The 144179-nt window shown below is 32.5% G+C and overlaps 5 protein-coding genes across 5 annotated transcripts; 1 reads left to right on the forward strand and 4 right to left on the reverse strand.

Moving 5' to 3' along the window:
• Positions 1–14658: 14658 nt before the first annotated feature.
• LOC134699231 (uncharacterized) lies at positions 14659–25203 on the reverse strand. Its single transcript, XM_063560839.1, has 4 exons — positions 25076–25203; positions 23329–23352; positions 19375–19680; positions 14659–14710 (listed from the first exon to the last, which is right to left on the reverse strand). Exons 1-4 carry the CDS (start codon positions 25122–25124, stop codon positions 14694–14696), a joined length of 396 nt encoding a protein of 131 aa, XP_063416909.1. The 5' UTR covers positions 25125–25203; the 3' UTR covers positions 14659–14693.
• A 6346-nt stretch (positions 25204–31549) lies between these two features.
• Positions 31550–87487, reverse strand: LOC134699319 (uncharacterized). The gene is made up of 10 exons (XM_063560932.1): positions 87280–87487; positions 83997–84173; positions 75209–75283; positions 63772–64020; positions 61888–62064; positions 53209–53472; positions 47932–48180; positions 35237–35476; positions 33767–34003; positions 31550–31797 (listed from the first exon to the last, which is right to left on the reverse strand). Exons 1-10 carry the CDS (start codon positions 87485–87487, stop codon positions 31550–31552), a joined length of 2124 nt encoding a protein of 707 aa, XP_063417002.1.
• Positions 87488–107033: 19546 nt separating this feature from the next.
• Positions 107034–109980, reverse strand: LOC134699297 (uncharacterized). Its single transcript, XM_063560905.1, has 4 exons — positions 108913–109980; positions 108217–108300; positions 107755–107868; positions 107034–107322 (listed from the first exon to the last, which is right to left on the reverse strand). The coding sequence occupies exons 1-4, from the start codon at positions 109949–109951 to the stop codon at positions 107138–107140; spliced, it is 1422 nt and encodes a 473-aa protein (XP_063416975.1). The 5' UTR covers positions 109952–109980; the 3' UTR covers positions 107034–107137.
• Positions 109981–116829: 6849 nt separating this feature from the next.
• LOC134699320 (fucolectin-like) lies at positions 116830–120405 on the reverse strand. Its single transcript, XM_063560933.1, has 3 exons — positions 120188–120405; positions 117661–117909; positions 116830–117077 (listed from the first exon to the last, which is right to left on the reverse strand). The coding sequence occupies exons 1-3, from the start codon at positions 120393–120395 to the stop codon at positions 116830–116832; spliced, it is 705 nt and encodes a 234-aa protein (XP_063417003.1). The 5' UTR covers positions 120396–120405.
• Positions 120406–135386: 14981 nt separating this feature from the next.
• LOC134699237 (fumarylacetoacetate hydrolase domain-containing protein 1-like) lies at positions 135387–138317 on the forward strand. The gene is made up of 3 exons (XM_063560847.1): positions 135387–135509; positions 137331–137427; positions 137760–138317. The coding sequence occupies exons 1-3, from the start codon at positions 135436–135438 to the stop codon at positions 138246–138248; spliced, it is 660 nt and encodes a 219-aa protein (XP_063416917.1). The 5' UTR covers positions 135387–135435; the 3' UTR covers positions 138249–138317.
• Positions 138318–144179: the final 5862 nt, after the last annotated feature.

A 144179-nucleotide genomic window follows, 5' to 3' on the forward strand; every position in this document is an offset into this window, starting at 1 on the left:
ATTATAGATTCGTAACCCATTTGATTTTTTCCTTCATCTTGATGATAACTATCATCGTTGCGAATAGGTTCACTGTAGAATTCAAATCCACGGTCAAAGTAACTTCTGATATTATCAAGTAATCGCTCTCTTCCATTTTCATTGACCTTCCACCAAGTAACTTGTGGATCAGTATAACCTAATCAATGAAATATTAATTGTGAATAATAATGATATTAAATTATCTTCCACAAAGTAACATGTGGTCCAGGAGGATAACTTATCATTGAGAAATAAATCGGGAATATAACAATATTTAGTTACCTTCTACCAAGTAACATGTAGATCAGGATAAATTATCATTGAAATATAAATCGTGAATATTAACCTACTCAATTTTGTACAAATCGAGAATTATGAAGATGTGTAGATAATGTTATACATTCTAAACAAAAATAGAAACATTTGAGTATAGCAAGTATTAAATCAAACAACCAATGTCGGATAGATATGTGTGATAACCGTCTTTATTGACATTACATTAAGCGTGGAGAGACGGATTGATGGATATATCTGAAAGGTATTATACACCACTGTCCCTGGCTATTGCATGGTGGGACACGGGATCGATAAATCCCCTTGATATTTTTTTCACAGTTCCAGGGTACGATGAGTAAACTCGGGTAAGGGGACACTAAGCAACAGATTGACGAACATTCATGAATGCACGTTGCATACCTGTCCTAGGATAGAAGGATGATTAGACTCGGGAACAATTGATTTTCCTGACAGGATTCTCAAATCACTGTTGCAGGTTAGAAGGCTGTTACAGTCTACGGTTGTTAAACAATTTGTAGACATACTTTCTTTATAGGCATATTACATAACTGTCACAGTAAAGGAAAACTTCACCAGTTGAATGATGGACTTTTCCTGTCCTTATATGTATGATATATCACAGTCCAACGTAATGAGAGGGTTGAGCAACGGGTCGATGCACCTCCCGAATAGGCATGTAACATAACAATGTCAATCGCATAAATGCTAAAGTAGTTTAATCTTATAATATGTGCCTGTTCCAAATTAGAGCTGAGTTTTGCTGGGTTTTGTTGTGTGTTTGTTTATTCTACACTGGCTAAAGGTATGATGCAGAACGGGGCGGGTGAGAGCCCACAGAATCAGTTTAACCAGGCATGTTTTAGCCAGACCACAGTCAGGAACTTCTTGATTTTGAATGTCTTGTAATTTGGTTCTTTATATGTTTCGGACTTAATTGCGACAATTTAAGTCGCACTGTTTTCAATCAATCATGAACATAGAAAATAGAAATAGCATATAAAGATGACAAATCCACCTTAGTTCCAAATAACCATATCAAACGGTACTCAAATTTGATATTAAATGAAGGAACGTAATGTGTGATTTTCGATCTGATCATCATATTTTTTATTATGTTTGAGCACTTTAGAAAAATATTGGAATGTAGTATGATAGCCAATGATACAACTATCAAACAGAGTTTAAACGAAGTGGATGTAAGCAACCTTTAATAGAAGAATGGTTTGAATCTCGATGAAATTTAAGAGATCTAAATATCTAAAATATTAGGACTTATTTATATGTTATGATTTTATCGAAATTGTAATCACTTCAAGAGACCATAAATAGGGGTCGTTTGAATCATTTTTGTCACTGGAAAAAAAAAAATTTTCTCCCAGTTTAGGTATTCAAAGTAGAAATTATGGTTATGTTGTTGTTTTACCTTCTACAATAACTTCCATTTCTTTATATTCCATATTGATTTCCCCTGGCGAATTATAGTTTATTTCATCCTGTCGTAATGTTATTACACCTCCCGTTGAGTTGGCATATTTAATGGCTGGTTTAAAAGTTCTAACATATATACATATACGGACGCCATCACGAGTTGGTTGACCGTTATGGACTAACCGTTTCACAAATAATATCGGATATGTTCCTTCCGTCGTAACTACAATCCCCTTCCCTTTCATGAATTTGACCTACCTAATTAGACTATTTACCGGATTTGTAATCACATAAGCAACACGACGGGTGCCACATGTGGAGCAGGATCTGCTTACCCTTCCGGAGCACCTGAGATCACCCCTAGTTTTTCGTGGGGTTCGTGTTGTTTATTCTTTAGTTTTCTCTGTTGTGTTGTGTGTACCATTGTTTTTCTGTTTTTCTTTTTCATTTTTAGCCTTGGCGTTGTCAGTTTGTTTTAGATTTATGAGTTTGACTATCCCTTTGGTACCTCTCGTCCCTCTTTTGGACTTGCAGTTTTATTGGTCTTTCCAATTCCATTATCAGCCAATCACACATATTGACCTTGATCTTCTCTAGGTAGGTATTGACGGAAAATGTAGCACAGGTGCCTGAAAATAAATAAGTCTTTATTTGAATGTAAACAACTTGCCTGCGTTATCACAGAATGCTCCACATTTCAAACGCGACAACAATATAAATTACATCATTGTACACAGTAGGCATAGTGTACTATGTTATAAATAGAGAAGTGGCTAAGCAGGGAAAATTTTACATTGGTTCACACATTTATGAAACAAAGGTATTCTGTCATAACACCGGATACGAATATAATATTCAGAAACAAACAAACTGTAAAACTGTGGGCGTTGTCTATGCAATTCACTGTACAAAAAGTGAAAAACTTGTACACGCAGTACAAATATACTTATAACAGATACCAGGATTACAAATTATTTACGCCAGATGCGAGTTTCGTCTACTAAAAAACTATTACAACGTATTTTCTTCAAGCATACAATCTTACCTTAAATCAAAAAATGTTAATCCTCTATCTTTTTCCATGTTACTTTGGGCTCTGGTATACCGAGAACAACGCATTGGAACCGAAAATCCTCACCACTGTCTACCAGAGTCTTAGCATAATTCGTCCTTGCTTTTGTGATTATTGGTGCAACTGTTAAAAATCAAGATACAAAACAATACATTAAAATAATCGATGTTCACATGTATATATATACAACTGTCACAAAACGTAACACCATAGTTTGATAGACTACAATTGCATTTATGTATGTTTATGAACGAAAACGAATGATTCAATACACACGTACATGTAAGGAGGGTACAAAACTTTCAGCAAAATTTGAATCATTTTCCCGTATTTGGCACAATATTTTGGAATTTTGGGTCCTCAATGCTCTTTAACTTTGAACTTATTTTGGCTATATAACTATTCTGATCTGAGAGTCATTGATGAGTCTTATGTGGACGATACACGCGTCTTGCGTACTGAATTATAATCCTGTAATCATTGATAACAATCACTACTTGTTAGAATATTCATCCTTTACTTACATGTGTTGCTTTCATTTATTTGAGACTTCAAATATACGGGATCTGTTGTCCATGTTTTATTTGTAGCCGTATTCTTATTTACTGTACACGTGTAATAACCTTCCCATCGCTTGTAAAATGTAGAAAAAAAGACAACAATGTAATCAGGCTTTTCGTGAAAATCGTACTGGCTGTCTATTCGAAAATTCTGAAAAAGTCAATTTTTTAGGACAACTGTACAAAAATATGTTTTTATTCCTATATCGCAATAATATACTGCACCCATGCATATTTACATAAATTTTGTAGCATCTTTTTTTATTATGGGTGTGCTATAATCTAGCACAAAATCTGCAATAACAAAGTAACGAGAAAAAAATCAACTGACATATTTTTTTATTAAAATATGTTCATTAACAAAACTTTATTAATATATGCTCATTGTTGAAGGCCGTACGGTTACCTATAACTGTTAATGTCTGTGTCATTGTGGTCTCTTGTGGAGAGTTGTCTTAATGGCAATCATACCACATCTAATTTTTGAATATATATACCCATTACAAGTATTACTGATACAATCACGAATTGATTGGCCGATACAGTATGTATATGTAAGTGTCATAAACACAGTATTGACACATATTTACGTTTTTATATATATAAAGGAGATGACGTGGTATGATTGCCAATGAGTCAACCGTCCACATGGGACCAAAATAACACAGAAATAAACAACTATAGGTCACCGTGCGGCCTTCAACAATGAGCAAAGCCCATACTACATAGTCGTCTTTAAAAGGCCTCGAAATGTCAAATTGTCGAAATAAAAAAAAATGAACGAAAAACAAATATATAACACATACACAAACGACAACCACTGAATTACAGGATCTTGACTAGGAACAGGCACATAAATACATAATGTGACGGGGTTAAACATGTTAGTGGGATCCCAAACCTTCTCTAACCTGGGACAGAGGTATAACGGTACAACATTAGACCAAACTATAAAACTCAGTTGAAAAAGGATAAACTCATCAGATGGACAAAAATATAAGTGGACGTGGCCGGTTACTTGTACATCCGGACAACAAGAAGACACTAGGGACAAATAATGTCAAATTACTGTTTTTGATATTTTATCAAATGCCTGATATGGGATGCGCATGACGAGTGAAGAATGAACTTTTGTAAACAGTTTTTGTCATTAGATTAACAAATATGAAAGAAGCATTGATCGCTTGTTCCATACAAAATATAAATTCAAACCTACCGTAAACAGTATCATTTGCGGGAGATGTCTTTGATAGATGAATCTACAATAACAAAATTTAAAAACTACAATTCATTTAACTTATTAGGCAAATCAAATCAAATCAAATATTTTTATTGTCATTTGAATTTACAGTTTGTGACCAACATATATTAACGCAATAAATATATATACATATATATCAAACAAACACAATAAAAAAAAGCATCAATTGTATATCAAACAAGCTTTTAAGAGTCCCCTGCCCTCAGTTCTAATGACTTTTAAAGTAGGATCTTAACTTATTTGTTTGTAAAGGCGTTGATGGATTTAATAAATAATGATTTTTTTCAGCTATGTATTTAAAGTTATTTTTTTCAATGCATATGTGTTGAAAAAAAGGCTCTTTATTATAATCATGTTTCTCATCCTCTAGTGTTTTACATCTATGACAATGTCCTCCCTCTCTAGTTAATAATATCCCCCTTTTCACTCAAAAGGGAGTGATTACTTAATCTTAATTTAGTGATTAATCTGCCGATCTTAAAATTAGATATATTTAAATAAGGTATGCAACTATTATCATGATTATAGTATATCAAAGATATAGAGTAAATGACAGAGAAAAGTAAAATAACCCATACAAAATTTTATCGCTATTTTGTTAATTTTTCCTTTGATCTTTTTTGTGATAATTTTCATATCATTCTTCTCGCTTGATATGGAAAAATTATCACTAGAAACTAAGGAGACCACGTGGCGTTGCTAACGAAATTGACATTGAAATTGACAACGTCGTCATAGGTAAAATAGCGATAAACACATTATCATTGGTCATCTCAACTCGATTGCTTTTCTCACTTTTGCTGTACCAGCTCAAGCGAGAAAAGCAATCTCGTTGAGATAATCAACGATAATCTATAAGTATCGGTTGTTTATTTTTTTGCTGTATATTTAAAATGAATCGGTGGTGGTGTGGCTTGTTTTATTGTATTCACCGTAGCATTTAATGACATATATGTTACGTGACATCTTACACCACATATTTGTGCTTCAAAAACACAATCAAATATCCGTTTAATGTCTGGTATTGCTTCTAAAAGATATCTTATCAAAGTTAATTGCAGCTATTTTACTGTCAAACACATAAAAAACAATATTCATTCCTACCAAAACACTATAAATATATAGAACAAAGAATATGTTATGGCTATGATTGCCTATGAGACATATGTTCATCAGAATCAGAGAACATTTAAAAAATAACTATGCCATCAAACGTGTGGGGTATATTTTGATTACAAAAACCAATCGTATCAGAAGAGCGCAAACATTTCTATATTTTGTTGATTAAATATGTTTGGAAATAAAAATTCTGATTATCAGTCTAGAAAACATATATTTGGTCGGATTGTTGTCTCTTTGACATATTCTCATTCTCTATTTCATTAATCGATAGAGTAAACAACAAAAATATATTATATGCAATGAACAATTAAGAAAGCGTGAAGAAAAATACTATACCGATGGGATTATGTAATTTGACTAAAGATATCCGCATATTGGAACTTATACCCCTCCCCTCAGTTGTATAGTTTTATCATAAAAATCTAAGACTTTAATATTTGACACATCCTTGTTCCCTAATGTATCTACATACAGAATTTGGTCAACCTATGATTTATACTACAAAATATGTCAGCAGGAACCCAATGTGTCATACCCATTCATCAACTGAATACCACGTTTGTTTACCCTTACTTTTAAAGTTTAAAGCTGGTAAAAAGCATAAATTGAATAAGGTTGTACTATCATAGTTTTCAAGGGCAAGTGCAAGGTCAGAGTGATATCACTCATGTACTAATTCCATGAATCATTTTCCCCTGGGATTTCATTTTCATGCATAAAGTTTGATAAAACAATATATATATATATATAAATTCATTGAAAATGTTAGAATTGTCAAAAACTGTTCTAGGTTATTCTAGGTTAACGTTCTCAATTAAAAACTTCGTTTACAAGTGTGGTCAAATGTAATAATAGTATGTTATGTGTGTTATTAGTAAATTTGGTGATTTTTTATCGAAATTTTTAATCACAATCACACTTTATTTATATATTGTAGATAGGGGTACATATATAAATGATCATACTGAGTCATTGTGAGTGGGTCATAAATGTTAAATTCATATGCACATAAATGCATCCGTAAATAAATATCTTGAGGCATGTTTTTCTTATGTAGATTTAAATGTAAGATGATATATAAATAAATGACTGAACAATTAACTTAAATTTCCTATGAAAAAATTATTGTGATTTTCACGTGAAATTTATGTCATTTTTATATTAGATTTATATGAAACTCGCGTAAGTAGAGCGTATATGCTTGTTTGAAAAAACTCATCATAGATACAAGGACTAAATTTTGTATATACGCCGACGCGCGTTTCGTCTACAAATGACTCATCAGTGACGCTCGCATCCAAATAAGTTAAAAAGGCCAATTAAAGTACGAAGTTGAAGAGCATTGAAGACCAAAATTCCTAAACTGCACTCGAGTTAAATGTCCCCGTGTTCAATTTTCAAACCAATTTACTGTCAATATAAACAACGAAGATTTGGTATGATTGCATATAAGACAATACCACATAGTCAGCTATAAAAGCACCGAAATGACAATGAAAACAATTCAACGAGAACACTGACGGACTTACTTATATAAAAAAAAATGAACTAAAAACAAATATGTAAAAAATAAACTAACGACCACCACTGAATTACAGGCTCCTGACTTTGGAATGGCACAAACATACATCGTTATACATTTCAGCGGGATCCCAACCCTCCCCTAATCTGGGACAGTGGTATTACAGTACAACACAAGAACTAACTACTAAAAGCAGTTGAAAAAAACTGAAATCATCAGATGGACTAAAATACAAGTTGACGTGGCCGATTACTTGTACATCCAAATAACAAAAAGACACTAGGAACAAATCTGAGAGTACTCGCAGTTATTAAACTGACATGTCAAGAATATGTAGTGAGCAAGCATTGCTGAAATATATAAATACTGAATAAAGCTACAGAATAGAAAATAATGCAGGCCAATTGTTTATTTTTTTTTTATTTGGTGTCGATAAAATAAATTACATTTTCTCATAATGTGGCCGTTTTAACTGACTTATTTTATATGGCCTATGCTATCGGTGGAACACGTCGGATGACATATCAATTGAACACGTCTGAGTAATTTGAACTATGATGGTTATCTGTTGCAAAGGAACTTATATTAATTTTCAATATTAGTGTAAAGAAACTTTGATTATAAGACTTTTGCATAATTAAAAAGCAAATTCGTGAAGGTAAAGAAGAATAAACCTGGCCGAATATATCGTTGCAAAAGATTGTACTTGATTTTCATTCGATGAAGTACTCTTTCAATCAGTTTAATTTAGGTCTGGAGCTGGTATGCCAGTAACTTCTAGTATTCTTTTTTTTCTATTTATGTATCATTGTCATTTTGTTTGGATTCTTTTGTTACCTATTCAGACATCGGAGTCAGACTTACTGTGCATATTGCTGTGTATTTTTTTTTCTGCATTTGCTAGAGGTTTAGGGGATTGGTATCTGAAAAAAAACATGTTTAACCCCGCCGCTTTGTTGCGCCTGTTCCCAAATGAAGGCCACAGTAGTATATCGCTGTTTAAAATTGATAAATCGATTGCGAAAAAAAAATGTTACAAACTAAAACTGAGGGAAACACATCAAATATAAGAGAAAAATACGACACAACAGAAACACAACATTAAAATATAACACACAAGGAAACGAACTATACTAGTCAACAAAAGAAACGATACACGACTTTGAAATAAAATTTATAAAAAAAGTACTTTATATAAAATAAAATGAGACACACTATTTCATTGTATTTTAAAAAGCTGTAATTTGCAATGTATGTACATGTGATAATGAAAATCAAAATTTGTCGGAAAGTATCTAAATTCCGTGTAAATGATCAAAGGGTGCAAATTAGTTTTGCGAAAAGTTGAAAAAAAAATGTACACGTAATTTTCTAGGCACTTAATTCAATTTCAAATGTGTTTGCTAATCAAGTTATGTTCATGATGTAACTAAATGGATAAAATATTGATTTTTCAAATTTTTGGGAAAAAAAGTGTTTTTGAAATCTCAAAAAATGCAAAAAAAAATTGTTTTCTTTTTGTCTCATATCGATGCTTTAGATGTGAAAACAACACTCAGTAATTTGGAACCTTTCGGATTAGTTTGAAGATTACTACCGCTTTTTGAATATCACTTTACACATACATTCTATGGTAATTAGTTATCAAAGGTACCAGGATTATAATTTAGTACGCCAGACGCGCGTTTCGTCTACATAAGACTCATCAGTGACGCTCATATCGAAATAGTTATAAAACAAAAAAATACAAAGTTGAAGAGCATTGAGGATCCAAAATTCCAAAAAGTTGTGCCAAATACGGCTAAGGTAATCTATGCCTGGGATAAATCCGTTGATACTGTATACATTTTAACGATTTCTCGTGGGATCGAACTTTGCTTAACAAATAAACAAAGAAACCGTATGATTTTTTTTTTTAAATTGATGGCAAACTCTGTCTTTACCTTTAAATGAGAGGTTGGCATCATAAGTTGGCACTTCTGTTTTTAAAATTGTCGTTTTATGTAAATTTTGTAAAAAAAAAAAAAATCGCGAAAAAACGTCACAAAAGCAACAAAAAAAATTGTTTTAACGGATTTATATTTCCATAATGATTAAGTATCTTTAATTTGAAAAAAAGTCTTGTATCGTTTCTTTTGTTGATTAGTATGTTACATAACAATGGCCATTGTCCTGACTTGTTAAAAGACAGTTTTTGAAAAACATGGTGGATTAAAGCTGGTTTTGTGACATGCCAAACCTACCACTTGTATAGCAATGTTAAATTTAATATTGAAATAACAACATTACATGACCGGACTACAATATAAATAAATGGAAGAACATGTAAGACAATGAAACACACCAATTATATCTAACAAAAGGTACCAGGTTTAAAATTTAATACGTCAGACGCGTATTCGTCCACAATAACATATATAATAAAGCAAAAACAAGAACAAAGTTGAAGAGTATTGAGGACCAAAAGTTTCAAATCTGTGTGTCTGTAGGTTTCTGCCTGGAATAAGAACATCCAATTCAGGAGCCTCTGGCCTTTGTAGTCTAGTATGATTTTTAATTTTAGTTTATTTATCTATTTCGGATTTTAGTTAGACGTCCATTATTGTCGAGCCTTCGACTTTAGTCGAAAATGCGAGACTAAGCGATCCTACATTCCGTCGTCGGTGTCGTCGTCGTCGGCAGCGTCCACAAATATTCACTCTGTGGTTAAAGTTTTTGAAAATTTAATAACTTTCTTAAACTATACTGGATTTCTACTAAACTTGGACAAAAGCTTATTTATGATCATAAGATAGTATCCAGAAGTAAAGTTTGCAAAAATAAAATTCCATTTTTTCTGTTTTTTACCTTTAAATGGGCTTAGTTTTTCTGCGGGGAAACATTACATTCACTCTGTTGTTAAAGTTTTTAAAAGTTTAATGACTTTCTTTTACTATCCTTAGTTTGTACCCAACTTTGACAGAAGCTTGTTTATGATCATAAGATAGTATCCAGAAGTAAAGTTTGCAAAATAAATTCCATTTTTTTCTTTTTTTTCCTTATAAATGGACTTCGTTTTTCTGCGGGGAAATATAACATTCACTCTGTGGTTAAAGTTTTTTAAATTTTAATAACTTTCTTTAAATACCATGGGTTTGTACTAAACTTGGACAGAAGCTTGTTTATGATCATTAGATAGTAATCATAAGTAAAGTTTTCAAAAAAATAAATCCATTTTGTCCGTATTATACTTTTAAATGGACACAACACATTAACTCTGTGGTTAAATTTTTGAAAAAATTAATAACTTTCTTATACTATTTTAAATTTGTACCAAACTTGAACAGAAGCTTGTTTATGATCAAGAGCTAGTATCTAGAAAGGAAATTTTGTTAATATTTGGTACCTGTGTATCTGTATTTTACTTTTAAATGGACTTAGTTTTTCTTCCAGTTAACATTACATACAGTCTGCACTTAAAGTTTTTAAAACATTTTGATTCATAAACTATCCTGAAATGTTTACCAAACTTGGACAGAAGCTTCTTGCAATCAAAAGATAGTATCAAGAGGAATATTTTTTTGATTGTTTTCCTCATTTTTGTTGAACCTGGAAGTTACAGCAAAAGTTGACGAGACACTGGGTTCCGCAGAACCCTTACAAATTTTTACTGAAAGAGTCCACATTTTTGATTATGGGCTAGCCGAAGCACGCCTCCGGGTGCGATATTTTCTCGTTGTTTTATGCTTTTGGTCGGGTTGTTGTCTCTTTGACACATTCCTTATTTCCATTCTCAATTTTATTTTGTAGCGTTATTTTTGGAAATTTAGATAGACTATACAGTATACTCTATGAGTGTTTACTACACAATATTTTCTTCTTTCTTCATTTAAATGAACTAACAAAGATGCCTGTCGACTGATGTGCATATTGCTATTGGCGTAACAATATAACGTGTTATGAGAGAGAGAAAAATGAAAAATTCATACCTGTACATAAATCTCCCACAGATAAGAAGAACACTATATTGATCAACATCCTTCGACCTGTTGCGAATATACGTGAGGTTGTCTTCCATGCTGACAAGTTTTTATATGGAATTTAAAATTGAACTTAGGTCAACTGATTATTTTACTATTAAATAGCATAAATAGTTTCAAAACTCGTCTTTGCAAATTATCTATATAGATCGGAAACAAATAATTTGAAAACAAATGAAATAATTGTGATTTAATTATTTAATTGTCAATTCTTCGCTGATTTCAAAAATGCTTACAAAGCAAACAGGTCTAATTAGATGATCGGATAAAACGGATAAAAATGATCAAGGCCAAGATTATTATATTGTTTGAATGTTGATATATCAGTAGAAGATCAACTGAATAAAATTAATAATGGAAATAGAGAATGTTTAAAAGAGACAACAACCCGACCATCGAGCAGATGTGCACTTGAAAGTCTAAGAATAACGAATGGAAATCAACTGTCGAATTCCTCATTTGGTAAAATATCAAGAAATATAAAAACAATGTGAAAAATAATACTGATACGTTAACAAATATTCAAAAGAGGGACGAAAGATAGCAGAGGGACAGTCAAACTCATAAAGATATATTCTAAAATACACTGAGTTTGGACCAAGAAATATAGGGTGTGGTTCCGTTATATTACAAACAACCACAAGAACAAATACAAATTACATTTGTATATATATGAAAAAGTCAAATAATAAAAACACCTGATGACAAGGAAAATCTAAAACGGAATATTCCTTATTGAATGACAAACGAGTGGAAAATACCTGCCATATTAATATTGAAAACCATATTTAAAGTTCATTACCATTTTATTTCATGAATCCGTAATAAACTAAATTCAACCCATTTAGTTATTAAAGGTACCAGAATTATAATTTTGTACGCCAGACGCGCGTTTCGTCTACATTATGTGTGATTATATATTTCATATGTTGTCATCATATTCTTATTCAACAAATTCGGGACTGATTGTCAAATTAAAGTTCATAGACCATTTAGGTATCTGTAAATCCCATAGTGTTGTCTCTTTTGCATTACACCAAGTTATTTGGTTAGGAATCAAACCGAGTTGTGAAGATAATAAGGAGCATTGACACAAAAATAGGAGAAACTTTTGTAAGAAATATGTTTTATATATCTGCAGCCGGCTGTACGAACGTTTCATTACACTCAATGGTTCTTCAAAGCGTTATTAGCGCCTCATTAACTAATGCGTCATTAATTCTTTTTTTTATATATTTTTTTCATTTTTATTTTTATTAATGTGTCAATAATTCTGCCTAAGACACCATCGCATATATTTGGAACTGGTTGATCATTTAGACCAAACACGCGACGAGGAAGTTAGACGAAAGTTTATGTTTACGAAAAACACTAAACAGTTTATCTGTAAAATATTTAAAGGCCAATTGCAGCAAGCCACCGACAGATCTCATGCTCTCTCTGTAGATCTCCAGGTAAATTTTTGAAACAGTTTTTGCATACAAGATCATTTCCAACTGTCAACATATTGTGTACTTAATAACGCCAGGAAAATGTTGAATAAGAAGCGCTGCGGCCACTTTTTTGTTCCCGATCCGATTTCTTCATTCCAATATGCAAACCTCGTTTGTATCAATCCGATGAAAAAAGTAAAGAAACATATTTTATCAAATGTTATATCAAGAAAGAAAATAGTTATTATTAGTCCGAGATAAATTTGACGTTTAAATGCCTTTTAACTGAACTTGCTTTGGGCATGTCATGTAAAAGAGAACTCCATAGAAAAACTTAATTGCCGATCCAGTGGAATAGGAGTTGTCCTTTTATATCTCGAAATCGGTAATAACTCTATGCAATTTGTATATATATATATATACTTTTGAAGTTAAGTGAACCAAAAAATCTGGGTCAAATTATTAATTCAGCATACAAGATCGAAACACCTTATTATAAGGAACGTGTGTACTAAATTTCGAGTCATTGATTAACTTCATTAGCATTTGAGGACACACTATAATTGGGTCATGTGCTAATGTTCATTAATGAATTTACATTTACAGTATAAAACAAGAAGTTTAAACCACAATTACATCCATTGAGTTAATATCTAAATGATCAAGTTGCAGTTGTCAAGGTCAATGCGAGATAAATTATTACAAAACAGACATACACACCTTTCACTTATTTCATACACCAACTATCGTTTACTATCTGTAAAGCAGGTACAAAAAAACGAAAAAGTAAGATATCGAGGTGTTGATATTCAAGGTATTGAAAGTTAAGAACACATGGCACCAATGAACTGATAATGAACAAAGATATTTTATAGCGTTTCAGTCAAGAGAAGCCCTTCTTGCCGGAATTTTATCCAAAGTCTCGCTATCTGCGAAAGAATTTCAAACAAAATCTGCCATGATAAAAACATACATCTTGTTCAGGACGGACAAACGAACTGACCAGAAAACATAATGCCCTCTGCTATTGTAGACAGACTGACGGATGTATGGATGGACAGACAGAGGTAAAATAGTATATCCCCTTTTTCAAAGCGTGGGTATGATTACATAATTTGCCTATGTTATTTTCAATTGTAATACCCCTGTAGTTAAGTAATATATAGTCTGGCAGGAGCCAAGAAAGATGATTCATACTGAAAAACAAGCTTTTGGTTGGTGGAAAAGACGAAGAGATAAATCATGGACAACACAATGGCCGAGAAGATGGAAATGGTGTACGAAATTACATTACAAGTACCTTTTTAGATAATAATTAAAGATATATGCAGGTTTTTTGCTGAACAGTACTAACATAGCATTTAAAATCATAAAAATCAGTCAAAATAACCAAGTTATAAGCAATAAGAAATTTGGAACATATTCATTCTTTTCAAACCTGTAAAAGTACCTGAACTTAAAGAAAAACACAAATTTTAAATATAACATGTAGGAATTTCAATTAAAGGGATCCTTTTTTTATCAATGAAAAATAATAAAGTATTCATGTTCTGCATGTTGTGTGTAAGAAAAGGAAAAACTGCAACCCTTAATGGCTAATTCAACTACATTGTGTCTCGGATGCATAGCTGTCCAATAGGTACTCATACCACATCTACATTTGTTTAAATTGATCTTCAAGTTATGAAGGCTAAAGAATAGACAACATGGATAAAACAATATTATGCATCAAACTAGTGTAAAATGTATGTACAGATGACAACAATTCTTCTCTTAAAATCAAAAGCAGGTATATTTAATCATAATAATCAAATAGTTTATTCAGTCTTTAATACCAAGTCGTAATTTTAACTTCTTATTCAGTAGTTTGTAGTATTTAGTTTGTTGAATAAGCTTCTTCTTCTGTTCTACCAGAACCTCGTACTGTATTCTAGTCATGTCTTCTGATTTAATTTTCGTCATAGCAGTCTTGCATCTGAAGGTAAAAATAATGTATATTGAAATCATTCTATTTGAGCAGTCAAAATTTGTTGACTGTATATTATTAGGTCATGAACAGTAACTCACCATATAGAAATTTGTGTTGAAAATATTTGAATATATATATCTGAATATTAATGTCAACCATTTCAAATGTGTTTGTCAGGTTTGTTTTTACCGAAATTATTTATTGAAGAATAACCAATACATTGTCTAAAAATACAAATTAAATTTTAATTTGTAAAAAGGATATAAGTCCCCAATGATATTTGGTATATATAGTGCAACCATGATAAGTTACTGACCAGTTGCAATTTGGTTTAAGTATGATGCTTTTTTTCTCGTAGCGTTTAGGTCCTTTGACTAGGAAAAATAACACATACAATCTGTTTTCAGTACTCTTTTTCAGCATGCTTTAGGATATTGATTTGATATTTAATACATGACATATTACACATTAAGTACACATTTTCTTCTGGTACACCAATGCACAAGGACTTGTCGACCGGTAGAAAAAAAATCCTGAACTCCGAAAACAATCTAAAACGGAAAAAATTAATCAAATGGTTATATCAAAAGCTCAAACACATCAAACGAATGGATTAATACTGTCACATTCCTTGCTAGATAAAGGCATTTTCTGATGTAGAAAACAGAGGATTGCACAAGCTGGTGTTATAGCTATCTAACCTCTCATTTGTATGAAAGTTGGAAGAAATTATATTGACAACCAGGCGTGAACAAACCGTCGTAATAGGTAAAATGTCAAAAAGTCAGCAGTCAACAATGTGTTACAATCTCAATCACTACAAAAACAAAGAAAAAACAAATATTTAACAAAGAAGCACAAATGGAATACAGATAACATTAAAGACAATAATTCACATATTTACAATAACACAATGACGGGATGTATAAGTACTGAGCCACGTCATATATGTAACAAAGAAACAAAAACAGACATGAAAAATACAAAGCACGTAGCAAAAATAAAATACAAGCAACAAACAATCTTTACAATAGTACCAAAGTCAAAGACAACAATACGAAAATATCACAATCAATAATACCACGATGTTCAAGTACAACAAGTATCTCAATCACAATAATAAAGATTTAACAAAGAATATCAAATTAAATAACCTCATGCATTGCTTTCTTATTTTTGAATTATATTACGTTTGTTATAGCCATCCATATATATTTGAAAATTTTTAATTACTGGGACCGAATGCTACATTTTCAATACCCGGTAGGGTACTATGTATTGCAATTTATTCTAAATTAATACGTGTAAATATATACTTTTCAGTCGTCAAATGCACATCATTGATCTGTACATCTTCCGTTGATAATGGATCTGGGTTGTTTGTAGGGACAGATTCAACAGCCCCTTCCTTTTCAACTGCATCATGACTTTAAAGACATAAAAAAAAACCTGTACAAGATAATCATAGTAAATTGATAATTAGATGACATAAATAACCTATATATATATGTTATGTGAATGCCAACAATGAGAAAACCCTCCATCCAAGTCACCATGTATTTATAGTTAACAATTATAGATCAAACTACGGCATTCAACACGGACTAATGGCTCACACCAAACATCAAGCTCAAACGACCCGAAAATTATCAGAAATAAAACCTAGTTTAGATACTTATCTTTAAAACCTAGAAAGTTGGTGATATCTCTATTCCCCTACCTAAAGGTTGAGGTTTCAAGTTTAGTCACAAAAATTGCTCATAAGAAGGTTTTTATAACTCGCCTTAAAGCTTTTCTCATTTTAGTTCTAAAGTATTCATATAACATATGGCCTATGGGCTATATTTTCTGTGGCTTTCAGTACCTCTTTATTATTTTCTTTTTCATCATTTCACACTTCTGTTTGCTGTCTTCGAAAAATGCTTCGCCTAATGAGTTGCTGGATTGTCAGTGGGGAGGAAAATGCATGTTTTGATATGGGATCATCCTTTCATGTTTTGATATGAGATAATCCATTCATGTTTTGATATGAGATAATCCATGCATATGTTTGATATGAGATCATTGATTCATGTTTTGATATGAGATCATCTATTCATCTTTGATATGAGATCCTCTATTCATGTTTTGAGATGGGATCATCTATTCATGTTTTGATATGAGATCATCTATTCATGTTTTGATATGATATCATTCCTTCATGTTTTGATATGAGATCATCTATTCATGTTTGATATGAGATCATCTATTCATGTTTTGATATGATATCATTCATTCATGTTTTGATATGAGATCATCTATTCATCTTTGATATGAGATCCTCTATTCATGTTTTGAGATGGGATCATCTATTCATGTTTTGATATGAGATCATCTATTCATGTTTTGATATGATATCATTCATTTATGTTTTGATATGAGATCATCTATTCATGTTTTAATATGGGATTATCCATTCATGTTTTGATATGAGATCATCTATTCATGTTTTGATATGAAATCATCCATTCATGTTTTGATATGAGATCATTTATTTATGTTTTGATATGGGATCATCCATTCATGTTTTGATATGATATCATTCATACATGTTTTGATATGGGATGATCCTAGGGAAACGGTTGGGTTTGTGCTGTCTAGTTTTTATTTCTCAATGTTGGATTTTGTATATTGAAGTACGACAGTATTGTGTTCTGTGTCATTGTCAAGTATGCATACTAAAACCAACATGCACATACAATTTTTGAGGTTATGGCAGCAACTATTGAACACATCAAGGACATGTATGTAAACCGAGAAGTCAATTTTAAATAGATAATTCTGATAATTTGTTCATAAATTCACGAAGTAAAGGAAAATTGCTTGGTCTGACAAAGTAGTCTAAATAAAAAAATTAAGGTCTAGTACAATGTTTATAGTTGATGTGTTTTCCTCGGGCTCAGTTTGTAACCTGTATTTATGACTTTTAAACAGTAGAATATTGGTTGCCTTTTGTAAACATTTCTCATTGTAAATAAACTCATCATAGATACCAGGACTAAAGTTAGTATATACGCAAGACACGCGTTTCGTCTACAAAAGACTCATCAGTGACGCTCGAATCCAAAAAAGTTTAAAAGGCCAAATAAAGTTCGAAGTTGAAGAGCATTGAGGACCAAAATTCCTAAAAGTTTTGCCAAATACAGCTAAGGTAATCTATGCCTAAGGTAGAAAAGCCTTAGTATTTCAAAACATTAACAATTTGTAAACAGTAAATTTATAAATATAACCATATCAATGATAATTCATTTCAGCACATAAAAGCACATAAAGTGCTGATGTAAGTTTACATAGAAACAGAGTTACAAGAGATTTGACGCAATAGATAACTTGACATTGATTGCTTCGTTATTTTCCTTCCATATTTTTTTCAATTTATTTACATTAGATGGCAAACGCTGCAGTTACAGGGGAGGTGATGACGTTGCTGACGTAAAATGATATTTTTGCGACGTCAAACTGTCCCATAACGGGAAAAGATGCATGTTTCGACTGTTTTGTTATGCTGTTAACTGGTTCAACTTGAAAACGAGTGCAGGACTCCTCTGGTTGACAATAGCATTTGATTTGATTACACATGACAATTATTTTTTTACCAATTCCAATGAAAACACCAACATGAATTTCTTTTAAATTTGATAAACATACTGTAAAAAAATAAGGTTTTTTTTCCCTTAAATCTTGACACTCTTGTTAGAAACTTATTACTCCCAAAGAATTGTTGTACATATTAAGAGCATATTCATGTAAAGTTGATTTTCGTATAGTTTTTACAAAAATCCGCTGGTGTTTATCTGTTGTAATACAAATGTGTGGTGTGTCTATCAAAAGAATAGAAATGTCAACAGAAAAAAAGAAATTCATCGTAAATGTCTAAAACTTTGACCCTTGTATCTTTTAAGTAGCATATGATGGTATATTTGTTATGGTGACTCCATATTTTTTCTAGTTCTTATGTTAAGAATTTTATAATAGCTTAACCCATAGTTCAGTTTATATTTTTGAAAAAAGCATGATTATAGCTTCATTTTGACAACTAATTATCAAATCCTGAAAAGGGATGAGAATTGTATCCAACCTGTAAAACTGTTTTTCTTTTAAAATTGTTATACGATGATGACTGATGTACCCATATTTTGACTATTTTATTAATTGTGACTGTTTATTTAACGCATCATGTAAATATAACGGAATTTGATGAGACTGTTATTAAAGTGAGAGGGTTAGCGCTATAGAACCAGGTTTAATCCACAATTTTCTACATTTGAAAATGCCTGTACCAAGTCAGGAGTATGACAGTTCTTGTCCATTCGTTTTTGATGCGTTTTGTTATTTGATTTTGCCATGTGATTATGAACTTTCCTAATTGATTTTCCTCTGAGTTCAGTATTTTTGTGATTTTACTTTTTATACTTTACATATGATGTTGAAACAATCGACGCGTTGCTCCTGATCACAGATAGACAATTCATCGAAACCTTATCTTGTATTTTAATTATTTTTATGCATATAATAAAAACAGATCATTGTAATTGTAATTGTACTATGTTTATACTGATGATGTGTTCATTCGATTAATGATAACTTTCAAAAATGAAATTTAGAAATGACACGTAACTTACATAACTCACTTGCTAGAACCGATATATTCAAACTTGTGGTGTAAAACTGGTCCACTGCGAAACAGCGGCAAACATAAAGACCTTGATCTTCTAACATACTATAGTTTGTTGTCAATTCACTAGCAAGCATTCTTACAGGTACATTAGTAATATACTCGTTTATGCGTACTCGTGACTTCCACCTTGGATCTCGGTCACTTATCATGTGGCCATTAAAAAACCAGTCTATCTGTCCCTCAGTGATACCTGTTACATTGCATACTAAGTTGATAGGTTCAGGACGGTTGATTACTATAGTACCATCCAAAGTTATCGCTGAAATAAAAGAAGTAGGCCAGATAAGAACACTTTATGAAGAAAGAAAAAACAGATTTCTTTCGATACATAAATATTTTCTGTTTTGTTTCTTAGATACTATATGCGATAGGTCAACTATATCTAAAAATTTTCTGAATGTAAGGTGCATATGTATGTCTGGCAAGGTTCTATAAAACTTGGCGTCAGTTTTCTTTGTTCATTTGAAAATTTGAAGTTTTCCTGCTTATTTTATTTTTCTTACGAGAACAGTAGATTATCTATATATTTAAGAGCATATCCAACATTTTCAGGGGAGGTAATAACAAACGTAACCATCGTCTATTGTTTCCCGTAATTTCACGGTGTTGCAACGACGTCGCATTGGCCGTCTGGAAAGGCGATTCTTTCCTCAAAGGAAAAGGCACGGCGGGAATTGGCAAAACACTCATACAGAATATTAACAGAACTAGAACTCAAAACTTAAAAGATATCTATGTCCTTTTGGTCTATTATAAAAGAACTGCAATTATCTTAATCATTACTAGATCACTCACTTAAGTGTCCGTTTTATTAAAACTATCGTCAATACAGTAGAAAACAACGACAGCAAATGCGTAATGATTTATTAATGCAGTAGAATGCAACACAAATTGTAATTAGTTCTTTACCAAACTTTTCCGAGATTTTTACTTCAGAAAGATGATAAAAAATGGTTTCTTGAGAAAAATGAAATACATCGTAAACTAACATTTATCATGCATCTACATGTACCTTTGCGTTGAAGTGCTAATATATATATATAGTAGCTCTTTAAATGAATACGACCTTTAACCTGTAAACAATGTAAAACAAAAGATGACACAGTAATAAAAAATATTGAAATAGGAAAACATTGTAATATATACACTGACATACAAGTAGAAAATATCTGACGATGTTGGTGTTTACTAATGTATGAGGAAACAAATATAATTTAACAAAAGCAAAACCAGTGTAGGTCTTGACTAATTAGATACGCCCTCTTAAGACAGCGGGTCCATAACAGGAAAGGAAAAAAAACAGCCATCGAAATACCATAATTCAAAATTGGGTGGGGGCATACGTTTTACCGCTAGTACACTCTTTATATCTTGATAATGTATCAATTATTTACTTCAGATCCACTCTCGGCACGTCGTTAATATGCATGATATATTTGCCACTGGAGCACTGGAGCAATCAAGTCATCAGTTTCATATAGTGATGCATAATCATTAGTTCTCAACTGATAATTGTCTCAAACAGTATTCCAGTTTTGGTATTTTATTTCTATTTTATATCTTATTTCTAAACGAAAATTTTAGAATTTCTTTCCGCATACTTCTCTTTGAATTCATTTGTTTGAATAAACAATAATAATATAGCAGTCTACATCAGTGGTTGCATTGTATGCAGCCAAACTATGTAGAGGGCAGTAGAACAGAAAACAATTTCCGTTGTGTATATATGCAATAACTCATATATTGAAGCTTAAAACCACGGTAGTCAGGCTCGTTTAGGTGGACAAATTACTGTGTAAAAGCAAACACACACGAAAAAAATGCCCACAATTTATAATAACATTCAACATTTTCGGCCGTTTCGTTTATTCTCAAGTTTATGTCTTACTGATCTGTTTTGTTAATCAAAGTATTTTTTCATCTACAACTGCAAAAGGCGCAACAGATGCGACTACTTTGAAGATTCATGTGACCTTTGTTGTTTAAAGATTTTATTCGAAGTTCGTATATCCCTTCAACCATTTATTTATATGGTATTTTAACGTATAGATAGCGCGAGACTCTCTTTACTCTATGCATCGGATATGCGACATTTGTATTTCGACGTAACGAGGCTGCAAATTTATATATCCGAGCAGCTAAACGGCCGCACCCAATTTTAGCAAATATATACACGTAACTGTCAGATGGAAGCAGCCCAGAGATGTGAATATATCTAACCCCAATCAATCCTTTTTTTATGAAAAAGATTTTTAAGGTATACATTAATTCGGGTTAATAGTTTGCACGTTTCACATCCGGGTTTCACAATTTTGACAAACACAATAGTAAAGCTAACTGAATTAGTATCTCGTACAGATACTGGTCCATTGTAAATAAGAAGATGCGATATGAGTGCTATCGACACAACTATCCAACAAAGTCACAGTGTAAAAATGCATTTGTTTGCAACACCGTCGAACTGCCTTTGCAAAATTAGCGGGGAAACATAACGTTACGTTCCGAAACGTCTTAATTTTTGGCGCAATTTGTGGGGCTTACGGAAGGGATTGAGTAAACAATATCATATAACTCGATTTTTATCGAAAACGAGTATGGTGACAAATATTTTTCAAAACGTTATGACGTTGGTTTTTTTGCAAAGAATAACATATCTTATTTTGGTAAAATCGACACCGTTAGAAATATTGTAAAAAAATCTAAAATGTGCATTTCAAATGTTAATTTCTTGCCGTTTTGGGGGGTTAACCATAACGTTTTTGACTTTATTTGAGTAAAAAATAATTCTTTAAATGGTAGAGTTACATTTTCTAACCATGTTGAACTATTTTGCTTCAATTTGAGCCCCATTATATTAGTATATATTGATTAAAAATCATATTTATTTATTTTTAAATAAAAAACGTTTGTTTCTTTAAAATTGCAAAAAATGTTTAATTTTCAGCAGTATTTTTAGCAAAAAAGTAATCAACAACAAAAAAAATTTTAGGTCAAATTTTATTCTCTGTCAATTGAAGAATGAAATATCTTTACGGGGAAAATTTCTCACCGTCAAAAATAAACTGTTGGATATGTCCTTGAAGCATATTTGGTGTATTAAGGTTTGTAAGGTGTACTAGTATTTTCGGTTTGGTTTATCTGACCTACCTTTACCTGATTTTCTTGGATCATGTGAAGTTTATGTGTAGTAACTCTTCATATTAAAAACTATCAACATAAAATCAATGGTTGGTAAAACGAGCCTTTTCAGTATATACACTCTTTTGTTAATGTAAGTAAAAGACATGAAAAAATTGACTAAACTAAATAAGAGGTGCCTTTAACTCGTGAATAAATTGGAAACATGTGAATACAAATCAAGCGAGAAAATCTGATGGAATCTCATAACCTGAACACGGACCAATTATGTTATGTCGACAAGGTTATAAGTGCCCCTTGCATTATATTTGCTATCATGATAATTCCAGACTAGTAAAATTATCACGTTGTTCATATATGTATCAAGTTTATAATTAATTGTATTCTGATGTGAAAGTTTTAAACAACCAGAAGAATATATGTTAATTAGTTAATACTTATTTTGTTTGACATTGGATTTTCTGTTGGTATTTTTCCTCGGATGTAAGTTTCATTTTATTTCACTTTTTATGAATACGATTGTAGCAAATATTCATGTTAATTTGACAGTGCTATGCTAAAATACAATATGTATAATTGAAATTTTCTTTTTCCCAAAAAACTGAATCAAACCTGTGTACATTTGTTTTGGTTTAAAGCATTATAGTTTATAAAAGTAAAGCATAGATATGCATGCGATGATTTCATAACTATATTGCAGTAAACATGCATGATTCGTTGACAATATTGTTCAATATAGTTAGCAATGTATATTAACAAAAAAACATACCTATTTTGTCATCTAACGGCGTTCCTGTGAATGGAAAGGACAGAAACATTTAATTGTTATCACACATTGTTGGATGAGTCTTCGTGCTATGGATGCCGTGTTATCTCTTGATATCAGACTGGTGTAGCATTTGTCCGAATATGTGCAACTTACTATCTTATTTATGTACCCTGTTCGGTATAGTCGACGTGCAAACTTCCCTTTTTGTAAACAATTATCATGCCCTTATATCGTTGGAGATGAAAACTACTAACCAACACCTTCTGTGATGATATTTGTGAAAAGGTCAGCTATAAAGGCGTTGATAACATGGGAACAATGCAATACTTCAATTTGTTTTCAATTTTGGTGTTAATTTCATGGAATTTGAAGTTATTCATGATTCGCAGATTTACAAAAATTAAATCAAGAAGGAAGTTGAAAAAAGAAACTATTATTTGTCGTTCTCTTCCTGTTAATTGATTCTGTCAAACTTTTGTGACTGTAAAGCTACAAAAGAACCCTAAGCCTAGCCGCTGTCAGTAATGAATTATCATAGCTTTACAATCACAAAAGTTTAACAGGATTAGAACGAAAAATGAAAGTTTCTTTTTTCAACCTGTCTTATAATTTGCCTTCTATTGTAGCTACATTGTATCACAAACATTCGGAAAAAAAATATTCTTACATCGGTAGAAAAAATAGAAAGTTCACAGTTAGGAAATCTTAAAACAAACAAACAAATGATATTGATCAACAAATATATCTTAAAGGATCAAACTTTTTTATTGAGAGCGTTGCACTGTCGATGGTTTATCATATTGTTATATAATGTTTCTTATCTTAGACATAGATTACCTTAGCCGTTTTTGGCACAACTTTTTGGAATTTTGGATCCTCAATGCTCTTCAACTTTTTACTAGTTTGGCTTTAGAAATATTTTGATATGAGCGTCACTGATGAGTCTTATGTAGACGAAACGCGCGTCTGGCGTACTAAATTATAATCCTGGTACCTTTGATAACTATTTACACCACTGGTTCGATGCCGCTGCTGGTGGACGTTTCGTCCCCGAGGGTATCACCAGCCCAGTAGTCAACACTTCGGTGTTGACATGAATATCAATAATGTGGTCATTTTAATAAATTTCCTGTTTACAAAACTTTGAATTTTTCGAAAAACTAAGGATTTTCTTATCCCAGGCATAGATTACCTTAGCCGTATTTGGCACAACTTTTTGGAATTTTAGATCCTCAATGCTCTTCAACTTTTTACTAGTTTGACTTTAGAAATATTTTGATATGAGCGTCACTGATGAGTCTTATGTAGACGAAACGCGCGTCTGGCGTACTAAATTATAATCCTGGTACCTTTGATAACTATTTACACCACTGGGTCGATGCCCCTACTGGTGGACGTTTCGTCCCCGAGGGTATCACCAGCCCAGTAGTCAACACTTCGGTGTTGACATGAATATCAATAATGTGGTCATTTTAATAAATTTCCTGTTTACAAAACTTTGAATTTTTCGAAAAACTAAGGATTTTCTTATCCCAGGCATAGATTACCTTAGCCGTATTTGGCACAACTTTTTGGAATTTTGGATCCTCAATGCTCCTCAACTTTTTACTAGTTTGACTTTAGAAATATTTTGATATGAGCGTCACTGATGAGTCTTATGTAGACGAAACGCGCGTCTGGCGTACTAAATTATAATCCTGGTACCTTTGATAACTATTCTAGAGAGTAATATTGGTAAGCTTCATACCTGAACAGAATGCTCCTATTGATAAAAGGCAAACTAAATTAATCCACATTATTCCGTTTGTTGCGAATATACGTGTATCTAACTTGGATAGGTGATGTTTACTGGCTGACAGCTTTTTATATGGAAATGAATGATAAAACGAGTTAGAACTATTATTTTCGTATTATATAGCAGAAATTGTTTTCATACTTAACTATCATAAATATGCATATGTATCTCACAGTTAATTTTACACAATTCATATAATTTGATTTAACAATTCAATAGTCAAATTGACCTTAAAATTTTCAAGGCCATATTATTTACAAAAAACAGTTTAGATGCAAACAGAATGTAGAGAGGTTCACTTCGTTTTTTTTTCATATTAAATTATTTGAATAAAACTTTATCAACAATATATCAACGAAAATTTATGCTGACGGGTAAAAAATGTCAATTTTCTTTATTTCTTTGCACATTTAAAATCATTCTGTTTAGATGATGTAGCTTATATGGTTTTTTTTTAAATGATAGTAACACATTGCTCTATTCATAGAGTAAAATACTAGTAGGTAACAATCCAAGTATTTGTCAAGATAAGCGAGTTTAGGATAAATTTATTCAACCATGCTTTTGCTGTCATGTGTCATATTATTCTAGCATCACGATTTTATTTAATAATACCTTAAAAGATAAAAATCGTCCAATTATGGTTATAAACTCATCCTGTTATTATAATTTGATACTTATGTACACTCTGGTATCTAATTGTCAAGTCAAAGTTTGCTGATCGCTTAGTCATCTGTAAATGCAAACATAATTGTACTATTTTGATAATATCAAAAACGTTGTTATGAAGGGAAGTAAAAATATACAAATCATTCGCAATGGTAACCTGCTGGGTATATTGTCACAAAACTCATCTGCTATATTAGAGGGGCGAACGATACCAGAGGAACAGTCTCAAATTTAAAACAGAAATATTTTGGTTTGGCCCGATTTCCTTTTCCCACAAAACTTAATTAACAGCAGGATATCAAACAATATCCCGTTCAACAAGTTATTAAAAATGTTTCTCTTATCATCAACAATCTCCTTGTGTTTAATAAAAAAAAATCTAGTGTAACGTCATATGACATTTTACGGTGTCAAAATTTATCTTTGGACATTTTGCGTCTTTTTGTACGATTCAGAATGTAAAAAAAAATGACAAAACGAAGATTGTCAAATGGAAAGTGTGCATGTTTTATGTATCATTGAATAAATCACATAGGTCTGTTGTTTTCCAAGAAATTTGAATCGTCTTAACTTTAAGAGTCGTCATAGAACTACCAAATAGCCAATAAACATACCGTAATAAAGTCGTATAACGATGTATTTGGAAACACTTTTAGGAATTTTGGATCTCAATGCTCTTCAACTTTGTACTTAATTTGTTTTTTGAAACTTTTTTTTTATTCGAGTGTCACTGATGAATCTTTAGTAGACGAAACGCGCGTCTAGCGTATATAAAAGTTAGTCCTGGTATCTATGATGAGTTTATTTAGCCAATCAAATACATGCAGTCCGTGCGGTATAGATATAGACAGGAATCTGATATACAGTAGTTGTCGTTTATGTAATTTATATGTGTTTCTCGTTTTCTCGTTTTGTATATAGATTAGACCGTTGGTTTTTCCCGTTTGAATGGTTTTACACTGGTAATTTTGGGGCCCTTTATAGCCTGTGACTGTATCTTACATTAATTTGTAGGATCCTTTACTATAGATAATTTAGCTGATCTGTAACAATTACATCTTCATGCCTTATATATTATGTACTGTAGTACGCCGCTAGATTAAAAACTGACGTGGAAAGGTAACATATGGCCACCGAAAGCTCTTTTTTTGAGAGCCCAGGTGGTCGTGTGGTCTAGCGGGACGGCTGCAGTGCAGGCGATTTGGTGTCACGATATCACAGTAGCATGGGTTCGAATCCCGGCGAGGGAAGAACCAAAAATTTGCGAAAGCAAATTTACAGGTCTAACATTGTTGAGTTGATGTTTAGACGAGTTGTATATATATATATATATATACATAAGTACGTCTGAGTCAGTGACAACCCTACAACAGATGTATCCATCGGATCGCCATCAATGATGGTGATACATGGCTGTGTACATAATGTATATACAACTCGTCTAAACATCAACCCAACAATGTTAGATCTGTAAATTTGCTTTCGCAAATTTTTGGTTCTTCCCTCGCCGGGATTCGAACCCATGCTTCTGTGATATCGTGACACCAAATCGCCTGCACTGCAGCCGTCCCGCTAGACCACACGACCACCTGGGCTCTCAAAAAAGAGCTTTCGGTGGCCATATGTTACCTTTCCACGTCAGTTTTAATCTAGCGGCGTACTACAGTACATGATATATAAGGCATGAAGATGTTATTGTTACAGATCAGCTAAATTATCTATAGTAAAGGATCCTACAAATTAATGTAAGATACAGTCACAGAAAATAATTATATTCATAAGTACGTCTGAGTGAGTGACAACCCTACAACAGATGTATCCATCGGATCGCCATCAATGATGGTGATACATGGCTGTGTACATAATGTATATACAACTCGTCTAAACATCAACCCAACAATGTTAGATCTGTAAATTTGCTTTCGCAAATTTTTGGTTCTTCCCTCGCCGGGATTCGAACCCATGCTTCTGTGATATCGTGACACCAAATCGCCTGCACTGCAGCCGTCCCGCTAGACCACACGACCACCTGGGCTCTCAAAAAAGAGCTTTCGGTGGCCATATGTTACCTTTCCACGTCAGTTTTTATCTAGCGGCGTACTACAGTACATGATATATAAGGCATGAAGATGTTATTGTTACAGATCAGCTAAATTATCTATAGTAAAGGATCCTACAAATTAATGTAAGATACAGTCACAGAAAATAATTATATTCATAAGTACGTCTGAGTCAGTGACAACCCTACAACAGATGTATCCATCGGATCGCCATCAATGATGGTGATATATGGCTGTGTACATAATGTATATACAACTCGTCTAAACATCAACCCAACAATGTTAGATCTGTAAATTTGCTTTCGCAAATTTTTGGTTCTTCCCTCGCCGGGATTCGAACCCATGCTTCTGTGATATCGTGACACCAAATCGCCTGCACTGCAGCCGTCCCGCTAGACCACACGACCACCTGGGCTCTCAAAAAAGAGCTTTCGGTGGCCATATGTTACCTTTCCACGTCAGTTTTAATCTAGCGGCGTACTACAGTACATGATATATAAGGCATGAAGATGTTATTGTTACAGATCAGCTAAATTATCTATAGTAAAGGATCCTACAAATTAATGTAAGATACAGTCACAGAAAATAATTATATTCATAAGTACGTCTGAGTCAGTGACAACCCTACAACAGATGTATCCATCGGATCGCCATCAATGATGGTGATACATGGCTGTGTACATAATGTATATACAACTCGTCTAAACATCAACCCAACAATGTTAGATCTTCATTTAATTTGAAACAAAAACAAATTTACATTTATATTTGCACTTACAGTCAATTCAAAATGATTGGGTTTTTTTTAAATACCAAAATGAACAGGATATAAACAATAATTGTGCATTTATTTGAGGATGAAAGGACACTTTTTCAACCAAATGTATTCATAGTAATAGGAAGATGATTATTGTTGAGACAACAATCTATTGTACACTTGCAACAATATGCTACCTTGACATATACCTCATAATATATGCATCTAAGAGGATCAATATAATCAGGGTTATCACAGTCGAATAATTAAAATAAATACATTATTTATGTATGTCCCTGTCCCAAGTCAGGAGCCTGTAATTTAGTGGTTTTCGTTTGTTTTTGTGTCACATATTTGTTTATCGTTCATTTATATAAATAAGGCCGTTAGTTTTCTCGTTTGAATTGTTTTACATTGTCTATTTGGGGCCTTTTATAGCTGACTATGCGGTATGGGTTTTGCTCATTGTTAAAAGCCATACTGTGACCTATAGTTGTTACTGTCAGTGTCATTATGGTCTCTTGTGGACAGTTGTATCATTGGCAATCATACCATATCATCTTTTTTTATATCATCAGAAAAATCTGGACGTCAATATAAAAACAGTTTTATATTTACGCCAGACTTCGTCTAAAAATTACTCACCTGTGACGCTCTAATCAAACAATGTTTTAAAAAGGCAAAACAAAGTACGAAGTTATAGAGCATTGAGGACTATAAATTCCTTAAAGTTCCTTACAGTTCAGGTCATCTATTCCTGAGGTAGAAAAGCCTTAGCTTTTCAAAAATTCAAAGTTTTGTTTACAGATATAGTAAGATGTGGTGTGAGCGACAATGAGACAACTCTCCATCCAAATAACAATTTATAAAAGTAAACCATTATGGGTCAACACGGCGCTTTGGGTTACACCGAACAAAAAGCTATAAAGGGCCCCAAAATTACCAGTGTTAAACCATTCAAACGGGAAAAACCAACGGTCTAATCTATATACAAAACGAGAAATCGAGAAACACATATAAATTACATAAACGACAACTACTGTATATCAGATTCCTGACTTAGGACAGGTGCAAACATTTGCAGTGGAATGAAACGTTTTAATGGTACCAAACCTTCTCCCTTTTTATAATTTATAATTAACTTAATGTCCACTGATCTTAGTGCCTGCCTGGTATGAGTTAGATGTCAAACTCGATGAATATAGTGTACGTTATGACATTGTACACTGTCACCTTCGTGGTGCAAGTCAATCGTGGAGGCACTTTCAACCCGGACATATGTGAGTGTTTTTTTTAACGGGAATAAACCGCTGCTTGTGGACTTCAGAAGGTCATGACCTCTTTACACTATGTCCATTGAATATTGGATGTCAACATATTGATATCAAAGTCTTAGAAACATGACTTTTTATACTAGGTGTCAGTAATTGCAAGTAGTCTAAGATCTGTATATTTTGTATTTTGTTTGGTGATAGGGTTGTATAAATAGCCTCCAATGTTTATCTGCTATGTATCGATCTGATGATTTCAGTCCTTTTTTATTGATTTTGATGATTTTTTCTTTTGTTGTTCTGTAACACTTCTGTCCCGGGTAAGTGGAGGGATGCGCGTTTACAAACGTGTTTAACCACGCCAAACTCTTGTACCTGTACCAAGTGGCTTTACAAGTTGAGTATTCTGTAATTCATGTTAAAGCATCGTCAGGCCGACTAATCCATGTTGAAACAACAAACGATGAAAGCAAAAACAAATGCATTCTCCAAAAGACACAAAAACAAATATAATAATATTTTTTCAATTAGGAAGATGTGAGGTAATTGCCAACGACAGCATTAACATTAATATTTACAAACAAAGAAATGTAAAAATGAACGTTTTATTCTCATTTTTTTTATAAATACAATCCCCTTTTGTAAATAAATCTGTAAGTGAAAGTTAAGTATAAAATTATACATTGATATAAAATGTGGTCCATACATAATGATGTGTTTTATCCAAAGTTGTGAAACTCGATAAGATAAGCATCACTGGTACATTGATTTAATAATAAAAAAAAGAAACAATAAACTCGCCCAAAAGGTAAAAGAAGACGAAAGATATCAAAGGGACAGTCAGACCCATAAATCTAAAACAAACTGACAACGCCATGGCTAAAAATGAAAAAGACAAACAGAAAAACAATAGTACACATGACACAACATAGAAAACTAAAGAATAAAGAACACGAACCCCACCAAAAACTAGGGGTGCAGAGATAATTCGAATAAATGAAGGAATCATTAAAAAACAACGAATGATGATCTTATTGTTCTCTCAATAGTTTATATCTGAAAAGGTAAGAAAGAGAGAAAATCCATTGTTATGACAAAATGGTTAGTATATCAATTAATTCATCAAGTTAGTCTTCGAAAGAGAACATGAATAGTGTAGAGTAAACATGTATACGTTACGTATGTGATTATAATCTGGTTAGTGTATCAATTGAAAGAACATGTAAAAAAGTCAAAACACAAAAATATTTAAATATATATAACGGAAAGTACCTACTTAAATGGTAAAATCAAAAGCTCAAGCAATCAATGGATAACAACTGTTATACATCTGACTTGGTACGGGCATTTTGTTATGTAGAACTGGCAGATTTAATAGCTAGCTAAACCTTTCACTTATATGACAGTCGCATCAAATTCTTATATATTAAAAACGATGCGTGAACAAAACAAACAGACACAATTGGTTAAAAAATTTAAAAAATAGGGGTACAGCAGACAACATTGTAGTATCATCTTAATCACAATGAAAAAAACCAAATGTTACCCTTATCAAATAGCAAATTCAAAAATCAAACACGTCAAACAAGTTAATAACAACTGTCAAAAAAACTTGACAAATCTGATTCTGCAAGTATAGCTGATACAAAGATTGCTTCACACTGATTTCCTAATGAATTATATAAACATCCTTGTCGATGTCTTGTAACAGAAAAGACTGAGTTCCATTCGTATATTCTCCTTTCAGTGTACAAACGTTTGTTTTCTTGTCATACTCTGCGGCAGTACAGGCTGTCTTGGTGATGCATTTTCTTGTACACTGAATGTCATTTTTTGCTACAGACGTGTCTAGGACAGGACCAATATATCCGTACCCGATTCTTCCACATGCATATGCAGTCTTAAAGAGTGACACACCTTAAAGTAGAAAAACGTATAACAATGTTCTATTCTAACGGCTTGTCTAAAACCAAGATTTTGCGTGCGGTGTTACAATGCGCTTTAGTAGACAGAATGCAGATCAAATCAATGAAACACGCCTTACAGCTGATATGACACCGAAATGTTTGTTGGCAATTTATTTTGAATGTAACTGAAAACAAATGAATTAGTAGAAACAACGGACGAATCTGTCGACGCTTATCATGATAATAAGCTATTGTAAATCAAACGTATTAAAATTGTTGTTTTCTTAAATACAAGTTGATAACTATCATTTGTAAATAATCACTCTTCGTGTATGATTAGTTTGCAGAATTAAATTTGTCATTTTGAAAAACTCATTGAATTGGTGTTATTTCATGTATAATTTAGTTAAAATATTTTCTTAATTTATGTATGTCTTTTCTATGGATTCATTTGATTTTCGCACTTCCAAAATCTCATGATATCCTGGTTTTTGATGATTGTGATTTGGGGAGTGGGAGGTCAAATTGTTAAATTTTCTTTGTGTGTTCTGTGCTATTGTTTTTTTTTTTTTGGCCTTCATGTTTTCTCTTACTCATGACGGTGGTTGTTTAATAAAGACTTGTGTGTTTTTAGAAATGGCAATTTTGTATGGTTTGTCTCTCTTTGACGAGTAACATGCAACTGGCAGATAGTACTGTATTTGTGATGAACATAAATATTGAAGCGAGTAATTTTTTCCTAATATATGATATATATTGTTTTGACCCTTCCTATTACCATAATCGTTTAATTTTTGAAAAAATAACTCGTTTTGGAGGATAATGTACACAACTAGCTCGAATATTTTACCAATTGTGTTTATTGCGACATCATTTGACCAAATCTAGAAATAAATCAGAAGTAACATGATGTCGGTTTTTTTAAATTTAAGTTTGAGACCCGATCGTTATATAAATGGGAACCATTCAAAAGAGAGGTTGAAGATATCAAAGACATAATCAAACTTTTTTGGCATCTAAAAGAATATATTATCGAAAAAAAAGCAGACCAAAAGGAAAAGAAAGTCTACAAAACATGACATTTAAAACTACAAACATGGCACCATGAGTTCCATCAAAAACCGATTTGACTCGTCATCGCATGTGCTTTAAAAGGATCTGTGAATCAATCACTACCTTTGCTACTCGTGTTGGAAACTGTACATAGGAAAAAGGGTGATAGACATATGTTAAAGATAGAGTTTATTTTTAATTGATTAATTTCTGGGGAGACAGATATTTCTTTCAGCAATAACACCAACACCTTTGTTGATAAAGAGACGGTTAGGCAAAAGTCGTCTTAATATTTTCACTTATGCGATTGGCCCTCCGAAATTAAACGCCATATGTTTGATTTTATAAGAATGGAAATTTGTTATAAAATTTATAAAACGTCATTTTTATAAATGCCCAATTAGACCAATTTGATTGATCTTAGATGAATTTTATGTTATCAGTAACTGTCATTTTAGTCGTACAGCTTCAAATTCACATTTAGTTAATACATTATTCATCTTTGTTTTATTATATTTGTCTTGTACCGTTTCTTATTCAGCTTCATCTGTAAACAAATCTAGGTCCATAAGATGGATAAAGTTTATTTTTCACTTCATAGAAATATCTTCCAGAATGTATGATGAATAAAGACGATCACATAAACCAATATAACTTAGGTACAACGGTACAGTGGTTGAGAATTAGCCACTATCAACTGACGATTGTAAAGTAGCAAATGCAGTTTTACTGTAAACGGTATAATCTACTTTAAAAAAACAAGAAACGAGAAACACTTATAAACCACATCAACAAACGACAACTACTGGACATCAGAGTCCGGGCTAATGACAGGTGTAAACAATTGCAGCGGGTTTAAACGTTTTAATGTACCAAACTTTCAATTTTATCTGAAACAATAATATGACATCAGAATATATAAATACCTGACTGTGGCAGTCTGTTGATCTGACCTCCAAATATTTCTATTTCACAAATAACCAATGCTTTCTTATCACGGCGTTTAATCCGGACAATTTTCCCTCTGGTGTTGGGAGGGCAATTAATCGTGATTCTTTGACTTCCAGTTGCTTGATAGTGGCAGTGATTTATATATCCCTCGTCTAAATTTTTACTACATGTTGGCATAATAATTTCCACATCAAAGTTTTCTAAATCGTTAGCTGTTTGAATATAGATGTTAATCTAGATAGTTATATATATATATTGTATCATATAATACCATTTTGTAATTAGTAAATTAGTAAATGAGGAATAAATGTTACATGTATCAAGCTTTAGGTATGATTTGAAATGTTTCTAAAAGTGTTTCACATACAGATAGTTGTTTTCTCTTATGTAACCTTTGATTAATGTCGGCTTCTTTTGGTTGTCTTTATCATTTTTTTAATAGATAAGACAATATTTTAAAAAGGCTTTATATGAATGCGGTATTAAGTTCATTGAGTTACACTTTGACTACCAAGTAACACAGATAACGATAAACGAAGGGGTCATCTCAAAGCATTTTAAACCTTCAATTAGATGACCCAGTGAACACACTATGTTTTAAGCGGTACTTACATTGTCATCTGAAACCAATAAAATCCATTTTTTAAAACCTATTTGAATAATTACTAAACGGTCAATGTCAAACCCGCATTCATACAGTAAAGCAATATTTTTATTACCATAAATAAACAATAAAATTTAGTGTTTAAGGTCACAAAGAGTCATTACTTCTGAAAAGTTAGAAGTTCGACTCTCAAAATTACCACTGATCCATGGTACATAATACTGTTAAGAAATTGGAGAACAACATGGATAAAGTGATGTACTTGTCTGTCCATGAGTTTTTCAGTAGCCAAGCATTCCTACCATCTCCCTTTGTAATAGCTTGGATGTTTGCACTTAAATTTTCAAAACAATCCTAACAGGTGTATCGTATACAACGAAACAAATAAAAGATATTTTTATGGTAAACAACATATTTTCAGTCCTGTTACCATGTTGACAAATTGTTTTCGAATTAATAACTTTCAAATCCATGAGATTTGGTGATGAAACTTAAACCAATTATTAACCACTACTAGAGCAAGTAAAAAGTTTGTCACGTAAAAGAAAGAGAAAAGGCATAGTGAAGATTAAGATTAAAAGAATTGTTCAACTAAGTCACCACGGTGCATCTACGAAAAATCAGTATGTCCAACCTGATTTACCTTCGAACTCAGTAATTGCATTTAGATATATATTGCCCACTCTATAAAATTTCATGTTTTTCGTATTTGTTTCTAACTAATTTGTATGTAATAAGTTAAGTTTTTTGCTTATCAACATTTTTTTTTCATTTTGAAATTCAGTTCCTAGATTTGCCGATGTACAACATATGGTTTACATAAATACTTGACTTTACTCACGGCAGCAATCATATGTGCGTCCATAAATATCTATCACATTGATATTATAAACATTCAGTAGATCGACTGCCCACCATGGCCGATGATCATCGTTTCTATCTGTGTGTGCACATATAAAAACGTCACCTTTCCGTAACTCTTTTTTCCCATCAACGGCAAATTCAGAGTGACAACAATTATATCCTGTTTCCACAAATATTGATGACATTGTTGTTGGTTTGTTTAAGGCAATGTTTACATCTGAAAAAAACTTTTTAAAAAAAAGTAAAAAAAATACCTATACTGCAATTGTCAAGTGTTTACAACCCTTTACGACTTGTTTATAAAACAGGGTGTGTAATTGAAATAAAACGTGTAAGTAAAAGAGATGGTTTTTTTTATTTTTTTTGTATTTATACAGATCATATAAGATGTAATATGTTCTACAACCTTTCTAGAATAATAGAGAAATAAGAAAAAATGCCCGTAAAAATAAAATAAAAAAGGAGTAGAGCCAGGAACTGCCTTGTAGAGGTATTTTTTTTACTTTTCCCTTTAATAATCAATATTTATCTTATGTGTATGAATTGCTAAATGTATGTTGTCTATTATAAGAAAGAGTAAAATATCTGCTTTATATCTATACAGATGTAAGCCTTATTAAAAGTAGGAGAATTATACCGGTGCTCAAACGTAATTTATTGATTGAGAGAAAATAAATATGGGTTACAAACTAAAACCGAATGAAAGACATCAATATTAAGACGAAAATAAAGGCACAAGAGGAACACTTAAGTGCAACAAAACCACAAACTAACATACATAGACGAGAACTATTAAAAACAACTGACATATTCTTGACTTGGTACTAGACATTTAAATAAAACATGGTGGGTTGAAGCGGGAGTTATGGCCAGTTAAAACTCTTGTTGTTATGCCAAATTTGAATGTTTGTAATTATCGCAAAAATGACAATACGTTTTGACGAAAATACATCTCAAACATAAAAAAATGTACAAAATACTGAGACACATAGTAAAGCAATGCCAATCCACACTCAATATATCAGTCATATTCGTGAATAGAGCATATTCAGTTTGATGTAGACAGACCTCATAGAAGAGTTAAACCAGTAAAATTATATCAAATTATTTAAGACACAGACACATTGTATGTTTTATCCAATTTGTGATTATTTCCATAAAATTTACGGAGTGTTTGATAAATCTGCCTAATTCCTCTGTTGGAGCATTGTCTGAATTATACATATTAGATTATTGTTTATAATTGAGAGTCGAAAGTCTACAATTGAGACATTGAAATAAGATACCATCTCAAAAGAGTAGAACTAATTAATGATTTACTAGGTACAATAATATTTGTTTTAAAATTGCTACACAGGCGCCTATACTCTTTCTTTTTTTAAAAAGGAACGTTTATAAAATGAAAAAAAATTGGATCAGCCAATGCTACCTCACTCGAGATAAAATTTTGCAGTTCAGAGGGCAGAGTAAAACTATATATTATGTATAATATTGATGAATAAAAATTATGAAATACCGATCTATCAACAAAAGAAATGACTCATGAACAAAGATATTCCGTTTATTATAATAGGTATCGATACCATAAACCTTTAAAAAATTTGGAATTTGTTTTCTTATAAATGGGTCTTTTCCAACTAGCCTCCTAGAAACCGTCTTTTGATGGTCATTTTGTGGCTAAGAACTTAAAATATTGTTCATGTTTGTATTTGTTGTTAGGTATTTCGTCATTCACTTTGTTCTATACAGTTGAAGGTATAGAAGATTAAAAATGGCTGAACTCAGGTTTTGATTGATAACCAAAACCCTTACGACTTATACGCAGTCGTTTCATGGGCTTCTGAAGAGATGCACAATAATTCAATTCGATTCAAGAAAAGAGACACGGACTCAAACTTAAAGATTTCAGATAGAACCTGTTTATATTAGCGGATATAATTGTGCTTACCGTTATCCAATACGATAACATGTCGAACATATTATTCGCAGACTTTAATGTTAAATAAATTTCAATGTTAATACATTACCAAAAAATTAAGTTAACACATTACCAAAAAGTTAAGTTAATACATTACCAAAAAATAAAGTTAATACATTACCAAAAATTAAGTTAATTCATTACCATACGATATAAGTAAATAAAACATTCCTATATATTCTCTGGTCATTATGACTATCTGGTGTAGTCACTATATAGCTTGGAAGATCATTCAACGGACATGTTTTCGATATATTATACCCAATCGTACGGTTGTTGACAAAACAGTTACTTTCTTTATTATCATGAGGCTGCCTTCATGCAGGAACTTCTTAGGAAGAAGGATAAGAAGTTAGCAATATCCTTTAAACACTACTTTCCGCTATATAGATGACGTTCTTTCACTTAACAATTCAAAATTTGGTGACTATGTGGATCGCATCTATCCCATCGAATTGGAGATAAAGGATACTACAGATACAGTTAAGTCGGCTTCATATCTTGACTTACATTTAGAAATTGACAATGAGGGTCGGTTGAAGACAAAACTTTACGACAAAAGAGATGATTTCAGCTTTCCAATTGTGAACTTTCCATTTCTAAGTAGCAACATTCGAGCAGCACCTGCATACGGGGTATATATCTCCCAATTGATACGATATTCCCGTGCTTGCATTTCCTATCATGATTTTCTTGATAGAGGGTTACTGCTCACAAAGAAGCTAGTAAACCAAGAGTTCTAAAATGGTGAAGTTGAAATCATCCCTTCGTAAATTTTACGGACGCCATCACAAGTTGGTTGACCGTTATGGAATAACCGTTTCACAAATGATATCGGATATGTTTCTTACGTCGTAACTAAAATCCCCTTCCCTTTCATGAATTTGACCTACCAAATAAGACTTTTTACCGGATTTGTAATCACATAAGCAACACGACGGGTGCCTCATGTGGAGCCGGATCTGCTTACCCTTCCGGAGCACCTGAGATCACCCCTAGATTTTGGTGGGGTTCGTGTTGTTTATACTTTAGTTTTCTATGTTGTGTCATGTGTACTATTGTTTTTCTGTTTGTCTTTTTTTCATTTTTAGCCATGGCGTTGTCAGTTCGTTTTAGATTTACGAGTTTGACTGTCCCTTTGGTATCTTTCGTCCCTCCTTTACGTAATTATCAGAACCACTCATTCTCAATTTCTTCTGGGTGAAGCATATGTTTAGATCAATAATAAGAAAGTTTCTGAATTGCAATAAAAGATTTGGGATGAAAGAAAAATATATTTGAAAAAAAATAAATTAGCAAAAATACTGAACTCCTAGGAAATTCAAAACGGAAAGTCCCTAATCTCATTGCAAAATAAAATGATAAAACACATCAAACGAATGCTTTGAAATGCTTTAAAAATATTCCCTTATATTGGCCTATTTTGAATCGGAGATAATGAATAAGTCATTATCTTAAATCAGTGTTGATTCACTCGAACTAATTGGTTCAAGAACTTTATGGGGGAAAGCATACGTAACAAACAAATGTTTACTTTTTTCGTATTATTTTCACAGTCTACAAGTGTGAAAAAGATTTTTTTTTATTCACAAACGATCAAGAATTGAAATTTATTGTCAATCGGTTAAAGAGTTTTAGCTTTTTATGTTAGCTTTTATAATTGAGATACATTCTTTGGTGTTCGATATTTTTGTTATTTTTCTTTTTCCTCAAATCAGTAGTACTTATATGGGGACCTAAGTCCTTTTCAACTATTTTTGTCACCTTGTTTTAATCTTTTGTTTATACATCACCGTTTTAGGTAAGGCAATGTTTGTTTAGTGTTTAAAAATGCAATCTCAAAGATACTGAACTCAGAGGAAAACTCAAAACTAAAAGTCTCTTATCAAATGACAAAATCAAAATCTCAAACACATAAAACGAATGGACGACAACTGTTATATTTCCGACTTAGCATTTCTTATCAGATAATGGTAGATTAAACTGTCAAACTATACTCTATCCTGACGTCTGTTGAAAAATTCAACTTACCTAAGGTCATTTTTAAAATGTAAATAGTCATCCTTCAATATAAAAAAAAACGCGTTACAAATTTCAATTCACTTAAACAGTTGAAGAGCTATATAAAACAAAAGAACATAACAGTAAAGCCAAATTTACATAAGGTCAACTTTGCGCGAGGGAGTTGAAACCTTGGTTTCTTATATACATCTCGCAAAAAGTTAAGAAATACCTGAATGTTTTTGCTTATTTTAATTTTTGTTTTAGAATCAAATTTGATACTGCTTTGTTTAAATTCATTTCGTAAATTATTTACTACTAGGCATCTTAAAACAAACAGGTCTTTTAAAGCAACATTCACCTAAAAGTGTTTTTCATGTAAGTATCGTGCTAAAAAAATGTATAGTTCACGTGCTGCTTTGTCAGTGTTGTAAGGTAAATATTTTGTTTTGCAAGATGCCCATATATAAAATAACAGTTGCACTTTAATTGTGTCGTTTCGATGTTATTAAAACGCCATAGATATAGTTAGGTCGTTGATGAGCGTGAGCGTTCTGATAGGCTACGTAAAATGTCTGCAAGAGATAGCTTTTTTCATAGTCAGCTGTTGACATCCATTCACTACTGCTAGTCACGTAATCAGTCAAAATACCCTTAATGACTCATAGCCAAGTCCATCTTGACATCAATGATCACGTAGTCACCGCAGTTGGATTAAATGACATTGGCGTCGAGTACATTGGTTTGACGAGAGCAACGTCCTCTTTCAGCATTTTTACGGATGATGCGTGAATGGCGTCTTCGGATTACAGCTTACAGGGAACAGCACATCGCTGTAACTATATCGTTAAGTGGTTGGGTTTTGACAGTTTGGGGATGATTTTCATTCAACTGAAAAATGGATCTAATTAGTCTGAATCGGACTTTGACGGGCTACACATCTCGATATACCATCACCTGAGATATCGTTGTGCCACATTTTGACCATCAAAATCTTGCAACTATACCAATGCAACATAAGCACGTATTGTGTCAATTGTTATCAAAGGTACCAGGATTACAATTTAGTACTCAAGACGCGCGTAAGCACAACAGATTAATGAATAGAAAAATCTGACAGTCCGACAAGACAGGTACATTAGCACTGTGTTTTTCTCTATATGGTTGAACAACATTTTTAATGTTATCAAACATATGAATATATACTACTGTTGCCCTTATTGGAAATGCATGTAAAGATATTCCCTTTTATTTAAATATTTTGAGTAGAGCTTGGAGCATAAATGATCATCATATCAATTATTATTGATTTTCACGAAACAATATTTTTAACAAAACAGAAAAAGACCAATTGTCACAAGCACTTGCATACTTTAGATCTTATTGTTTTCATACCTTTCTAATGTTGCTTTGAAACGTACATAGAATCCCAGAAGATTTCATTTCTGACTTATTTCAAAACAGTACATTCTATTTGATGTTGTAATTGTTTAGTATTGTAATATTTGTAATGTTTGTGTCAGTGCCAAAATCAATGCATTTAATTTTCTGTTAGACAATTTCGAATGAATAATTTATTTTTCTTTTTAATGTATATATTCTTATTACAGAAAAATAGATATGAAAGATAAGAATGTTTACTCAACATAGTTTTTTTTAAATTGTCCACATGAACAGTAGATCAATATTTTTTTCCGCCTATTGCGGAGGGGAATAAAGTTACAAATGAGACGTTTTATACCATTCAAGAACTCATGTACCGACGAAAAATGCTGAAATGCATTGTTGGAACGGCTATGCATGATACAAATAGTGTTCATCTTAGCAAATAAAATCATTTTTCAGCATCAATGGAATAATATATTTACAATCAAATCTAAACTAAAGTAGTCAGTTAAAAAAGTAAAATTTAGTCTGATCTGTCTACCTTTTTTACTTCAAAAGTCAATCAAATCGTTTTTAGGGTCAATTTCGTCCACCTCATATCAGGTGATATAATTGGTCCATTGGGTCGGGTGTATAAATATGTTTCATATATTATATGTTTATAAGTTGAGCATATTTACACTTGTCACTATAATAAATAATTTACTTACTTACTTACTTACTATAACTTGTTAGGCAGTATAGGCATTAATCCTAAGTTTAAAATTTACTGAAAAGGGGACACATTTTATTCTTTATCGAACGTATGAATATGATTATTGACATTTTAATACATTTTTATAAAAGGATAACAGAAATCGTCCAAAAAAATTAAAACAGCATGTTTAATCTATTTATGAATACTTGATTGGTTAAACCTAAAATTTAAACAATTATACATATTTAAGATGTAGTTACCATGATCACAATCATACCGCTTTAATCGAACATGTAGATTAGACATATTTTAAACATAAAACATTGGAAGGTACAAAAGCACATGTTTACCTAACAGACCAGTTAACCCGTTTAACCTTGCACCCTTATAACATGACTTCATGGACCGAAGTTTAATCATGTTAAAGACAAAAACCATTCATTCATGCTAGAGCTACATTTGTATTACCTAAGTAACGGTTTGTGACAGTTGTTGTCCATTCGTTATTGATGTGTTTTGTCATTCGATTTTGACATGTGATTAGGGACTTTCCGAGTTGATTTTCCTTTGAGTTCAGTATTTTTGTGATTTTAATTTTTACTCATGATACACTTAATTATATGGTCATTTTTATAAATTTTCTGTTTACAAAACTTTGAATTTTCTTAAGTTTTCTTACCCCAGGAGTAGATTACCTTAGCCGTATTTGGCACAACTTTTAGGAATTTTGGGTCCTCAATGCTCTTCAACTTTGTATTTGTTTGGCTTTTTAACTATTTTGATCTGAGCGTAACTGATGAGTCTTATGTAGACGAAACGCGCGTCTGGCGTATAAAATTATAATCCTGGTACTTTTGATAACTATTTACACCATTGGGTCGATGCCACTGCTGGTGGACGTTTCGTCCCCGAGGGTATCACCAGCCCAGTAGTCAGCACTTCGGTGTTGACATGAATATCAATTATATGGTCATTTTTATAAATTTTCTGTTTACAAAACTTTGAATTATTCGAAAAACTAAGGATTTTCTTACCCCAGGAGTAGATTACCTTAGCCGTATTTGGCACAACTTTTAGGAATTTCGGGTCCTCACTGCTCTTCAACTTTGTATTTGTTTGGCTTTTTAACTATTTTGATCTGAGCGTCACTGATGAGTCTTATGTAGACGAAACGCGCGTCTGGCGTATAAAATTATAATCCTGGTACTTTTGATAACTATTGGACAAGAAATGAGCAAGCTGTTTTAATAGACAGTTTTTGCATTAAAATATATTCAGTAGTATCTCCCAAATCATAAACGTTTGTTAATGTTGGTGAACGAATTCAAAACACTGTGACCATCATGATAGATATTATTTTTTTTAAAAGCGATGCTGATGCAAAAGAAAATAGCAAGTGCTATATGTTTGTGAATTGGACGTGGACTGTTATTCCCGGAGGGTATGATGAGATCAGATTTCAGAAATACGGAACTGATATATTTTGACATGCTTAACTTAAATTCAATGTCGATAAACTAAGAAGTTATTCAAAGAAACTTGTAAAAAATGTCTCGATTTCATTGTGGTGGCTATCTAAAGGCCCATTTTTTTTTATCAGAACACACATAAAAAGAGGCGAAAGATATCAGAGGGAAATTCAAACTGATAGATCGATAAACTGCCAACGTTATGACTAAAATAATTTAAAAAAGGACAAAAAGATAAATGATAGTAAGAAAGACACATTATAGAAAAGAAAGATCCCACCAACAAACAGGGGAGATATCAGGTGCACCGGAAAGGATAGCAGATCCTGCTCAACATGTGGCACCCGTCATGTGTCTCATATTATTACAAACCCGGTAAATAGTCTAACTCGGTAGGTATTACGGTATCTACTAGTAAAAATAACTGTTTTCAAAATTTTAATCAAACCTAAAAGATTCAATCAACCGGATTTAAGTGAAGAAATGTATACAGTAGCCTGCTTCTTGCTGCTGCCTTTTATCACAACGGGTTCCTCTCTCGCCAAATAAAGCCATAATAACAGGTCCATACTTGCATGAAATTACAATCAACCCGTCACTTTTCTTTCAAATTTAATGTATAATCTATAAAAATTAGGTCCCCTTTAAGGACAGTCCGACTGAGGGAGACTTAGTGTCTCGATTTTTGTTATGCCTTTTTAAAGAGTGTCCTACGTTCAATGGAATTTGATGAGACTTTCATACAAGTGAGAGATTAAGAAAGTAATAAAACAACGTTTAATCCACCGTTTTCTACATTAGAAAATGCCTGTACCAAGTTTGGAATATGACATTTGTCTTCCTTTCATTGATGCGTTTGAGCTTTTCAAATTGCGATTTGATGAGGGACATTTCTTCTGGAGTTTGACTCAGATTTCAGTATTTTTGTGATTTGATTTTTTCATGTGGTTTGTTTGTAACCTGTTGTTAGTCGACAATTTAATTTCCGATTTTATCAGTTATATCCTTCTTTTAAGTAGAAGTTATTAGTTATCAGTACTAGGTACTAGGCTCATAATTTGTAACGCATGGCGCGCGTTTCGTCTACATCAGTGATGCTCAGATAAAAAAAAGTTAGAAAGCCAAACAAGTATAAAGTTGAAGAGCATTGAGGACCCGAAATTCCTAAAAAACGTTGTGCCAAACACGGCTAAGGTAATTTATGCCTTAGACAAGAAAATCTTAAATAATTCGAAATGTTCACCGGCAGAAGCACGACCCACGGAAAAGCAAACGTTTTCACAGATTTTTCCTGATCATTTATCATCTTAGCAACATATGATATTTTTCTATAATTTGTATTTGTTCTATTATTAATATTACTTTTATTGTCTGGGCTGTTTTCTGTGATATCCATTTTACGTGGCTCGGTACTTATACGTCCCGTCAATGTGTTTGTATTATCTTTCATTTTTGCTAGTGTGTTTGTATATGCGACTTTTTATGTTTTTTTGGTTCATATGAAATGACTCGGTACTTTTAAAGATTCCATCATAATGCTATTCTTCTATTATATACCATTATGTTTTTGTTCTATTATAAATTTGAAAATAATTTGAACGACAAAATTATTTTACTCGCGTAATGGTAATAACTATATGTGTATTTTTAAAAATTCTAACGAACTGCTACCTGATTTCAAATCTCGGCCTGTCTCTGAAATTAGTTTCAACATAACTTTTGATTTTTTAACCCTGTATTCCCATGTGAAAAAATACATTTTTTCAAATACTTTGAACGACCAAATTATTTTATATTACTTCCTATGTGAGGTTTACATTGGCTGCTGTCAAAAACCGCAAAGCAATGAATGTGGTTTTTTTGTAACTTGATAGATGCTCTTTTTGCTTTTTTGTAAACTATTTGTTTGTTTTAAGATTGTTAAACAGTGATGACTGCTGTACCCATATTTTGACAATTTTACCAAGTATGTCTGTGTTGTTCACGCATCGTCGTAAATAAAACGGAATTGATGCGACTGTCATACAAGTGAGATGTTTAGTGCTTAAAAAAAAGGTTCAATCCACCATTTGAAAATGCCTGTTCCAAGTCAGGAATATGACAGTTTTGTCCATTCGTTTGGTGTTTTATCATTTGACTTTGCCATTTAATTAGGGACGTTCCTCGGAGTTCAGTATTTTTGTGATTTTATGTTGGCACATAGATATCAAGTCATCGGTATGCGTACTATTGGTTTGAGTCTGCGCAGAATAGCAGTTCATTGTGGGTTGCATACAGTTTTATTTCGATGTTATTAACGCGCGATAGAAATCGTTGGACCGATGATGGGCGCGGGCGTTATGGTTGGCCACGTAAAATATCTGAGATGGATTTTTCATAGTCAGATGTCAACCTCCATTCACTAGTGCTAATCGCTTGCGTAAAAAAAAACGGGGGAATACATGGTGGCGGGAGTCTGCAAACTGTAAATTGTAGACTTCATTGTGTATATTTACGTTAACGTAACCAGTCAATTGCTGACTCGTAGGTAACGTTCATCTCGACACCAATGATCAAGTGGTCATCGCAGTTTGACTTTAAGACAGTGGCGTCAATTTCATGGATTCTTTCGAGAGCAAATAACTCTAACAACTTTTAAATGGAAGCATGCGTGTATGACGTCCTAAAACTACGGAATACAGCATTACATGAAACAGCACATCCTTGAAACTGTAGCGTTAAGTGTTTGGTTTTTAACAGTTTGGGAATGCTTTTCATTCCACTGCAAAATAGACCTTTATGGTCTTCATTCGACTATGACGACCAAAAATATCGACATCGATATGTCACATATTGACAATTCCAACTAGATCAATATACATAGACGATAATGCTAGGCTCGCATTTTGTCCAATTTTTCACGTCATGAAATTATTGACACTATTTCGGCCTTGTAACCTGATATGAATCACACTGATTATGATTGGGATGATACTGGTCGACAAATCATCAACACGATTCCAGCTTCTCACAAGTTACACTAATTCCCTTTTATTTGACTATTTGAAATATAGGTTGATAAATAAATGATCATCATATAATCTTTTATTGATTTTCAGGAACCAATAGCTTTCGTCAAAGAAAACTGAAAAGAGAACAAGATCATCCGTAACAAGCACTTGCATACTTTAAGTCTAATTGTAAGCATAACTTTCTGATGTTGCTTTGATTATACTTTAAATCCCAGAGGATTTCATTCCTGAATTATTTCAAAACGAGATATTCTATTTGATGTTGTACTTGTTTAGAATTGTTATATTTGTAATTTTTGTATCAGTGCCAGAATCAATGAAGTAAAAGTTTACTGAAGAATTTATTCATATTTTTTTATACATATATTTTTATAAAAGAAAAAGAAAAGTCATACTTTCGATACAATATGAAAGCAAATTGAATCTGCAGTTACTTATAAATTTTAAAACCTACAAATTAACCTTCGCATTGTTAAATAAAGGCAACAGTAGAATACTGCTGTTCAAATTTCATAAATGTCCACATGCATGAGCAGTGATTAACAAACCTAAAAATAGAAATGTTAATCAATAGTTAAAACTATTATTATTTTTATCATACTTTTAATAAAGATGAAATGAACCAATCTGAATCAATTGAACTTAAACAAACTATAGGTAGGTGTTAATATTAGAAAGTTTTATCATATTTTGATGCTTTTTGTGTCAAATTCACCATGCTGTCCAATTTTCAAATTTGTGATTTATTTTTCTCAGTTTTAAGAACAAAATGCATAGTTTTTAACTTTTTTGTTTTAAATAGTTGAAAATATACATATCTAAGAAATTTGAAAAGACAAAAATGATAAGGAATGTACACGATTCTCTTAAAATCATTTTGTGTACTTCTCACCCAAATTTTGGCTAAAAGACTGACTTAATTGGTCGTTAAATTAAAAAAAAATGGATTTCTAAAAGAAACATTCCTTGTAATTACACAATTTTTTCACAGAGTTATCTTTTATTATAATAATTTAAAAATTCATTGAATTTTTTCACTTCTATCATGTTTTTTTGGAAATAATTCCAGAACAAGATTTTAACTAGACAGAAACGTCAGAAGGATACATCCTGATGTCTAGTAACTAACATTTCAAGCAAAATCATCACAAATAATTGAAGGATTTACATCTAATTAAGTTGTCCTTGGATTAAATCATTGTTACTGGTGGTTATATTCTCACTCCAGATGCAACGGGAAGGGTCAACTAAATTGTTATTTGTTCTAAGGAAATTAAATGTCTAGGTTCAAAATACTACACTAAGAGCATGTCATATTAATTGTTCCTGATAAAGGTAAATTCAGAATATATATGTGAAAAGTAAAATCACAAAAATACTGAACTCAGAGGAAAATCAATTCGGAGAGTCCAAAATCACATGGCAAAATCAAATAACAAAACACATCAAAAACGAATTGACAAGAACTGTCATACTCCTGACTTGGAACAGGCATTTTCAAATGTAGAAAATGGTGGATTAAACCTGGTTTTATAGCGCTAACCCTCTCATTTGGATGACCGCCTCGTGAAATTCCGTTATATTTACAATGATGCGTTAACTAAACAGACACAATCAATAATAGTTATCAAAAGTACCAGGATTATAATTGTATACGCCAGACGCGCGTTTCGTCTACATAAGACTCATCAGTGACGCTCAGATCAAAAAAGTTAAAAAGCCAAACACATACAAAGTTGAATAAAATAGTCAAAATATGGGTACAGCATTCATTATCGTGTAACAATGTTAAAAGGAACAATTTAACAGAACACAAAAACATCTATCCACAAACACATTCATTGATTTGCATGTCTGACGTCAGAAAATGTTATACGTCACGTAGATTTGTCGTTCAATGTGCATACAAACAATTTTAAAATTTCACATAGGCAATGTTAGCATACAGGGTTAAAACATATAAAGTATGTAAGAATAAATTTCAGAAATAGACCAAGATCTAAAATAGTCCAAACATTATATAGAATGTATAAGAATTCACAAATAGTAAATTAATATTGATATTATCTCTTGATAATGAATGATTCAATCGTTCACTTAAATATCAATATATTGATTTTTCCTGATTACCTGATTCAATAAGGTGGTTTACCGGATCGCCGTAGACCTCTAACTCACAAATTGTTAGAATTTTCGTATCTCTTCGTTTAATCCTGACAAACCTCCCTCTTGTGTTATTAGGACACGTGATAACGATTCTCTGGCTTTCTGTGGCCTGAAAGTGACAGTGAAATACATCTCCTTCATCTATATTGTTCCAACTATTGCATGTACATCCTGTCATGATAACTTCGACATCAAAATTTGTCAGTTGGTACTCTATAAAATAAGATAAATATTTGATTTATATAGAAAAGTAGGTAAAATTTATACCGGATTTTTTTTCGTTTAGACAAAACCAACTAAGTGAGGTAATTATTTGGCTAGAACAGACTAGAATCTATTAAGTAAGGTAAGTATTCGGCTAGACGGCGCGACAACCTATTAAGTAAGGTTAGTATTTGGTGAGAAAAGAAGAGTACCTATGAAGTAAGGTGTGCATTAAGTGTGTAGAGGCGAGTACCGATTAAGTAAGGTAAGTATTGGAAGAGAGGAGTACATATTAAGTAAGGTCAGTCACTATGTGTTGATAAAAGACGATCATTTGACAAGAACAGACGGATACACGTTAGGTAAGGTAAGCATTTCATTAGTAAAGACGGGTACACGTTAAGTAAGGTAAGCATTTGACTAGAAAAGACGGGTACACGTTAAGTAAGGTCAGCATTTGACTAGAAAAGAAGGGTACACGTTAAGTAAGGTAAGCATTTGACTAGAAGAGACGGGTACACGTTAAGTAAGGTAAGCATTTGACTAGAAAAGACGGGTACACGTTAAGAAAGGTAAGCATTTGACTAGAAGAGACGGGTACACGTTAAGTAAGGTAAGCATTTCACTAGAAGAAACTGGTACACGTAAAGTTAGGTCAGAATTTGACTAGAAAAGACGGGTACACGTTAAGAAAGGTAAGCATATGACAAGAACAGACGGGTACACGTTAAGTAAGGTCAGCATTTGACTAGAAGAAACGGGTACACTTTAAGTAAGGTAAGCATTTGACTAGAAAAGACGGGTACACGTTAAGAAAGGTAAGCATTTGACTAGAAAAGACGGGTACACGTTACGTAAGGTAAGCATATGACAAGAACAGACGGGTACACGTTAAGTAAGGTCAGCATTTGACTAGAAGAAACGGGTACACTTTAAGTAAGGTAAGCATTTGACTAGAAAAGACGGGTACACGTTAAGAAAGGTAAGCATTTGACTAGAAGAGACGGGTACACGTTAAGTAAAGTAAGCATTTGACTAGAAAAGACGGGTACACGTTAAGTAAGGTAAGCATTTCACTAGAAGAGACGGGTACACGTTAAGTAAGGTAAGCATTTGACTAGAAAAGACGGGTACACGTTAAGAAAGGTAAGCATTTGACTAGAAGAGACGGGTACACGTTAAGTAAAGTAAGCATTTGACTAGAAAAGACGGGTACACGTTAAGTAAGGTAAGCATTTCACTAGAAGAGACGGGTACACGTTAAGTAAGGTAAGCATTTGACCAGAAAAGACGGGTACACGTTAAGTAAGGTAAGCATTTGACCAGAAGAGACTGGCACACGTAAAGTTAGGTCAGAATTTGACTAGAAGAAACGGGTACACTTTAAGTAAGGTAAGCATTTGACTAGAAAAGACGGGTACACGTTAAGTAAGGTAAGCATTTGACTAGAAAAGACGGGTACACGTAAGGTAAGGTAAGCATTTGACTAGAAGAGACTGGTACACGTAAAGTTAGGTAAGTATTTCACTAGAAGAGACGGGTACACGTTAAGTAAGGTAAGCATTTGACTAGAAGAAACGGGTACACTTTAAGTTAGGTAAGTATTTCACTAGAAGAGACGGGTTTAGGTTAAATAAAGGAAGCATTTGTCTAGAAGAGACGAGTACACGTTAGGTAAAGTAAGTATTTCACTAGAAGAGACGAGTACATGTTAAGTAATGTACGTATTTGTTTAGAAGAGACGGGTACCCATGAAGTAAGGTGAGTATTAAAATGCCCTGTACCAAATCATGGAAATGATCATTGTTATATTAAAGTTCGTTTCTGGGTGTGTTACATTTTTATTGTTGTGTTTCTGTTGTGTCGTAGTTCTCTTAAATTTTAAATGATTCCATCAGTTTTAGTTTGTAACTCGGAATTATTTTTTTTTCTCTCTGTAAATTTATGAATTTTGAACAGCGCTTTATTACTGAGGAGACGAATACCCATGACGTAAGGTAAGTATTTGACTAGAAGACAAGAATACCCATGAGGTCAGGTAAGTACTTGGCTAAATAAAACGCGTACCCATTAAGTAAGGTAACGTCTTTAGCTGGAAGAGAGGAGTACCTATTAAGTAAGGTCACGTTGAGTTAGATAAACATTTGATTAGAAGAGACTGGTACACGTTTAGAAAGGTAAGCATCTTAAGCTTGCTAGAAGAGACGAGTACCCATTTAGTAAAGTAAGTATTTGTTGATAAAAGACGATTATTTGACAAAAACAGACGAATACACGTTACGTAAGGTAATTATTTACCTAGAAGAGACGGGTACACGTTAAGGAGGTTAAGCATTTGGCTAGAAGAGTTGAAGTGAAGTTAGTAGTTTGCTAAAGAAGACGGATACCCATGACGTAAAGTAAGTATTTGGCTAGAAGAGACGAATACCCCATTAGGTAAGGTAAGTGTTTGGATAGACGAGACGGGTACCCATGAAGTAAGGTAAGTATTTGGCTAAAAAAAAGAGTACCGATCTCCTTTAGAGATATGTGTATAGCAAGAGATAACACACTTAGTTTATCGTATTGCCCTTTTGGATACTTATCCAATTTTTAGAAAATTCATATAATCAATGTATATGCAAAACAAATACATTGAACGAGCTCATATAAAACAACAGCGAAAGTTATAAAAACATTAATAACTGTTGTGTCTTTACATAGCGTTAGTCATTCATTACTAACATATTTGAATATAAACATGATGAAGCAATCTAAAGAAATTTCAGAATGGCTGCAACCTTCAAAATTGGCGCCAACATCCAATAGCCCTATACATCAGTCCGATAGATCTCTTCATAGTACAATAATGAAACTTTGCATAATATTAGTAGAGATGCTTACGAATATTTTTTTATATGACACCCTTTAGAAACAATTAAATATTGTTGTCAACTTAATGTATTGGTTTAAGTAACCATTGTATACTAATTTCCTGAAACTGTGCATAGTATTAGTAATGAAGCTAACTAACAGTTGTGAATATGAAGTCATCAAACAGATACTCTTAATGGCTGCAATATGCAAAATGGTCGACAACAGTAAGGCAGAAGAGTCCAATATATTGGTACAATTAACCATTTCATAGCAAAAGCATAAAACGTTTCACATGTATAGTTGTACACAGAAATAATCAAACCTTCAATTACAAAATCATGAATTACACACTTGTGTATATATGGTAATCATGATTCACTGTAAGACCCAAAAAATCGTAATTAGTAGAGATTTTTTATCAAACTTTGACTATCTGATTTCTGCGATAAGGTATTAGAAATATCTAAAAAGTCCGTAAATTGTGAACGTGCACGAGCTCAGCGTTTCAATTGAGATATTTAAATACCATACGACGTTTGTAACTGCTGAGGAATGATAAATCGATATTGATAATTGGAAGGTTGACGTTATCCATTGGTAATTAATTAGAGTACCAATTGTCTTACGCTAGATGCGCATTTCGACAATACATGTCTCTTCAGTTATGCTTGTGTCCAAAATATTGAATATCCAAAGCTTATATTATAAAAGATAAAGAGCTATTATCCATTAGGTCCAAAAAGTATAGCCAAGGTATAGGTTCTGAATGAATTCTGCTGTAGAGCCATATGAAATCGTTGCGGAGATGACATCTTGGTCAACACTGTTTAATTTTACTTAGTTTTTTTCAGTTTAAGGTTGCAGATTTTGTATTTTGGTTATACTGAGGTATATGTATTCACAATATTTTACAGTAAAATCACTCATTTCTCAACAATGTATGTTTTTTTCATATTTTAAAAGACCCATATATACTGAGCCAAAAAAGTTTAGCAACACTTTTTTTTTATAATTTTTTTTTGTTGTTTTTGGAAAAAAATATTGAAACATCATTGATATTATCCTTAGTTTTACCTGTAATTTAAAACAGTCGTACTTTTTTCCTGCTGATTGATTTCGCGCCATTCCAGCTTTGCACGTGTAAATGATGTTTTACCTTCTGTACCTGCACTTTTAAAACGATATTAAAAATGTCTTTTTCACTAACGTTCAGAAACACACCATTGGTAAGAAAAACACAAACACCTTTGAAAAAATTGCATGGGGCGTCAACCAGGCCTCCCCGAAAATGACAGTCAGAAAGGTCTTGAAATGGTTGATGCCGGAATGAGGGTTGCTGACATCATGGCTCGATTTAATGTGCAAAAGGCAACAGTTTAGAGATTAACAAACAGATATCGACAAATTACAACTGCACAGGATAGGTCGATATCTCGTAGACACAAAAATCTATCGTCGAGGGAGGAGCGCTTCCTTCGCTTTAAATCAACACGTGACAAGTTTTTTCCGGCTAAAAAAGTAGTGCATTGACTAAGGGAAGCTGCTGATGTGCCTGCCAATCCTTCATTGGGGCACTTAGGGCATTGCTGAGAAATTGATTTTAAGGAACACTATACTCATTTACGCATTTTGACCCTCCCGCGCTCCATACAAAGAAAATCCTAATGAATGTGAGTGATTAACATTCATGTTGCTTCTGACATATCATAATTCAATTTTTTTATTATTAAAATTATATGTTGTTATGATTTTGTTATACAATAAAATTTCACATTTTTGTTGCTAAACTTTTTTGGCTCAGTATATAATAATACCGCCAATACTGGGCTACTTTGATTAATTTTGTTTTTAGAAAATTGAAGAAAATACTATTTATATATCTTAAATTCATTTCCTTAAATATGTAATTTCAACTAAACTCTTGCATATTCGTAGATTTGAAAACGTGTATTATGTTGTTTTACTCATAAATCGTTAATTTTACGGTCTCCGAGTTGAATACTCACAATCAATTAGAAATGCACAGTATTGCAACAGCATTTTAGAATATTAACTGTACAAATAAGTTTCTCGTTCAATTTTAAACAAATAAAGTGTCATCCTGATAAAACTGTTAAAAAACCAGAAATTCATGTTTAAATATAGATATTTATAACAAAAACAATATAAAATAACACTTACTGTTACCATCATCTGTGCGTCCATAAATATCTATAACATTGATATCATAAACATTATGTAGGTCGACTGCCAACCATTGCTGCTGACTATTGTTTTTGTATGAATTTGCACACAAAAAATCATCACCTTTGTATGACGTTCTGTCTCCATCAACGGCATATGAAGAGTTACAACACAGATAATCTTTACCCTCATGAACTCTAGGATCATAAATGGAAGAAATCTGTGTAGGTTTCTTTGATGCCACATTACCATCAGCAAAGACTAAAACAAAAAAATACAGGTTACGCTGTACTCATGAGTTATAAACTCATAATATATATCAGGATTGGAAATCTGTATCTGCTCAAGACGCGACTATGGTCTATAAAAGACTCATCAGTGACGATCGAAAAAAAAAGTAAAAGGGCCGAAAGGTTAAAGAGCAGAGGACAAAAAACTCCTAAAGTTGTGCTAAATATAGCGAAAATTGAGGTAATTATTTTATCGAAAGGTAAATAAAGACTTACAGTTATAAAACCTCCATCCTAACAAAATTTTCTACGAAATTAGGAGGATACATTACAACAAATATCTTTTGAAAATTGAAAAATGAACAGATAATCTTAGGACACAACATGTGTGTATTATTAGCTTCACAAAATACCATGCAAAACAACGGTACATTGACGGCTCATTTGCAAATATTTTAAAACTCGATATTTCTCTGAAATAAGTTTAATGATAACTCTCATTTGTTTTTATCATGTATTCCACCATTACCTATGGGATATTGACAAATAGTCTGAAAGAAATAATCAACACATCTTTTGATAATAGAAATGATGACATATGTTATAAATTTATTACTTTGTGATACCATTCATAACAGTTGAACAATTAATTAGTATGCTGGAGTTTCTTTTCGAAAACATATTTATGGAACTTTTATAACAAACTGTCGACATTCATAAAGAACGGAACATGCGCCTATCATTGCCTACCTTTTTTTCATATAATACGGAGTTCTTCTAGACATTTGTCAAAAAACAAGATCAAAGAAGCTAGATCATCTAATTTCACATTTAGATATATTGTCAGTGTTCTTTTCATTCCACTCTAATCTTTTGTGAATGAGTTTCATTAATATCTCCTCCAGAACTAGAAATTAAGGAAACAACTGCCCCATTTCAAGACTTTTACATTCGCAGTCATCTTAGTATCATAATCTATTTCAAACGAGACAATTTTAATTTTGACATTATCAATGTCCTTAGTCTTAGTAGCAATATACAAATTTGACTTGCATATGGACTATACATTTCTGAACTCATTCGATATTCAAAAGTGTGTAACTGCTACTCAGACTTTGTAAAACGTAACAAGTGTCTGAGTAAATGTTGATAAACCAGGGGTATGCCAAAAAATGTCTAGTCCTTTTTCTATAAAAGTTCGTCGGAAGATACCAAGACCTTGTTGTTTAAAAAATATTCCATATCAACCTCACAAATAATATACGATGGTGTTTAAGTATAGATTCTAGGTACTGACATTGTTAATCATCTGAATTATATTATAGTGTTTTCTTGTCCATTCTTTTTTGATGCGTTTTGTTATTTGATTTTGACATGTGATTATGGACCTTCCAAATTGATTTTCAGAAGTTCAGTATTTTTGTGATTTTACTTTTTTCTATTTGCGCATTTACAGAGAAATACACAAATACAAAATACAAAAGTACATTTCGACATGCTCACCACAGAATAAAAACGAACAAGTAAAACAACATAAGACATTGCATAAAACAGCAAAACAGAACAACGAACTGTCTTTTACATGACTGGATCAACGCCACAAAAATATGATAATCAGGCTATGATATTTGATGTCTTTTATAACAATTACAAGAAAACAAATATAGAAATGTCTTAGTAATAAGTTTGTTAAGATTAGTATTTTTTTCTTAATCATACTGAAAAAAACAAATAAATAGTTGGTTTAACCTAAAATCTTCGAAATAAACTGGGTGATTTATTATCTTTTACTTTTAAATACAAATAGAAAAAAAAACCGCGTAGAATTCAATTACAAACGATAAAACATTTAACAATATCCGATCAAAATTACAAATACAACATCATAACCAAATGTATAAATGTTGGATGACAAGTACCGTGACATTTCTTATAGCAATGCCAATTCATGTTCTGGTATAATAGGTCAAGTCGGTCGTTCATCCATAAAACCAGGTGTGATTATTTGATGTCGTTGCGAGACTGTTTTAAATATTGTATGATGTAATTACCAGGCTGATAGTGTATATTTAACGATGTAATTGCTTTACCATTCATGAATTATTCTAAAATGTAATTGTTGGAGTATTTGCATTTTTGAAGAAGGAATTGCTACACAATTGTTTTCTTATTTTGACATGTACATACTAGACCATTGACAGACTATTTTAAGATTTAATTGCTAATACTTAAATAGACAATTCTAAGATGTAATTACTGCACCATTTATTTATTAGTATAAGATGTACTTACTGTAAACAAGAAGGGTTGGTGTGATTGTCAATTACACAACTCTTCACAAGAGACCATATGAGTAAGAATCTACGAACTATCGGTCATCGAACGGCCTTCAACAAAGAGCAAAGGTAGACTATTGATAGCCTATTATAAGATGTACTTGCTAGACCATTCATGGACTATTATAAGATGTAATATGAATAATTGATAGACCATTCATAGATCTTTTATAGTTTATTATAAGAAAATTCAAACATTTTTGCTGGCTATTTTGATCATCAGACATTAAACTCTGAGTGTACGAACCCATTAAGGCTTTTGATTCAGTGGTTAAACCTTACTAATTTTGATCAATTAGACCTTATACTCTGAATGGCCCTAACATATTTGATTATCTTGAATTATTCCCTTGGTGTGAAATCCTAACGGTTTTCGATCATCAGACAACACACTCTGGGTGTGAAACCCCTTACGGCTTCCAATTATCAAACATAGTGTCTTAGTGTGAACCCTTTACGACTTTTAATCCTCATTATTCAAACTCTTGGTCATAAGGCAATGTTTTCTGAGTGTGAATCTCTTACTGCTTTACCACTGATACAGTACAGGCACACTATAAAGTAGGTAAAGATATGTAATTACATATGTATATTGCACTAGCTAGTTTAAGCTAGTTTCATTTAAACCTATATATTGAATATTTTTCTTAACAATATAATCGTCCTTTATCAAAAGCGACACATTATACACTTTTTTATCCGAGAATTTCCCAAAACAATCAAACCTTTGCAGAAAAACATCTCATTCTCCAGTACTTTCATTGGAGAAAGTTAACACAGTCTAGTACTTAAAGCTTCACAGGAGAAAAGAAAAAAAAATGCACTCTACCAATAAACAGATGTGAGTTTATGTAATCTGGAAGGGTAAGCAAGTTCTACTTCATTTGTAAAACAGTGTTATAGTTATTTTATTAAAACAGTTGAAAGCATGAATATAGACTAAAACCTTACCAAACAATCTGAGAGATTAAACCTTAAATCTAGGATAATAACTTTTTCCTTGAATCCATTGACAACCGAAATTAACAGATTGTCGAGATATTAGCTTAAAAAACTACAGCATATTTTACGTCCCAAACTGCGAAAGTTTTCTCCAATAATTAAAATTGTCTTCGGTCAGTTCATGATAACACACGATTATGATTGCTGGTATATATTAACGAACACATAACATTAATTTACGACAGTAACTGTGCGTCATATAAATAGATCAACGACCCAAAAAGTGACGTCCCATGTAAATTTCGAAAAAAAAATATATAAAATGGGGATAAGGTTTGTAATGGTGATATTTTATGTATTTACTAACAAATGCAAGACTATTTATAATCGTGTAATTAATTTTATTTTCTAGCCATGTCATATATTTTTTTTAACTCAAACTGTATAAACACAAATACATCTTGTGCATATACAAATCCTTTCAAACTGATTTATGTTTATCTTGTTCTGTTTCACTCCAACCCATGGTTAAGGTAAAATTAGGAGCCAACAAATATGTTAAACTCTGTCTCTTTTTATTTGTTCGTATCCAAAATCAGGAGCCTGCATATTATAGATGTATGTTGATTTCGCTTATTGTTTTCCTGTGTTTTTAGTTTTTCTTTATTGTTTTAGATTTTTAAATGTATACACTATATTGTGTTTTTATTTTTTTAAAAGACATATTTTGAAATGCATTAAGTAATAGATTTTCAAAACCTAACCAGTGCAGTGTTTTTCGTATTATTCATTTTTTGTTCATCCAATTGTCAATCCGGATTTGGAGTTCTGAGTTCAACTATCCCTTTTGTATCTCCAGCCTCTAATTGTAAGCTTTCATTCCAATAAAGGCATCAGTAGTATACCGCTGTTCAAAACTCATAAATCCATGGACAAAAAAACAAAGTCGGGGTAAAAAAACAAAACCGAGGGAAACGCATTAAATATAAGAGGAGAACAACGACACAACACCGAAACGCAACACACACAGAAACGGACCAAGCATCAGACAAAACACCACGAGAATAACAAATATCACATGAGAACTAAATACATAAATTTGGGATAGAAAAGTACCGTGCCACGTCTTATCTCAATATCTCAAAAATAAGAGAAAACACAAACGACTCAACGTTAAAATGCAACACACACAGAAACGAACAATAATATAACAATGGCCATCTTCCTGACTAGGTACAGGACACTTTTAAAGGGAAATAAAAGTGGTGGGTTGAACCTGGTTTTATGGCATGCCAAACCTCGCACTTTAATGGCAAAGTTAAATATAACATTGAAATGACAACATAATATTACAGGACTACAATACAAATAAATAGGAGAACATCTTAGACAAAGAAAAACATGATCAATAGATAACAAAAAGCATCAGGTTTAAAATTCAATACGCAAAAAACGCGCCTTGTCCACACAAGACTCACCAGTGACGCCCAGATATAAAAGATCGAAAGTGGAAAAAGTACAAAGTTGTACAGCACTGAAAATCATAAGTTGAAAAGGTTTTGACAAATACGGCATTGTTTTTATGCCCGGGATAAGAACATTCTTATTATATAGAACAATGCATGCTATTGCAAACAGTAAATTTTATCAAATGAATATGAAAGAGATATACACAAAGAAACTGAAGTATTAACTAATTACAGAAGACTAAACCCGAATACATAACGCCCAGATATAAAAGATCGAACGTGAAAAAGATACAAAGTTGTACAGCACTGAAAATCATAAGTTGAAAAGGTTTTGACAAATACGGCATTGTTTTTATGCACGGGATAAGAGCATCCTTATTATATAGAACACTTGATGCTATTGCAAACAGTAAATTTTAACAAATGAATATGAAAGAGATGTACATAATGAAACTGAAGTATTAACTAATTACAGAAAACTAAACCCGAGTTTATCACAAAACAGACACACCCGAATCAGTTCAGGCGTCAACGTAATTAAATAAAATGTGACGTCACATACGATGGCGAAAAGGCAGAAACGTTATGCCACATTTGAATTTATGAAATTTAGAAACAGCATGACGTCACATATGAAAAACTATCATTCAAAAGTGAGATAGAATTAGGATTGATTTAAGATTGTATTAGAACTTAATATTCACACTATGTAAGCATAATTTGGAGAGTGCAATACCAACCACTGATAATCAGATACACAATAACAAAATATGGGTGTAACCTCACTATGAATGTATTTTAAAGTCGTGTACAAAATATTTCACTTTTAATTATACGTATTCTTTTCAAGTCATTGCATCACAATTTAGTATCACAAATCCTAAAACTAGGAATCGTTTACTTTCGTGGATATAATATTCTCATGGATTGAGACCAAAAAAAATCCATATTTGATTTCGGGATTTGTCAAACGAATATTTGATGTTGCAGATTTTCCAAAGTCACTATAAAAGTCAAATTGAAATAAGTAATTTACCTTTACCCATGAAATCCACAAAAACTGCTATCGCACGAATAAAACTGTATCCACAGTATAAATAACCCTTGTATTGTCGCCGACTGTAACCAAACTAATGTGTAGGTATTTAGTTGTACAATTGGACAATATCTGATATGTGTGATATGTATCATAGGTAGAATTCAACATTTTAAATCAACATACAACTAAATCTCACGGGCTTTTTTTTTCTTTCATAATCACGTGTTGAAAACCACAAGTTATATTAGTATAAATATGTTTACAAAACAATTATTTGGTCGGAATGCAAAACGGAAAAGTTTAAGTGTATTATATATTTTGTTTGTACTGCTTAAAACTCTTGATAAACGAGTTTATATTGTTATTAAATACATCAAATATCAGTTTCACAATTCTAATATTGAATTTTATCCTATTTATTGGAAATGTTTAGAAATTTACCTGTGACGTCACTTTTGTGCGGTGATCTAGTCGGGTGACGTACAATGCGTGGTTCGTTAGTGCTGGTTTTATGTGTTGTTCTCGGATGTTTAACTTGTTCGTTTCAATTCTGTGGTAAGTCACCACTTCGGTGTTGACATGGTATCAATAATATGTTCATGTTTATAAAGAGATATGGCCATTTTCCCGTGAATTCTTTTCATTCGATAAGATAGGAAAATCATGTTTTAAATAGCCAGATGGATGCTTATTATCGTACACGAACATACGTCACCTTATTCGTTTATACCTTGAACAGGTATTCATACAAAAAACAAGGTCAAGACTTTAGATTTTTTTTTATATTGAGTTTGTTTAATTGTTAACACCCTTTATATGTTACCATACCACGTAACTTGCCAACAAGCCAAATAATATTGAACAAATTCAAATGGGATGTTGTTTTTCTCATTTTGAATATATGAATATCTGTATTTGTCCTGGGCTTTTAATGTTTTATCGTCTATAAGATAATATATATTTTAACCGGAGAACATCTAACATCAGTTGGTCATAGAACACCTCGTGTTACTAACATATGTTATTTTATGTCGGTTGAGAATAAGATTCTCCTATTGGATAAAAAGGGGTCACATGACATTCATTATTCTGCAGTAATAAATTCCATCGGTCATAAACAGAACAATACGGACCAGAAAACCGGTCGTTAACGAACTTTTACATGATAATGACCGGTTTAGCGTGGTTTCCGTCTGATAGTGACTGTTGGGGCGTGGTTTCTGTATGCTAATGACTGTTGAGGCGTGGTTTCTCTGTTAATGGCCGGTGGGGCGTGGTTACTCAGTTTAGATAGATGTACCTTTAAGAAAACATTTTCCTGATTTTAATATTAAATTTAAGTTGTTGAATTGTTTATTATATGTTTTCATTAACTATAAAATTTAAGAGAACTTGATGAAGTATTTATATATTGAAAAATTGTACTAAAATGAATGGCAGTATTACTACGACTAGTCTCCACTATTTGCCACAGAAATCGTAAAACTACTCGTTTGCTTTAGTCATTTTGAATTTATGAGAATTTTCCAAAGCATGGTTTCTCAATGAAATAAACATAACAGTTCTTGACAAACTGGTCATTATCGTGATACATGAACAGCCCGTGGGACAGTGGTATTGACTGCGACAGCGATAATGACCTCGCCTTCGGCTCAGTCATTATCACTTTCTTAGTCAATACTACTGTCCTGTGGGCAGTCCATATATCACGATAATGACCAGTTTTTCAAGAACTATTATATAATTATATGGCCTTTTCTGGCATTTTAATAAATCGACCCTTCGTTGTGAAACAGATGCAATAGCTTCTTGATGATTTACCTACAATCACGATTTGTAGTGTAATTCATTCGTTCTGTGGTGTTGTTTTATTTTCTGATGACTTAGTGACGGTGGTAAAAATGTCAATACCAGTATCTACACAGTTAGTGAATTTGCGACAAAATTGAGGTTGACTGCATTTGTTACATATGATACCATGTTCAAAAAAGGTTGCGATTTTTTTTTGTGTTGTTTTGAAACTTGTATACAATGGCCTCATTTTAAGTTATGTGTATTTTACACACAAAGCATTTGGTCTTCATTGCTAAGTAATAATTTCTCGTGTTATTGGTTATGTACAGGCACCAACATCATTTACGGCAGTTGTTCCTTGCATATATGTAATAAATGTAAACACATGCATAGAAAGAAGGTCTGTATGGACATTCATATGAATGCACACAATAAGCGATACATCATTTTTCTCTTTAATAAAATGATTTACTAGTATACTATATCGTCAAAATGAACCAGAATGACTCTATGAATTAAGCCAACATACGAAAAAGAACACAAAAAATGCAAATAAAGGTATTGTGTATTAACGTTCAGTTTGTGGTTGCACTTAATTGTGTCTGTTTTTCTTTATTTTCCTCTAATATTTGATGTGTTTCCCTCAGTTTTAGTTTTAACTTTGTAGCCCGGATTTGTTTTCTCTGAATCGATTTATTACATTCGAACAGCGGTATACTTTTGCCTTTATTTATATATATACTCTTGAATTTCATCACTTTGAAATGGATGCAGAACTTGTGTTCTTCAGCTGTCCTATTGAATGAAAAATACATCTGTGTTGTTGTCTTGGAACAAAGATGACTTAGTTTCATTCGTACAATCACCTTTCAGTGTACATACATTTGTTTTCTTGTCATACTCTGCAGCGGAACATACTATATGAGTGAAGCACATGATTATACAGTGAATGTGACTGTCCGCTAAAGATCTTCCTATGACAGGACCTAAATATCCGTAACCTATATGTCCACATGCATATGCAGTATTAGCTCTGGACAAACCTGTAACAAAAACAAATAACCTTTGTTAAAACAGACAAAAATTGTACCGTTTATGTTATAACTACCACTGGGTCGATGACTCTGCTGGTGGACAAAATGTCTCAGTAGCTAGGTATACGTATCATCATCCCATGTTGCCAGTACACTGGCATGAAAATACCAATTTAGTGTTATTAAAATTTGATGTTACAAAGTTTTTGTAATTATTTAAAATGAAGGAACTTATCTTCCTCGTGCAAGACTCTAACTCTTTGCCCGTTTTTGTTTATGCTCTGTTGTCGTTTTTGTTTTATAGCTATTCATTCGTTAGATAAATTTTGGATTTTCAATTAGTTTGGCATCTAGCATTACTGTAAAGACTTGGATTGTCGATATCACATCTGGTGGAAGATATCTGGTACAGTTTATATAACAAGTGTATATTCAACAAAACGGAGGAAACAATATATCAATCTACATATCAAACACCGGCGTGGAATGTGGATGTATTACCATTTGGTTATTTATTTTCGGAAAAATATATCAGTATCAGCCAACCCTTTCAGAACACTTGATATCATCCCCGGTTTTGGGGTTCGTGTTGCTTAGCGTTTAGTTTTCTACGATGTGTTGTTTGTACTGCTGTTTGTCTGTTCGTCTTTTTTTAATTTTTAATGAATTTCAATGTCCATTTGTTATTTTTCGCCTCTTTTTTGTTAGTTATCGTAAAGCAAGTAAATTTATTTGGGCTGTAGATAACTTATGATATATATCATGGACAATCCTTTGAAAACTGCAGTAAGGTGATTTGCAAAAATTGTATGATATGAATTGTTATGTATAATTTTAATCAATGGAAATTTGTTGTAAACAAGCAATTGGTTTGGTCAAGTTACGGATATCTTCCTTATGTGGTTACTACAATCTCCTTCCCTTTCAAAAATGTGACCTACCGAATTAGACTATCTACCGGATTTTTTTGTGGAGCAAGATCTGCTTACCCTTCCGGGGCACATGAGATCACCCCAATTTGTTGGCGGGGTTCGTGTTGCTTATTTTTTTATGTTGTGTCTTGTGTGCTATTATTTGTCTGTTTGTCTTTTTTTCTGTTTTAGCCATAGCATTGTCTATTTTCGATACTTGAGTTTAACTGTCCCTTTGATATATTTCGCCCCTCCTGAACGAATGTCGATGTAAAAAGGAAAAACAGAAAGGACACTGTCGAGTTTATATACTTCAGACATTAACATGTGATATTGTTAATCTGTTTTTGTGATTGATGAACTTTTTGATGTATGCTTCACGTCTAGAAGTTAATTTATTTCTGAAAGTTCAAAACAATGAAATAAGAGGTTCACGACTTATTTAGTTATCCTTGGAGTCAATAGTAGATGTATGTTCTTTTATGCTGTAAATGAAAGGTTTTAAAAAGTAAAATCACAAAAACTCCGAGGAAAATTAAAAACGAAAAGTTCCTCATCAAATGATAAAACCCATCAAACGAATGGACACCAACTGTCATATTCGTAATTTGGTACAGGCATTTCAAATGTAGAAAATGGTGGATTAAACCTAATTTGATAGCGCTCAACCTCTCACTTTAAACAACGTCAATCTTTTTCAAGTTCATGCCATCTTAACTGGATTTAATACTCAGAATTCATTCATTTATATAATTCTTAATGCGTCATCTACTTTCATTACCAAACGTATGAAGAATGTTCTTACCTGATTCAATGACACTGTTTACTGGATTGCCGTAGACTTCCACTTCACATAATATATGAACTGCTGTATCCTTACGTTTAATCCTAACAAACCTCCCTCTTGTGTTAGGAGGACAGGTAACAGTGTTTCTATGGCTTGATTGGTTCTGATATGGACAAAGAAATACTTCTCCCTCATATAAATTGTTCCATATATTACATGCACATGATGGCATGATAACTTCGACATCAAGGTTTGCCATATGGTCCGCTAAAATATATACTATTTTGAGATCATATGAATAAATTAACAAGGATTTTTCAAAGTTATCCATAAATAAGGTTATTACTTGGCTTCTCAAGAAAGCCCCCATAAGTAATGGAATATATTGGTTCGTTGAAAAAAGTACCCACAAAGTAATGTTATATATTGGTTCGTTGGAGAAAGTTCCCACTAAGTAATGTAATATATTGATTCGTTGGGGAAAGTTCCCACAAAGTAATGTAATATATTGATTCGTTGGGGAAAGTACCAACTAAGTAATGTAATATATTGATTCGTTGAGGAAAGTACCCACTTTGTAATGTAATATATTGATTCGTTGGGGAAAGTACCCACTAAATAATGTAATATATTGATTCGTTGGGGAAAGTACCCACTAAGTAATGTAATATATTGATTCGTTGGGGAAAGTACCCACTAAGTAATGTAATACATTGATTCGTTGGAGAAAGTACCGACTAAGTAATGTAATATATTGATTCGTTGGGGAAAGTACCCACTAAGTAATGTTATATATTGATTCGTTATGGAAAGTACCCACTAAGTAATGTAATACATTGATCCGTTGGGGAATGTTACCACTAAGTAGTGTAATATATTGATTCGTTGAGGAAAGTACCCACTAAGTAATGTAATATATTGATTCGTTGGGGAAAGTACCCACTAAGTAATGTAATACATTGATTCGTTGGGGAAAGTACCCACTAAGTAGTGTAATATATTGATTCGTTGAGGAAAGTACCCACTAAGTAATGTAATACATTGATTCGTTGGGGAAAGTTACCACTAAGTAGTGTAATATATTGATTCGTTGAGGAAAGTACCCAATAAGTAATGTAATATATTGATTCGTTGAGGAAAGTACCCACTAAGTAATGTAATACATTGATTCTTTGGGGAAAGTTACCACTAAGTAGTGTAATATATTGATTCGTTGGGGAAAGTACCCACTAAGTAATGTAATATATTGATTCGTTGAGGAAAGTACCCACTAAGTAATGTAATATATTGGTTCGTTGGAGAAAGTACCCACTAAGTAATGTAATACATTGATTCGTTGGGGAAAGTTCCCACAAAGTAATGTAATATATTGATTCGTTGGGGAAAGTACAAACTAAGTAATGTAATAGATTGATTCGTTGAGGAAAGTACCCACTTAGTAATATAATGTATTGATTCGTTGGGGAAAGTACCCACTAAGTAATGTAATATATTGATTCGTTGGGGAAAGTACCGACTAAGTAATGTGATATATTGATTCGTTTGGGAAAGTACCCACTAAGTAATGTAATATATTGATTCGTTGGGGAAAGTACCAACTAAGTAATGTAATATATTGATTCGTTGGGGAAAGTACCAACTAAGTAATGTAATATATTGATTCGTTGGGGAAAGTACCGACTAAGTAATGTAATATATTGATTCGTTAGGGAAAGTACCCACTAAGTAATGCAATATATTGATTCGTTGGGGAAAGTACCAACTAAGTAATGTAATATATTGATTCGTTGGGGAAAGTACCGACTAAGTAATGTAATATATTGATTCGTTGGGGAAAGTACCCACTAAGTAATGTAATATATTGACTTGTTGGGGAAAGTACCGACTAAGTAATGTAATATACTGATTCGTTGGGGAAAGTACCGACTTAGTAATGTAATATATTGATTCGTTTGGGAAAGTACCAACTAAGTAATGTAATATATTGATTCGTTGGGGAATGTACCCACTAAGTAATGTAATATATTGATTCGTTGGGGAAAGTACCCACTAAGTAATGTAATACATTGATCCGTTTGGGAAACTTACCACTAAGTAGTGTAATATATTGATTCGTTGAGGAAAGTACCCACTAAGTAATGTAATATATTGATTCGTTGGGGAAAGTACCCACTAAGTAATGTAATACATTGATTCGTTGGGGAAAGTACCCACTAAGTAATGTAATACATTGATCCGTTGGGGAAAGTTACCACTAAGTAGTGTAATATATTGATTCGTTGAGGAAAGTACCCACTAAGTAATGTAATATATTGATTCGTTGGGGAAAGAACCCACTAAGTAATGTAATACATTGATTCGTTGGGGAAAGTACCCACTAAGTAGTGTTATATATTGATTCGTTGAGGAAAGTACCCACTAAGTAATGTAATACATTGATTCGTTGGGGAAAGTTACCACTAAGTAGTGTAATATATTGATTCGTTGGGGAAAGTACCTAATAAGTAATGTAATATATTGATTCGTTGAGGAAAGTACCCACTAAGTAATGTAATACATTGATTCGTTGGGGAAAGTTACCACTAAGTAGTGTTATATATTGATTCGTTGGGGAAAGTACCCACTAAGTAATGTAATATATTGATTCGTTGAGGAAAGTACCCACTAAGTAATGTAATATATTGGTTCGTTGGAGAAAGTACCCACTAAGTAATGTAATACATTGATTCGTTGGGGAAAGTTCCCACAAAGTAATGTAATATATTGATTCGTTGGGGAAAGTACAAACTAAGTAATGTAATATATTGATTCGTTGGGGAAAGTACAAACTAAGTAATGTAATATATTGATTCGTTGGGGAAAGTACCGACTAAGTAATGTAATATATTGATTCGTTAGGGAAAGTACCCACTAAGTAATGCAATATATTGATTCGTTGGGGAAAGTACCAACTAAGTAATGTAAAATATTGATTCGTTGGGGAAAGTACCGACTAAGTAATGTAATATATTGATTCGTTGGGGAAAGTACCCACTAAGTAATGTAATATATTGACTTGTTGGGGAAAGTACCGACTAAGTAATGTAATATACTGATTCGTTGGGGAAAGTACCGACTTAGTAATGTAATATATTGATTCGTTTGGGAAAGTACCAACTAAGTAATGTAATATATTGATTCGTTGGGGAAAGTACCCACTAAGTAATGTAATATATTGATTCGTTGGGGAAAGTACCCACTAAGTAATGTAATACATTGATCCGTTGGAGAAAGTTACCACTAAGTAGTGTAATATATTGATTCGTTGAGGAAAGTACCCACTAAGTAATGTAATATATTGATTCGTTGGGGAAAGTACCCACTAAGTAATGTAATACATTGATTCGTTGGGGAAAGTACCCACTAAGTAATGTAATACATTGATCCGTTGGGGAAAGTTACCACTAAGTAGTGTAATATATTGATTCGTTGAGGAAAGTACCCACTAAGTAATGTAATATATTGATTCGTTGGGGAAAGAACCCACTAAGTAATGTAATACATTGATTCGTTGGGGAAAGTACCCACTAAGTAGTGTTATATATTGATTCGTTGAGGAAAGTACCCACTAAGTAATGTAATACATTGATTCGTTGGGGAAAGTTACCACTAAGTAGTGTAATATATTGATTCGTTGGGGAAAGTACCTAATAAGTAATGTAATATATTGATTCGTTGAGGAAAGTACCCACTAAGTAATGTAATACATTGATTCGTTGGGGAAAGTTACCACTAAGTAGTGTAATATATTGATTCGTTGGGGAAAGTACCCACTAAGTAATGTAATATATTGATTCGTTGAGGAAAGTACCCACTAAGTAATGTAATATATTGGTTCGTTGGAGAAAGTACCCACTAAGTAATGTAATACATTGATTCGTTGGGGAAAGTTCCCACAAAGTAATGTAATATATTGATTCGTTGGGGAAAGTACAAACTAAGTAATGTAATAGATTGATTCGTTGAGGAAAGTACCCACTTAGTAATATAATGTATTGATTCGTTGGGGAAAGTACCCACTAAGTAATGTAATATATTGATTCGTTGGGGAAAGTACCGACTAAGTAATGTGATATATTGATTCGTTTGGGAAAGTACCCACTAAGTAATGTAATATATTGATTCGTTGGGGAAAGTACCAACTAAGTAATGTTATATATTGATTCGTTGGGGAAAGTACCAACTAAGTAATGTAATATATTGATTCGTTGGGGAAAGTACCGACTAAGTAATGTAATATATTGATTCGTTAGGGAAAGTACCCACTAAGTAATGCAATATATTGATTCGTTGGGGAAAGTACCAACTAAGTAATGTAATATATTGATTCGTTGGGGAAAGTACCGACTAAGTAATGTAATATATTGATTCGTTGGGGAAAGTACCCACTAAGTAATGTAATATATTGACTTGTTGGGGAAAGTACCGACTAAGTAATGTAATATACTGATTCGTTGGGGAAAGTACCGACTTAGTAATGTAATATATTGATTCGTTTGGGAAAGTACCAACTAAGTAATGTAATATATTGATTCGTTGGGGAAAGTACCCACTAAGTAATGTAATATATTGATTCGTTGGGGAAAGTACCCACTAAGTAATGTAATACATTGATCCGTTTGGGAAACTTACCACTAAGTAGTGTAATATATTGATTCGTTGAGGAAAGTACCCACTAAGTAATGTAATATATTGATTCGTTGGGGAAAGTACCCACTAAGTAATGTAATACATTGATTCGTTGGGGAAAGTACCCACTAAGTAATGTAATACATTGATCCGTTGGGGAAAGTTACCACTAAGTAGTGTAATATATTGATTCGTTGAGGAAAGTACCCACTAAGTGATGTAATATATTGATTCGTTGGGGAAAGAACCCACTAAGTAATGTAATACATTGATTCGTTGGGGAAAGTACCCACTAAGTAGTGTTATATATTGATTCGTTGAGGAAAGTACCCACTAAGTAATGTAATACATTGATTCGTTGGGGAAAGTTACCACTAAGTAGTGTAATATATTGATTCGTTGGGGAAAGTACCTAATAAGTAATGTAATATATTGATTCGTTGAGGAAAGTACCCACTAAGTAATGTAATACATTGATTCGTTGGGGAAAGTTACCACTAAGTAGTGTTATATATTGATTCGTTGGGGAAAGTACCCACTAAGTAATGTAATATATTGATTCGTTGAGGAAAGTACCCACTAAGTAATGTAATATATTGGTTCGTTGGAGAAAGTACCCACTAAGTAATGTAATACATTGATTCGTTGGGGAAAGTTCCCACAAAGTAATGTAATATATTGATTCGTTGGGGAAAGTACAAACTAAGTAATGTAATATATTGATTCGTTGGGGAAAGTACCAACTAAGTAATGTAATATATTGATTCGTTGGGGAAAGTACCGACTAAGTAATGTAATATATTGATTCGTTAGGGAAAGTACCCACTAAGTAATGCAATATATTGATTCGTTGGGGAAAGTACCAACTAAGTAATGTAATATATTGATTCGTTGGGGAAAGTACCGACTAAGTAATGTAATATATTGATTCGTTGGGGAAAGTACCCACTAAGTAATGTAATATATTGACTTGATGGGGAAAGTACCGACTAAGTAATGTAATATACTGATTCGTTGGGGAAAGTACCGACTTAGTAATGTAATATATTGATTCGTTTGGGAAAGTACCAACTAAGTAATGTAATATATTGATTCGTTGAGGAAAGTACCCACTAAGTAATGTAATATATTGATTCGTTGGGGAAAGTACCCACTAAGTAATGTAATACATTGATCCGTTGGGGAAAGTTACCACTAAGTAGTGTAATATATTGATTCGTTGAGGAAAGTACCCACTAAGTAATGTAATATATTGATTCGTTGGGGAAAGTACCCACTAAGTAATGTAATACATTGATTCGTTGGGGAAAGTACCCACTAAGTAATGTAATACATTGATCCGTTGGGGAAAGTTACCACTAAGTAGTGTAATATGTTGATTCGTTGAGGAAAGTACCCACTAAGTAATGTAATATATTGATTCGTTAGGGAAAGAACCCACTAAGTAATGTAATACATTGATTCGTTGGGGAAAGTACCCACTAAGTAGTGTTATATATTGATTCGTTGAGGAAAGTACCCACTAAGTAATGTAATACATTGATTCGTTGGGGAAAGTTACCACTAAGTAGTGTAATATATTGATTCGTTGGGGAAAGTACCTAATAAGTAATGTAATATATTGATTCGTTGAGGAAAGTACCCACTAAGTAATGTAATACATTGATTCGTTGGGGAAAGTTACCACTAAGTAGTGTAATATATTGATTCGTTGGGGAAAGTACCCACTAAGTAATGTAATATATTGATTCGTTGAGGAAAGTACCCACTAAGTAATGTAATATATTGGTTCGTTGGAGAAAGTACCCACTAAGTAATGTAATACATTGATTCGTTGGGGAAAGTTCCCACAAAGTAATGTAATATATTGATTCGTTGGGGAAAGTACAAACTAAGTAATGTAATATATTGATTCGTTGAGGAAAGTACCCACTTAGTAATATAATGTATTGATTCGTTGGGGAAAGTACCCACTAAGTAATGTAATATATTGATTCGTTGGGGAAAGTACCGACTAAGTAATGTGATATATTGATTCGTTTGGGAAAGTACCCACTAAGTAATGTAATATATTGATTCGTTGGGGAAAGTACCAACTAAGTAATGTAATATATTGATTCGTTGGGGAAAGTACCAACTAAGTAATGTAATATATTGATTCGTTGGGGAAAGTACCGACTAAGTAATGTAATATATTGATTCGTTAGGGAAAGTACCCACTAAGTAATGCAATATATTGATTCGTTGGGGAAAGTACCAACTAAGTAATGTAATATATTGACTTGTTGGGGAAAGTACCGACTAAGTAATGTAATATACTGATTCGTTGGGGAAAGTACCCACTAAGTAATGTAATACATTGATCCGTTGGGGAAAGTTACCACTAAGTAGTGTAATATATTGATTCGTTGAGGAAAGTACCCACTAAGTAATGTAATATATTGATTCGTTGGGGAAAGTACCCACTAAGTAATGTAATACATTGATTCGTTGGGGAAAGTACCCACTAAGTAGTGTAATATATTGATTCGTTGAGGAAAGTACCCACTAAGTAATGTAATACATTGATTCGTTGGGGAAAGTTACCACTAAGTAGTGTAATATATTGATTCGTTGGGGAAAGTATCCACAAAGTAATGTAATATATTGATTTGTTGGGGAAAGTACCCACTAAGTAATGTTATATATTGGTTCGTTGGAGAAAGTACCCACTAAGTAATGTAATATATTGATTCGTTGGGGAAAGTACCCACTAAGTAATGTTATATATTGGTTCGTTAGAGAAAGTACCCACTAAGTAATGTAATATATTGATTCGTTGGGGAAAGTACCCACTAAGTAATGTTATATATTATTTCGTTCGGGAAAGTACCCACTAAGTAATGTTATCTATTGATTCATTGGGGAAAGTACCGACTGAAGAATGTCATACTTTGATTTGTTCACAACTATATCTACAAAGTTATGTAGTTATTTGGTTCATTGAGAAACGTTCCTACTAGGTAATGCAATAACGTGGTTCGTTGAGAGGAGTACAGGTATTTACAAAGTAAAGTAAGAACATGTGTCGTTAGGACAGGTATCTGCAAAGTAAAGTAACATTAAGTAAGTAAGAACAGCACTAGTTGAGACAGGTATCTACAAAGTAAAGTAACATTAAGTAAGTAAGAACAAAGTTTGTTGAGACAGGTATCTACAGAGTAAAGTAACATTAAGTAAGTAAGAACAAAGCTTGTTGAGACAGGTATCTACAACGTAAAATAACATTAAGTAAGTAAGAACAAAGCTAGTGGAGACAGGTATCTACAACATGTACAACGTAAAGTAACATCAAGTAAGTAAGAACATGTCTAGTTGAGACAAGTATTAATAACGTAAAGTACAAATATGGTTATAGTTGAAGCAGGTATCTACAAAGATAAGTGAGACCATGGTTCGTTGATGTAGGTATGTAATAAGTAAGGTTTCATGCTTATCAATTCAAGAGCACGTGAAAATTGACAAGATTGTGAAACCGGTATTGTACTGGAAAAACACAATGAATTGTATTTGAACTTGATATCATCATGCCTTGATATATTATGCTGGCTCCGAGCTGACCAGTCTTTAACCTTTAATCTAACAAACGAGCGAGTAGAAAACACTTAATTTCAATTATTTGATTTTGGCACTGCCATAAAAGTTACAAGCGCTACAATATACCTAATTGTTAGGTATGGTAATAAGATTGTCGTGTTTGTTTTCAGTATCAGTATTTGTTTATTGATAAAGCACATGAAAACATGCTAGTATTCGAACAAAGGTGTGTACCTCATGGAAAATGTTTGACACATTTGTTCGATTTTGGAAAAATCTCGCTCAATTTAGTTTATTTTTTATTGTGATTGTTGTTTGAGGATACTATTACTTTTAGTCATATCCATGTATATATTAGGGAGACAAGAGAGTTGTATTTAGTTAGGTTTGAATTGTTTAACGTTGTCATTTCAGGGTCTTTTATAGCTGACTATTCGGTATGGGCCTTGTTCAATGTCGGAGGCCGTACAGTGACATAGTTGTTAATTTTTGTGTCATTTTGATATCTTATGGAAAGTTGTCTCATTGACAATCGTATCAAATTTTCTTTTTTCATATCTAACTTTCGTTTTTGAATGATCTGATGATAGAACTTACTGTTTTATTATGAATCTGTAATGTTTCTGTGTAAATGAACCGAACGATGTTAACGTAAATGTGTGATTTCTTTACTAACTTGTTCTTTTAAACTAATTTGTTTGATTGTACTTCAGCTTAAAATGCTACATTTCGATTGGCTAGTACGAGGTAGTTAATTTACTATAGCTGATTATTAATTAAATCCGGTAGCTGAGTGGAAAAAAGTAAAATCACAAAAATACTGAACTCAGGGGAAATCAATACGGAAAGTCCATAATCACATGACAAAATCAAATAACAAAACGCATCAAAAACGAATAGACAAAAACTGTCATATTCCTGACTTTGTACAGGTATTTTCAAATGTAGAAAATGATGGATTAAACCTTGTTCTATAGCGCTAACCCTCTCTCTTTAATAACAGTCTCATCAATTTCCGTTATATTTACATGATGCGTTAAATAAACAGTCACAATTATTAAAATAGTCAAAATATGGGTACATCAGTCATCATCGCATAACAATTTTAAAAGGGACAATTTGACAGAACACAAAAACATCTATCTACGAACACATGGATTGACTTGAGAAGACATTTTTTTAATGTCAACCTCTCGTGCAGATCAATAAAAAAAATATTTAAAAGGACAATGAATTAGATTTAAATCAAGTTATTAAAGACAATGCATCAGTTCTTAGTTTTATCTACCATCCTCTCAGCTGTGTTCTATATATAATAATAAAGAAACTCAAAATTTAGAAATTTTTTTTTTAAAACAAAAAAAACTCATAATTACCGGGTTTGAAATTTGTTATGCAAGACGCGGGTTTCGTCTGCATTAGACTCGTGATTCTTGCTCTGTTCAGATTAAGATCAAATATAAAGGTATTTAAAACAAAACATTGCGAAACAATGACGCTAGTTAATCCTAACACTTACGCTGATAAATCAATCGATGCAAAATAAGTTTTTACTTCTATGATGCAGTTGTAATGATTAAAAACATTCCCTATTGTTTGTCCTTACATAGCATTTGTCATGGTTTTTATAAAGATATTTGGATATGACACAATCCTAAAAATAAATAAAATCCAGAATTCCGCCAAACTCAAATGGCGCCAACAGTGACGAGACTGAGTTTTTTGTAATATAGGGACATACTTGTACTGCAAAACCAAAAATTGTCGCCAATTTAAAATTGGTAATAAATGACCATTTCATAGTCAAATCACGAAACTTTGCGCAATTTTAAAGTTACAAAAAAAATATTTAAAGCACGCTAAGTTACAACATGTTCACTGCACCGCTTATTAGCCCTCCTGTACAGTGATTCTGTGAATGATAATAATGTATTCTTAGAATTCATTATATGTTATATTTTGGGTACTAGTAATTGATGAAAATCCTGGTATGCTATCACCAGATTTGTTTGCTTGGAAAACAACGAATGGTAAGTAGATACATTTCGTACCAGAGCGTGCATAATCTGCAATGGCATGTCAGAAGCTTTTGCATTGGGACAGCAGGAACGGATGATAAGGTGCATGTACATCATTCAAAGCAGCTTTGAAATGCACAGCAGTTTGCATTTAGTTTTAACATAATCTAACCCCCAGGTAAAGTTAATGAATTGTTTATGTCACACTATCAGTTTTACTAATTTGTTTACTTTATATACCACTTTGATAGTATTTACAAAATCACTAGTTAGTACTGGGATTTTAAAAAATCTCTGATTTTACAAATTCCCTGTAACATATACATATTCTATCAATACCGTCAAACTCTGACATATTTTTATGTATTACTTTGAATTATATGCCATTTTGATTTGGTGTTATGTATTTATTGAATTGGATATTAATAATCATTGGCATTCTTGTAAACTTGTGGTATATTGAAATCTTGCATATGGGTAGGCATCGTCAAATGTATCATGTAGTATTCCCAGTATCTGATGCCGGTCATCTTTTATTTGGCGGCTTTATTTGAATTTTTTCGTACCCCTTAAGGTGGTACCCAACACCTTGACTAAAATAATTTGACTCGTTTAATTTTCATAAAATTTTGACAAAATATTTACTTTCATCCTTTGAAAAAAATATAAAAATTTTAAAAAAATTAACTAGTCACTTTCTCGGAAAAAAATGGTTGGATACATTGCAGTTATAAAAACTAATTTTAATCATTGAAAAGCATAATATTTTTTTAAGAATACAACGTAATTAAAACGTTTAGCTGATTTTACAGAGTTATCTCCCTGTAGAGTTATGTACCATCTTAATTCTTTATTACACCAAATCAAATGCCTGTACCATGAAGTGATCAAATAATTGATATGTGATGAACTATGATCTATTTTTGCAAAAAGATTGGTTAAAAAAAGTATTTTTATATAAATATCCAAAAAAAGAAAACGAAAAAAAAAACACTTACGACAACAATCTGTGCGTCCATAAATATCTATAACATTGATATCATAAATATTTAGTAGGTCGACTGTCCACCATTGCCGCTGATTACCGATCCAGTGTGTGTGAGCACATAAAAAATCTTCGCCTGAACGCCGCTGCGAATTTGGCATCACTCCATCAACGGCATAAGAAGAGTCACAACACAAATAATCAATACCCTCTCCAACTTTAGGATCATAAATAGAAGACATCTGTGTAGGTTTGTTTAATGCAATGTTCATATCACCAAAGGCTAAAGTAAAAAAAAATATTGGTTATCTAAATATACACACGGATCTCTAACTGATGCAACAGTTACATTATATATTCGAATATTTTAATATAAAAAAGAAAGTGTGATATAATTGCCAATGCTATAAATCTTCACAAGAAATAAAATGACAGAGAAATCTACAGCTGTAGGTAACCGCGTGACCTTCAACTATGATGAAAGCCCAAATCAAGTTTACATATGTCTTATTATTATTATTATTGACCCATACGATGTGTCCGTGTTTAAACTAACTAAACGTCCACTCTGTTTAGTATTTGTATTTGTATCAATCTGACGAGTAAAGCCTTTTTCAACTGATTTTTTATAGTTTGTTCTTTTGTTGAACTGTTACATTACTGTCCCAGGTGACGGGGAGGGTTGGGATCCCTTTAACTTGTTTAACCCCAACATATGCTGTATGTATGTGCATGTCCCAAATCAGGAGTCTGTCATTCTATGGTTGTCGTTCATTATTTGTACATTAACTATACCGTTAGTTTTCTTGTTTAAATTGTTTTACATTGTCATTTCGGGAACTTTTAAAGATGAGTGTGCGGTATGGGCATTAGTCATTGTTGAAGCCCATATGGTGTTCCATACTTGTTAATGTCTGTGTCATATGGTTTCTTGTTGAAAATTGTCTCATTGACAATCATATCACGATTTCTGTTCTATAAGATATGTTTTCCACTTCTTAAATTGTGGTTTATCTGGTTTTTTATAATCATTTGTATTATTATCATACAGTATTTATAACAGCGCATTTTGTGATATTAAAATTACCCAAAGCGCTTTACAACATACATCCATTTAATTTATAAATATAAGTATTAAGAATAACACTTTAAAGCCCATGCTAAAATCTTCTAAAACAAACAGATTATATAAATCTAGCATTGATAACAATAACATTTATATAAAATATGCATGATAAAATTAATATCAAATTTGAATTCGTACCAATAAAAGTAAGTGTAAACTTTAAAACTATTTGCTAAAAAAAATCTAAAATAACCAATAAGTTCCGAACGTGACAAATAAAAAATGAAGTTGTGGTATGATTGCCAATGATAAATTGACATATGCTGTTCACAAACTATTAAAATTTCAAACCTAGTGGGTTTTTTTAGAAATTTTTAGCTTTTTGTCCTAACTTCTTAATAATTAGGAGCCAAAAAGGACTAGAATAGGGGCATTTTTCTTATTTCAGAACAATAAGTTGTGTATAAGTGTATTGATCATTATGACAAATTACCACAAGAACCCATATCTCGTAAAGAAGGTTTAAGTTGATTTGGGTCGTGGCCCATTCCATATAACTTACATCGGAACAACGGAAGTGAACTAAGATCAATTCGACAAAATCTCTTTGAAGTTTCGTGATTTAAAAAATTGAGATAAATATTTTATTAAAGTCATAAGAAACGAGTGAGTGGTGAAAAATAATCTGTATCCAAATCTTGAACCAATGCATGTACATATCATAAACTTAGTCCTCTGTGCACGATTTTCTCATTTTTTACGCATATATATCGTATTATCGTCAATTGTTTTTCTCTCTGTCTATTATGTTTTAACAAATATGGCTGCTCATTAAATGCCTTGTTATAAAGTCGACGTTTACCGACTGTCACCTTATTGTAAACAAATAACAAAAAGCATGGGTATTGAGCACGTGTTTACATGTACAATCAGATAAATGTTTATTTCAATGACAAATCCATGCGTATTGTGATCACTGGATTTGTACAAGGATGGTTACGCTCAGGTCACTATGCATACGGAAAATATGTCGGCGAATTGCTTCCTGGAAGGAAGCAATTAAAAATAAGTAATTTTCTTCTAAATGTGAACAAGTTAAAGAATGTTCCGCAGAAAAAAAGTATATGTACATAAGTTGTATCATGAAAACTATCCATTTAGTTATAAAAAAATATGCTTTTTTTATTATTTGAGGTTTCTTATGACTTTAAACGATATATAAAGACTTAATAAATCCATCCTTACAAAATGTTTTGACAAAATTACAACAATACAGTACAACACCTAACTAATCTCTGGACATCATGATCTTAGTAACCAAATAGCTTTAAATCTTTCAACAGAAATCAACAAGCTCACTGTTCTTTTTTATTTTACTGTTCCCAAAGTCTGACATGTTGTTAATGTAGTGAATAATTAGCGAGAAATATTTAAGGCAGTAATTTAAATATTCCTATAATTTTCGATTTTTCCGGTGTAATGAACGTGCTCTTGGTAATATTTGAGATATTCCCCATTGCATTTCTTTAAATTTTAAACAAATACGTCGTACAAAATTCTATTGTTGGATTTTTTTTCTATCCTTTGATGCCGTTCGAATGGTTATATCAATGATATTGTGTGTTTTGTGATTTTGTTTTCCATGTGATTATGGACTTTCCGTTTGGATTTTCCTCTGAGTTCAGTATTTTTGTGATTTTACTTTTTATACCAATGAGAACATTTTGTTAAATTAATCAAATTCAGATTTAAACATATGCCGTAATTCATCACAACATTTCAGTTTTATATCATTCATCATCCTTGTACAATCGCATTGGGAGTATTTTAGTAAAATCAAACCTCCTTTCAAACATTTTATTATTTAATGGATTTCTAGACTATGAACCAAAAATGTGATTTTCTTAAAACAAAAACTGTTTTGATACGCGATAAACTGTTTAATATTAAGATAATACATTACCACACGAAGTAAATATGTACAATATTCCGTTAACATAACTTGATTTCATGGCAACCTAGAGAAGTCACTTCATAGCTTGAAAAACATTCAACAGAAATCAACAAACTGAATTTACTTTTTCACGATACGATTTCAGAATACGGTGTGATAATATGGTTTCTTTATGTTGCTTATGTAGTAGGTGTTTTTTTACGAGAAAAGGTTTAGTAAGTACTGAAAATATTCATGTATTTTTGTATCCTTTCATGTTTGTTAGATAAGCAATATTCCTGTAATCTTCTCTTTTCATGTTTGTTAGATAAGGATTCAGCCTGTAATTTTCTCTCTTTCAAGATTGATAGATCAGTGATAATCCTGTTTAATTTCACTATTTTATGTTTGATAGATAATCAATCAACCTGTTATTATTACTATTTTGTTGTCATTCATGTATAGCCCTTGAATTTCTTTCAACTTTGATATAAGTTGATAATATAAAACTCAATTGCTTTTATTTTTTTAGTGCCATCATATACATTTTTTCCCAACGCATACATTAATTTGCAGAATTTTTCCAAATTATTTAAATTCGGATGAAGTCTAGTGCAATATAACATCACAATCGAGTTAATTGAAACTGCAACTGATCAATTGGTACCCTAACTTTAAGGTGATGGATAAACGAGAAATGGTTGAACTAGACACTTTGTCAGAATAGGTAAAAAAATCTAGTCTCTGTTTAAACATCGACATCATAAGTTGAAAAACTGTGTGAATGATAGCTTTAAGTCTGTTTTCAGAGACAACATATCTGTGAAGTACAAATGAAGTGATTATCTCTTTACGATATATATGCTGTTGCTCCTGCGAAGAAAGCTTCAAACAATAACGTCTTTGAATGCAAATCTTACTAGTTCGAGTGTCTTTTAAAAGAATTAGAAATAAATGAGAATTCAGGTAATAACACATACAATGTATATCCCCACTCCCCAAGAAAAACTGAAAAAATCGCCTGAAAGAAATAATTAACACTGCTTTTTAAAATAAAAATGGTTGCATACATTATACATTAATTTCTTTTGGAAACCATATGGCATATTTTGTTACTAGTGAACAAAAAGATAAAACATGCTTCACAGAGGAACAAGTAATGTCATTGAAATCATAATTGTGGAATTTCTATAGGAACGATATCTGCGCCTACCCTTGACAATATCTTTTTATTATCATATTAGTCGGAGTTCCTTCAGACATTTGTCAAAAAATAAAAGATCACAGAAGCCAAATCATTCAATTTCACATTCATATATATTGACAGTGTTCTTTCCTTTCACAATTCAAACTTTTCTGAATGAGTTCCATTAATATCTCCTTCAGAACTAGAAATTAAAGAAACGACAGAAACGATCTCATGTTAAGACTTATAACTCAAATTTAACATAAGATGTCATCATAGTATGACAATATTTTACAAACAAGACTATTTAATTTGAAATTATCAATTTTCCTACCTTAGTAGTAGTTTACCAACTTAAACTACATAAGGGCTATACACTTCTAACCTTATTCGATATTCAAGAGCTAGTAGCTGCTGTTCAGACTTTGTAAAATGTCACCAGTGTCTGAGCAGAATGTTGATGATCCAGGGTTTGTCAAAGAATGTCTAGTCCTTTTTCTTGAAAAGTACATTCGGTAGACAAATGTAATAATACACGATGGTGTTAAAGTATATACACAATGTACTGTTAATCGTCTTGATTATGATATAGTGTTCTTCTACTTGTCTTTGTAAATTAATACTTATAATATTTGGTCTATTTGTGAAATTATCAATTTGTCGTGGCTCGATACTTATGCATCCTGTCATTGTGGAATAATACTACGGTAAATTTTTGTATTCACGTCTTTCGTTTTTGCTAATGTGTTTTGACTACACGTCTTTCAGTTTTCCTTTGTTTTTTATTTTTATATTGACATATTTGTTATCTAATAATTTGTTTCTATGTATGTTGCATTGGCGTTTGTGTTTTGTTGCGCTTGTGTGTTCGGTTGTTTCGCTGTTTTTCTGTTATAGTTGATGTGTTACCCTAGGTTTTAGTTTGTTTTCTCTCCATCGATTTATGAATTTTGAACAGCGGTTTACTGCTATTGCCTTTATCTGCTATGTAATTGCCAGACTGATAATTTATATTAAACGATGTAAGTGCTATACCACTAATGAACTATTTTACGCAATTACTATACTATTTGCATTTTCTAAGATGTAATTGCTTAACCAATTATTTATTATTCTAAGATGAATTTACTAGACCATTAATAGACTATTCTAAGAAAAAAACTCGTAATGTTATTATTAAGCATAAAGCTTATTGTCGACTATTGATTGTCTAATATATCAGTTTGATTATACGGCTTTTTTCATCAGACATCATACTCTGAGTGAGAAACAGTGACCGCTTTAGATGATGAGACATTGCACTTGAAGTAAAAACCGTTTTCGGATTTTTGTCATCACATATTTATCTCGGACTTAGAACACATTACAGCTTTTGACCATCAGGCATCATTCTCTGACTTAGACCCTGACAGTTTTTGACCAAATTATACCCTTAGTATGAAATCTTTACAACTTTTGATCATTAGACGTAGTTCTTTTCTCTTAAGTGAAGAGCCTACGGCTTTTCATCATCAGACAATATAATAGGAATGAGAATCATTGGTCGATGCTACTGCTGGTGGAGTTTTAATTCCCCGGGGGTATCTCCAGCCCATTAGTCAGCACTTTTGTGTTGACTTGTGTTATCATTGTTATGTTCATAATTATAGATTTACTGTAAACAAAACTTTAAAGTGTTGAAATACTAAGGCTTTTCTACCTCATGAATATATAACTTAAGCTGAATTTAGCAAAACGTTTTATAATTTTTGTTCCTCAATGCTCTTCAACTTCGTGCCATATTTGGCCTCCTAAACATTTTTTATTCGAGCGACACTAATGAGTCTTTTGTTAACTAAAGGCGCGTTTGGTGTAAATATAAGATTTTAATCCTGGAATCTTTGATGAATTTATTTACGACTTTTAATCGTCAGACATTACAAAAAATCTTCCTTTACGGTTTTTGACCATTATACATCATTCAGTGAGTGTGAACCCATGATAGCTTTTGATCATCAGACATTATAATATACATTTAAGACAATATACAATATATATACTCATATTACAAAAAATAACCTGAAAAGCAGTGACATAAAGAAAACGTTTAAAAATGTATTTATTGGGAAAAAATTAACAGAATTTGATATAACGATAAGTATAAATATATGTATCAACATAGGCTGTATATTCTGAAATATTTCATTAAAACATACACAAATATTTAAAAAAAATAATTAGGATACCTTTTAAAACAGAATTTCAAATCATGTATTCTTCTCTAACAAATGTTTTTGATTCATTTATGTAAGAATCACTTGTCACGTGATATAAATAACATAAAGAAGTAAACACCTTTTTGTTATGAAATGCCTTTACCAAGTTAGGTACAACTTGACATTTGTTTGTCCTTCGTTTGTTGTTTATTTTCATGTATCACGAGAAAGACTGAGGATTGGTTAATATTAATTCCATAATACAAGTCCTAATACTTGAGAACAATATGTGTTGGGGTAAAATGAGGTCGAAGTGAAATAACATAAATACTGAACACAAACACAAATTCAAAACGATAAGTCGCGTACGTATCCAAGCGCATAATCTATAGCTCAAACTCGCAAAACGAATGGAAAACAAACTGTCATTAATTTTCCTGACTAGGTACACATTTCCTTATGTGAAAAATGCTAGATTAAGCCAGGTTTTATAGCAACTAAAATTCTAACTTGTATGACAGTCACATACGTTCATGAAAGTTGGTCACCGGCGTAACCGCTCAAATGAGAAAAAATACCGTGATCACCAACACTGACTACACATTCTTAGTGTAAACTAGCAACAGTAAAAATGCAAGATTGTAAATGTCTGTATTCTTAACTAAACGATTTACGAAATGAAAAACGGACGAGGTAGCAAAACTACCTTCAGGGGTTTCATACGCGATATGTCTGCTAGAAAACAGCTAACATGTAAGATCAATACAAAAAATTATATGTTGAAATCTGACGAAAAAGTGGGTAAAGTTTCTGTTAGGAATTGTTCATAGAAAGACACTTAAAAATTAACAAGTTATATTCACAGAAGATATAGTGTTTGACTAGGATCGTGTTATTTTAGAGTGAATTCGATCAACAACGTAAATAAAATGTCCTTTCCCAAAAAGTACGTAGTTTTTTTAGCAGATAGACAACCTACATGTTTACTTTCTTTTTGTCTTGGTCGTAATTTAAAAGATGTTTAAAATGTTGCCCTCGAAAAAAACTTACCATATAAAAACACTGAATTTTAAGTGAAATAAAGTGAAACATTGTGCGTTGTTTGTGCACAAAACATGAAGAGTAATCAAAATTATAAGAGATACAGTCATGAATAATACAATACAATGAAAAAGGGGGATGGGTGACTGCTAAAGAGACAACAACCGGCCAAAATAGTAGAAACAGCCACAAATAGAGGTTTCAATGCAGCGAGATAATCTAGCAACCGGAGTCAGGCTTTATTTAGACCCTTACCATTATCGCAATCTAGCTATTTTACTTCTGGAATAGCATGAAACTTATCTGATTGCATGTTAAATCACAAGAAAAAAGTCTACACTCGAAATAAAGTGAAATGATTCACTCGAATTAAAAACACGATCTCAGCCGGATTATGAATAACTTCCGTGTATAAGAGTTCATCATTTTACAAAACAACTGTATTTTGTTTTATATAATTTGTACCGTTTAAAAAAAGGCAACAGTAGTATACCGCTGTTCAAAACTCATAAATCCATGGACAAAAAACAAAATCGGGGTAACAAACTAAAACCGAGGGAAACGCATTAAAAATTGTTAATACATAATACATAGTTTAATTCAAATTCAGTTTGTGTGCAACGATAAGTTTTATTGGACGTTGAGAAATGTCTTGCAATGTAATATACCACGTTGTACCAGTCCGTATCTAAAAAAGCCACCATTTTGACTTCCGATTGTTTTACATCTTTTGGGGTATTATTCAAAAATAAACAAGAAAATCACATAATGTGCCTCAAAATCTTCCTTTCTTGTCAGTATTGAAACCGTTCAGATGCGTACGAAAAATATAAATACATCTAGTATTTATGTTTGACGTCGGGAGAATACTTGTGACGTCAAATTGGTTAGATACCAAAGATGATGCAACAGTTTCGTGGACTTTTTCATTCATAACATTTTTTTTATCAAAATAATAATAACATGGAACTCATTTAATAAAATTGAGAATGGAAATGGGGACCCCTACCATAGGAAAAACAACAGAAGTTCACCAACAGGTCTTCAATGTAGCGAGAAATTCCTGCACCCGGAGGCGTCCTTCAGCTGCCCCTTAAACAAATATATACTAGTTTAGTGATAATGAACGCCATACTAAACTCCAAATTGTACACAAGAAACTAAAATTAAAATAATACAAGACTAACAAAGACCAGATTTGGGACAGGTGCAAATGCGGCGGGATTAAACATGTTAATGAGATCTCCAACCCTCTCCCTATACCTCTAGCCAATGTAGAAAAGTAAACGTATATCAAAACGCACTAAAATTCAGGTCAAGAGAAGTCCGAGTCTGATGTCAGAAGATGTAACCAAAGAAAATAAACAAAATTACATTAACACATAAATAACAACAGACTACTAACAGTTAAGTATGTGGCTTCCGGATTATACGAAGGGAGATACTGCTTTTCTTGAATTTCATCATTTTAAAATGGATGCAGCACTGGTAACCATCTCATCTTCTATTGAATGAAAAATACATCTTTGTTGTTGTCTGGGACCAAATGTGACTGAGTTTCATTTACACATTCACCTTGCAGTAAGCAGACTTTTGTATTCTTGTCATACTCTGCAGAAGAACAGTCTATATTTGATAAGCATTTTCTTACACACTGAATGGTATTGTCCGCTACAGATGTTCCTATGACAGGTCCTACATATCCGTACCCGATATGTCCACACGCATAGGCAGTATTGGTCCTTGACAAGCCTACAATAGAAGGAAAACACATTGTTAAACAGTTGGGGAATGCATATCACATATGCAGATGAAGTGAGTATATTACTACTCAGGTGGGCGAAATTGGTATTTTCAATATCTAAATCGTCTCTCTTGTCATATACATCGTACTGAGATTATAGCTTGTGTTTAATTCAAGGTACGAGTCTAAAAAAAAGTCGGAGACAGCCGTATCTGATAGTTTCCAGTTCTGTATGATATATTATTGGAACCCAATCAGAAAAACTTCGATTGTTTATGGAATGAAAATTATTATTAATGTATCTGAATGTGGAGTTAAACAATCTGGCTTCTTTGATCTTCTAGTTTTAGACAAGTTTAAAGAAAAAATACAAAAAAAATACAAAAAATATTTGAAGGAACTCCGACCCATATGAGAATAAAAAAAGGTTGGCAAGGAGACTAATTGTTGTTTCAGTTCCCAATCCCATAATTTATTATTTTACAACATGTTTACGTAACTATATTGCCAAAAATGTTTTAATACAATATTGTTTAACCTGTAGTATTTATGTCAATCATGCGAAAAGTATACGATTTGAAGAAATATTGAAATGACTGGTGTCTTATCTGTATTTTGAATTGTGAATTGGGACGAATCTAGGAAAGAGTGGATTGTTACTTGCAACACCATGCCACAATGGTAAAAGTTAATCTCATTATATAAGATCTTCAACATTGTCAAGGCGGTAGACACTAAAGAGACATTCAAAACTCGTAAGGTCAAGAAAAACTTCACATTCATCGAAAAGATAAACATCAGTTTATGAAATACTGCACAGAAAACTTAACGCTGAGCCACAAGAATCCAGCTAAACACCAGGAATAAACTGATTTCCTCCGGTTGGGTCATTCTATTCTACTCCATATGTCATATCTAACGTGTTACTCCTATACAATACGTTGATCATTTATATATACATTGTATATATATACTATGGATTCATTCATTTTCGTTGGTATCAATCTTTTTGGGTTGTTGAATGGAATATTTGTGGATATTTGTGTTCGTTCAAAAAAACATAAATTCGTGGTTAACATATAACGTAACCATAAATTTGGTATCCCACGAACATTGAATCCACAGTATACAGTTATAGAATATAAATCCTTCCTATTTCAGTTACGATCAAGGTTTTGACCAATTTCAATAAAAAATATAAATACCTGACTGAAGTAGGTTGTTTATTAGATTTCCATATATTTCTATTTCACAAATAACCAATGGTTCTGTATCTCGGCGTTTAATCCGGACAAATCTCCCTCTGGTGTTAGGAGGGCAATTTATAGTGATTCTTTGGCTTTCGGTGGCTTGGTAGTGGCAATGAAATATGTTTCCCTCATCCAAATTGTTCCACCTGTTGCATGTACATGTTGGCATAATTACTTCAACATCATAGTTTACAAGATTGTTAGCTGATTACAAATAAGAAATGTATATAATTAGTTGTGTGCATTAATTATATCACTCTTAGTTCATAAATTACTGCGATGTGTTTATTAATGCTTAAAGTGCAACTGGTGCAATATATATCTGTATACATATGTCATGAAATCGTAATATAGGGTTATTGCATGAATATTGGGGAATATTGTCTCGAGTAGAATTTTATATTGCACGAGCTTGCGAGTGCAATATATGTTCAACGAGGGACAATATTCCCCGATATTCATGCAATAACCCTTTTATTGTATAGCAATATAATATTTGAAAGTAAAAAATGGTTTAAACTACGATTTTGTCATTGATGACGTCATGAATTTTGAATATTTATTGCACTAGTGCAATATTGGAATTTATCGCACGCTAACTTTTGGTTACTTTCTGTGGAAAATATTATATTGCTATGCAATAATAAATAATATTGCATTTCTGTTCTTCTTTTCAAAATACGCCATATTAGATGAAAGCAGTGATTTACAGAATATTATATCATCGCTAAAAAGTCAAAGTAAAATAATGTTAACCAGTAGTTAGTTTAATGAGAAGTGTTGTTCGTTCATTTTATGTCTTTAATTAGTTGTTTTTTTTCTCTTTTTCATCTGTGAGTTATGTCGTTCCTTTTTGGTTCTCTGTTTGATAAAAAAAAAAAAAAATAACATAAGCATATAGATTTAATACGGCATACACATACTTACATTCGAATTTTGTTCATGCTTGTGTTTTTTAGTTTTGATGTTGAACACAGTATAGATGGGGGATAGGACCTTTATCGGGACTCCGGGATCGGGTTGAGCTAAGGATTTCGGGATTGACCCTTTCGGGATTCGGGAATATTTTTTTTCGAATTTCCGAACCTCGGGATTGCGTGTTTTTAAGCCCGGGATTTCGGGATCAGGACTGCTCCTACCCCCTTTCAGTATAATATTTCTTTAATATTTCCAGCACACTTTCGCAAAATCAAGAAATGTATTTGTTTCTAACTCAATGAAAATTGGTACCTAGGAAAATTAATGAAAAAAACTATACCTTACTTATGTTTATTTGTTCCTTAAACCATACAAATAACATTCAATAGCTAATATGTATCATGGGTCTACAATACAGCATTTGAGAGCTGATTTTCAAAATACATACTGAAGCATGTGTTCCTCATATTTCGAGACAAAGTATTTTTATAATTTACATGTAACCTCATTTAACCTGGACAATGAAATGGTCAACCTTTTAATTAATCCTTTTTAATATTTGCAGAACTTATGTGTATACCTATGATTACGCTGTTTCTCACAAGTGACAAAGGTAACGGTGAACAGAGGGGTAATCCATAAGTATTATATAACTTCTACTAGCTTTTAGAAGTTCGGTCCGTAATTCAGGGGTCATACAGAAGTATTTTATAACTTCAATTAGCTTTTAGAAGTTGGGTTTGGAATTTCAAAACTTATTCTCCACTTGTTAATGGTCATACGAAAAAAAATACATTCGTAAAATTCGATTCATATGATTAAAACCGTACACAAACTAATACCACCATCTAATTTGAAATTTTAAGCGCCCGAGTTTGATGCAGTCGCCAAAATAAAGGCATGCCGAAATTGCTGGGTTTACAGTATATAAGAATACTACACTCACGACAACAATCTGTGCGTCCATTAATATGTATAACATTGATATCATAAACATTCTGTAGGTCGACAGCCCACCATTGCTTCTGATTATCGTTGCTATATGTATGTGCACACAAAAACTCGGCTCCAACCCGTACTGAAGTTTCTCCATCAACGGCATATTCAGAATTACAACATTTGTATCCTTCTGGTGGCACATATATTGATGACATTGTTGTTGGTTTGTTAAATGCAATGTTTTCTTCTGAAAAAACTTTAATAAAAAAAATACACATTTATATAACACTTCTAGACTGTAGTTGCTTAAGTCTGATAGAATGGTGTATTTTCAAAAAGAGTGTTTAAATAATGAACAATTTTGAAGACTATAAGTGTTTCTTTCAAGTTTTTTCAATTTTCAATGTAAGATTAGTATAACACATACAATATTAAAATGCTTTAGTTTCCTGCTTTTTTTCTTCTTCTCTTCATATCATAATTATCATTTTACAATCATAATTCTTATTTACAACAACCGCAATAAGAGGATACAGATATAATTCCACGTCTTTGTGCCTTTGATTGTTTTATGAAAGTCATAACGAATTGAAAACCGTTATGACATATATGTGTCAAAGATTGCCACGAAAATGTTTCATGGGGGAGGGTTGAGATCTCACAAACATGTTTAATCCCGCCGCATTTTTGCGCCTGTCCCAAGTCAGGAGCCTCTGGCCTTTGTTAGTCTTGTATTATTTTTATTTTAGTTTCTTGTATACAATTTGGAAATTAGTATGGCGTTCATTATCACTGGACTAGTTTATATTTGCTTAGGGGCCAGCTGAAGGACGCCTCTGGGTGCGGGAATTTCTCGGTACATTGAAGACCTGTTTGTGACCTTTTGCTGTAGTTTTTTCTACGGTCGGGTTGTTGTCTCTTTGACACATTCCCCATTTCAATTCTCAATTTTATTGATAAAAGTACGTTATTTTCGTTTTAAAGGACCGTTGTTTAAAATTATCGGAGCAACAATTCTGTTGTCAACATTGGGACATTACCACGATAAACTTCATCACTTTATAGAGATGACCAGGATATTGACGACCGAACGTGCGCAAGCGTAATTTGACAAATCATACGAAGCAGGAGTTGCTGTTCATACATAGTACATTCAAAATAAATATTATCATAAAAACGCATGTTGAAGTTGAGTAATGCGCATCGTCTGCATTTAGTTTACATGATATTTTTCTGTAGCTAACTCCTCACGTTAAATTGGTGATTAGTATTGTAATGTTTTCTGAAAAAAGATACATTCAATATAAAAGTCTCTTTGATAATGAGGGTCCTCAAGGTGTTAAAATGTGTTCAGAGTTAGTGAAAATATGCTTATAGCATAGATATTGACGCTTTTTATATTGATATGCATGGCTTATGATCAATTTTGAATCTGTCTTTTTCACTAACTTCAATTGGCCTATGCATCCGCAAAAGTCGAATAAGCCTTAATGGAGAAAACCTCTCCTTAAATTAAAAAAAATGTGCAGCCAAAATAAATTTTTTACGAATATTTTGTGATAAAGAGTTGATACTTCAAAACACTTTGGAGTTAAATATATTGGTAAATTAATATTCAGTTGGAGTTGCAACTAAGCTATTGCATCTTTGAAGTTCAGTATATTTTTTTCTGATTGCATTTTCATGAATTTCCTGTTTATAAAATCTTGAATTTTTCGCAAAAACTACGGATTTTCTTATCCCAGGAATAGTTTACCTTAGACGTATTGGCACAATTTTTTGGAATTTCAGATCCTCAACGCTATTCAACTTTGTACTTGTTTGGCTTTAGCTCTAGAGCAACTACGATTACAATATTTTGTCATAGCAAAGCAAAGACCGGACTTTCCGTTTGCATCTGCAATTTTGAAAAAACGCATGCAACCAAAAACAAAGAAAGGCGAGCCATTGGTAAATAAGCTTGGTCGTGATTGCTTTTCCCTCCGTCTTGCAACTAAAGGCGAATTTTGCGATGATTTAAAAGAAGCTCTAAGTATTTAAGTATTAAATCATCGATAAGGGACACTACTTGTGTGGATGACTTTGTCACATCTACCCCGCAGCTGTATGTAGATAGTTCCATTAGAGACACTTTGATACATGTCGAAAGTTCAATATTTGAATTAAAGATTGCCCACGAGAACGACAAATCTGCTTTACTGTGTAAAATTGATAGTATACAAAAACAAAATGTAAAACTTAATGATGATTTCACTAAGCAAAAGGAACGCATGAATAACATTCAAAATCAATTAAACTTGGCTAGAACTGCAAATAATAAACTAAATGATAATTTAGCATGTGTTAAATCGGAACTTAAAAGTGTGTCACTAAAGCAAGTAGATTTAGCTAAGGATAACTCGAATACCACAGAAACAATGCGCTCAGCAAACAACAAAATAAAAGAAATCGAACTTGTTATTGTAAACAACACAACGGCTGTTTCGAAATGCGAAGCTAGAATCTCTAAAGTATCTGTCGTAGCAAATGAAACAAAAACCCGTTTGAATTCTGAAGCATCACGCATCACAAATATAAGTGATATCCGCTCAACTGGAATTTGTAGTGTTAAAAGTAAGGTGCTTCTGTTAAGTGACCAAGTAAAGGACGTCAATACCGCTTTAGAGGATTTTCAGACAAAAGTTAATTCATCTATGACATCCACTAGTGAATTACGAAGACGCGTAGTTAATGTCGAAAAGAACGTCCAAGCGAGTAAACGTAAAGTAATGACTTACGCAGCAGCCGCAGTTCAAACATCAGATAAATCTGTATCTGTTGAACCTGTGGATTCTCCGATTAGGTCCGAGACACCTCGCACTTCAACTTTATGTCCGACATCACCTGCACACGATCGAAATCGTGTATCTCAAGAGACAATATCTAATACGGATAATCAAGTTAGAAACATGCCAACTTCATCCAAAACAACGAACATTCAAGCAAATGACACAAACAGTATTTCGGTACATTTTCCAAGATCAGTATGCAACCCAAAAACTTCGGACTTTAAAGGATTCACTCGTAAAAGTAGACGTGTTAGTCGTTTCTATATAGGCGGGATCGATAAATCATGTAGTTCTGAAGATAATATGCGATATTTTCTTTCCGAGCGGAATATACGTGTGACATTTTTAAGATATTTCAATAGACCATCAAAACGTACTGCCGCCGCTCAACTCAATATTGTAGCAGATGATGAACATTTAATAACTCATCCAGAATTTTGGCCCCAAGGAATTTACATGAAACAATGGTTACCGTGGGAGCAATTCGCCAGTGAACATTCTATAAACCCTTCCTAATGATGACTGTTGCTAAAGAAAAACTTAATCTAATGTGTTGGAATTGTAGAGGTGTTTTTTCGTGTATACCGTTCCTAGCTGAAAGTCTTCGAATGTATAATGTAAATGTATGCGCCTTATCAGAACATTGGCTACGTACTTTTCAATTACATGTTCTTGATTCGATTGATAAGAATTATATCTCAATTGCAAAAGGGACTGATGAATTTAATCCTGAATTACTCACCTGCAGAGGACGTTCCGGGGTTGCATTACTCATATCAAAAGACATTTATCCGTTTACATCTTTAATTGAGGTTAACAGCGACAGAATTATCGGTATTGAAATAAACATACCAAACAGTGAAAAGTTTTATGTGTTCTCTTTATACTTACCTGCAGTAACTCAACCGTACGAATATTTCCGTAACGAAGTAGAATTGCTGTTCGAACTGTCTTCCGTATACGAAGAATTTGGTTCTGTGATTTTAATGGGGGACTTCAATTCGAAAATAGACGGCCCGAGGTGTAAAATTAAACAAGACGAAAGAAGTAAACTTTGTAAAACTTTGATGGCAACTCACAATCTTTGTTCAGTAAATATGGAATTAATGTGTAAAGGTCCTGTTAATACGTTCCAATCTTACGAAGGTGGTCCTTCAACTTGTATTGATCACATCTTAATCAACCGTACAAAATTGCAACAAGTTAAACAAGCTAAGGTTATTGACAATCATTCATTTAGCACGTCCGATCATCACCCAATATTATGTACCTTAGAAACGGAATCTCATCTCCATCATCCACAAGAGACTAGTGACCCAACTGTATCTTGGGAACGCGCACGACGTACTAACTCTATAGAGGATTACACTTTTGCAGTATCAACAAATCTATGGACGGTAAAATTTCCAAATACAGCCACACCTGATGTGATTGAATCGTACTATTCTTGCATAGTCAATGCTATAAAGAAAGCCGAAAAAGACACTTTACCGTATAAAAAGTTCAATCGCCACTCAAAACCGTATTGGAATCCAAACCTTACAGTTTTACGAGACTCGATGCGTAGTATTCGGAATGAATGGATAAACAATTGTCACTGTCATGATACAAACTGTGAGTTTTTTCAAAAATACAAGTCTTCAAAACGAGAATTTCGTACAGCTTTGAGAAAAGCATTTGACGAATATGAAAGTAATTTAGCAAAAACTATCGAAAGTAACCTTGATATCGATCAGAAAACGGTTTGGACAATCATAAATAATCGGAAAAAGAAATCAAGCGCTTGTTGTGCGTTAGTGAAAGATGGTGTGACTTATACCGATCCTAAAAAGATCAACGATATCTGGCTAACTCATTTCCAAAACGTATTTTCTCCGTCGACATATACCGACCCGAAGCGTGAAACTGAAATTACCGAAAAAGTGTCATCTATTCGCAAAATTGTCAACCGAGATCAGAAGAACATTACATTTAAATTATCAGATGTCAATGAAATTTGTTCAAAACTAAAGAACAACAAAGCGTGTGGCCACGACGGCTTGTTTTATGACCACAAACGGCATGGCGGTAAATTACTTATAAAACACTTACATCACCTCTTCAACTTGTGTATCAAATGTGCGTACATTCCGAACGACTGGAGAAAGAGTATGATAATACTTCTTTATAAAGGTGGAAACAAGCCAAAAACAGATACAAACTCATACAGAGGCATCTCGTTAGTGCCGAGTGTCACAAAGATCTTCGAGAAGATGGTCGACTTGCTACTTACCTTATTGCGTACTGACTTCCCGAATGTCCAACAGGTAGCTTACCAAAAACTCTTGTCTAGTTTAAACGCTTCATTCAATCTTAATGAAGTAACTATTCATCATATAAAAAAGAACGGAACAGTTATAGTTGTTTTATTAGACAGCACTAAAGCATTTGACACAGTACCTCCTGATGGATTACGTATTAAACTCTTTGAATATGGTGCGACCGGAAAATTATGGCTACTATTAGATAACATGTACACAGATTTATCAAGTGCTATTCTGTCTGGTGGAAAACTTTCGAAATGGTTTAAACTAAACCGTGGTGTGCGCCAAGGTAGTACGTTGTCTGCAAAGTTATATCTGATCTTTATTAACGATTTGATTAATGAACTTGAATCTAACAACAAAGGAGCATTCTTATATGACATTAATAGTAGTTCTCCCGTCCAGGCAGATGACATTTCTCTCATTGCCACAAATCACGAATCCGTTCAGAAAATGGTATCAATTTGTGAACAATACAGCGAATCATGGAGCTTCTCCTTTTCACCCACGAAAAGCAAACTGCTTCAACTCGGCAAAAAACTAACAGGTCCAGATATATTCTTATACAACGAACCTATTCTATCAGTTAAAAGTGCAACACATGTTGGCATTTCACTAGACACTTCAATGAAAACAATGGATCGTACACTGAAAGCGTGTCGAACATTAAGAGCAACCACTGCGTCTGTGATTCGCTCTGGTATTCACCCTGCTGTTCTCAACCCTATAGTATGTGCAAAGATTATTCGCCAAGTATGCTACCCAAAAGCTCTTTACGGATGCGAGATCTGGGGCAAGCTGTCTAAAACAGAAACACTTATGTTAGAACGGACGCATCACTATGTTTGCAAGTTCATTCAAGGATTACCTAGACGGACAAGAACTGATATGTGCCTTTCTCTCATTGGTTGGTTAAACCTAGACAGTTTTATTAATGAACGAAAGTTACTGTACTTCGGACGAATTTGTAATTCACCACAAAGAGCGATTTCATTTCGTATTCTCGTACGTAAACTTTTTGAACTCAAGTACTTCAATCAAGAGTACACTAACTGTGCATCGGATTTTTCAAAGGACTGTGTGGATATACTTTACAAATACCATTTATCAGACTATTTAACAAAGTTTATGGATAGCGGAAATTTTCCGTCCCAGCGTATATGGAAGCGAATAGTTCACAGATCTATTTTTGAATATGAACTTAACGAATGGCAACAACGTATAAATATAGATAGTGACTTTAACATTTTCAAGAAGATACATAAAGTATTTCAGCCTCATCCTGCATGGACAGTTGCATTAGACTTTCCGTACTTGCGTAAACAGGCAAATTACATAGTATCCCTTTGTTGTTTGGTCCACAATACAAACAGTGATAGTATTTTATGCGATAAATGTGGTAAACTTTTCACCGACCCGTGTATTCACGCAATTTCGTCTTGTGACTATTTATCCGACATTCGGGATGAATTCTGGTGCGAGCTTCTATGCTTAAATCCAATAACTTTCAGTGCCTTTCTTGGATCCTTAAATGACGAAGATTTCTGTTACATTTTGCTCTCATGCGAAACCGAATTTGAACTAGACTGTGAGCAGAAAAAACGTTTTCAATTTTTATGTGTCAAATATGTTTACAGATTTTGCAAAACATTTTCGCATTCCTAATTGACAATATGAATTAAGTTCAAAGTTTTGTGTGTGTTTTTTTTGTTTTTTTTTTTTTTTCCCTTCTCAATCCGAATTTACAATGTGAATTAGTTTGAAAGTAGTTTCAATTATTATTATTACTATTTTTTATTTTTTATTTATGTATTTATTTTTTTTTATTTTTTTTTCGATTCAAATTTGTATATATTGTGTTATGCTATAATATTGTATTGATATCACTATCTCTCCTTAGGGAGGCTAATAAAGATATATATATATTTTGATATGTGCGTCACTGATAAGTCTTATGAAGACGAAACGCGCGTCTGGCGTACTAAGTTATAATCCTGGTACCTTTGATAACTATAAACAGAAATTAACGAGCTTACAGACCTAAAACAAGAACAGACTGATAAATAAACGCACGTTTTAACAAACAGACCACGTCAGATGAGTTACATACTGCGTAGGGTATAATTTTCTGAGTACAAATAGATACAACTCTTTGAAAGTTAGACCAGATCATCCTTCTCGTACAGATCGATCTAAAGTAAATGTATATGTATAAGGAGAATATTATTTTGAAGTTTTGATTGAAACATACTTTCGGAAATTAATTTTTGTGATATGTTATCAATTACTATGGCTTGTTCTTTACTGGGGTAATTTTAGGACAAAGATTAACTTTTTTATAGGTAAAAAAGTTTGACTGCGGATCGGGAGAAGATCTGTAATGTTGATATGTCCATTCCTCGTTTAACATCTGCATATTTTATGCGTTTCTGTCTATTATCATGACTGCATGCCAACCAAATAATAACACCATAAAAAAAAACAGGAACGAAAGATACCAGAGGGACAGTCAAACTCACAGATCGAAAATAAACTGACAACGTCATGGCTTAAAATTAAAAGACAAACAGACAAATAATAGTACAGAATACACAACATTAAAAATCAAAGAATGAGCAACACGAACCCCACCAAAAACTTGGGTTAATCGCAGATGCTCCGGAAGAGTAAGCAGATCCTGTTTCACATGTGGCACCCGTCGTGTTGCTTATATCATTACAAATCCGGAAAATAGTCTAATTCGGTAGGTCACAATCGTCAAAAGGTGAGGTCTTTATATTTAATTACGACATAAGGAACATATCCGAAATCATCTGTGAAACAGTTATTCCATAACGTTTTACAATTACCGCTCCTGTTATGTTTGTTCGTCAATATCCTGGTCATCTCTAATATGTATTCACCATGGGCTACAAATGGGGCGTCGTATTATACCTTCTTATTTCTAAGGGCATCCAGCGTCAATCTATTTTGGTGAGGTTCTTTTTACTCAGTCTTTAGATTTTTATGGTGTATTTTAGGGACTGTATTTTTTCGGTTTCTCTTTTTACAATTTTTTACTTTTACAGTTCAATATCCTTATCTCTTGTATTGTCCATCGCATTGATACGATTTAAAAAAAATGGTACTTAATATTTTGATATTAATTTTTTTTCATTCTGATATTTTATATTTTAATTCCGAACTGCAGCGACATTATTATTCTCAATAATTGAACCAATCATATATAATATAAATCAAATCAATTGCGATAGACCTGGCCACGGAACAGTCTTTCGTGGCAATAAGAAAACATTGGAACGAAAAGAAATGATAAGTGTGTTAATTTATTTTATTCTATTTTATTTACACATCTTATTTATTGAAATTCTAAGGATGTTCAGCACCAGGAATAGACTATTTTATCTGTATTTATTATCGTTAGTTTTTTCTTTGTATCATTTACAAATACATATTAGATGTACTTCATTTGTAAAAGATTATCTGGAATCAAAGCGAAAGATACCAAAAGGTCATTCCATTCGTAAGTCAAAAATCAACTGACAATTTCATGGCTCTAAAAGAAAACAGCAAGTAACAGCACACATAACTCAAGATAGAAACTAAAGACTAAGCAGTTCCTGCACCACATTAGACAGCCATTATCTACGTTCTCGTTGATAAGTCGAATTCGGTAGCTCAAATTCGATGAAAAGAAGTAGTTATTGTTACATGTGTATAAACTTATTATATTAATCTATAGATAAGATATTTAAATCTCATATCAGTAAAATACTTAGTATACATGAAATACTTATGTTTGGTTTCAGAATTATCATATGAAAGTCTTAATTTGAAAGACGAATCTTTAAGTTAATAAAAATAATTAAAATTATACATTACCACAAGATATTAATATATTAAATAATCCTAAAACATATGTGTACAGCATGTTCACTTGGTACCTTCACTTTATATTCTAAACATGTTTTAAAATGAATTAACAAAATCAATGTTTCATTTTGACATTCAGTTACTTGAAATGATAAATTGCCTATGACGAAATTTATGGAAGACAGAGATTTTAATGAAAAAAATAGGAATTTCTTTTTAATTTTCCAATTGAATGAACTTTATGAATAAGTAATCATTGTTTTTGTTTATAATTGATTTCCTATAAGCAAAATATTTCAGTTCACAAAACAAACATGTTAACCTTGAAGAGGAGAGAGAACAAATATTTGAAGCTGTCTTTTAAACAAAAAAAAACATCATTATTTGAATGTAGGTGTTAAACGCTACTTTCAGTCCTTTGGTTATATCGTTTTTGTGTTTATTTTAATTGTCGGAAAATCCGTACAGCTGGGAGAGAACAACTCATCTTCGGGAGGATAACTGACAATCCTTCTCAAGTAAGATTAGGGTCAAACTCACGCGCAATGTATGGTGTTTGGAGACATGATATAAACATAATTTAAACTCTGTAGCGTTCGAATTTCTTTGATTTAGATTTTCTATTCTGCTTTTTGTAGACTGCTGTATGCCCTCCTGTGGTTCATCTTTTTACTATTCATCTGTTGTCAGTTTAGTTTTTCATTTCGTTGTCATGAGGTTCAAACTTATTTTACACAAGGCGCCTGTGACTATCTCGACGACGTGACATTATTTGATGTAAAATTATTCTGATAGATCCATTAACTTAAGTGTCTAAGACTCCATTCACAATTTATTTCTCATCAATCTAATTTGAATCGTTCTAAATTAAAACCAGTTATCGTTCATATTATCTCTAATCAAAACGATCTATATCGGTCTAATCTGAACCAGTTCACACTTCAATTAAAAACACAAATCGATTTGACATTGTTACCATTAAAACAATAAATATTGCGTATAATTAGAACTAACTTATCAAATGTTTGTGTTAAACACTGATACACACACTTGAAAAAACAATTGGATCATGCTATTGTTTCTCTTGAAAAACAAGTTAAAATTTTGATACTGGTGTTTTTGCAATTTTCTCTAAATTTGAAAAAAGACTGTAAGCAACGTAGTTACAACACGACAAAATTCTATGTGTTCCTTAGTCAAAGAAAAAAAATAACATGAGAACAGAAGACAAAGATGTCGCAAATATATGCTACGTAGACGACAACATGTTTTCAGTTTGTTCACGTGCATGTATACAAGGATCTGTTAACAGAGAAATAAGGGTTAAACAACAAAACACTGATATAGTTTTGCCGCTATACATGCGCATACATTATTTTTGATTCAGCCGTACTAGTTTAAACCAATATCTGCGTTCACATTTAAAGTAAGATCGGTTTAAGCGGGATAGCACATCCTCATTTTTACAGAAATGTTGTTAACCGTGCCCGGAAATTTAGAAATGATCCATGTAAACTTGTTGCTCCTTTAAATAAACTTATTCTTAAAGGTTACCTATTCAACACTGTAATAAGATCATTGAACATTGTTTTTATTGGTATAAATATTGACTTTGTTATCAGTAGATTAAAAGCTAACTTAACATTACTAGTTTGTTATATACATATACATTTTCATGGATCTACAATCTGTCGATACCTGTAACTTGGCATTGCACATGGTCATGTTTTTCTCTGGCTGTTTATGACGTCTTAACACTAAATCCGTTGTATGTTGGATGTGTACGGATTGATTGCTTAGTCTTAGAGGCATGATTTTTTTTTATTAGTTGTTAATGATTTTGAACTAGCTGTCAGATAACTACGAGTACTCTCAGATCTGTTCATTGTGTCTTTTTGTGTCGAGATGTATAAGTACCCGGCCACGTCCACTTTTATTTTTTGTCTATCTGATGAGTTAAGCATTTTTCAACTGATGGTTATAGTTCGTTCTTATGTGTTACTGTTATACCACTGTCCCAGGTTTTCTCGTTTGAATTGTTTTACATTGTCTTATCGGGGCCTTTTATAGCTAACTATATGTGGTATGGGCTTTGCTCATTTTTGAAGGCCGTACGGTGACCTATAATTGTTAATGTTTGTGTCATTTTGGTCTTTTGTGGATAGTTGTCTCATTGGCAATCATACCTCATCTTCTTTTTTATATTTACTTTAGATCGATTAAAACTAAACTACCTCTTCTGCTGTTTTAGTTTAGACCGATTGAAGATCGATTCAAAGTGTTAACATTAGCTCTGAAATCGATCTAAAGTGAACCGATCTAGTTAAAACCGATCTACATGTGCTAGTGTGAACGGGGTCTTAATTGCTTACATGTCTTATGAAGAACTTTGCTTTTATTTTATTTATTGTTATTCTCTGATTATTTCGAGTTGGAAACTGACCCGGTAGAGATCACCAAACCACATTTTCGAAATAGCAAATAGGTAGAAAAAATATGTCACTTGTGCTAATGTTCGATCTCATTATATTACTTGACACTATCTCGACAACGTGATATGTTTTTGTGAAGTCATTAAATTGAATCTGAAACTGAAACTTTCAGTATCTTCCACGGTAACAGATCTTAAGAAGAACATTTCTATCATTTATTGGGTTTTTTTTCATTCTCAGACTATTTCAAGTTGGAACCTAACCCGGTAGAAATTTTTCAAAACCATTATTTCAAAATAGCAACATGGTTTTAAAACAAAGTCGCATATGCTTATCATCGGTCGCATTCTATTGTGTTTAAATGTGCGATACGTAATCATGAGTATTTTAAATTACTTGCATAATTTATGTGAAAAGAAAAGCAAACTTGATCTAAGTTCAATTTTCCCTGAGAATATTGGAATCTCCGTTTCTTAGTAATTTTTGAAATTATCGACAAAGAATTTTAAATAAGGACGTCATAAATCATATCTGTGCACAATCACTGACTTCTGATAAGCTTACAATACCCTTTGAGTAGAAGTGTTATCGATCGTATGTTAGTATAATTAAATAACCCTTTATCATTTTGGTGCAACAAGAGAGCGTCAGTCTTAAATCAGGTAAAAGAGAACATTGTCTACGGCATGTCTGGTTTGTGAATCAGTTGTCAAAACAGTGTAAAAGAGATACAATGTTTAACCGATGAACAGATACACTGCAATTTTGACTTGTTTGAATGAGTACAACAGTTTTAATAACTTGCCTTTTCAGAATCTAAAGAATCATGGGTTTTTCATTGTTCGTACACCAAAATAAAAAGTAACGTCACGTCACTGGTCGAATTTCCATTGTGTCTGACATTTTTAACCAATCACGACGTTTTGGTGTGCAATTTTGAAAATAATACCCAGGATGCATTAGATTCTGAACCGGCGAATAGAGCATACGTTGCGACTCCGTCAGTATCTTTCGACGTTTTTGTTTTTATATCAAGAGGGTTAAATCCAGTAAAAAATGTCATAAATAAAGTTCTTACCTTATTTACCTTAAGATATCAGTGGTTTTGATATATCAATCATTCACTGATAAATGTAGCCCCATTTTTTGCAAAACTTACAACAAAGGTTCATGCTGCATTTTGGGCATTTACTCACCTATCTTACAAACACTGTAGATTCGCAATTAATTCCTTTATTGACCCCTATTTATTTTCAACCCTGTAATAACATTTTAGTATTCAGCAATCATTTTTTTTTTGTAAAGCTCCACCTATCAAAATTAAATAGAGAACGGACATGGGGAATGTGTCAAAGAGACAACAACCCCACCATAGAGCAGACAACAGCCGAAGGTCACCAATCGGTCTTCAATGCAGCGAGAAATTCCAGCTACCCGAGGCGTCCTTCAGCTGGCCCTACACAAATATGTATACTAGTTCAGTGATAATGGACGTCATACTCAACTCCGAATTGTACACAAGAAACTAAAATTAAAAATAATACAAGACTAACCAAAACATTTGTTACGAGCATTTTCTACCTATCAAAAGATTACAGAACTTCAGTTTTATACATAAAGTCGTACTCTACATAATTTAGCATTTTGGTACAACAACTTTTCGAATATGAAAGATTATGCAAAACAACTAATTTTGATAGCTGAAGATTAAACATAGTTACCAAAGGTACCTGGATTATGATTTAATACGCCATACGCATCGGTGACGCTTAACTCAAAATAGTTATAAAACCAAACAAGTTCAAAGTTGAAAAGCATTGAGGACCCAAAATTCCAAAAAGTTGTGCCAAATACGGCTAAGGTTATTTATGCCTCATGTGAGAAAATCCTTAGTATTTCGAAAAAAATCATACTTTTGTAAACAGGAAATTTATAAAATGACCACATAATAAATATTCATGTCAACACTGAAGTGCTGTCTACTGAGCCGGTGATACCCTTGGACAGGAAACGTCCACAAACATATATTCAGCATCGACCCATGGGTGTTAATAGCTATCAAAGGTACATGGATTATTATTTAATACGCCAGACGTGCTTATCGTCTACATAAGACTCATCAGTGACGCTCAAATAAAATAGTTACATAGTCATCATCGTGGGATTATTTGATCATCAAGAATGTGTTATTCATGTATAATGGGTTGTTTTCAGTATCACCCTCCCCATTTTCATAGCTATACATGCTATTGGTTGAGACATTATTTGGATGTTTTTTTTAATTTTTTGTAGAACAAACTTAGTGATTAAATTTTCCAAACAAATAATGACACAATAGACATTCAACTTTTATTTGATGATTTGTGGTAAATTTATTTCAAAAGTTTGAGAAAAGGTATCACACATAGGGTTTGAAATTCTAATTTGGACCAAATATTGTGGGAGATGAGACATTTTCATGCCCCTTTTTGCAATATTTGAAAATATATAAATGCTGAAAATTGCTATAGGTACACAAAAAAGAACTCATATTTCACCATTTTAAATATTTTGTGAATCAAATATATGGAAGATACTGATTTCAAACATATGAACATTTACATGACGTATGACACTTACATCGGGCGTAATGTATTAGAAATTCATGAAAAGGAAATAAATGACACAAAGTATTTCCCTATAGTGGAGAGTCACATAAATCATTTAATGTAGTTCAGTGGTAAACCGCCATTTTGCACAGTAAATAATCGATCTTGTTCTTTTCCCAAATATGTTTATTGGTTACACTATTATTTATATAAAGAAAACTTAATCATTCATAGTTTTATCGAAAATGTTTTAACAAATACCAAATATTTGAGCTTTTAGAATTAATTTTTGAAATAAGGAATTTAAGGGGAGTAAAAAAAAATGTATACTGGACATATAAAGAAATTTTCTTTTTTTAATTGAAACAAGAACACAAGTTCGATGACACCATTTTTGTTATTATTTTCTTAAAAAATATTATAAATGAAGGCAACAGTAGTATACCGTCGTTCGAAAGTCATAAATCGATTGAATGAAAACAAATCTGGGTTACAAACTAAAACTGATGTAAACACAACAACTATAGAGGAAAAACACAAAACAACAGAAACGCTGAAAGCAATGAAACCTATCTTCTTATGTTTTATTTCAACTTTCTGTCTCATAGGGTTCTTTTTATGCACAAAAATGTTTTTTTCGTGACCAATCTAATATATCAAAAAAGAAGATATGATATGATTGCCAATGAGACTTCTATTCACAAAAGACCAGAAAAGATTAGTAGATATTGATTATTAGTGCTTTGACCTGTAACGAACTAGATTGAAGTATTGATAAAATCATGTGTTGAAAATAATCATATCATACTTTATATAAGATAATTATAAATTAAATATTCAAGCTCAAGTTAATCACTTGACATAATGAACGCATAATCATCTTTGCTAATTATTTGTATACTTCATTCAAAATGTTTCATTACAGAGATATTCAAATGCTTCATATGTTTTGGAATAGATATTGAAATAGTATGATGAACCTCTATTCAACTATTCATAGAGAAGGTCACCAGTACATCAATTCTAAGTTTTATGAAATTGCGATAACATAATAGATTTGATTTCTTTCAGACAATGTAAATTATTAAAACTAATTTATATACTAGTAATAGATCTAATAAATCATATATTTTTCATCATATAATCTATTATATCATATACTTGTATAAAATATTACTAAAATTTTACAGTTCAATAACATTTAAAAATATCAAAAGGCTATGAAAGGATTACTAGGTTTATTGACCAGATTCTTAAGAATTTCCATAGCGGGCTGATAAAGGTATCTTTATTGACTGCTTCCGGAATGTTATCACATGCCTTTCCGTTAATTTCCGTGACGTTTATCGCATGCAACTTCGTGCATTTCCGGAAATTTGATTGAAAACTACAACAGTACGCGGAAAACGGCATGTGATAAGACTTTTCCCAAAATAGTTGAGGAGCAAAAATGAATTAAGTTTAATATGTTTTAAAAGACATAAATCAGGTGACAATATTATTGAAGAACATGATAACTGTTGTGACAAAACAAATAAAATGCTTGCTATATGAATTTAACAATTAAAGTAAAGAATTTGTTTTGGTTGTCTGTAAATATTTTCTGAAAGTGCAAAGACAAACAAAATTGAATATTTTAAGAGTTCTTCTCTGTATATCTTCTGCTGAAGTATATGATAAAAAGATAATTACATGTCATTTTTCATATCATACCCTTTATCGGCCCTCGTTCATGATATCAGCCCTCGAGCCTGCGGCTCTTGGGCTGATATCACAACCTTGGGCCGATAAAGGGTTTGATATGAAAAATGCCATGTAATAATCTATACGTAACATGCTATGTGAATCCTGTGTTTATTGGACAGTTTTATTTTTTTGATAATCATCATAGGTTCCGCAACATTAGCCAACATGATTGATCAACAACTGCGTCTTGTAATCAATTGGCTGGAATATGATATTGTTATAGGACTAAATTCCAGGGCAGTGGTCGGGCCATTTGACGACAGACGTAAAGGTGACCGGAGACAGAGGGGATAGTGGACAAGTGACTGACTCCTATCCTTGGAAAGTATTAGCCCCTTCATGACTGAATTGTGTGCAGATAATTCAATAACATTCAAGCACTTTGTAAGAGTAGTCCCAAATAATCAAGAACTGCTTCATGGCGTTGGTCCGAGAATAACGAAGAACAACACATGGTACAGAGGAACAGACAAATATTTTATTGAACAAAACAAAACAAAAATCTACGATTCACTGCCTTAAAAACAAACTGATAAATTCCAAGCTAAAGTATAGACATGATTAACGGTTTTTTTTAGAAAATGTGTTCTGTTTCAGACCTTTCTCATTCGTACAAACCCTTAAGCCCCTGTCAAAATGTCACGTTTTACAACGTTTGAAAATGGTACGTTTCAACTACGTTTTGAATAAAAATGTCCCGTTATTTTGCAAGCTATGTTTTACTAGGTATGTACCACGTTGCTATCACGTTTTCCTACGTATTATTACGTGAAGACCCACGTTTTCACCAAGCATTGATACGTTTCGCTACGTAAGTTTTGTTACGCTAAGCTTTGATACATATTTACTAGGTCTCCACTTCGTTTAAATTTTGGCTACGTTTGTTGTTGAATTTCAGTTGTGAAAAAGGGGTCAATACGTTTTTTACGTTTCTACTGCTTTTCGATACCTTTTGTTATGTATACTCCCTTTTCGCTACGCTTTCAAACGTAGTAAAATGTGGCTCTTGAAACGTGACAGTGTGACTAAGGCTTTAATAACCCTTACTTAGAACGTAGCGTTGCGAACTAAACCGTGCCACTTCCGAATTGAATTGTGTCCCACCGTAAGAACCCGTTTCGCTCATGACCCTTGTCCTAAATTATCCGGGGTAGAACGTAACACCACGTAGTCCATGCGTAGTGCATCCGTATCGGATCCGTATCGCACTACAGAAAGAAACTGCATTTCCGGGATCATTCGTGAGAATTAGTCCGTAGTGAATTAGGCGAGGTGACCCGTTAAAATGTGATCTAGCCATTAGATCTACACATAATGGCATATGATCATCGATGATTTCTGGGACTCTTATACTATATTAGTTTTAAAGTGCCAGATGGTTTCGACCTCAGAGTAAAGGTAAATAAAAAAAATCATTAAAACTTTGGAAAGGCTATTTGTCCAAGATCTCAGTGTCAGATTGGTATTTTTTCAGGAAAGAACTAACTTCGAATATTTTTTTGTTGACACAGATGATAACATTAAGAATGAAAATGGAGAATGTGTCAAAGCGACAACAACCCGTCCATAGAGCAGACAACAGCTAAAAGCCACCCGTGTTCTATACTGTACGATATTAAGATTATACATTACCACAAGACGTTAATATATACAATAATCCAACAACATCTCTTGACATCATGGCAACCTAGTGTAGTCACTATATAGCTTAAAAACAATCAACAGAAATGAACAAACTGAAGTTTCTGTATTGCTCATACAGTCTCGTCATACGGTTTCCATAGGTTGTTTGTGTAGTAGAAGAGAAATAGTTTAATACGTATATAAAAATGTCCTTTAGTTTTCTATTTTTTCTATGTTTGATCAATACGCAATTATCCAGTGATAATTGTTATTTTGTTCTTTGTCATAATCAGATATTTATATGAATTTTTTAACAAGTTTGGAATACAAAATTTAATGGGTTTTTTTTGGGGTTTTTTTCATCGTATAATATCTTCTGATAAGTTTTATTAAAGAAAATACATATTTGGAATTTAAATCAAAGTATTTAAACTAAAGCAATATTACATCAGAAACCAGTTGTTTTTTTGTAGATATAACTATAACTATGCATCCTCTTTGTTCATAATATTATCACCTGCGGAAAACGTTAGGATGAACAAACAAATTCAATATTAATGTGATTCATTTATTTTCGTTGGTACCAATTTTCGGGGATTGCGGAAAACTTGCCTTTTTGTGGTTTTGTAATTTTGTGGTTTTGCAAAAGTCGAAATACAACTATAGAAAATTTGTAATTCGTTGCACTAATATTCGTGGTTCACTGGTACCCACGAAAACCACAAAAAAAATGTATCTTACGAAAAATAACCTTATTGTTTAAAAGTATAGGATCTTGATCTTGATGCGTAGCTAAAGTACTTAAACATTAGGGATTAAAATGACTAAAGTTTTAATGGGTTTCTATATCACAGAGAAAGTATTAGAGTAGTATAGAAACCCATTAGAATTTTAGTCATTCAGATCCCTCGGGTTTTTTTACCATTATTAGTGTATTTGAAATCAACAATTGATAGATATATTATTATATAATTACAAGACCATTTATCGACTATTATACGATATAATTACTAGACCATTAATCGACTATTATACGATGTAATTACTACACAATTAATCGACTATTATACGATGTAATTACTAGACCATTAATCGACTATTGTACGATGAAGTTACAAGAGCATTAATCGACAATTATACGTTGTAATTACTAGACCATTAATCGAGTATTATACAATGTTATTACTAGACCATTAATCGACTATTCTACGATGTAATTACTAGATCACTAATCGCTTATTCTACGATGTAGTTACTAGACCATTCATCGACTATTACACGATATAATTACTAGACCATTAATCGACTAGTATACGATGTAATTACTAGACCATTAATCGACTATTATACCATTATTTAACTATTGTACGATGTAGTTACAGGAGCATTAATTGACAATTATACGATGTAATAACTAGACCGTTAATCGACTATTATACAATGTTATTACTAGACCATTAATCGACTATTCTACGATGTTATTACTAAACCCTTAATCGACTATTCTACAATGTAATTAATAGACCATTAATCGACTATTACACGATATAATTACTAGACCATTAATCGACTATTATACGATGTAATAACTAAACCATTAATCGGCTACTATACGATATAATTTCTAGACCATTAATCGACTGTAATACGATGTAATTACTAGAGCATTAATCGACTATTTATATAATAATGTTGTGTTTAACATTGACTATGCGAAAATAGTAGCCAGGGTGAGAGACAATAGTGCACGACCCGAAGGGGAGTGCACTATTGTCTCAAACCCTGGCTACTATTTTCCATAGTCAATGTTAAACACAACATTAATATCATTATTATACTGACTGTGTACTATTTTGAATAGTGAGAATAGTGTATTTCAATGTAAAAAATTGCCTTTTATGTAATCTTATCAACATATATTTGCTCTCTTAAAAAGACTTTGACTTTGTCTTTATAGCTGCAAGAAAGATTATCAAAGGGATTGATTCAATAGTATGTTTGAGGTGAAATGATTGATTTTAACTCTGTATCTGAATATAAATCATTACTGACATACAATAGAATACTGGTTGGCCTGGTGGTTAAACTTGCTATAAGGTTCCAGCGGTTTGCTCATTGTTGAAAGCTTAAACTCATGTTCACTTCAAGATGAAGAAGTACAATTAAAGCATTATGTCCTAGATTTGTCTCTGTATTATTTTGGATTTTTCCCAAGAAGGTGTACTCCAAACATCTTCCATATCATTTATAAACCTTCTTCACAGTACTCTATAACTTTAAAAAAAACAAGTAATAGTAACAGTAAATGTCATTTATTACAATTTATCTGTAACAAATGACTATTTTGGTTTTAATAGCAGTAAACATATGTTAACACATATAAAATAAAGTTTTAACAGAAACTAAGTCTCTTAAATGTCCTTATAACTCAAATAATATCTACTACAATGTATTTTCCATCATTGTTCAAATTCAATTATTGTAATAGTTGATATTAACAGTACAATTTGAAATATTCATCAATGGCATCATCTTCATTTGCTTTGGGGCACTAATTTGGTGGTCAGAATTCTCGACTGATTGACAATAGTCCACCAAAACATCATCAGGTAGTCCCAAAAAGTCAATGATATCTGGATCATATGGTGCAGTTTCAACTGAAATAATTTAAATAAAATCAGCTTTTGAGTGTGAACAAAGTACCAATACTATTAGGTAACAAATTATTCTAGTTGAACATAACAAAGTTGCACAAATAGTTCTTGGCCATATTTACATATATAGCGGTACATTATTTGTACTATCAAAAACAAGTAAAAGCATACTTTCATTTTTAAAATGTATTGAAGAATGTTGAGACATAAATGTATTTACATGTGTTAAATATGCAATTAATTCACCTGAATGCCATTTTGTTCATGAACTCCATTATATGTAACTGGACATGTAGGAGAGTGACTTTAAGGAAGATCTCATTGTTGAAGACTATGTGACAAACCTTTTGTCATTTATTTCATGTTTTGACCCAAAATATATGTTGAATAGTTTATACTATTTCAATAGTACCTGAATACAAAAAGAAAACATACCTTGTCTCTTACTATTTCTAACAGCAGAAACAGTCTCTATTACTGGTAGAGGTATTGGCTGTTCATTCTCATCCGACGTGAAGGTAGAAACAGTCTTTTCCTGGGACAAGCTAACTGTAATAAAAAGAATTAAATTTGTTTTTACACTATCTTGCATGTAAAGAGAACTATTTATATATTATATAGACTACATGAACAAAATGACTTAGGAGCCATATGAACAGTTGTCTTATCAGTATCTTTAAACAGTACAACCCAAGTTTAGTGGCAAATATTAGAATACAATTATCGTTGTGATTTTATTGTGCTATAATATTTGAGGGGAGTCAATGCAACAATGTAGTGTGCTATATTTCATGGTACCGACAAGACGATAAATACATGCATTTCTCCTAGGTTATTTTTTCTTTGTATTTCTTGGATTATTTTGTTTAATTTGATAGTTTACATGATTATACTTACTAGTTACACTCCTACTTTCTGTCTGTTGTAATGTTCCATAGGTACATTTACTTAATGCATCAGACATACTCTTTTTCTTTTTATCTGAAATGTATTTATAAAAAAACAATGAAAGCATTTTATATATGAGTTCAGAAAATGATTGACAGACAGTAAAATTAATTTATAAACATGCACAATAAAATAAAGAAATGTACAAGTATAGTCATAAGAATAAAGAATATAATAATATCGTACTCAGTCATTTCACACATAAATAAAACCCAATACCTTTTTGAGATTTAACATAAAAATTTTAAACTCAATTATGATATTAAAAGCAGAAATATTCTTACAATATTGGTGTAATTCAATGCATATTTTTGTTATTATATGTACAAATGATGTACTGCATAAGATATATAGATATAATTTAATTTTGGATGGAACGTGTCTTCTGATTGGCTGACGTTATTTTGTTTTCAGCCCATAGACATAATATAGTCATGTCACCGTGACGTCATCAACCTTTTTTCATGGTTTTCTACGGTTTGAAATGAAATTTAGAATTAAATTATAAGAAATGACTGTAATATACCACATTTTTTATGTTATTTCTTCATAGATACAAAAAATATTACAGTCATTCCTTAAATAAATGTATTAAAATTTTAGCAATTGCACAATGAATATTAAATATTTGTGTATAGCATTTACCTGAAGTATCATAACAATAGCTTGATAAAGATGCCTCATTTCTGTGTCCACTGATAGTCTTGATGTGACGGGATTGGAAGCCACTATAGTCCAGCAAGGTTATGCATGTTGACCGGATACAGTGGATGGTGTATTCTCTAGATAATTTTGCGGACTTCGACAAATTCTTCATAAACACTTTTATGGTGTTCTGTCCAATTGGTTCATTTCTGGACCACATATCATCTTGTTCACTGAATGAATTCTTTGGATGCAAGAATAATCTATTGCTTGCATTATTGTGTTTCTTTAGATATTTAACAAAAGACTTAACAGGACATCTATCTGTGCCAGTAGCATACATCATTCCCCCTGAACCCTCTGGCTCATTTGTAGTACCTTGGTGGTTTTTTGTTAGTTCTGTTGTAAGTTTACGGACAAACATCTGCCCTTTTTGATCCGAGTCAACTTTAAATTCATCAACCTTCAATTGTGAGAGATTTTCCTGACCCCTTCTGCAGAAATATAAGATTGTCTCAAATATAGTTTTATTTAGGAGGCCCTGAGGAGTTGACGTGTTAAAAACTAGTGGGTGTTCATAAAGCATTCTCAAATCCTCTAGTGAGATAGCCTCATGGTGGGTGACAGTTCCTTTTCCCTCTTCTCCCGTTTTCCTGAGTAGGGAAGTAAAGTTGTCGTTTGCTCTGGTAAATTCGGGGTCGGTTATGATGTCAAAAAACCTGTCGTTCTCCTTCAGATATCTATTTATGCTCTGTCGTATGGCTAGAAGAGTATTTTTCTTGTAATATTCTTGACTTTTATTTCGGATGTTGGCATAAAAATCTTGCAATAAATTTGCGATTTCATCTTTTGTGGCTTCCAAAATGTCAATTTCCATACCTCTTTCAACAATGAAATCTGACAAAACTTTAACAGCAAAATGTGTTTGTTGACCAGTTTTCTTGGACTTAAAGTTCTCTTTTCTAAATGCTATAGGGTCGTCTTGACCAAACCGCGACATCTTGCTTGTTTTGTTTTTTGCAGACGACAGTATAGTCATTAAGCGACTTTAATTAGTGGTTTATAACATCGTTATTTATAGCGCACATATGATCAGGCTAATAAGCCCAGCCCACTTGTCTATCAATGCGACTGAGCTCCACCTTCTCTCGTGAAATCAAACAATGATTGACGTTAAAATCAATAGTCTACTGCAACAGCAAGACATACTATTTTCGCATAGTGCAGTTAACGCTATATATTTCTTTTAAAAACTATGCAAAAATAGAGTAATTTAACTATAGAAGGACATTCTTACAGAAAGTATAATAATATACGATGTTATAACTAGACCATTTATTGACTATTTTACGATGAAATTACTAGACCATTATTCGACTACTAGTGTTATACGATTTAATATAATCGTAGATACAAATTTCTTGTTTTGGGATACAATACTTCATATTTTGTGAAGAATCACACTGAATCTTCCAGAAAATATACTGAAGATGATATTATTAAAATGCTGGACTTTTTGATCGACAATATATTTGTTGAGTTTGGAGGATTTATATTTCAACAGACAGTCGGTATTCCAATGGGTACTAATTGTGCACCCCTGCTGGCTGATTTGTTTTTGTATTCGTATGAAGCAGAATTTATTCAGAACCTTCTAAAAGACAAAAAGAAAAAGCACCTTGCGAAATTCTTTAATTTTGCTTTGGATGTATTGATGATGTTTTATCGTTGAACAACCCATACTTCAGCCAATAATTACATCTCATATATCCCAGTGAACTTGAAATTAAGGATACTACTGATACTAGAAGGACTGCTTCATACCTTGATCTTTTCCTCAATATTGACGTAGATGGACGACTTCACACAAAAATCTATGATAAACGGGACGATTTCAACTTCCCAATTATCAATTTCCCATTTCTCAGCAGTAACGTACCCTCTGCCCCTTCGTATGGTGTTTACATATCACAATTGATACGTTATTCACGTGCATGTTCACACTATACGGACTTCATATACAGGAGTGTGCTCCTTACGCAGAAACTGCTCCAACAAAGTTATGAGGAGGACAGATTAAAATTGACACTCCGTAAATTTTATGGACACCATCACGAATTGGTTGATCCCTATGATGTCTCTTTAACCAAACTAGCTAAGGACATTTTTACCACATGGCAGATTGTGGTTTGTCATTATGTCGTCTAATCTTTTAATTACCATACGTGACTTATTCCCGATTGTGACCGTTTTGCTGAATGTGAATTCGCATTACTATAAGACGTGTATCTGTACTTGTGTATCCCAAATTCATGTATTTAGTTTACATGTTACATTTGTTATTCTCGTGGTGTTTTGTCTGATGATTGGTCTGTTTCTGTGTGTGTTGCGTTTCGGTGTTGTGTCGTTGTTCTCCTCTTATATTTAATGCGTTTCGCTCGGTTTTGGTTTGTTACCCCGATTTTGTTTTTTGTCCATGGATTTATGAGTTTTGAACAGCGGTATACTACTGTTGCCTTTATCTAATAACTAGACCATTATTCGACTATTATACGATGTTATTACTAAACCATTAATCGACTAGTATACGATGTTATTACTAGACTATTAATCTACTATTATACGATGTTATTTCTAGACCATTAATAAACTATTATACTGTTAATCGCCAGACAAAATAAACGAATGAACATCTTTGCTAATAATTTGTATAGTTCATTCAAAATGTTTCAAAACTGAGATACATGTATTCAAATGGTACATATGTTTTGGAATAGATATTGAAATAGTATGATTTACCTCAATTCAACTATTCACAGACCAAGGTCACCACCACTGTCCATTAGATGAACACATATGCTCATAGATGATTTCGACCTCAGAATAAATTTAATCAAAACAATTAAATAGTATTAAAACTTTAGAAAGGCAATTTGTCCAAGGTTACAGTATCAGATTGTCATTATACAGAAAGAATTAACTTCGAATATGTTTTGTTAAATCAGATGAACAGTCATATCTGTCCTTTGTGTCTTTTTTGTTTTTGTACTCTCAGTCGATCTAATAAGTTCTATCAACTGATTAATTAATTTGTTCATGTGTTGAATCGTTAAAACACTGTCCCATCTAAGGGAGAAAAGTGAATCGGAGTCAGTTAACATTTCCAACCCTGTTACACTATGAAAGTGTCTGTACCTTGTCAAGAATTCAGTGATTGTTGTTCTTTGCAGTATATCATATTTGGTTTCCGTTCATTTTTAATTAATATGGACGTTATATAATCTGTTTTAATTACTTAAAAATGTCATTTCGATGCCTTTAAAAATGACTTTGCGGTCTGGGCATTACTCATTGCATATGGTGACCTATTACCGCTAACTTCTACGTCCATGGTCTCTTGTGACGATTTCTCTCATTGACAATCATTGCACATCTTCTTTAAAAATCATAGCTTGCATATGATGTCTGGTAATGTTTGCTTTTTATAGTGATAACGTTGTTACATGAAAATAAGAGCGTAAGGTTTGGTTAAGTTTAGGACGACGATATAGCAGGGAAGGAGATGTAAGTCTAGATATATTTTGCAATTTTAAATGAAAAATTAGTTTTGAAAGCAGTTTAAACCAGCTTAATCTAAACCAGAAAAAATATATATTTTAGTCATTGAAGATATCTACAAACAATCAAACCTTTTCATAAAGAACAACTCATCATCCAGTACTTCAGTTGGACAAAGTTTAAACAGTCCACTAAACACTTCACAAAAACTAAAACAATTCACTCCATCAATTAACAGATGTGAATTCAAGTACTCTACTCGGGATGGGTAAGCAAGTTTTGCTCCATTTGTAAACCTGCTTTGTATTTACATGAATAAAGCATTTGAAAGCATACTTACAAAAACAGATTAGAACTTTATCAAAACATCTTTATTTTCAATTGGAGATCCAACCTTAATTTCAGGAATCCATTGTAATCGAAATAACATAAAGTCTGTATTTGAATAGTATTGAAAATATTCCTGTATTATTTCTATTTTTAATGTTTAATAAATACGCAATCATCCTGAAATGATAACTTTGTTGCTCTTTGTCATATTTCAGATATATTCCATGTTATTTCTTTTAATTGTAAAACGAATGCGTCATACAAAATCTATTGATTTGATAGTTTTGTTTTATCGTTTAATACCATTCGATAGATTATACCAATACGTGCATTTGTTAACGGGAAATTTGATTTATTATATTGGTGCAGATTTGAACAAATGCAATATTATATCACAACATTTTAGTTCTATTACAATCATGCATTATCTTTGTACAGTCGAATGGGGAGTATTTGAGGAGAATGAAACCTCCCTTCAAACATTATATTTTATAATTGATTTCTAGTCTGAGGAGCAAAATGTAGCAACTTCGGACGCTTGTATAAGATTAAACATGTTCGTGAATGTAAAATAAAAAAATTTAATCACAAACCTCTGTTAAGTTAGCTAAGGAAAAGAATATCTATTTTATAAATGATTTACGTCATAGAAAAAAATGCGGCGTTCACACAGTGCCGATTATGGATCCCGTTTGAGATCAGACAGCGCTAAGACACGAAAAGTCAAAAAGTCTGATTACTTTCCTCGATGATCAGGAATATTCTGTTATTGTCTGATTGCAGTCGTATATGTTCGTAACAGATTCCTTCGGATCGGTATTGGTCCAGAGAGATCGGCCAAGCACTCCGATAGTTATGTGCATCCCGTAACATTCTGCCGATTTTGTTCAGTCGGATTACAATCATGACTATATCGTGACAAATTCTGCTGTATCAGATCAAAATCGTCACAATTGTCTGTGTTTTCTGTAGAATAGGCATTTTTGGAGAAATTTTTCATGACAGTTTTATTTACGATAGTGTCAAGATTGCATCCAGAACTTGGCGATTGCGAACTGTCTTTGCCAAAAACATTCCGGAACAGCACCGTTATTAATACGAAATTCGGCAATGTTACCCAGGTCTGAGTCCCGACAATTACAGAACACAATACGACTAAGTCCAGACAAAGCCGTTTGCAATGTGGTACAGCAGACTGTGATAGGATTGCGGTCAATTTTCTATTTTTCAAGTATAAAAAATAAGCAATCATCCTGTAGAAAATTTTAAAGGTTCCCATACACTTTTTGGCGGGAATTTTGCTTATACTAAATGAATGAAACGATGGTGTCAAATTTGTACATTATTCTGAATTATAGAGTAGACTTTGAAGTGTCTATCAATGGCCTATCAAGTACGATTTGCTTTAATTGATTTCTCTTCATCAGGAATGCTTTTAGGTCATATCTTCTTCTCCTGTTTTATCCGTTTTTGTTGGGTTTTTTGGCTAAGAAGACTTTTTTACTATTTTCTAATTTTTTTACTTCTCTTGATGTGTGAAGGTATTGAATTCGATCATCGTTAGTTTGAAGCAACACGGACTTGTTCGTCTGCTCTTGCGGATGTGTTTTTGTTTAATCGAATCGATCTAGTGATATTTAACGGGTGAAATTTTCCTTTTAAAAATAATCATAAGTGACATGTTGAATAATTTCATACACCTTACGTCACTTTTCGTGGAAGGTAGGACCTTTTGCTTTTGTTCTGATTATGTTTAGGTCTTTTTTGGTCTTTGATGGATAGTTTTTTGAAAATTCTACCACATTTCCTTATTTAAATATTTTAATAAATATCCAATGAGTGCTGATAGCAATCTCTCTCGTGTTAAAGAATATAACAATAAAAGCATTTTTGAATAGGGATATAAGATACACTATACTATAAGGTATTACATCAAAACAAAACAAACCAAATATTAAAAAATGAAATCTGAGGGTGTTTTTTAAGCATAGTTTTAAATCACGTATCCTTCTCTAACAAAATCTATTAATTAATTTAAATAAACATCCTTTGTCAAATGATCTACATTACATATAGAAGCAAAAACCTTTTTATTAAGAAATGACTGTACCAATTCAGGAATGTGACACTTGTTTTCTATTCGTTTGATGTTTATTGACATGTGACAGAATAAAGACTTAGAATTGGTATATGGCATTTCAATTATACAAAAAGTAACACATGAGATAACTAGTTTTTGTTGAAAGTTGGTCAAACTAAAATATCAAAAATACTGAACTCGAAGGAAAATTTAAAACGGAAGCCCATATCCAATGGCAGAATCAATAGCTCAAACACACCAAACGAATGGAAAACAAATGCAATATTCCTGTCTCAGTACAGGCATTTCCTTATGTAAAAAATGGTGGGTTAAACCTTGTTTTGTAGCTAGCTAAGCCTCTCACGTGTATGTCAGTCACATACGTTCATGAAAGTTGGTAACCGGAGCCGGTTAAGATGAAAAGACTAAACCTATGGTTTATTATTATTTATTTTCACCTATTTTTAAGGAATATTTATGATAATTTGAAGGACGAATGGCATGAATCATCTGATTAAATACAAACAATGATAAATTGGAACTCCCTCAAATAGCGGCTCGATTGAGTAAAAACTAACTCTGATTATCAATAGTGTACAAAAGTTCTAAGTGTGGAACTAGTTACGGTAAAAACATTGAATGCATCTATCCTTGAATAAACGATCTACAAAATAAAAAACGGACGAGGTAAAAACAATATCTTCAAAGCTTTAACGTGCGATAGTCTGCTAGGGAACATTTAACATGTTACATCAATATATAAAGATTTGTGTTGAAAGCTGACGTAAAAGAGTTTAATGTTTCTGTTAGAAGTTATTTGCACATTAGATATAGTGTTTGACTATGATCGTATTATTTTCGTGTTAATATGATCAAATATGTAAACAGACTTCCTTCCCGAGAATCGCACGTGAAATAAATGCTTTACCTTAATATATAAGATCAAACAATGTTATTACGTGTCTGTGATAAACTATATCATCACCCATACATTAATTTGTGTTATAAATGTTTAATTTGGCCTGTTACAAATTCATTCACGGCTTGTAATCTACACACGCAGAACATTTGGTTCTGCAATGAAAACCGTGAGAGGATTTTCCGGTTGTGCTTGAGTATAGTAATTGTCCCCGCTTCAAAAGGTATGTACATTTCAAAATCGCAATTTTCTTTTTCAACTAATCAAAATGTTGCAAATCGGAGAATGATATGTGCTGTGGTGAATACTTAAACGAAGAGATACATGTATCATTTACTGTTGTACGTGGAGTTGAACTCATACAAAATCAGTTGCCTCAAGAGAAACTGCCTAAAAAAGTGACATTTAATTTTCGAAATGGTTCATTAAACAGACCTACTGGTTCAAATTTACTTTTTTTTTTGGTCAATTGGTATGCATGTCAATTTGGGCGGCGTGTTCGCTTTTCGGTGTTGATAGACGTCTTACTTAATCTACAAACCTAAAATTTTCAATTTTTTCATGCGTGAGGGGATCGATTCTGGTTGAGGACATCGTGAATGCGTGAGGGGACGAGAAATCTTACTTTATATCCAAGCTATGAGTCGATAAAAGTTGCCTAAAGGTTAGATTGTCCATCATTGTTTTGTTAAAAACGTCTGGCTTCAATGCAGCGAGATATTCAAACAACCGAAGGCGAGCTTTTTCGGGCCCCTTACCAATAATGCAAACTAGCTATTATACTTCTGGAATAGCAAGAAATTGATATAATCAAATGTAAAATCACTCGAAATAAAATGGATCGATTCAATCGAGAAAAACACGATCTCCGCGAATGCTTTAACTTCCGTGTATTAGTATTCATAATTTACAAAACAATCATTTGTTTAGAATTTTGTTGTTTTATGGTGATTTGTATTTTGGTCAAAATTGAAGCGCACGAAAAGTCTAACAAGTTAAAAATGGATGCAGAATTGTTACATCTGTTCTTCTATTGAATGAAAAATACATCTTTGTTGTTGTCTGGGAACAAATGTGACTGAGTTCCATTGACACATTCACCTTTCAGTGTACAGACATTTGTGTTCTTGTCATACTCTGCAGCAGAACAGGCTGTATTTATGGCGCACAGGATTATGCAGTGAATGGGACTGTCTGCTTCAGATGTTCCTATAACAGGTCCTACATATTTGTACCCGATATATCCACACGCATAGGCAGAATCAGTCCTTGACGAGGCTAAAATAGAAGGAAAAAACCTTGTTAAAATTGTAAGAGAATGTATAACCCATATGCAATTAAAGTTGGTATATTGTTACTGAGGTGGGGAGATTGATAATTTTAAAAAAGAAATCGTCTCCTTGTCATATATCTGATACTGAGATTACCGCCTTTGTCCAATTCGAGGTATGAGTCTGAAAATAAAGCGGAGGAAGCCATGTCTATTGTTTCTTTAATTTCTAGTTCTGTAGTACAAATGTAGTATATATCAATGGAAATCAATCTGAAAAACTTGGATTGTTTATGGAAAAACATATATCTGAATTGAAATTGAATGATCTGGCTTCTTTGATCTTATTGTTTTTGACAAGTGTTTAAATGAACTCCGACTCACATGAAAATAAGAAGAGGTCGGCAAGGAGACCAATCCTGTTCCAAATTTGTACTTTGTTAAAAACTTATAACTGGTGTTTCACTTTTAACGACAAAATTTGTATCCCACAAATAATGAATCCACAGTATATAGTTATAGAATATAGACCCTTCCTCTTTCAAATACGATCAAGAATTATTGAACAATAACAATAAAGAATATAAATACTTGACTGATTGAGGCTGTTAATTGGATTTCCATATATTTCTATTTCACAAATAACCAGGTCTATCGTATCACGGCGTTTAATCCTTACAATTCTCCCTCTTGTGTTTGGAGGGCAATTTATAGTGATTCTCTGACTGTTGGTGGCCTGGTAGTGGCAGTGAAATATGTTTCCCTCATCAAAATTATTCCGGCGATTGCATGTACAGGTTGGCATTATAACTTCAACATCAAAGTTTTCCAAATTGTTAGCTGATTGAATAGAAATGTTATTCAAATTAGTTATGTACATAAGTTGTAATATATGATATCTTTGGAAATAGAAAAAAGTAAATTAAGTCCTATCCAGTGGTAAGTTTTATTTGAAGTTCTTTTTACATCTTCAACTAGTTGTTTTCCTTTATTTCACCTTTGATTTTTGTCGCCCCATTTTCGTTGTCTCAATCATTTATTTGATAGGGGGTAAAATTAAAACAACATGCTGGATAAATACGACACACACATGATTATCCTATACTTAGACTAACATGTAACACAGGTGACCATGAACAAAGGTGTCATCTCAAAGTATTTGAAAACTTCAATTAGGAGATCTAGTAAACAAATATGCAACAGCTTGCGATTTTTTTTTTTTATTGAAACGGTAATTTCATAGTCAGTTAGGAAAAAAATCAAATTTGAAAGATAAACTATTAGATCAATTTGGAAACAGACAATATCGAAACCACCAAACTTAAACTAAAATTAATGGTCTATAATTGTGTTTTTGTGTTTAAAATGTTTAAATTGTTTTGTCAAACGATAGTATTATTATTATCAGGAAACGAAGAAAATCTAACTCTAAAGGTCACAAAGTCATATCTCTTGAATCGTGATTAGACCGTCAAAATATCTACATTGGTCTGTATTGTATGGGATATGATATTATTCTTAAAATTTAAGAAGAAAAAAATGGACAAGTGGTACACTATCATCCACAAAGCATGATGGACGGATGGTCAAACGGACGAACGAACGGTTGAACATGTGCATACCTATATTACTATATCACTATATTCAATTATAACATTAGATTTATTATTTTTAATATATCATTAACGTATTTTTCATTGCTTTCTTTTTTTAAACTTGAGTTCAAAATAAGAATCTGTCAACATAAATTCGTGCATAAACTTTCCCGGTGTTGCTTATTATTTCCCCATCAACAATTGATATGCGACCTTTAGTTCTTTTGTACCTAATCATTTCTGCGTTCTCATTTTTCTATTGCTCGGATCTTAGTAGCGAAAATTGACAACAAGTCTTGAAAGTGTGTAGCATACAAGGGTAAAATAATAGGAAAAGTAAAGGAAGGTAGAAAAATTAGTTTAACTTAGTCACTCCTGTGTTTATGTAGAAAAATCTACATATTGACGTTGTTTATCATCTTAAATATGTGTTATAGTGTTCTTTTAATTGGAACCTTGTAAAATTTTAATTTTTACTGTTTAGTTCATTTTTGATAATATACTTTGGACGTGGCTCTGTACTTAAACATCCCCCCATTTTGTTATTGTTCTAAATTTTAAATTGTTGTCTTTCAATCGTGTACTTTGTATATATGCCATTTTGTGTTTCTTTGTTGAAATAGTCATTTGTTTTATAGCGATTAAGATTATTACATGATGTTGTCTGCTGTACTCTATTCTATTATGTCTGTTTGTTTTGCTCACACATAGTTGTCAATATAATGGAATTTTATGTGAATTGAAGACATACGACAGATTAAGCTAGCTATAAAACTCGGTTTAATCAACGAATTTCTACGTAAGGACATGCCTGTACAAAGTCAGATATGACAGTTGCTTTTCATTCGTTAGATTTTTTTTAACTTAGATTTTTCCTTTTCTTAAAGGACTTTCCGATTTGAATTCCCCTTGGAGTTAGGTATTTTTGTTACTTTACCCTTTTCCACTCACTAACTTTAAAAACCTTTGAGATTTGATACTTAAGTCAATTATGCATCATTTCTAGAAGGTTTGTCACATTAAAAGAAAAAAAAACTATAATGAAGGTCAAGATCAAAAAAACATTGTTCAACTAAGTCACCCCAGTACATTCGAAGAAAAAGAGTGTCTGAAAGTTCGACGATAATTGAACTTCAAATTAATAAATACCACTTCTTAAAGATTCATGTCTGTCGTATTTGTATTTTTGTAAATTGTTTTGTTATAAGTTAGGTCGGTCTATTCTTTTTTGCGTTTGAATATTTTCTTATATTTCATATCGAATCCTTTTATAGCCAACTTTACGGTATGTTTTTTTCTTCTTTTTTAAACGTTGAAAGCAGTACGATGGTCTGTATTTCGTTATATCCACTTCTGATGGATAGTAGTCTCATCGGCATATCAAATCTCAATATTTTTTTATATTAATACCCCTAAGATTTATTTATTTTCCTGTCAAAAAAAATGATTTATAAGAGTTTTATTTTGTAAAAGTGCATAAAGGTTCGAACAAGCAGAATTAATATACACTTTACTACACTCACAACAACAATCTGTGCGTGAATGAAGATCTATCACATTGATATCATAAACATTCTGTAGGTCGACTGCCCACCATGGCTGCTGATTATCGTTAATTTTCGTATGTGCACACCAAAAATTGTTACCGTTCCATATCGACTTGTCTCCATCAACGGCTAATTCAGAGTAACAACAATTTTCTCCTTCTTGTTGCACTACTGTTGAAGACATTGTTGTTGGTTTGTTTAATGCAATGTTTACATCTGAAAGAACTTTAAAAAAAAAACACGTTGATATGAGACTTCTATACTGTAATCGTCAGATGTATGCATATATTAACAATATATTTCAAAAATTGTGGTTCTGATGAAATATGTTGAAGAAAATGAGAATTTGTTATATTTTATATTTGTACAGAACAAACAATAGATGTTTTTTCTTCCTTTTTTTCTTCCTTTTCTAGTTATTACTGTTCCTTTTCCTTTTATAAGTATCATTATTTATTTATTATTATTTTTATTTAGAATAACTGTAATAAAGAACTAGAGATTCAATATCAATTCGTGTATCTTAGATAGTTTTACGAGGGTAACACCAGCAGAGTAGTTAACACTTCGGTGTTGACATGAATATCATTAATGTGGACATTTTTATAAAAATCCTGTTTACAAAACTTTGAATTTATCGAAACTAATGATTTTCTTATCCCAGGCATAGATTATATTTGCCGTATTTGGCACAAACTTTTGGAATTTTAGATCCTCAATGCTTTTCAAATTTGTAATTGTTTGGCTTTATAAATATTTTGATATGAGCGTCACTGATGAGTCTTATGTAAACGAAACGCGCGTCTGGCGTACTAAATTATAATCCTGGTACCTTTGATAACTATTTACGAACGCCATTTCGATTTTGATGACATTATGGAATATATAAGTCAACGATTTCCCCGCATATGTGTAATGAAAGCAACATTTTATAAACTTAGTCTGATCAAACTAACATTTCCGTTCTTCTAAAAAACGTGCCTGATTACGAGTGTTGTAAATATTATGATATATAATCCAGCGTAAGGTCGATATTTCTCAATTAACAATCTGAGATCAACTGACCTACAAAAGGTTTTTTAAATGGCCGAAGAAGGATTATTGAAATAATAAACACAGCGCTTTTTTTAAAGATATGTTATACTAGCTTTTAAAATATGCATAAAATCTAAATTATCAGCGTGAGATAATCTGTTTCGAGAGTGAGAACAGTTTTTTTTTAGTGAAATAACCATCATTTGGTATGCCCTATACTTTGCGATTGACCTTTTCATAGAACAGTCTTGCACGACCATTAAAAGACATTTAAAAGAAAAGAAAAGTGTCTTCTAATTCCAAAACAAAATAAGCCTTTTATTCTCTTACATTTTATTTTATCAATTCAATTGTAATTCTAATGTCTTCAATGATCATCAACTTCGTACTTTATTTTACATTTTGAACCTTTTTGATTCGCGCGCCATTCATGAGTTGTTTGTATTGAATATGCGCATCTGGCGTACACTTATTTTATATTTGATACCTGTGATGAGTTTTTCTTTATCAAATCGTTTAACTGTAAATACTATCTTCATTATCATTAGCGTATAGCTTGTTTCATTTAAAAATACTTACTAAGGCTTCTTTAAAGTGCGTGTATTAAAGAAAATTATAATAAAAAGAGGCGAAAGATATCAAAAGGACATTTAAACTCATCAGTCGAAAATAAACGGACAAAGCCATGGCTAAAAGAGAAAAAGACTAACAAACAAACAGACAGACAACAGTTCATAAAAGACAACATAAAAAACTAAATATTATGCAACACGAACCCCGTACATAAAACTGGGGTGATCTCAAGTGTTTCGGAAGGGTAAGCAGATCCTTCACCACGTGTGGCCCCTGTGGTGTTGTTCATGTAAGTACAAACTCAGTAGTTCACTTTCGGGGAAAAGTGCAAAGGAATTTTTATGTGTATATATATTTCTATACCACCATAAATTGGATATTTATATTTAGTATCAGTAAAATATATTTAATGATTAAATAAAAAAAAAAGAAGATGTGGTATGCTTGCCAATGAGACAACTCTCCACAAGAGACCGAACGACACCGAAATTAACAATTATATGTCAACGTACGGCCTTCAACAATGAGCAAAGCCCATACCAAACTGTCAGCTTTAAAAGGCCCCGAAATGACAATGTAAAACAATTCTAACGCGAAAACTAACGGCCTAATTTATGTACAAAAAATTAACGAAAAAAAACAAATATATGTAACATATTTGGTTTCAAAGTGATATAAAATATTCAATATGAAATTAACTCATCATAGATACCAGGACTAAATTTTGTATATTCGTCAGACGCGCTTTTCGCCTACAATAGACTCATCAGTGACGCTCGGATTCAAACAAGTTTAAAAGGACCAAATAGAGTACGAAGTTGAAAAGCATTGAAAGACACAGCTTAAAATTATAAAAACGTTATTAACATAATACATTACCACCAGAAAGTAACATATTGATCAATCCTACAGCACATTTATACAGCATGTTCAATTGGTACCTTCACTATATATTTCAAAATATAAATTCCAATGAATCAACAAAATCTATGTTCAATTTGGTCCTTCCTTTTTTTTATTATGATAGAGTTCGTATGAAGTAGATTATCAAAGAGAGAGTTTTTCCGTAGAATACAATAGGGTTTCCTTTTTAATTTTCCGTTTGAATGAAATAAATCAGTATGTAATCATACGTTCATTATTGATTTTCTAGAACCAAATATCATTTATGTTAATCAAATGAACATATAGACCTTGACGAGGGCAGAGAGAATACATTTGATGTTTGCCTTAAAATCAATAATATACAGCCGTATTTGAGAATTGAAAACAATTTTATTAATAGAATCTAGCTGATAAACGCCACTTTAAACACTATTAGCTTTATCGTGGTTGCAGTCAGTTTTATCGGCGGAAGAAGCCGTAGTGCTTGGAGAGAATCGACCTGCAGAGGGAAAACTGACAATTCTAGTCACAGAAGATTGGAGTCGAACGTATATGCCACGTGTGGTGTTCAGAGACATGATATAGTTGAAACACTGGAGGGTTTGGTGTACATTTGTTTTTGTGTAGTGTTTTGTAGACCATTTGTTGTCCTTCTGCGGTTAAGATTTACTGCCCCGGTTTTGTCATTTATTTTAATATAATTTGACAGTTAATGGAATTGTTTCACGGTAAAAAATATTTCTACACTAGATCATGCTACTGCTTCTTGTGACTATCTCGACGATGTGTTACGTGTTCGTGTGAAGTCATTAATATATATCCAGTAACTGTCAGTATTTCCCTTGCTAAGTTAACATGTCTTATTAAAAACATTGCTATTATTTGCATTCCTGAAAATTTGACTATATCGATTCGGAAACTGACCAGTTAGAGATCTTCCAAACCACATGTTTGATAAAGCAAAAAAGTAAAATGTCTTTTTTCCCTTATGCTCATGATCCATCTCATTATCTCGCTTATAATTCATATAAAACATTAATGGGCATTGTGAACGATATTCAAGTGTGCGATACAGAATCATGTCTACATTGGAGTACGGATTTGAATTCGGTAGGATCAAGAATCCTCTTTGTACAAACAAACCTATATCTAAGTAATGTGTTTTAACCTCTGAAATGTTTTGTATTTAGATTACCAGTCTTTTGAACTGGAACGGACTAAATCAGCAATTCAGGTGGAAGTTAATTACCTGACAGAATGAGCAAATTAATTTCCTTGTTGAGTTTTTGTATAGAGTATTCAAAATATATCATTATTTAGATATTCAATTGTGATACCACTTTATTTTTTGTAAAAATAAAACCTTCTTTCAAACAATGTTAATTATTCCAACTAAATTATCAAGTTCATCAGGAACATCATACATTATGCATTATCATATAGTGTACGGTGACCTACTACGTGAATCGTATGTTAATTGGTCGCTATTATCTTATTGATAGTTTGAATTCTAAAAGAATAACTTCTCTCTATTGAACGAGAATACAAAGGATGAAATATTGAAGTGTTAATTAAGAGACATTGATCCAACTCTCTCTGGTATTATTTCCATTAGATCTACAAAGATGCCCATCGATGATTTCGACCTCAGACAATATGTAAATCTAATTAAACAAATGATAATTATGGAAACATGAGAAAGGATTTTTTTTAAAGTTCAGTACTAGATACTCATCATGAAGGAAAGAACAATTATTTTCAGACAAATTCCATATATTTTTAGTTGAAACAGACTCTTTCTTTGGTTACATCTTCTGACATCAGACTCGGACTTCTCTTGAACTGAATTTTAATGTGCGTATTGTTATGCGTTTACTTTTCTACATTGTTTAGAGGTATAGGGGGAGGGTTGAGATCGCACAAACATGTTTAACCCCGCCGCATTTTTGCGCCTGTCCCAAGTCAGGAGCCTCTGGACTTTGTTAGTCTTGTATTGTTTTAATTTTAGTTTCTTGTGTACAATTTGGAAATTAGTATGGCGTTCATTATCACTGAACTAGTATATTTTTGTGTAGGGGCCAGCTGAAGGACGCCTCCGGGTGCGGGAATTTCTCGCTACATTGAAGACCTGTTGATGACCTTCTGCTGTTGTTTTTTTATTTGGTCGGGTTGTTGTCTCTTTGACACATTCCCCATTTCCATTCTCAATTTTATCACAATTAAATTTGTTCTTTGTGCCTTTTGTGGCTTTTGTGTTTTTTGTTATTTTTCTTTTGTGTTTTGTATCGATCTGATGAGGCAAGCAATTTTCAACTGATTTTTTATAGTTTGCTCTTGTTGTACTGTTACTCTGCTGTCCCAGGGTAGGAGGAGGGTTAGGCGACAACAAATATGTTAAACCCCGCCACATTATGCATCCGCCTGTTACATGTCAGGTACCTTTAATTTTGTGGGTTTCGTTTGCTGATGTATATCATATTTGACTTTCGTTTATTGTATTGTACATAAATTTAGCCGTTTTCGTAATCTATAACTGTTAGCTTCTACGTCAACTTGTCTCTGGTGTTGAGTTGTCTCGACAGAAATCGTACCACATCGTAGCAAATCTTCTTATTTTGATATTATACTCTTTAAATGGTATGAACAATCGCTTACATATGATTTCTAGTAATTAATGCTTTTCATATTGAATTTGTTCATTAAGTTATCAAATGGAAATATGGTCGTATAGTCTAATCTAGTTTAGTAAGAAGATATCGTGGGTAATGATATGTAAGTCTAGTTATTTTTTTTAATTTATTTTTTTAATGAAATCCTAATTTCAAAAGCAGTTGGGACTATTTTAATGGAAACCTATTTATAGATTGTGTTTTTACAATTTATTAGTACTTGATATGCCTTTTTTTTTGTTGTTGACATATTTGTTTGTTTTCATAGTGATTAAGATTATAACACAATGTTGACTGCTGTACCTCTATTTTTGACATTTTTAACTATTAATTCTGTGTGTTTTGTTCACACATTGTTGTCAATATAATGAATGTGTAAAGTGAGAGGTATAGCTATCTATAAACCCAGGTTCAATCCACCACTTTCTACATAAGGAAATGCCTGTACCAAGTCAAGAATATGACAGTTGTTTTCCGTTTGTTTGATGTGTTTGAGTTTTTGTTTTTGCCATTTGCTAAGGAGTTTCCGTTTTGAGTTAGGTATCTTTGTTATTTTACTTCTTTTTAGATACAAAATAATCAAACTTTCAAGAATGAACAACTTAACATCCTAAACTTCAGTTAAACTTAGTTGAAAAAACACTACACAAACACACAAAAAAAGACCGAGCAACAGAAAACTCCAAAATACGGGTATAAATTAGGGTCCTCTGGAAGGGTAACCACATCTGGCTCCAAATGTAAAACCAGTTTAATAGTTAAAAATACATAACGTTTAAGAGAATAAAAATAAAAAGATCAGAACTCGACCAAACCATGTTTAAGTTTAACTTGTTAAGAGGGAGATTAAACCTTAACTTAAAGAAAATAACACATATAGATTGATCATTAAGTCCCAAATGATATTTTACAACATATAAAGCACACATTTGTGTACTTTGCAACAAGTATCTACAGATATCACGGTGCTGCAGTGAGTGGTTTCAAGAAAAACAAAATAAAACGTTAACCAAAAATAAAAGACGACTGACCAATATTCTTTCTCATTTTTCAGTCAAGAGAGGCGAACATACATATGGTTGTATTTGCAACTTTCATATTCGTATCTTACTTTATAACTCAACCTATGTCGACTATGGTACACAACATTATTAACAGTGTTAACATTTATATTTAATTATCAAACATGGAAATACCCCAAACGTATCCAATACCGCATACGTGTCCAATTATATACCTCGCTCATGTTCAAATTCAGAATAATGTTTGCCTTAAAATGATAACCAACTGATGGAACTGAATTTTTAGTAAGGGGTCGAATTCGCTTGTTTGTAGTTAGAAGCAACACTTCAGTGACGGATCCAGAGGGGGGGTTCCGGGGGTGCGCACCCCCCTTTATTTTGGCCGATCAATGCATTTGAATCGGGACATATGTTTTGCACCCCCCCCCCCCTTTTGCCCTGGGCTAGCACCCCCCCCCCCCTTTCGAAAATTCCTGCATCCGCCACTGCACTTACACTTTCAAAGTGTTTTTCTATGCATTCTGCAGAGTTTTTTTCTGCACATGACAACCGATTGTGTCGTTGGTGTATGAAATATTCTGTTAAGCTTAGTAACTAACAGTATTGTGAAGGTTAATAAACAAATAAAGATATGTGGTATGATTGCCAGTGCAATAACTGACCACCAAAAAAAAACCACGTGACTTTTTAATAAATTCAGTTGACTTTGCTTTCAGTAACTGCAATCATTCGTATCTTAGTATTATTATGCATATTGTTTGTACTTGTATTCCTGTTATGGTATAGCAAGTAAGTTTAAAGGATAGTTCTTTTCCTGTACAGATTTTTATTGTATGATCTTATATTTATGCTTTGTAAACCTCCTTATCAAGTTGACACTTGTGAGGGTTCAGATCTAATCAATGCTGAAAAGGATTTTGGTCTTTGATGGATAGTTTTCGCTTTATAAATTATACCACATTTCCTTTTTTTCATATTTCGGTAAATCTGCAATGTGTGCTGATGGGAATCTCACAATCAGCAAATCGAACAGTAACATCATTCAAATGGAGAGATTTGTTTTATTCCACACACAAATAAGGGTGTTATAATATGGGTTCTTATTGTGCACCTCTGCTGGCCGATATGTTTTTGTACTCGTATGAAGCAGAATTCATTCAGAACCTTCTAAAAGACAAAAAGAACAAGCATCTTGCGAAATTATTTAATTTTACCTTCAGATATATTGATGATGTCCTATCATTGAATAACCCATATTTCAGCCAATACTTACATCTCATACATCACCGTGAACTTGAAATTAAGTATACATACTACTGATACTAGAAGGACTGCTTCATACCTTGATCTTTTCCTCAATACTAACATAGATGGACGACTTCACACGAAAATCTATGATAAACGGGACGATTTCAACTTAACAATTATCAACTTATTATTTCTTAGCAGTAACATACCCTCTCCCCCTTTGTACGGTGTTTACATATCTCATTTGGTACGTTATCCTCATGCATGTTCACACTATACGAACTATATATACAGAAGTGTGCTACTTACGCAGAAACTGGTTCAACAAAGTTATGAGGAGGACAGATTAAAATTGACACTCCGTAAATTTTATGGACACCATCACGAATTGGTTGATCCATACGATGTGTCTTTGTCTAAACTAACTAAGGACATTTTTACCACGTCTTAGATTGTGGTTTTCCATTACGTCGTCTGATCTTTTAACCGAACGTGACTTATTCACGATTGTGACTGTTTTGCTGGGTGTTAATTCCTTTGTTATAAGACGTGTCACTGTATTTGTCTATCCAAAATTCATGAATTCAGTTTAAATTTGATGTTATATTTGTTATTCTCATCGGATATGATATTGTCAAATGTCATCGTTTATAGATGTTTGGTTTTATTTTTTTTGCTGTTCTGTTCGTGTGTTAGGGTAACATAATTAACCTCCCAGTTCATTTATAAGATTTTAGTTTGGGTCAACTAAATTTACACGATGTATTGGTTTACAGTTTAGGTAGATAATATAATTGATTATCTTATTACTACCACAATTTTATATTAATAAGTATTGTAATTTTCATTGTTATAAATACATCTAATATAAGTATTACAAACCTAATCTTGAACTCTATCCTATTTTTTGGGGGAATATTTAAAATGTGACGTCACTTTTGTGCGTCGATTTCTTTAGCTAACATATAAGCCGTTGTTCAGCTGTGTTTTTTATGTGATGATTTGGGTTGTTTTACATATTGGATTTTATTCTGTAATTAGTCACCACTTCGGTGTTAAAGGGGTACTATCTGCCAAATTCGTGGTCACCGATTTGACTCTTATTCTCATATTTTATTCATTACAATGTAATACATTTTTCCAAACTATCAAAAATATAAAATAAACAATCTAGAGGACATGGTCTCAATAAGATGAAGCTTAGTTTCGTGTGAATTTTAGCCAAGACGCCATCTAATTAACTATCGAGTTGACCTTATATGACCATATAAGCGATGTAAATATAAACATAAAAAATAAATAGATTAAGCAACTCGTCCAATTAGATTTTTATAGGTCTGTTAAATTTTGTATTATAGATTTAAAATGTATGTGTATCGTCGTTTATACCTTTATGAGAATGATTTTGTGTGGATCGAATCAGTTAATCAAATTATTTAACTTTTTTTTGTTTCACTTTCAATGTTGATAATACTTTTATCTTATGTATTCAAATACAACATGAATTAATCACTATTAGCGAGTGACATTCAGACCTAAAAATTATTTTTAATGCACCTATCTAACACACAGCTATATTATATATCATTCGAAAGGAAAAAATGTGTAGATTCCATTTTTCCCGGTCGTAAAAGTGAAATATGGTGCAATTTTTTTTAAATGGGGTCAAAGGTCATTCATAAAAAATTGAAAGAAAAACACTTTTGTAGTATTATTGTCTTATTTGAAGCAGCTGGTAATAGTTTTAAATCAAATTGTACCTTATACGAAACTATGATAACGTCTCTCTGATTCTAAGTTGCATATCGTTCATAGTTTGGCGATAATTGACGTCATTTTGACGTTTTCACTCTGCAGTAGGTAAAACGGTACTTTCTACAAAAACGACGTATAATAAAGAGTATTTGACCTTAAATGTGTTAATATTTAGTATAATTGATGGCGTGCCATGCAAAATAAAAAAACGTGATGAAATATTTGTAAGTTGGACGAGTAAAAGGGAGAAAAAACAACGCAATAAAGAGAGTTAAAAGTAGACGTCTTTGTCACATCAACAGTGACAAACGTCTCCTGTTTGTTAACAGCCTACAAACCGTGTCAAGATCGAAAATCACTATCTTACATGTTTAACACAACCACAAGCAAAGTTAAAGAGGATATTTGAATCACATTTTAAGTCTGTCCGTCCGTCCGTTCCCACTTGTTTGCGGTCTGTGTCGAATTTAATCAGGTAACTTATACATGTATACAGATATACAGTTCATACAAAAACCAATGATTTTAAATGTAAAATGCATTGCCTTGAACTATAGAACTGATGTTAAACACACTTAGTTCAGAGATGTATTATGGGATGGCATGTGGTTCTTCATAAATTAAATCAGTTCATTTTGACATTGGCATTGACATTTGAGCCATCAAGTTTTCAAACAGTGTTTGATTTGTTCTTATCTGGTTTGTGTCCGGTCCTTTTATTTTGAACCGTTGAAATTGGGTTTTCCAAACTAAGTATGCATATACATCATATACTAGGGGATGGTCATAAAATAAAATTAGGTCACTATGATATGGATTCAATCATAATGTAATCCTGTCCGCAACATATATAGCTGCAAAACTAAGGTTTCCTAAACTTCAGATACAGTAGTCGGTTTCACAAAAAAACTTAAGACAAGATTAATCGTATGTAAACTGATCTATTCATGACTTACGACCAGCTTTAGTCGTAAGATTTCTTGTGAAACTGACCCCAGATGCAAAATGAAAATGCGGTGATTTACAAACTAAAAAAGTTAGGTCCCACGGTGACTTTTATTTTGACATTTGGGATTATATTCTTTACAGACACTGTAATTTCTTAACGTGTTTTTTTATTACGACTGCAGTTATTTTCACTCAGGTTTGTGCAGTCAAAGGGTTTGCAGTTAAAAATGCAAGCATCAATGTCTTACCAGTATTCAAAACTTAGATATATATAGATATTTATCAACTAATATGAATTTGCGGGATATAGTTCGGCTAAACCTTTATACAGTTTTTTTTTCATTCTGGAGGAGTGAATAATCTATTTCTTTAAAAGAAACAAAATAAATCTAATTTATAACAAATAATGCAATTTTCTAGTTTGTGATTTTTAACAATATAGGTGACAGTCGAAATTCATATTTCAAAACTGAGCCATTGAGGCTTTTGCTTTACTGGAACAATCCCTGTTACTGACACAATTCTGTGTAACATATGCTTACAATGATTTCAGTACATGTACAAGTTCCTTAATGCATTTATTTTTTCTTCACAAGAACAAATTTATCAAATCCTGAATAAAGTATGACGTATTAAGACCACTTTTGTCATCTGTTCTCATACTTAAGCAAACCTACTGCCGTATTTGTTAAATTAAAGTAAACGGTGTTCTGAGTAGCTGGGCTGACATCCAAAAAGGGGTACCCCAAGGTTCTATATTGGGGCCCCTTTTATTTAATATCTTCGTAAATGATATTTTTTATTTTGTTAAACATGGTACATTATATAATTATGCGGACGACAATACTCTGTCTTTTAGTAGTCCGGATTATGACCATCTCATATTAACATTAGAATCTGAGTCTCAAGTGCTTATTGATTGGTTTAAAGAAAATAAAATGCAGGCAAATCCTGATAAATTCCAAGTTATTGCTGTAGGGAAAAGAACCTTTGCAAAAAATCCATCTATACAAATTCAGCAAAATATTTTATCTTGTGAAGAAACAGTAAAATTACTTGGAATTGATATTGATTACCAACTAAAATTTGATGCACATATAAGTAACTTGTGTAGAAAGGCATCACAACAGCTGAATGTTCTCAAGAGAATTGGATCATTTTTAAACAGATTAAATAAACTTACAATTTTTCATACTTTTATTTTGAGTAATTTAAATTTTTGCCCTTTGGCTTGGCATTTTTGTACAGAGAACAATTCTAAAAAACTTGAAAAAATACAAGAGAGAGCATTACGATTTGTATACGACGACTATTTATCATCCTCTGAAACTCTTCTTGAGAACGCAAAGGTTCCAACCCTACAAGTAAGACGCATCAGGACAATGGCACTTGAGACTTATAAAATTTTAAATAATTTGGCTCCTGTATGTTTACAAAATTTAATAAAAATTAAACACACTAAATATTCTTTTAGATACAGCAATATTTTGGATGTACCACAGGTAAGAACTACCTCATATGGAAAAAAATCTTTTAGTTTTGCTGCTGCTACTTTATGGAATAGCTTACCTGACCACTTCAGGACTGTTAACAGTTTCTCACATTTTAAGAGTCTTGTACAGTCCTGGAGTGGAACAGAATGTTTTTGCTCTGCCTGTAGATAACTTTGTGTTACAATATTTATGCTTTTTATGTTGCATTAACAGCCTGCGTTGCAACTGAAATTTTTGTTTTTTACCTTTTAAAATTTGAAATATTTGAAATTTTTACTTTATAAATCATAAATTAGTTAAAAATTAATTTTTAAACAGAAAATTTTTAAAAATTTTAGTGCTTCATATATATGTTTTGGTATTTTGCAAGATACATGTATATGCTATTTGCTTAGAGTTAATTTTTGGTACTGCTTCTTATTATTTATTGCATGCTGCATGCCTTGTTTTAATTGTTATTGCATATGTTTTTATATTCGGTGAAAAGCTCATTAGAGCTTATGTTTGTATTGTTTGTCAATATGCCGAATCCAAATAAAGTTTTACTTACTTACTTACTTGTTTGTTATGACGCCATGTCTTTGTTTGCCAGCTTTCAGAACATGTAGTTTGAATGATGATGCACTTGATGCTCTTCAACTTAGTTCTTTATTTGGCATTTTAAACTTTTTTGGATTCGATCGTCACTGATGAGTCTCTAGTAGACGAAACTCGCGTCTGGCGTATATACTAAATTTAGTCCTGGTATCTATGATGAGTTTATTTTGTTTGGTGGTAGGCATGGCACGATGGCAATCTTTTTGGTTGGAAGTCTGATATTATGTAGCTTGCTCAAATCGTCTTGATTAGACTTATACATAATCAATTTTTGTTTCGGACACTTTAGAGTTTTCTTGCAGCGCCGATCTGCGTGTCAATATGAATTTTGTTTAATTTGTGATAGACTCGCTATCTATTGATGATTTCGAAAGCGTTAAAAGAGAGTTTTCTTATGAACAAAGATATGTGATGAGCAATAGAACCTGTAAGAGCATGAACTGCTGGTAAAGGTACATATATTTAATAAAAGAAACTATACATGCACACTAAAAATGGTGCATCGCCAACCATAATTCCCACTTGTTATAGAACTCGTAAACAGCACACAGGTGTTCCATGTCTAGAATCCAACGAAGTGTCAGGTCATCGTTGACCCTCGGAAATTGTTAATCCATATTTAGAATAAGAAGCCTGATGATATCACATTGTAAGCCCGGTACCTTTGATAAGTATGATAAAAAGTACACTGTGATCTCTGTATACCAGAGACCTATAAATGCTTTGAAGTAAACAGCTATATCTTATCTTATGACCTAAAACAAGATGCAAGAGCCAACACTGTATAATAAGCTATAAAAGTTTTAAAACAATTTTAATTAGATACCCAAAAGCTTATTGCATGCTCAAAACTACAAACAAAAGCAAAAATCATAAAAAGCAACTTACGACAACCATAATGAATAACAAATCAATTTGAAAGATATCAGGCATATGATCGATTGTATACGTTAAAGACACACGTTTCGCCGACATAAGACTCATCGGTGACACTCGAACCAAGTAACACTTCGAAGAATATTAAAAAAAAACGCAATCCTATTAAAAATACGGCTTAGGTAATAGATACCCCTTGAGGTAGAACATTTATTGTATTTCAAATATCTGTGAAGAATTCAAAATTTGTCAACTGAATGAATAGATATCCCCATATATTAAAGTATTTATATCATGTCAACATACAGGCTCTTGGCGTGGCCCTAGCACATACGCTATGCTTCCTCTAAAATACTGACCAAATTTGCACCATCAACAAGTCTACCGTATGCGATTGTTAAAACTATAGGAAATTTAAAAGGTGGACATACATGTATCTCACGTTGGGGAAAATATCATATTTGACACACATTTGCGTACCTTAAGTTGCAAAAAAATGTGCATTGATCCAATTGAGAAAGAAGTATTTTTTAATAGTTATTCATAATCTCTGCTTTTTGTGAGTGCAAATTGACTAAGAACAATAAGATATTGTTTTTTTACCAAGAAAAAACGTTGACATCTCAGCTTCTTTGTTCCTTTTATTTTCCTTTTATACTTTGCGTAATTTTTGTACCCAAAACAATACCTACATGGTTATTCGTACTCTTTTTCGAAGCGTTAAGGTCCGTTAACTTGAGGAAAATTAACAGAGAAAGCGATTTCGTAAATTTGATTGAAAAGGGGGAGTGTGTAAAAATGTATCAAATCCAGAATAATACAGTGATAACGGTATGTATTTAAACAAGTAATGAACATTTGAATAATACCAACATCATTCATTTGGGTTTCAAGCATAAATATCTAGGAAATGAAAAAAAAATATGAAAATTGGCACCATTTTTATAAAAAAAAAAATCAAAATTGTTACAAAAATCTTTTATTTTTCGCAAAAAATACTACTTTTATTTTTGAAAAGTATTTTTTTAATACATTGACATATTAAACGTACATAAGTTTTGCATTATGACAACAGAAAATGAAGCTCCATGTTAATTTTTCACGCTTCAACAATGTTGGTCATTTTTCAATTTGGAATTATTTCTCGATTTTAATTCAATTTTTACAAAAATTGCACCGTACGATTTTTTTACGACCGACCAAAAAAAGAAGTTCAGATATCATACTATAACATATAAAAAATTCAGCTGTGTGTTAGGTGGGTGCATTAAAGTCACTAACTAAGCGTCTTTTCTGAAAATGTCACACGCCTATATAGCCTATTTCATGTATTTGTATACATGAAATAAGATTATTTTAAAACTATTCAAAACAATTGCGCCGAATGTGGCATAAACTTGTTATATTAAATGTAGAATTCAGGCCCGTAGCCAGGAATTTCCAAAGGGGGGTTCGATGGACTCACATACTCGACTTTAACAGTCACAATTCGAACAGAGAACAGAACATTGACTGTAACAGTGCTTATTTGTATTCAAGGGTGGGGTCGTCCGAACCCCCCCCCCCCCCCCGAACACCTCTGGCTACGGGGGGGGTATGGAATTAACGAGGGATTTCCATTTTGTAATACAGTTATTGCCAGTGGCGGATCTAGAAATTTTCATAAGTGGTGGCCCACTGACTGACCTAAGAGGGGGCCTGCTCCAGTCACGCTTCAGTTATTCCCTATATAAGCAACCAATTTTTTTTCCCAAAAAGGGGGGGGGGGCGAATACGCCTCTGATTGCCATGTTATCGTAAGGATATGCCACCTTTAAGGTAGCACAAATAAAAGCAACTAATTTTATAAGAATTTCATTTTAGCTGGGTTTTTCCCGCTGGTAATATACATTTCACAAGCTTCGACCCAATCTGGTCCTTTAACCCATTTTTATTTAATATTAATTGGTTCTCGTCCTTGATATATATTGAACATATGTCACTGGACGTTTAACGAACAATCAATTCAATCAATTAAATCTGTGGAAAATAAAATCTATTTTTACAGCACATGTGATAATAATTTATCCGGTGAAAATCATTCTAGCGTATGACTTGTTTACCTACAGTGCATATTGTGCAAAATGTCTTCGTCAAGGAGTTTAAATCTGTTTCATCAGTTTGGTAAAAAGATTATTGGAATTGGAATGAATTATAGGTAATGTGTAGTCTTAGTGTATGATTGATTGCATCACCACGGTCCAGTAACTTAACAAATGCACACAGTTCTTAAATGCATATTATAAAGAATCGAAATTGTATTTGCTTAGACACGCACTATTGCAACTGTATGGAGCGTCCATTTAAAACTATCCAACCCACTAATATGGTCTATCGTAAGTAACATTTTACACAATGTACAGATTACCTTTGTGATTTGCTCACAGTGACATTGTTTGCAAATAAAATTGTGTTGATCAATGTTTTTTTTTTTTTACATATAGTTGATCGTATTTCCTGTCTATTTATATTACATTTAGGTAATATAAAAAATGTTGATATGCTAACAGAGGCCCTTAGATTTTGCCAATGGTTCTCATCATTACACCTCGGGATCATATTGTTTTTATACCATGATTTCGTGATTTTCAGAGCAGGCGTATTTGACCCTGAGATTTGACCCTATTCCCATAAACTTTATTTCACACCAGCACGACAAAAAGATTATAAGGCCATGGAAAAATAATTGATGGTTTCCCCTAACCCGACCGGGTCATTTTTAAATCAAATAGATTGGGGGTGGGGTGGAAAACAATTGCTGCAAATAGTTATCAAAGGTACCAGGATTTATTAATTTAGTACGCCAGACGCGCGTTCGTCTACATAAGACTCATCAGTGACACTCATATCAAAATATGTATAAAGCCAAACAAGTACAAAGTTGTAGAGCGTTGAGGATCCAAAATTTCAAAAACTTGTCACAAATACGGCTAAGGTAATCTCTGCCTTGGATAAGAAAATCCTTATTTTTTTCGAAAATTTCAAGGTTTTGTCATGTTTGTATACAGGAAATTTATAAATTGACCACATTATTGATATTCATGTTAACAGCATGTAAAATGTGTTTATTCAACACCGATTTTAAATATATCCACAATGGTCAATCATTTCCCCCTAAATTAGGTTAAGAAGGGGAAGGGAGTAGGAAAAGAGAGAGAGTGAGAAATCTATATGAATTAAGTTTAAAAATTGTACACAATTAAACGACAAAAGCCCCCTCTCCCTAAATCCGTCTCTGGCAGTGCTCATCAACAATATTACAAAAGGAGCTCATACAAACAAATTATCAATAGCTCTCAAGATTTATAAATATATCTTATCGACTTAAGCATCGTAGTACAAAATATAATACATGCAATTAAGATTGTCGAAATACATATATCCTAATATTTAATTACTTGTCAAAGGCTGTATTATATATCATATTGACTTCCTTTGGCGTATATATATATATATATATGTGTAATTCCTCAGATAAAAGAAGGGGTAGGAGGGGTCCTGATCCCGAAATCCCGGGTTTAAAAATACGAAATCCCGGGCTTAAAAATAAGAAATCCCGAGGTCCCGAAATTTGAAGAAAAAAAAATTCGCTTAAAAACACCCGATCCCGGAGTGCCGATAAAGGTCCTATCCCCCCTCATAAAAGCGCATATCCTCATTTTTTTTTTTAAATCGTCAGCCTTTTGTCGACAAATTGTGTACAATTTTTAAACTATGAACTATTTCTGTATCTTCATGCATGAGGGTCTTGAGGGGGTCATTCATTTCTGTATTCGTTATTTTTTAGGCCAATTTTCTCTAAAGTTTATTTTGTGGTCCATTGTTCTGCATTATTTAATTGTTAATTATGCTCTACTCTGTCACAAAACCCTTATCCAGATCTTCATGCATTTGACATGACAATGATTCATTGAGAAAACATTCAGATTTTATTTTGATTTGTTCTTCTGCTATGTGTTGTTATAAATTATTTTTTTAGGAATGTTGCAAAGGAACTGGGAGCGCCGATTCCGAATAAACCACTGATCTTTCTTAAGCCCACAACAACATATATCACAGAGGGACAAGATATACGGGTAAATTTCAACTAACACCAAACTATGTAAAACAAAGTTATAGATAAGAAGCAAATATTTATCGCTATTTTACGAAATTTTTCTTTGATTTTACCGACTGATAATTTCCTTTCTCAGCACATTAGAGTGATATTTTATCGTGAAGGTAGTACTTTTATTATTGATCCAAATAGGATTTATCATATATTACAGCAAATTTGCATTTAAAGTTTTAATTAGAACGAATTTCACGCAAATTATCTATTTTCCCGTTTTTAACCATTCTGTTTTTGTACATTTTTTTATACTAGTATTTTCTATTTTTGATTTGCATGCCTTTTTTATTTTTTTAGTTTCCCCCAAACTGCAAAGAAATGTTGTATGAAATAGAATTCGGCGTGGTGATTGGTAAGAGAGGATTTAACATCTCCCGTTCAGAGGCTGATTCCTATATAGGTGGATACTGTGTCACACTAGATATGACATCCAAAGACCATTGGTTGGAAGCAAATCAAAACGGACATCCATGGGCATTGTCGAAAGCTTTTGATACATCAACTCCTATTGGACGATTTATAGAAAAATCCCAAATTTCTGATCCAACAAATGTTCAGCTTTGGTTGAATCTTAACGGAAAACAACGTCAGTACGAGAATACCGGAGATATGATTTTCCCTGTTGACTATCTGATAGAATATGTTACTCAGTATATGTCTGTTGAGGAAGGAGATCTCATCATTACTGGAACCCCTCCAGGGTTTGATACAGTCCATAAGGGCGATGTTATCGAAGCAGGATTTAAAAACATAGATAGTATTAAATTTAATGTGTCTAAAAATTAAATGTTGTGTGTTTTGCTATAGATGATTCAACTATTGAAATTTTACTTATTAAAAACTTTGTCAACTTGTAATTAATTTCAGATATAAATTTATATTGGTGTTCCTCTTTTGAAAATTAAAAACCAAACACATCTATAACGAATTACAGAGGGTTTGAAGGGTGTCCTTTTGTGGCATTGTGAACGATGTGCGGGCAGGGGAGATAAGTATGTTCGTTCTGAGTAAATCTAGCCCTTAGGTCATCTGATGTGTTCCTTCAAAGCTGACATAGCCCCGAGGTCCATTCGATGTGTTCTGTATGATCTAAGTTCTAACCTAGTTCTTAGCTTCATATGGTGAGTTTCTTCTGAGCTTATCTAGCCATAAGGTCCATTTGGTGTATTCCTTCTGATCTAACCTTACCATAGTCCATTTAATGTCGGTTTCAGTGTGTCAGTCTAGTACAAAACCGGTTTCACTGTGTCAGTGTAGTACAAAACCGGTTCCAGTGTGTCAGTCTAGCCTAGTACAATCATATTTCAGTGTGTTAGTCTAGTACAAAGCCGGTTTCAGTGTATCAGTCTAGTACAAAGACGGTTTCAGTGTGTCAATCAAGTAAAAGCCGGATTCAGTGTGCCAATCTAGTACAAAACAGGTTTAAGTGTGACAGTCCAGTACAAAGCTGCTTTCAGTGTGCCAATCTAGTACAAAACAGGTTTCAGTATGTCAGCCTAGTCTAGTACAAAACAAGTTTCAGTGTGTCATTCTAGTACAAAGTTGGTTTCAATTTGTCAGTCTAGTCTAGTACAAAACATAATTCAGTGTGTCTGTCTAGTACAAAATAATTTTCATCTTGTCTGTCTAGTACAAAACAGGTTTCAGTGTGTCAGTCTAGTCTAGTAAAAGCCGATTTCAGTGTGCCAATCTAGTACAAAACAGGGTTTCACCGTGCCAATCTAGTACAGTTTCAGTATGACAGTCTATTAAAAGCAGGTTTTAGTGTGTCAGTCTTGTACGAAACAGGTGTCAGTATGTCAATTCAGTACAAAGCCGGTTTCAGTGTCACTGTCAGTATAGTACATTACATGTTTCAGGATGTCAGTCGAGAACAAAGCCGGTGTCATATGGTATTTTGAACCCCCTAAAAATTGAACCCGGGGTCAAAATACCATGCGGTAAGTTTGACCCCGGGGTCATTTTTCACATATGGTAATTTGAACCCCCCTGCGGTATATTGAACCCCCCTGTTTTTGAGCAAATAGTATTGCAGATTATCTTATTTACAATTTATTGGCTATTATTTTTTTTTAATTAGAGGTTATGAGTAGGGGGTTCAATATACCGCAGGGGGGTCAAAATACCATGGCTCTATAACATTTTGCAAAATATCTTTTCCAGTATGCTAAATACAAATAAACTACTTATTGGAGTATTATAACTATGTTAAGGAGTTAAAATAGCTTGGATTTTTTGAAATTCAAGGTCTATAGAAAGGGGTTCAATATACCGCAGGGGGGTGAAAATACCATGGCAAAGTTAAATTTTCAAAATATCTTTTCCAGGATGTTAAATACATACAAACTACTTGTAGAAGTATTATAACTATGTTAAGGAGTTTGAATAGCTAGAAATTTTGAAATTTAAGGTCTATGGTAGGGGTTCAATATACCGCAGGGGGTCAAAATACCATGGAAATTATTTTTTTTCAAAAAAAATTTCCAGCATTTTAAATATATACAAACTACTAATTGGGGTATTATAACTATGTTAAGTATTTAGAATTGCAAGAATTATTGAAATTTAAGGTCTATAGTAGGGGGTTCAATATACCGCAGGGGGGTCAATATACCAAAGAAATTATTTTTTTTCAAAACATTTTTTCCAGGATGTTTAAATGCATACAAACTACTTATTGAAGTATTATTACTAAGTTAAGGAGTTAGAATAGCTAGAATTTTTGAAATTTAAGGTCTATAGTAGGGGGTTCAATATACCATGGAAATTAATTTTTTTTCTTACATTTTTTCCAGGATGTTAAATGCATACAAACTACTTATTGAAGTATTATTACTAAGTTAAGGAGTTAGAATAGCTAGAATTTTTGAAATTTAAGGTCTATAGTAGGGGGTTCAATATACCATGGAAATTAATTTTTTTTCTTACATTTTTTCCAGGATGTTAAATGCATACAAACTACTTGTAGGAGTATTATAACTATGTTAAGGAGTTTGAATAGCTAGATTTTTTTGAAATTTAAGGTCTATAGTAGGGGGTTCAATATACCGCAGGGGGGTCAAAATACCATGGAAATGATTTTTTTCAAAACATTTTTTCCAGGATGTTAAATGCATACAAACTACTTATTGAAGTATTATTACTATGTTAAGGGGTAGAATAGCTAGAATTTTTGAAATTTAAGGTCTATAGTAGGGGGTTCAATATACCGCAGGGGTGTCAAAATACCATGGAAATTATTTTTTTTCAAAACATTTTTCCAGCATTTTAAATATATACAAACTACTAATTGGGGTATTATAACTATGTTAAGTATTTAGAATTGCAAGAATTATTGAAATTTAAGGTCTATAGTAGGGGGTTCAATATACCGCAGGGGGGTCAATATACCAAAGAAATTATTTTTTTTCAAAACATTTTTTCCAGGATGTTTAAATGCATACAAACTACTTATTGAAGTATTATTACTAAGTTAAGGAGTTAGAATAGCTAGAATTTTTGAAATTTAAGGTCTATAGTAGGGGGTTCAATATACTGCAGGGGGGTCAAAATACCATGGAAATTATTTTTTTTCAAAACATTTTTCCAGCATTTTAAATATATACAAACTACTAATTGGGGTATAATAACTATGTTAAGTAGTTAGAATTGCAAGAATTTTTGAAATTTAAGGTCTATAGTAGGGGGTTCAAAATACCGCAGGGGGGTCAATATACCATGGAAATTATTTTTTTTCCTAATATCATTTCCAGCATTTTAAATACATACAAACTACCTATTGGAGTATAATTATTACTATGTTAAGGAGTTAGGATAGCAAGAATTTTTTTAATTTAAAATCTATGGTAGGGGGTTCAATATACCGCAGGGGGGTCAAAATACCATGGCTAAGTAAAATTTTCAAAATATCTTTTCCAGTAAGTTATATACATACCAACTACTTGTAGGAGTATTATAACTATGATAAGGAGTTTGAATAGCTAGAATTTTTTGAAATTTAAGGTCTATAGTAGGGGCTTCAATATACTGCAGGGGGGTCAAAATACCATGGAAATTTTTTTTTTTCTAAACATTTTTTCCAGGATGTTAAATGCATACAAACTACCTATTGAAGTATTATAACTAAGTTAAGGAGTTAGAATAGCTAGAATTTTTGAAATTTAAGATCTATAGTAGGGGGTTCAATATACTGCAGGGGGGTCAAAATACCATGGACATTTTTTTTTTCTTACATCTTTTCCAGCATTTCAAATACATACAAACTACTTATTGGAGTATAATTACTATGTTTAGGAGTAAGAATTGCAAGATTTTTGAAATTGAAGGTCTATGGTAGGGGGTTCAATATACTGCAGAGGGGTCACAATACCAGGGCAAAGTAAAATTTCAAAATATCTTTTCCAGTATGTTAAATACATACTAACTACTTGTAAGAGTATTATAACTATGTTAAGGAGTTTGAATAGCTAGAATTTTTTGAAATTTAAGGTCTATAGTAGGGGTTTCAATATACCGCAGGGGGGTCAATATACCATGGAAATTATTTTTTTCTAAACATTTTTCCAGCATTTTAAATATATACAAACTACTAATTGGGGTATTATAACTATGTTAAGTATTTAGAATTGCAAGAATTTTTGAAATTTAAGGTCTATAGTAGGGGGTTCAATATACCGCAGGGGGGTCAATATACCAAAGAAATTATTTTTTTTCAAAACATTTTTTCCAGGATGTTTAAATGCATACAAACTACTTATTGAAGTATTATTACTAAGTTAAGGAGTTAGAATAGCTAGAATTTTTGAAATTTAAGGTCTATAGTAGGGGTTCAATATACCATGGAAATTAATTTTTTTTCTTACATTTTTTCCAGGATGTTAAATGCATACAAACTACTTGTAGGAGTATTATAACTATGTTAAGGAGTTTGAATTGCAAGAATTTTTGAAATTTAAGGTCTATAGTAGGGGCTTCAATATACTGCAGGGGGGTCAAAATACCATGGAAATTATTTTTTTCTAAACATTTTTTCCAGGATGTTAAATGTATACAAACTACTTATTGAAGTATTATTACTAAGTTAAGGAGTTAGAATAGCTAGAATTTTTGAAATTTAAGGTCTATAGTAGGGGGTTCAATATACTGCAGGGGGGTCAAAATACCATGGACATTTTTTTTTTTCTTACATCTTTTCCAGCATTTTAAATACATACAAACTACTTATTGGAGTATAATTACTATGTTTAGGAGTAAGAATTGCAAGATTTTTTAAATTGAAGGTCTATGGTAGGGGGTTCAATATACTGCAGAGGGGTCACAATACCAGGGCAAAGTAAAATTTCAAAATATCTTTTCCAGTATGTTAAATACATACTAACTACTTGTAAGAGTATTATAACTATGTTAAGGAGTTTGAATAGCTAGAATTTTTGAAATTTAAGGTCTATGGTAGGGGTTCAATATACCGCAGGGGGTCAAAATACCATGGAAATTATTTTTTTTCAAAACATTTTTCCAGCATTTTAAATATATACAAACTACTAATTGGGGTATTATAACTATGTTAAGTATTTAGAATTGCAAGAATTTTTGAAATTTAAGGTCTATAGGTGTCAGACCACCAATTAAAAATCCCTATCTGTTCAACCAAATTTTGCAACTTTCACAGCTTTCTAAATATTTTACCTTAAGTTTAACTTCATACAAACCAGGTATATCCTGAATTGTACATGTATCAGCATTCTACATGCCAATTTTCACCATACCTTTAAAGCCTTCTAACAAATTAACTGACCATCAAACAGAGATACACAAAAAAACAAACCTGGTTTTCTGAAAATCTAAAATTAGTATACTATGGAGCGCATTAATCCTCAATTTTAAATGCAAACTCATAGACAAATAAATTTGGGCTCAAAATGATCTAGATATATGTCTCTTTCATCAAAAGTTTCATTTCTGCATATTTGTTGGTTAGTTTAAGTAAACAAGTACATCAAAAGCACTATTTTGTGTCAGAGTAGGGCTACTTTTACATACGTTCTAAATTGGAGGGAGTAATTGGTGGTCTGACACCTAAAGTAGGGGGTTCAATATACCGCAGGGGGGTCAATATACCCAAGAAATTATTTTTTTTCAAAACATTTTTTCCCGGATGTTTAAATGCATACAAACTACTTATTGAAGTATTATTACTAAGTTAAGGAGTTAGAATAGCTAGAATTTTTGAAATTTAAGGTCTATAGTAGGGGTTCAATATACCATGGAAATTAATTTTTTTTCTTACATTTTTTCCAAGATGTTAAATGCATACAAACTACTTGTAGGAGTATTATAACTATGTTAAGGAGTTTGAATTGCAAGAATTTTTGAAATTTAAGGTCTATAGTAGGGGTTTCAATATACCGCAGGGGGGTCAAAATACCATGGAAATTAATTTTTTTCTAAACATTTTTTCCAGGATGTTAAATGCATACAAACTACTTATTGAAGTATTATTACTAAGTTAAGGAGTTAGAATAGCTAGAATTTTTGAAATTTAAGGTCTATAGTAGGGGGTTCAATATACCGCAGGGGTGTCAAAATACCATGGAAATTATTTTTTTTCAAAACATTTTTCCAGCATTTTAAATATATACAAACTACTAATTGGGGTATTATAACTATGTTAAGTATTTAGAATTGCAAGAATTATTGAAATTTAAGGTCTATAGTAGG

This window comes from Mytilus trossulus, unplaced genomic scaffold, assembly GCF_036588685.1.
Source record: "Mytilus trossulus isolate FHL-02 unplaced genomic scaffold, PNRI_Mtr1.1.1.hap1 h1tg000050l__unscaffolded, whole genome shotgun sequence".
Lineage (NCBI taxonomy): Eukaryota > Metazoa > Mollusca > Bivalvia > Mytilida > Mytilidae > Mytilus > Mytilus trossulus.

Bases quoted from the DNA above. Each gene is read 5' to 3' on its own strand.
- LOC134699231 (XM_063560839.1), bottom strand. From the start codon at position 25,124: ATGTGGATTAATTTAGTTTGCCTTTTATCAATAGGAGCATTCTGTTCA. The intron at 23,353-25,075 runs GTATGAAGCTTA...TTCCATTCACAG, and splicing joins AATAGGAGCATTCTGTTCAG to GAACGCCGTTAGATGACAAA. The intron at 19,681-23,328 runs GTATGTTTTTTT...CTTTTATTTCAG, and splicing joins GCCGTTAGATGACAAAATAG to CGATAACTTTGGATGGTACT.
- LOC134699319 (XM_063560932.1), bottom strand. From the start codon at position 87,487: ATGTCATCAATATATGTGCCACCAGAAGGATACAAATGTTGTAATTCT. The intron at 62,065-63,771 runs GTAAGAACATTC...TTTTTGTTACAG, and splicing joins AAACAGTGTCATTGAATCAG to GTTTGTCCAGAGCTAATACT. The intron at 48,181-53,208 runs GTAAGTGTTATT...CTTATTTTATAG, and splicing joins ACGCACAGATGATGGTAACA to AGTACCAACTGACAAATTTT.
- LOC134699297 (XM_063560905.1), bottom strand. From the start codon at position 109,951: ATGACTATACTGTCGTCTGCAAAAAACAAAACAAGCAAGATGTCGCGG. The intron at 108,301-108,912 runs GTAAATGCTATA...AATACATTTCAG, and splicing joins CTATTGTTATGATACTTCAG to ATAAAAAGAAAAAGAGTATG. The intron at 107,323-107,754 runs GTATGTTTTCTT...AAATTATTTCAG, and splicing joins TAGAAATAGTAAGAGACAAG to TTGAAACTGCACCATATGAT.
- LOC134699320 (XM_063560933.1), bottom strand. From the start codon at position 120,395: ATGTCTTCAACAGTAGTGCAACAAGAAGGAGAAAATTGTTGTTACTCT. The intron at 117,910-120,187 runs GTGAGTGTAGTA...CTATTCAATCAG, and splicing joins TTCACGCACAGATTGTTGTT to CTAACAATTTGGAAAACTTT. The intron at 117,078-117,660 runs GTATTTATATTC...CTTCTATTTTAG, and splicing joins TAACAGCCTCAATCAGTCAA to CCTCGTCAAGGACTGATTCT.
- LOC134699237 (XM_063560847.1), top strand. From the start codon at position 135,436: ATGTCTTCGTCAAGGAGTTTAAATCTGTTTCATCAGTTTGGTAAAAAG. The intron at 135,510-137,330 runs GTAATGTGTAGT...TTATTTTTTTAG, and splicing joins GGAATTGGAATGAATTATAG to GAATGTTGCAAAGGAACTGG. The intron at 137,428-137,759 runs GTAAATTTCAAC...TTATTTTTTTAG, and splicing joins CAGAGGGACAAGATATACGG to TTTCCCCCAAACTGCAAAGA.